The 107946-nt window shown below is 37.3% G+C and overlaps 1 protein-coding gene and 1 long non-coding RNA gene across 2 annotated transcripts; both read left to right on the top strand.

Moving 5' to 3' along the window:
- The first annotated feature begins 649 nt into the window (after positions 1-649).
- Positions 650-25393, top strand: LOC147915808 (uncharacterized). Its single transcript, XR_015553797.1, has 5 exons — positions 650-976; positions 8250-8324; positions 19593-19704; positions 22823-22903; positions 24954-25393. It is a non-coding gene; the product is annotated as an uncharacterized LOC147915808 (long non-coding RNA).
- Positions 25394-36883: 11490 nt separating this feature from the next.
- On the top strand, positions 36884-71601 carry TMEM144 (transmembrane protein 144). The gene is made up of 13 exons (XM_087437484.1): positions 36884-36979; positions 37100-37267; positions 40017-40188; positions 42342-42464; positions 44684-44783; positions 46420-46500; positions 52655-52736; positions 54631-54707; positions 56590-56708; positions 59374-59493; positions 60667-60764; positions 65767-65820; positions 71296-71601. The coding sequence occupies exons 3-13, from the start codon at positions 40080-40082 to the stop codon at positions 71377-71379; spliced, it is 1047 nt and encodes a 348-aa protein (XP_087293610.1). The 5' UTR covers positions 36884-36979; positions 37100-37267; positions 40017-40079; the 3' UTR covers positions 71380-71601.
- Positions 71602-107946: the final 36345 nt, after the last annotated feature.

Below are 107946 nucleotides of genomic sequence, written 5' to 3'. Positions count from 1 at the left end.
ATCTACAGCTATCTCATATTTATTTTTAAAAGTCCTGCATTAACTAATTGGGCAGAAGCACCAAGTGCTAACATTCAAACTCAGAAACTTATTCTCTTAATCTGATGGTATAATTTTTTCTTCATAATATGTTCCATTATCTTACATTGAGTTATTATAATATAAAGCCATTAATGCCCATATATATTGGAAGCAGTTACATTTATTCAGTCACACACGCACACACACAAACACAAAACACAGATCCCACTGATTTTTATTCCTTTTCTTTCCACCAAAGTCAGCTCAAAGAAAATAAAAGGATCTGTAGCTCCATTTTCACATTATTTAAGAGAAAAGGAAGAGGAACTCATAGCAACCTTACTTACACAGCTGGCCCCACGCTTGGCTCCAGGAAGAATGTAATCCCTGACTCTAATGCAAAGAACTTTTAAAGGCTGAGGCATGTGAGTAGAACATATTTCATGGTCAAGAGTGTTCCACATTTCAAATATTTCAGCTCAGCTTTAAAAGCTCCCTTGAAAACTACTGATTGCAAATCAAAACGGTTACTTGGAAGCTGGCTGTGGATAACTCAGTTTTAAGATGGGTGAGATTTCTTTTTATAGTTTAAAAAATAAACTTTAATTTGAAATTCTGAAAAAACAAATGCCGTACAGAAGCAGTTTTCATTCAAATAATTTCCCACGGATTTTTAACCCCTGGGAGCCCCCTAGTGTCCTGTTTGGAAACAGCCTCAGAAATGTCCGTCTCACGGAAGTAAAAAGGATTGAGAGCGTTTGCTTAGCAGCCGCGGAATAAACAACACCTTATAAAATGAGGAAGGCCGTCCCCCCGCTGGCCATCCCACGTAGCTGGGGCTCAGAGCACCAGCGTTTCCACGAACTGCGACTCACCTTACCATCTGGACCGTTCACAGAGTGACATTTGTCTCCCACCGCTTCTAAGAAGAGAAGGCCTAGAAGTTCATAAAAAGGTAAGAAAGGGTTAACTCAAATAAGGGAAAAAATAGAACGGGGAGATAAGAGATAAGAGTGCACATCGATAGAGAAAGACATTTATAGTATGCAGTCGCACGGTGCAGCAGTTCACAAAAAGAAGTCGTGGACTCTCTCTGATTGGAGGTTTTTTTAAAAACAGGTTAGTAATTGGCTTAGGTAGTTTGCATGTCCTGGCACAGGAGCTGGGGTTGACGACCTCCCGCTCTCTCTTTTTGCTTCTACAGCACATAGAATCAGAAGGCAGGAAGGGGATAAGGACTGTTTTCCCCACTGGAAAAGAAGTTTATAATACTGGGGAGTGGGTCAGAGACTACAGTATGATGTATAATCCTAAAAATACTACATTTTACAGTCAAAAAAGATCAAGGAATTGGAATATATAAAGAAGGAAAGAATAAACTTCCACGTGATAAAATGCCAAAAATTATAATAGAACTGTTACTTTAGCACTCTTAAATTCAGACCTCTCTTTCTCTTTAAAAGTTCTGCCACATGGAAGAAAGAGAAGGAACAATTTCAATATTGACAGTGGCCTATAAGTACCTGTAGATTTTGGCTAAACTTTGGGAGAATTCATGCATCAAAGCAATTTTCTTTGTGCTCCCAAACTCTTAAAGCACACTTCCATAAATGCAGAATTATTTTCTAGATGGTAAATGTTACCTTCTTGAAAGGAAACCATGACAGAGCTGTTTTATTATAACTATCTTATTAATTTTACATATTGAGAAGAGTAACTGACCTGACTCTTTAAAAATTAAAAATAAATCTTTGGCAGAGGCCAGATTATAACAAGCAGAAGCTTCTGCTAGCTGTTTCTAATGCAACTTTTTTAGTGGAGAAATGCTCTGGAAGTAGGTAAGAGTTGTGTGAGTTAGTAAATTTGGTTAACCACCCCTCTTCTTCCCCAAAATAGGTCTCTTTATGAGAAGACCAATACATTGCCTCTCCTGAGAGCCACCAGAGGGATTAGTGGAGGCTAAAGGGTGTGATGTTTAGAAATGGGCTCCAGAGGGAGAATGCCTGGCTTTGTGTTCTGCTCCTTTACTCTTTAGCTGTGGTCCCTTGTGGCAAGTGACCTTACCTCTCCAGCCTCAGTTTCCATCTCTAAGAGAAGAATAACAATAGCACTTACCCACCGATTTCTTGTGATGATTAAATAAGATAGTGGTGACAGAATGGTAATTTGCAATATTAGGCAATGGATTTTTAGCCCCCCAACATCTTATTGAACTTCTCAGAGGCCCTTCTCCCAGCCCAGGCAACTTGACAGGGAGTCACCATTGTACCAAGGGGAAGCCATCATGGTAAATTAGGAAAAAGCTCATTGAATTATTGGTAAGGCCAATGTATTGACATAACCAAGACGGTGGACAAACAACACTCATCAGATCTAATCAGAAAACAATTTTAATCATCCTCCCCACTGCCTTTTCAAACCTGCTCTGTAGCCTAGTAGTTCTTTTCAACTCCCTTGGATAGAAACTCAGGCATAACATTTCTAGTCACACTTAGACTTTTTGAAATGTCTCCAGTCATTTTAGTCACAGACACACACACGTACATAAACTAATCAGTGTTCGATTCTATGTAATAGAATTTTCACATTTCTTTCAAGTTTAAAGCATTTCCCTTCTCTGGAAGTTAGCTGTCCCTCAAAAATCGGAGCCAAACCTACTGAAAAGGGGGAGAGGAGATCCGTGTGGGATTGTTTTTTCCTGTGTAGACCCTCTACTCTTCACCCACCCACCCACTCGCCCCCCTTTGAGTCTGGCTCTGGCTATTCCAAAGTTGAAGGGTCATGGGGAGGGACAAGCAGTAACAGTAGATATGTTCTTGCTACTCTATTGATCTTTTTGTGAATAGGCTTATAAACTGTGGGCTTAGCAGGTATATAAAGCTGACGCTCTGGTGGGCATTTTGCAATTGCTTCAAAGACACCACTATTATTGTCTCCCTGGCTGGCTGTTGATGTCTCCTCGGCCCCTTGGAATCTGGCAGCCCACTGTTCTGTTGAGGTCACCATTTTTCTTCAGGCTGTTCTCTTGGGCAGCATTTAGGATGACCAGCAGCCTGGCTTTCTCACTTGGGCCTGTATGCATCACCCACAAGTAGTCCAATAGACAGTCACCCTCCTTTGCCCCAGCAACCTCAGGCTTCCCAATGCAGCAAGCTACTCCCCTTGGCATGGTGGACCCTCATTTTGGAACGGATAAGCAGTTGCCATCTATTGCTCATGGTCACTATTGAAACTGAACAGAAAATTATTTTCTACCATCGGGTATCATGGGGCTCAAGAGAGAAGTTTAATTCAGCTTTAGAAAACGAAAGCTGAATTCCTTGAACGAGTAATGGTTTGAAAATGTGTTGCCACGCTACAACATTCACATATAACATGTGAGTGCACATATAACACTTGGAATATTTGTTATTGTTATTAATATTATTAGATCAGAGAGACTGATATAATCATCCTCATATCTAAAGTATTTTCTCTCCATTAAAAAAAATCTATGAGCCACGCCAGCCCGGTGGCGCAAGCAGTTAAGTGCGCGCTCCGCTGCGGTGACCCGGGGTTCGCTGGTTCCCACCGGTTCGGATCCTGGGCGCGCGCCGAAGCACCGGTTGGCAAGCTATGCTGTGGCGGCATCCCATATAAAGTGGAGGAAGATGGGCACAGATGTTAGCCCAGGGCCAGTCTTCCTCAGCAAAAAGAGGAGGATTAGGAGATGTTAGCTCAGGGCTGATCTTACTCACAAAAAAAAAAAAAATCTATAAGGAAAACAAAGTGAAAAAGTAGATGATAAGACAATGGTATGGCCCATTAAAATACCTGGGAATCTTTTTATACCTTTATGGAAGGTGGAGATGAAAAAGCAACATGAGCAGGGACTGGGGCTTGTAGTAATGTTCTATTTCTTGACCTAGATGGTATTTACAAAAGTATGTTTATCTTGAGATAATTTGTTGATATGTTTATGATTTGTGCATTTTTCCACATACATCTTATCCTTTAATAAAACTGAAAGAGATGGTAGGTAAACAAACATTCACTTTATATCTTGCATCTGCCATATCTCTATATAGAAAGGGAATAGGAGAGTAATAATTTTTTACATCTTTTTTTATTTACAATGAAGAGTTCATGATGCTGTCATCGTTTAAAATTAAATTAAAAATTAAAGAACAATGAAATCTCTGAAAATTTTAAAAATATATACATGCCTAGGCCTCATCCACCTCCCCAGAGATTCTAATTTAATTGGTCTGAGGTGGAGCCCAGCAATCCATAGTTTGAAAAACTTCTAATGTGTAAGGTTATAATTCACCCTTCTAAAAGTTAAATGGCTAGTTCCGGAAGCAAATTAACATCTCTTTACACCTCTTTACAGTTAAGTGATACATCTTAGGTTTCCCTGGCAGTGAAATATCTTTAAGTCCTTCAAGACTTCCAATTGCAGAATCCAAGTGTGGTAAAGGCCTTTCTCCTTCAGTCTGGGAGAACTCCGGGAGCAGACTACACAGTGAGTAGGGCTCCCAGTTTCCCACCCCACAGCGCACTCATTTCCCAGCTCCTGTCAGGAGTACTGTTTGCTGCTTCTGTGGGCTCAAACTCACCCACTTCCTGAGAGCCATTCAGAAAGTAAAGAGAACTATATAAGGACTCCAGTCCCTGAAAAGTTAAGTATTAAGCTTTCCTTGCTGTTGTTGACCCATGCTTGTTACACAGATTTCAGACCTACAGATAGATACTTTGTTCCTGGCTCTGTGCTGACCAGACCTTCCCACTGGGTCCCTAACCTTTGCTCACCAGCCTCCTGACCTCTAGGACCCACATGCCTTCTAGAACTATAATCCTGGCTTTAGCCTATGTTCTTGGGAACAACCTTTGTCCAGCTTGTCATATGGAATTTGCTTGTATTTTTGCTGTCCATTCTAACTAACACCAGGCCTGGGCATTACCAAATGGGCCTGTCCTGCCACTGAAAAACGTTTAGCCTTATAATCTTTTGAATTTTGTCATAAAGATTTTAATTGGTACCAAGAAATTTGTAGTTCGCTAAATAGTGCTGTATATTATATCTATCTTTAAAATTGTATGCAAGTTACAGTTATTGTGTTATATTTTATAGAAATATATGCACTTTTACCGGGCACTTGGTACTTGCTCCTTAGGACATCTTTCCTGATGACCTATACCACTTCATCTACTTGTGGTAGGAGAAGCACTTTCAAGGAAAACCACCTGTCTCCTCAGACCCAGCCTTACAAATCTATGAAGTGACACTGAGTGCCATAGCTTAATCTTTCTTGTGTGACCAAGAGAGCACCAAAGAGGCATATTTCCAGTGGATGAAGTACCTGGCATTTCATCACGTTGGGTATTCTCCTCTCTGTCTACTATTATAACTGGCGAAGAGTAACATAAGCCTCCCTGACTTTTCCCAGTACAGAAATCTCCTACAAGAATCCCTGTAGCCTCATTTTCTTAGAAATGTTTGTTTCATTTATTTAAAATTGTGTTTGTGTTAGAATGCTTCTGCCACAAGACCAGAAACTGAGCAATGTTTGTATGGATGGACAACAATACAGGAAACAGGGGCCAGCCCGGTGGCGTAGCGGTTAAGTGCGTGCACTCTGCTGCGGCGGCCCGAGGTTCACAGGTTCGGATCCTGGGCACGCGCCGGTGCACCACTTGTCAAGCCATGCCGTGGCGGCATCCCATATAAAGTGGAGGAAGACAGGCATGGATGTTAGCCCAGGGCCAGTCTTCCTCAGCAAAAAGAGGAGGATTGGCAGATGTTAGCACAGGGCTGATCTTCTTCACAAAAAAAAAAAAAAATATACAGGAAACAGATAAAATGTATGACTGCCAATTTGACATATATTGAAATAAAGATAGTTATACAGTTGTTATTTCACTTCTGGAAAATCTGGTGGTTTATGCATGTAATAATAATCAGCATTGTTTTATAGTTCTAAAATTCAAGAATGTATAGAGTCATCACGGAGCAAGAGAAGAATTAGGTAAGTCTCAGGCTACCTGAATTCCTTCTAAAAGCCCTCAGACAATCGAGACAATGAAACTTCTCTGTTTCAGCTGTGGGTGCTGAAGGCATCCATACTCTGCCTCCCACCCCACTCGCAGGCCACACACACACAAGCCAGGACAGACATGCTGGCCTGAGGTCATTCTTGGCTTAGGATAGACCAATGCAAGTGGATTTTGGCCTGTGTAGAGGAGTAAAGATTGGATAAAGCTGTCTTGATTCTTAGACTTCTTGCAGGAAACTAGCGCAGAGCTACAAATTATCTCTTCTCTCCTCACCTAAGGCGTAGTTTGTGTAAAAGAAATAAGCTGCAGAGAACATTTAAAGGAAGGAAGGCCCCCTGGCTACGCTAGATTAAATCTGGCACATTAGAAATGCGTTGGGGTTATAAATAAACACTATAAAAGTGCAGGAGAAGAAGACAGAAATTTGGGGTCCTTTTCCATTTGTATCTAGTAGTTTTGAGACTCAGTTGTGTTCCCCACTGTGATTCAGACATGTGTGGCATATCTGATAAATTGTGGGAGTGTGGAAACTACACATGCACGTTTTATGAATTGATACAGAACCTGATTAGAAAATACAGCATGTGTTAACAACACATACCCTGCCCGTCCACCGGTTCCCGTCACCCCAGCCCTATAGGTTCAAGCCCCAGGAAAGAACTACAGGCAAACACGGATGGAGATATTTTCATGGATTAATCTGTGAGATATCAAGACCCCAGCAGCATACTTTGGTTTCCAGGCAAGGAAATGTGATGCAGAGTCAAGGAGCATCCCCTCTCCCCACCACTTCCAGGTGTTGGCAATTTGGGGAGCACTGGTGGGCAGCCACGTGGACCTCATGGTTCCCACAGAAGGCAGCAACAACAGTAGGCTCAGCAGTGAGTCGCTCTGAAGTAGCTGCATAGACGGGAAACATCTATGAGAGGCTAATGTGTGGTAACGAGTACTGACTGGGTTATAAGCACATGGTGACAAGCCCTGGCGTCCCAGTGACACAACTGCATGCTTTTTTGAGAGGTGCTGGAGGTCTTGTTTTATGTAGGAAAGGATAAAAGTCAGCGCAATTTGAGTGACTCCCGCTACAGAGTACTTGGTACCCATAGGCTGGTGAGACTCGTGGAATGTAGGTTGCACAGCCACTTGATGTTTATTAAAGACCCACTAAGTGCCAGTCACTGAAGCTGGGTTCTGTGGGGCGTATGCAGTATCTAAGGCACTGATTAGCTCAGTAATGTCTCAGTAAATATTCAATGACTGAACGAATGAATGAAAATATTAAGATGATAAAGCACAGTCAGTAGACCAGTGGTTCTCAAAGTGAGGCCCAGCAGCATCAACTTCACCTGGGAATTTGTTAGAAATGCAAATACTTGAACCCCATCCCAGACCTCGTGACTTAGAAACTCTGGAGGAGAGGCTCTGTAATCTGTATTTAAGAAGCCCTCCAGATAATCTGCTGCATGCTAAAGTTTGAGAACCATGGCCCTAGCTGAGGAACCCCCAAAAGAATGCAGCAGGCCAGGAAGAAGAAAAGAAAATGCCAAAAGAGGAAAGATAGAATAAAGTAAAAAGTTGTAAGAAGATTCAAAACAACATTTGCAATTTGCATAAGGTTGTTCTGGACCTTTTCCCTCTTTATGAGAGTTCAGTTTCCTCCTCGACATTTCATCCATTGGATTGGAGAAGACAAAATATGTTACTATCACATAGTCTGCCCAGCCAGCCACCCTCACCTACCCAGCCCTATCGCTTCTAGTCCCTTTGTCAAAGGAAGGTCATAGCGAGTAGACATTGGGAAAAGAAGAAATTGGAGAGAGGCTACGATTCACAACCCATGGAATGAAAGCCAGGAGCACTCATGGCTGAGTGTGGAGGGACTGTCTAAGGAAAAGGGCGGGAAGAAATCAAATCCCCTGTAGGCCACCAGCAGTTCTGCTCCCATGAAGATGCCTTTTATAGTAAAATCCCAGTTTTCCAAAAGGCAGTCATCAGGTTCCCATGGTCACATAATGTGTGGCATAGCCAAAAATTATAAGCCAAAAGGCTTTGGTGAGAAGCCTAGAATGGGTTCTGAAATTAAAAAGATGAACAGATACAAAGCCATGTAACACATAGAAGAAAATTAAATATTTTATAGGAATGAACATGTCGTTTCTCTAATATAACACACCACAATTATTTTCCCACAGGAAATCACCAATGCTGTGGTTAAGAATGCACGTTATTTTGCAGCATTTTGGGGAGTGAAGACAACCTTGACTGAGGTAATCACCAGCTCAGAGGCAACACTCCTTGTCTTATCTTTGCGCTAATTACTTATGATAGAGAAATAGCCAGACAGTATAGTTTATGGCAGTAAATCTGCATTTAGTTCAGTTGAGCTGAGGAATTTGTAAACAAAATATTCTCATCTCAGCTAGGTGCTTTTAGCAAGTGCTATGGACTGAATGTTTGTGTCCCCTCAAAATTCATATGTTGAAACTTATTGCCAACGTGATGGTATTTGGACATGGGGCCTTTGGGAGGTAATTAGGTCACAAATTAGCTCTCATGATGGAATTAGTTTCCCTGTAAGAAGAGACAGAAGAGAGCTTGTTTCCCTTCTCTCTGCTCTCTGCTATGTGAGGACACAGCAAGAAGACAGCTATCTGCAAACCAGAAAGAGGGCTCTCACCAGAACCCAACCATGCTGGCACTCTGATCTCAGACTTCTCAGCCTCCAGAACTGTGAGAAATAAACTTTTGTTATTTAAGCCACCCAGTCTGTGGTAATTTGTTATAGATGCCTGAACTAAAACACTAAGATATTTAATTTTGCTCAGTTTCATCATCTGAAAAACTGGGATTATTATATCCAGTTCACAGGATTGTTCTAAGAATTAAATTATATGTTATATGTAAAACATTTAGCACAGTGCTTAACACATAGTAAGAGGTATTGGCTCATTTGCGTGCTCTTTTTCTTGCAACGATGATGTGAATGACAGCATTCTCTAAAGAGACCATAAGAAAACACTGATGGATAAAACATTGATCAACACATAATTTCAGGTTCAAGAAATAGTTGTGATGGGGCCAGCCCCGTGGCCTAGTGGTTAAGTTCAGTGAATTCTGCTTCAGCAGCCCGGGATTCGGTGTCCAGGTATGGACCTACACCACTCGTCAAGCTATGCTGTGGTGTCGACCCACATACAAAATAGAGGAGGATTGGCACAGATATTAGCTCCAGGCGAATCTTCCTCAAGCAAAAGGAGGAAGATTGGAAACAGATGTTAGCTCAGGGCAAATCTTCCTCAGCAAAAAAAAAAAAGGAAGAAGAAGAAAAAGAAATAGTTGTCAGTCTTACTAAATTACTAATGCAGAAAATTATCCAGAATTTGCTTCATTGTCTTCTTCTATACTTAACAAAGGACTTAGACAATCAGGAGTATATTCTGCGTGCTACTTTGGATTCAAATCTTTGATCATTTTTGCCTTTGATATTTAGAACTAGTCTATGGTAACCACTTTAAGGCTCTAGTAAAGTGGTACCTTGGCAATGTAATTGAAATCAGGGGACTTATCATAGAAAGTATTAAGTATAGATCACACATTGAAGAGTTTCCCCTCAGGAGACTTGACACCTCCCAGCTGGTTAGACACACTTCCCCTAGGCCTCTGGCAATGTTACTGGAACAATAATGACGGACCAAAATAGTAGTATAATTGTTTAATATTAGTTTTACTATTCTTAATAATAGAAACTCTTAGGGTTGGTGTGAAGATTAGATGAATTAATAAATAAAAGCCTTTACCATAAAAAAAAATTAAGTTTGTCATTACCAGGACACTGTGGTGGGGAAAAACTGACCTTAGAAATATTCACTTATTATGGCTAAAAAAAGATTCAGAATTAATCATGCCCATTTAACATTGATCAGGGGAGAGGTCACCCAATTATTGGATTATTTCAGATAGCCAGTTCTCCTGGCAGATATCTCCCTATTATGGAGAACTTGTAATGGGTTCTCAGAGACTGAGGTATCTGTTACCATATCTTCAGTCTCTTATATTAGTCTTCTTATTTATTCATTTAAAATATCTTTGGAGCGGGCCGGCCCCATGGCTTAGCGGTTACGTGAGCACACTCCGCTGCTGGCGGCCCGGGTTCAGATCCCGGGCGTGCACCGAGGCACTGCTTCTCCGGCCATGCTGAGGCCGCGTCCCACATACAGCAACTAGAAGGACGTGCAGCTATGACATACAACTATCTACTGGGGCTTTGGGGAAAAAATAAATAAATAAATAAAATTATAAAAAAAATAAAACATAAAATATCTTTGGAGCAATTACTATGTGACAGACACTGTCAGGTCACTTTGGGTATAGCAGTGAAAAAGATACACAATGGTCTAGCAGTCAAGGGGTGTATAGGATCCTACCTTCTAGATTGGACTCCCTTCTAAAACTTTCAGCTCTATCAGTTCTCTGCTTTCTTTCCAATCTACCACCCTTAGAACCTGCCCGAACCTCACAGACATGTCTGGTTTCAGATCTCAATTCTTCCCATTCCATCTGGTCTCAATGCCTACACACAGCCTCAAATATGACAATTCTCGTTAGGCCAAATTTGTCATCTGCCAAACGATAGTACTAGACTGGTTTGATTAGTCTTACAGATTATTCATTTCAGTTCAATAAATAATTCAACTACCAACCTGTCATAAGTTTCAAACCAAACCAAAGCTTATTTTCACTTTCTCACTTATTGGATCCTAGAGAAAAAGACATTCTCCTTTTCCTTATAAAAAAAATCCTTTAAAATTAGCTGAATTTCAGCTAACAGGTAGATAACGTTGCCTCTAAAATATGTAAATTTTTTAAATAAATGAAAAAAGTTTAAAAGATAGGTATGGAATTTCTGGAGGTAAAGCTTTTAAATGTCTGAGAGGCTCAGCGAATCTAAGTTCATCACTAAACGTTTTTACTACTTTTCTAAGTTTTCCACAGAGAGCACAATTCACAATGAAAACATATAACTTCTGCTCCAGCAGTATGTCACGCTAGATACTCTCAAAGGCCTTCTTACTTTAAATTTTGACCCAGCATAAATAAGGAAAAACATATTATATATTGTTTATAAGTTCTCTAAAAAGGAAGGATTTTCCATTTTAAATTTTCCACAAATGGATATCAGTTTATATGAGGTGAATTTAAGAAATCACCAAGCATACAAAGAAAAAAAAAAAACCGAGAGAGAGAGAAATTTTAGCATCATCAGAATCCAAATATAAATTTGCTAGATATAAATAACGTTTAAAGGAAGACAAAATGAGCATGCAACAAGAAGGGATTCAAAATGATTGAGTACATATTTAAAAGAAATTTAAAAATAACATTTAGAAATGATAAAAGAAATTGTTGAAATTAAAATTCAATGAATACAATTTTTGGCCGTGGACTCAACAGTGTAGCTGATATTGAACTACATCTTCTACCAAAAATAAAAGTTGGAAAAACATATAAGCAATCCTTCGAAGGCGTTGGAGAGCCAGCACAAATAATATTGAGCAGTTCGAATCCTTAAAAAAGGAAAGCACACAAGGTACACTGCACATTCACCTCAAAATTTTCCCGTGGGTATTTTTCAAATTGTGGCAAGGGTGAAGAGAGCTCAAGAAGAAGGCAGCAGTCTCATAGGTCTGAGACAGATATTGTGTTTAGGAATGCCAAAGGAGCTGGGATTTGAGGAGCAAAATATTGGAGAGAAGAGAACCTCAGAGAAAGTGCCCAAAAATATGCGTTCAAATTTCCCTCAAATTGCTGGTCACCTTTTGAGCTGTGAACATGCAAGGCAAGCCTGAAGAAATGCAGTAAACAGCATCAGTCATTGGTGTCAAAGGTAAGGCCCAGGTACTCAATGGAGTCCTCCAGGAGTTGTTAACTGGAGGTAAGGAAAATATGGAAATAGTGCTGATAGACCCCACCCCACCCATCGTCCAGAAACCCCACCAGGCTTTAGAGAGTGACCTTCAGCTGGGGCAGCCCAGTTACTAATGTGCAACTAGGGCTGCTACCTTCACCGCCAGCCAAACGTGGACGTGAAGGGCACTTGAGCTTAAGCTTCTTTAGGTTCGTGATACATCCACCTCTACGTAGAGCCTGGTTAAGAGAGGCGCATTTTGCCAGTAGCCAGCAATCCTAGAGAGTTGGACAACCAGGAACTATGCTGACAGAAAAGCTGCATTCTCTACCTCACAGTATAGGAAACTTTTTGATCTTTCCTGCACTCCATTCTCCAAGATGGAGTTAGTTGTTACCTCTTTCTCCCTCTGATTTATTCTCCCTCTATACATCCAATAATTCCCTCTGCTTATTTCCATTATTTCATTTACTGCATGGTGTTGTCATTTGTAATTAGCTGGATACTTTTTTTGGTTTTAGGCAACAGAAAACCTGAAAACCAAACTCAAGCTTCTACAAAAAGAAATTTTATTGGCTAGGATCACTTGAACATCCAGAGGTGGAGTAGGCTTCAATGCAGTTCAGTCACGTCTAGCTACGTTTCTTTGTGATTCTCTTAGCTGTACCCTGTCCAATGGCTGGCTTGTCCTCCTGATCACAAGGTGGCTTCCTGAAGCAACAGACTCTACATGATCCCTCTTTCATGTCTAGGTAAAAAAGATTATAAGCATCTCACAACCACCAAACAAGATTTCTGAGCTTTGTGCAGAAGACAATCACTATAGATAAAAGAATGTTGTATAGGTTTACACCTTGCTTACATGCTTATTGCTGAACCAATAACTGTAGTAAATGATTTTGAATTGTCCCTGGAGCTGAATGTGGTATCAATCCCACAAAAATCCCTAATCTACTGGCTGTTACACAATGGAAACGGTTAGAATGGTGTTGGGTAGATAAACAAAACATCCATTATAATCGTGGTAGATTTTTTCTCTTGCTCCCATAAAACCCTGAGAGCCTGGACAATAGAGACAGTACTGACATATCTCTGTATCTTCAGGTCCTACCTCATAACCGGCATATAATCAGTATTCAACAGTCACCTGAATGAAGGAAAAAATAAAATAACAATTGATTCTCCTCAGAAATATATTTGTCACCAAGCATTCCTATAATTCTTAAAGCATATTGTAGTTGTAATAATATTTGCACAACAGCTTATTGTTCAATCCCACCATGCATGGTTATAATTTTTACCTATTGCTTCCCGGTCTCTCACTTGATTTCAACACATTACTGATTATTTTTAGAGCTGCTATTAACACAGGCTTCAATTGCTGTCCTGTCTTCCCCTTGAGCAGTGAAGCAGTTGCCATGGAAACAGAATCCAATATGTCTCTCTAGAGGCTCACATCAATGCAGTTTGATGAGAGGGACTAACATACTACCTCCTACCTCTATTTTATAAGTCTGAAGATTTATTACCTCAAAGATGCTATTCATTACTGGGGTAAGGCATACTTGATGAAGTATGGGTTTGACAGCTTGTCCAAGAAGATGTATCAGAGCTCTCATCTGGAAATAATGCCCTATTCAGAGTTGAAGAAAGGTTTTAATGCTTGAATTGTCTAAAAATTCCAAATAATAAGGTAGATTTCATTTAAAGGTGGAAAGAAGGATCATTTTAATTGGCACCACTCATTTAGCATAAAGTCAGACTCATAACTTTTCACAGAGAGCCATGTATGCTGATTATGTGGGGGAAAGGATGCGTCCCCCCCAACTCCACCTACACAAAAAGTGAGATTTGAAATCTAATCCAGCTAGACTGATAGAGAGAGGGAGGTGTAAATTCCCAAGCATCTCTGGGCGAGGCAGCTCCCGTTAGCCAAAGACAATTCTCTAGAGAAAGTTGTGGTTCTAAGCTTTAGCTTCTATACTTTCAGCAGCTGGGGGAAGGGTACACTGGCTATGTGAAGAACTCTATGGGGAACCAATAGCATCAACTACATATGAGTGGAAATGATTCATCACTAGGTCCTAAACTCTCAGCTGGAACAAATTTTCATGGTGTAAGACCAAGTTTGACCTTGTCAGCACTCCAGAATCTTTTATTTGGTGGCTGGATGTGCTATGGAATTTCCTATCCTGTTGTCAGATGTTTGCACAGAGTCTATCTCTGTGGGTAACCTGGGTTAATCCAAGGACATGGTCCAGAAGAAGCCAGGATGGGGTAGATGCAGGTGACAAAGGGACAGTGAGGGAAAGATTACAAAACTAAAACCAACTATATCAACAGGTACCTAAAGCATAGAGACCCAAGCAAAGCAAGTGGTGAGTAGCCAAGCCACAGCCAAGTAATCATAAGGGATATTGAATCCTAGAGCTAGGCAGCTAACTATGAGCTCATGCATAAGAGCCAAAAAGATATATATACAGCCTGGAAAAGGGTCAATTGACTGAGATTGGTACCACAAAAAGAGAAGGACAGAAGATGAGGCTGGGCTGCAAGACAACAGTCAGGATCCCACCTGCCTTTGTTGTGGAATCCCAGTAGATTTTGTTGCAGGATCTTTTTCTTAGTGCAGTGTTTTTTTTCGGTTTTAGTTTTTGTTTTTTAAAGATTTTATTTATTTATTTATTTCCCCCCAAAGCCCCAGTAGATAGTTGTATGTCATAGCTGCACATTCTTCTAGTTGCTGTATGTGGGACGCGGCCTCAGCATGGCCGGAGAAGCGGTGTGTCGGTGCGCGCCCGGGATCCGAACCCGGGCCGCCAGCAGCAGAGCGCGCGCACTTAACCACTAAGCCATGGGGCCGGCCCTTTGTGTAGTGTTTTTAAACTAGACAAGCAAAAGGCTTATTTTTCATTTCGTTTTGTTTTTGATTATCTGCTTCTTTGGTTCACAATCCTGACTCTATCAAGACTATATTTTAAAGATGATTCTCCATATATCTGCTGTTGGTCTATGCCTTCTCTTTCCCTGAATAAAAAAGAAAATTATCCATGAGCTAGATCAAGGCTGACTCTCCTACATGCCCTGGTTGCCACAGTTTGGTTGTTTGCTGTGTTAACCCCTGCCCTTGTCCTAACCTCATCCCAGCTGTTTCCAAGGAACATTCAGTTCCCATCATTTTTCTAGGAGAGAAGCAGGTCAAAATTATTAATGGAGTTTGTTCTACATACCACCAGCTTTGGAAATTTTTTTTTTTTTTGTCAAGACATGCACAGGCTTCCTAATACTGAATACCTCCACAACAAAGCCAGACCACACTTGGCTCATTTCCACCTAGGATTCAGAGGCATTCAAGGTTGCCAGGTTCTCTGCAGGGCACTCTTTGGGGCTGTTTTCTGGCCTTCTTCATACTAGGACCATTTCCAAGTGGCTAGGTACAGATCTTGTTCTTACTTGATTTGCTTTGGACAAAATTTCTGACCTGCTGTTACGCTACCTGACTCTTACTTTTTGCTCTGAACTGCTTAAACCCTACCCTCCATGCCTGCCCCATTGCATTCAATATGTCCATTCTTGCTTTCTCACCCATTGGTCGTTTTGACAATCTGACTAAACTCTTCTCTCTCACTCGATTGTAGAATGGCTCCGATGGCTAGACAGGATTGAGTGAGAGAGTGTCATAGAAGAAGATGTCAGAGGAGAGCTCAGAGCAGGCCAAGGAGTTGTAGACAATTGTAAAGACTTTGGTTTTTACTCCTAGTGAAATGGGGAACCATTGGAGAGTTTTCAGCTGAGTAGTGAACATGGTCTAAAAATAATAGAAAAGAATCATTCTGGTTGTTATTTTTGGAACAGACTTCTGGAGGTGGAGGGGGAGTGAAAGCAGGAAAATCCTCTACAGGACTGCGAAATAATTCAGATTGAGATGATGGTGGCTTGATCCAGGGTTGTTGTAGTAGACGTGGTAAGGTAAGATCAGCCCCAGATATATATTTTAAAAGTCAAGGGAAAAGGTTTTCCTGACAGATTGGATAAGAAATATGAGAGAAAGAACAGAGGCAAGGCCAACTCTAAGGGTTTTGATCTGAGCAATTATTTAAGCTCTTACATACTATTTCAAGAAATCATTGTGCCAGACATTATTCTAAGCACTTTGCCAATCACAACTCAATTAATTCTCATAACAACCCTATGAGATAGATGTTATTGGTGGCACCATTTTATAGATGAGGAACTTGATGCACAGATTGCTTAAATGACTTACGCAAGGTCCCAGTGAATGTTGTTGCCGTTATTGAGATGGATCAGTGTAGGAGTGGAACAGATTTGGAGCAGGGTTAGGAGCTTAGTTTTCTACTTTTTTAAGGTCTAGAGACCACTAACTACCCACCTGTCCAGGCTTGGTCCACCTTTGCTTTCAGCTGCTATTAGTCCATGGTATACACTTCTTACCTGCAGGGGTTTCTTTAGACTGGCACCAGAGCTCCCACAGCTTGATCTTCCACTGGAGATAGTGGTATGCTGGCAAATATTTACCAATCCCTCAGGGAAAAAAGTAGTTTTTGCTGAGTATTTGAAGATTTCTGTGGTGTAAATATTCCCACCATAGCCAATTTCAAACGTGACTTTATTGAGTATGGAACTTGGAAGAGATGCACACAATCTGCCCTCAGCTGTAGCATGTGACCAAGTGGAACCTCTACAATAGTTTTAAAGTGCTAGAGAACATCTAACAATGGTAGTTTGGGGCTCCCAAATGAGAAGGAGAATATGGTTGGAAATGTAGCCTAAGCAGTTGGGAAAAATAATTTAGACTTGAACTAGACATTGAAGTAAAGATGATAAAGCAAGAATAGGCAGAAGAAATCCAAGGATATGGAATAACAAAGGGGCTACCTAACTATAGGAGAGTGAAATGGTTGAAATAGTGATTCTTGGTTGATGGCACAGGGGTCCAGAGCAGAGATGACTAGGATGTAAATCTGAAGAGACTTCAAAGTCAGGTCAGCCAATCAGAAGTTTCAGGAATAAGTAGAAGAAGAAACCCAGTCAATGTAGAAAAGAGGCATCAGAGATCTACAACAGCAGGCAATAGCAGAAATACTCAAGCATAGTGTTTTGCCAAAAGACTGCTTCTACAAACCATCTCCTTCAGAATCTTTGGGAGGCATTTAAAACAATATTTCTGATTCAGTGTGTCTGGGTTGGGTCAAGGAAATATATGCTTAAAAGCTCCATTAAGTGATTCATATATAATACCAGGTTGAGGAACCTGGTAAAAATCAAAGGCAGAGGAGTCAGGATATCAAGGAGTCCCAAGAACAAATAAAAGACTCCTAATTATGAAATTAAAGTTTAGGGCCAGAGCAGCAATGCCTTAAAAGCACAGGACAAAGATAACACTGCAGCCATGTAAATGGGATACAGAGGTAAGAACTGATGCTGAGACCTGAATGCCAAGGAACATATTAGGCATCCTTAGTGAAAGTTCACAAAGAATCTTGTATATATCACCAAGAGGTTTTTAACTTCTTTGTAATGGATGCCAAGAGGAAATTTTATTCAGGGAAATGATATGACCATTTTACTTTCACAGTAGGGTGGAGGATAGAATACAAAGAAACAAGACTGGAAGTAAGGAAACTAATTAAAGAGGCAAATCAAGCAGAAGATGATGGAGGCATGAACAAAGCCATGTCAGTAGGGATGGAATAATGAGGTTGGTTTTAGAGATATTTTAGATTTAGAACTGACATAGGTTATCTGATTGGATATGGAGAGGGAAGGATAGGGAGAAATTGAGAATAATTCCCACATTTCTGGATATGGAGAGGGAGGGATAGGGAGAAATTGAACAGGATTCCCACATGTCCAGCTAGGGTGATTCAGTAAACAGTGTCATTCGGGGAGATAGGCATCTATGAAGAAAAAGAGAGATAAGAAAGGATGTATTCATCAGGACTCTCGACTGCAAATGAGAGAAAATAACTCAACTGGCTTAGGCAAAAAATGGCTTTTCTTACTTTGTGGAATCTAAGAAAGGATTAAACCAACAATGGTATAGTGGACTGTGGTAGCTACAATGTTGTCTTCTCAGAATGTATTTTAATATCCCTTCCAATAAAAGTTTTTGTGTTTTGAGGACACCTATTTGTGACCTACCCACAGACACAAAGGTAGCGTATGAGCTGGGCTGGCCAGTCAGATTTCCCCATGCTTTTGGCCAGAGTGACCTGCTCAGAGGTGGTCATGAGACCTGAGCTAAGCCAATCAGGGGTCTTCTTGAGAATTTTCCATTCAAGTTAGCAGAGACTTTTCCCCTAGAGCTTTTGTCTTTGGGGTCACCACTTTAGGAAGGATGAAAGACTGGAGCAACTTGTAACCCTCTTCCTCAGCCCCCTAGAAAAAGTCTAACTGCATGAAGTCCAACTGTGACCAACTCAAAAGCTGAGACAAGCAGAGATGAGAGATGGATAAGAAAGAGACCTAGCAATTCTGAGCTGTCTGTTCCAGACATCAGTAGAGGCCTGGTTAAGGCAGTTATTTCTGTGGTCACGTTAGCTGCTTCAATATCCTTCCCAACCACATAAGAAAATAAATTCCTTTTTTCTCCCTGAGGCTAGTTAGCAATGGGTCTCTGTAATACAAAGTATAAGATTCTCCATTAATACCTACTAAAAGGCTAGAGATACAACTGGGCCTCAGGAGAAACTAGATAAGACGGGAATACCACCAGAATCTAGCCCTCCACCTTTCATCTCTGCCTTGCTTTGGATATTGGTTTCATTCTCTCTCACTACAGACCCTACTTTCCTTTACATAGTTAGAAATGTGGCTACCAACAGCTCCCTGTTTTACTTCTCACATGTTCTACCTCTATTTTTGAACTTAGTTCTATCTCTATTTTTGAACTAGGGTTCTATCTCTATTTTTGAACTTGGAAGCACAGAGAGTAAAAGTCAGGTTTTTTCTGCACAGTTTTACTCTCTGTGCTTCCAAGTTCAAAAATACTAAAGAAAAGATTCTAATTGACCTACCTTGCGTCATATAATAGATCAATCAGTTATAACTAGGGTTTTGAAATACTATAATTGGCTTAGCTTGGGTCAGGTTGATATCCCTGAAGCAATCAAATGAGGCCAATGGGGCTGACTCATGTAAGAAAATAGCAATGCTCGAGGAAACCATAAAGTTATAGAAGGGAGAGGAATAATCCCATGAAGAATAGAAGTACTGTTCCCAGAAGAAGGGCAAACATAGGTATAGGTGTCCCTTATTGGAAGGATAATGTTTTAAACATGTTGAATTTGAGGCCCTGTGAAGGGCTGAAAAGAGGCCAAGGAAATGTGGTGAGTTAAAATTATTACTCAAGTCTATAAGAGACAATTGATGCATATAATTGATTTTGATAAAACAGGTCATCTCAGACTATAAACTTCAAATTCTATACATAATTTTACCTCAAGATTACTTTCAACTCTAGTTTTCAAAACAATTTTGCACACTTTAAAATGGTTATGTGCTGTAGTGGAGTGGATATTGTGAAGTGAGAGAAGAGAAAGGTTGTGAATCACAGTGGCAGGATGTTAAGAGCAAAAATCCTGATCTATGTTTCTCCCCTATTGGGCAGGAGATAATGCAATGGACTAGCAGAACATCTGCACCCCAAGAGTTTGGATCTGAGCAACTGGAATAACGGGATTGATTGAGAAGGGGAAGAATATGAGTAGGGCGGGTTTGGGGTAAGTTGGAATTTTCTCTCAGACATTTAAGTGGAGATGTTAAGTATACTAAGGGAAATACTAGGGACTGGATTTCAGAAGAGCGCTCTGAGCATTCCAATATTAAGAGGTCAGGAATTAAAGGAGGAACCATCTGTAGTGTAAGCCCTGACAGTTGGATTTTCTTTCTGTAATGCAAGTACCTGACTTAAGCTTTGATTGCAGAGGCAGCCACTTCAGAGGCCTCCACTTCAAAGATGGCTATCTGGAATAAGCACATTGCCAGCCATGTGACTAGATGAAGAGCCAGGCTGCCTCCCCCACTAAGCCTCCTTTGTTTTAGGGATCTTGGTTGATTCTGATAACTGACCATTTCAGCCGTTTGTTTTTTCTCTTCCCACACTTTAAATTCCTGCTCTTATTGAATCCACCAACACAGAGTGAGCCTGTGAAATCCTAGGCCCCCACCCTCCACCTCAATAAAAGCAGAACCCCAGGCCCTCACTCTGGCAGCCCTCCCTCCCCCATGACCTCATTGTGTGGCCCCAGGTGTGCCATGTAATTTCCAGGACGTGTAAGTAATAAACCTTTTTTTTGTTCAAAGTTTTCTGATATTTATTGCTGAGGATGTCTTGCAATCATAATAAGAACTACAAGGGCCAGTCCAGCCACAACATTGGTTATCGACCGGCTGAGACCAGCACAAAACACCATCCAAGCAGATTAATGAAGGAGCCTTCAGAATATAGGAGAAACACCAGGTGAATGTGGTGTTCTGGAAGCCATATGAATGAAAAACATCACAGACAAGGGAAAAATCAACTGTGACAGATGCTGCTGAAGGGTCACATAAATAATGACAGAGAATTAACCATTGGGTTTAGCAACGTGGCTGCCATTGGTGATTTTGACAGTTTCCATGGAGTGGTGAGAGCAAAAGACAAGAGTTATACTTTAGCCATAAATGCCAGCAGGAAAGACAGAACTTAAGTGGGACACTGTCCCGGAAGCTAGAGGATGCATAAGACACAGCACCTTAGGACTCTGCCTCTTCCCTATTCATAACGTCCCGTAAACCACACCCCTTCCCCCACACACAGGGACACCACCTGAGGGAGATAAGCAGGGATTGGGGGATTGATAAACTGAGCACTATATGCGTGGTTTTTATTTTGCCAAGAGGGACTGAGTATTAGATAAACCTTCTGTTTAAATGAACAGATCAGACTAAGCTTTAAATCAAAGTTAATGTTTTTCCTTCTTACCAGCAGGTGGGGAGAAAGACCAAATCTAGGAAAGACAAAACTAAAGGAACTACATTTTATCCTCATATTGGATTTGTTGCCTATTTTAAGTGTTTGACTCTCATTGGGTCAAATTTTTATTATAAATTTTTTTCCAGCTTTATTGAGTTATAATTGAGAAATAAAAATTGTATATATTTAAGGTGTACAATGTGGTAATTTGATACACTGTACATATACTTTGCGAAATGATTACCACAATCAAGCTAATTAACACATCCATCACCTCACATAATAACATTTGCATGTGTGTGTGATAAGAACACTTAAAATCTACTTTTTTTTAGCAAATTTTAAATATGCAATACAGTATTATTAAATATAGACATCATGCTGTAATTTAGATTCCCAGAACTTATTCATCTTATAACTGAAAGTTTGTATGCTTTGACCAACACCTCCCCATGTCCCCCACCCCTCAGCCCCTGGCAATCACCATTGTACCCTCTGGTTCTAGGAGTTTGCCTTTTTAGATTCCATGTATAAGGAAGATCATGCAGTTTTATTCTTTCTGTGACTGGCTTATTTCACTTAGTATAATGTCCTCTGAGTTCATCCCTGTTGTCTCAAATGACAGGATTTCGTTCCTTTTTTATGGATGAATAATATTCCATTATAATACATATAGTAACATTCCATTATATACCACATTTTCTTTATGCATTCTTCTGTCAGTGGACACTTAGTTTGTTTCCTTATCTTGGCTATGCTGCAATGAATATGAGAGTGCAGATATTTCTTTGAGATACTGATTTCATTTCCTTTGGAAGTATTCCCAGAAGTGGGATTGCTGGATCCATTATGAATTTTCACTAATAAACTTCCCATATCAGATCCACAGCTAATGGTTGACATTTTTTTTCAAATACATCTAATCTTTTTCTTGTGATTATTCGGCAACTGTAAAGCTGTCTCTTACTAGTGGTTTTGGTCCATGAAGTTGAATAACATCCAGGTGAGATCCTAACGGGAGAAATCAATATGTCAAGTTTGAAAATGAGACAACCCAGGGGCTGGCCTGGTGGCATAGTGGTTAAGTCCATGCACTCCACTTCTGCAGCCCATGGTCCACGGGTTCAGAACCCGGGCGCTGACCTATGCACCGCTCATCAAGCCATGCTGTGGCAGCATCCCACAGATGTGCCACTCCTCCTCACCAAAAAAAAAAAAGAAAGACATCCACCTGAAAAGTAAAGGATAGTGGGAACAGAGTCAAATTAGGAGGACTAAAAAGTCAGATACAAAAAATGTAAAGAAGCAGTTGATTGGCAGTGGATGAAGAAGCCTTTGAGAATTTTTGAACATACGTGCTTCATGTATTTTTTTTTCTTACCTGCTTCAGATACTTACTTGCATGTGCATTTCAGGTCTATTTAAAGGGGTCAGAATGAAGCACATATCTCATAATATTTTGGAAAGTATAGTAAGAATTAATAACCCAAGCACTGAAATCAAAGAGATACTGGCTTGAGAACTAGCACTACCACTTACTAGCTACATGAATCTGAGCAAGTTACTCTTTGAACCTCGCTCATTGTCCTCAACCATAAAATGAAGATAAGGATAACACATAACTCACCAAGTTGTTCTAAGAATTGAACAAGATAATGCAGATAAGGGTCTTCATGAAGTCCCTGCCAGTAGTAAATGCTCAATAATTATTAGTTATTATTAGTGTTGTTATACACCATCCAGAAGGCTTTCTTTTAGAGCCCTATCAGTATCTTTCTTTCCTCATTTATTTCTCCACCCCACTTAGAGCCCTTGCTAGATCACATCAGTAACACTCTCATCAGCACCCTCCATGACCTTTCTCCTCTGTCCTTCCACCACAGATATCATGTTGACTCACCCTGTAAATCCATGGACTAGAAACACTGTTGAAGAAAAATCACATGGTTTTGCCAACAAGCAAGGTATGAGGCTGTGTATGTTCATTGGAAGGCATGTTAAAGATTTCTTATGCAATAGGATATCCTGGCAACGATTGACCTCAAGAGATTTTAATTTTTTTCTTTTTTAGATGCAACATGATTTTTTTTTATTGATGTTTATAACATTGTGAAATTTTGGGTTGTACATTTTTGTTTTTCCATCACCATATATATGTCTCCCTTCACCCCTCATGCCCACCCCCTACCCCCATTGCCCCTGGTAACCACAATACAGTTTTCTCTGTCCGTGTGTTGGTTTATATTCCACATATGCGTGAGATAATACAGTGTTTGTCTTTCTCTTTCTGGCTTATTTCACTTAACATAATACCCTCCAGTCCCATCCATGTTGTTGCAAATGGGATGATTTTGTCTTTTTTTATGGCTGAGTAGTATTCCATTGTATATATATATACCACATCTTCTTGATCCATACATCAGTCAAGGGAGACATAAGTTGCTTCCACTTCTTGGCTATAGTGAATAATGCTGCAATGAACATAGGGGTGCATAAGCCTCTTTGAATTGTTGATTTCAGGTTCGTTGGGTAGATTCCCAGTAGTGGGATGGCTGGATCATAGGGTATTTTCTATTTTTAATTCTTTGAGGAATCTCCATACCACTTTCCATAGAGGCTGCACCAGTTTGCATTCCCACTAGCTGTGTGTGAGGGTTCCTATTTCTCCACATCCTCTCCAACATTTGTTGTTTTTTGTCTTGGTGATTATAGCCATTCTAACAGGCGTGAGATGATATCTTAGTGTTGTTTTGATTTGTATTTCCCTAATGATTAGTGATGTTGAACATCTTTTCATGTGCCTATTGGCCATCTGTATATCTTCTTTGGAGAAGTGTCTGTTCATTTCCTCTGCCCATTTTTTGATGGGGTGGTTTGTTTTTTGTTGTTCAGTTGTGTGAGTTCTTTATATATTATGGAGATTAACCCCATGTCAGATATTTGTTTTGCAAATATTTTCTCCCAGCTGGTGGGTTGTTTGTTTATTTTGATTCTGGTTTCATTTGTCTTGTAGAGGCTCTTTAATCTGATAAAGTCCCACTTGCTTATTTTTTCTTTAGTTTCCCTAGTCTGGGTAGGCGTGTCATTTGAAAATATTCCTTTATGACCAATGTCAAATAGTGTGTTGCCTATATTTTCTTCTATGAGTTTTATAGTTTCAGATCTCACCTTTAGGTCTTTGATCCATTTTGTGTTAATTTTTGTGAATGGTGATAGCAGATGGTCCACTTTCACTCTTTTGCATGTGGCTGTCCAGTTTTCCCAACACCATTTATTGAAGAGACTTTCCTTTCTCCATTGTATGTTCTTAGCTCCTTTGTTGAAAATTAGCTGTCCGTATATGTGTTGTTTTATTTCTGGGCTTTCAGTTCTGTTCCATTGATCTGTGTGTTTTTGTACAAGAGATTTTAAATTTTTGATGAGTAAAATCAAGTAAAAACTTTTAATTAAATGTGGCACTGGGCCCAGTGGCACAGCAGTTACGTGTGCGTGCTCCACTGTGGCGGCCTGGGGTTTGCAGGTTTGGATCCCAGGAGCGCACTGACACACCACTTGTCAAGCCATGCTGTGGTGGTCTCCCATATAAAGTAGAGGAAGATGGGCACAGATGTTAGCCCAGGGCCAATCTTCCTCAGCAAAAAGAGGAGGATTGGCATCAGATGTTAGCTCAGGGCTAGTCTTTCTCACAAGAAAAAAAAAAAATTTTTGCACTATGAGAAGTTTTTGGTCTCTAAACATATAGACTAAATTTCCTGGACACGCTGTTCCCTTGTTTTTAGAAAATCAACAGACAAGCCCTTTAACTATACAAATTTAAGGCAAGTCTTTGTTCTTGACAAAATTGTGGCGATCTTAAGTGTTGAACTTAAGTGTTGTGGTTTGATTAGTCATCACGAAAGGTAGAATCACAGCTAGATCTCTGAGAATATTGACTTCATTTCTTTTATTATCATTATTATTGTTATTATTGGTTGATTTGTTTGTTTCTTTGATTTTGTTTTTGTTTGCTTTAAGTTTTGAGCATTGCTTGCAGATGAGGCACAGAAGACAGAAGCGGATTTACTGAAAGACTGAGCATGAACAGAACTGCTCCAAGACCCAGAAGACATCATAGTGAGGAGAGACTTCCTCTGAGATTCTTATGGAGCCCAACAATGCTCTGCTCCCTTGGGGAGCTGAAGCTATGGCAACATGGGTATGGTGCCACGTACCCATTAGTCATAGCAACAGGAGAGCTTCTTCAGACTACTTTGATGGTAGTGATGTTAGCCTGAGGAAGCCAGAACAAGAAAGGAAGACTATGAAGATGTCACACTGGGAGTGTGAGCACCTGTGAGGCCTCCCTTTGGAAACTGGCAGACATAAATGTAAGATACTTGGATGCTGAGGTCTTGTAAACATACTGCAAGGGGCATTACAGTTCTGACATTAAAAATAAAAGAGTTCTAATTTTATATACACAGGCTGGCGAGGATTTCTTCCAACCTCCTTATATGACAAGTTTTAAAAAATGAGATTAAGTGTCTTGACCAAGATTACCCAGGAAGAGACAGTGACTTACGCATCAGTACTTTGAACTACAGTAAGTTACAATAATATAGACTGAGAAAGTAAAACTCTTCCCTATCATTCACCAGTCCAGAATCAGAACTGCAGATAAAGCCAGGTGCAAATTTATCAGAAAATAACATTTCTCCCAAATACACACTGCAGCCATAAAATGCCATAACGGCCCAATTCTTGGAGTGTCTACTGATTTCTTACTGAGAAGTCTTCTTTTCTAAAATCTTATTTGCTAAAATCTAAAATTATTTCAGTAAGCCTAAAACATTCCACTCTTGTGTGGAGGAGTTAAGTCATGTGACAGTGAAGCAGCCTTGATTTATGGTCCACGTGCAGAGCTTCAGATAGTGGGTCTCTGGACATAGCATTTGACACCTATCTTAACTTTGTTTCCAAGAAAACAGAACCATGGGTCCATTTTACAATCCAGAACTGATGTTGCCCCTTTACACATAGCCCTACTTTGCTTTGAGCCCATTAAAACAGTGTTTCATTTACACTGCACCTAAACTCCACTCTTTTGCAAAATCCTATAATAACGCTCTTTTTTCCTTTCTTTGATGAAACATCCCACAATTCCTTTGATGTACAGTCCCCCACATTCCAATCAGTCAGTAAACCTGACTTAGTTGATCTACAGGTTTGTCCCTCATGGTCTTAGGCTGATTGGGCTAGGAGAAGATGAACATTTGACTGCAACTTTATGAGAGACTCTGAGTGTGAACTGCTACCCAAGATGCTCCCCAATTCTTAACCCACAGAAACTGTGAGGAATAATAAATGTTTAGTGTTCTTTGAGCTACTACATTTTGGGATAATTCGTTATGGCAATAGATAATGAATACATCTTCTGTGATCAAAATACTTCAGTGGCTCCCAATTTTTCTCAGAGGAAAAGCCTAAGTACTATCGATGGCCCACAAGTCCCCTTACATCCCATTCACGCTATTACCTCTCTAACTCCGTCTTCTACCACTCTCCTTCTCCCCACTGCAGAAGGTATAGGGACGTCTTTACCATTCCTCAAATACACCTCAGGGCCTCTGTACTCACCAGTCCCTTGCCCCTCCCCCACCTCTCAGGACTTTACTCAATGTCTGCCTCTCGTGATGTCTTCCTTGACTGTCTTCCAAAAATGCAGCTTCCCTACATACACCCACACCCACACACATTCTCCATTCTCCCTTCCTCCTTTATTTTTTTCCTTATTTCATATTACTGTTTAATATACCATATATATTGCTTATTATCTGGCTCCCCTTATTAAGTCGAAAGCTGATTTGGTGCAGGGATTCTTGTCTGTTCTCAGTCTAGAGCAGTGACTGTTTTATAGTACATACTCCATAAAGATTTGTCAAATGAATACATAAATGTTAAGGATGTAAGAATACCCAATTAATAGTAACTTTAAAAATGCCTCACACATAGCCCTTTTGTGACCCACCCCAACTTTATAAAGCTGCTTCTAAAATTTGCTGCTAGAAAAAGCTTTTCTTTCCTGAATAGTTGTTTCACAAAAATAGCAGTTAAATAGCAAACTATCCTAACCAACTGTTTGCCTTTTTCCTTGTGAAACTCTGGCCAAATTGAAAGGCAATTATAGTAATTATATGGATCCTTAGAGGCTGTACCTTTTGTTTTGTTTCATCTTGACTTTTTTCTCTTATTTATAAGTTCCCTGTTTTTTATCCTTTATTTCAATGATTTCATTGTATGTTCTCAGTCCACACTGCTTCAAAGACTTTGTGAAATTAATATAAATAAATAAAAATAGGTAAATAGTGTTTTCTCAAACTCAGAATAGGTGATTTAAACTATCATTGGTTCGGATCCCGGGCGCGCACCGACGCACCGCTTGGCAGGCCATGCTGTGGCGGCATCCCACATAAGGTGGAGGAAGATGGGCATGGATGTTAGCCCAGGGCCAGTCTTCCTCAGCAAAAAGAGGAGGATTGACAGATGTTAGCTCAGGGCTGATCTTCCTCACAAAAAAAATAATAATAAAAAATAAATAAATAAACTATCATTGGTTTGGGGCTGGCCTGGTGGCGTAATGGTTAGATTTGCATGCTCCATTTCAGTGGCCTGGAGTTCTCAGGTTCAGATCCTGGGTGCCAGCCTACACACCACTCATCAAGCCATGCTGTGGCAGCATGCCATATACAAAATAGAGGAAGACTGGCAACACATGTTAGCTCTGGGCCAATCTTCCTCACCAAAAAATAAACCAACAAACTATCATCGATTTGGTATATTGTACTTACAGAATTGTCAACTTTTTAAGGAACAAAGCTTTAATTTTTTGTGAGCTCTATTTTAAAAGTCAACAAAAGCTAATAGTTCTATTATTCATCAAGGTAAACTTTATTGTAGAATATTTTACACGAGAAATATGCTTTGGATCAAGACAGGAACATTTATTTCAACATTAAATCGTCAACTCTCAGTACCATAGCATATTTTTCCTAATTTCATGTTATTCTTAGAAAATTTTGTTTGCTTCCATGGTATAATAAAACCCTTCTTGAAGATTATTTGTGTTAAATTGATTTCCTCCCAGAAAGAGTTCTTTTAAACACTAAAGTGCATAATTATACTATCTAATGAATCAGCAGAGTGTTTCTGCCTTCACACAATTCATAATTTCTCTTTATATAGAGAGATCCTCAAAATGGCGAGCATAACTACACACCTTGTAGGATCCTCTAGGATCATTTAGCAACTAGGGAAAGGAGGGAAAGTAGCCTAGATTTTTTTAAGCTCCCACAGCCATACATACCCCAAAGGGTCATAAAATGAGAAACAGGTGTTCAGAGATTACATAGGGGAAATATTGGTTTTGATTCTATAGTAAAGAATAAAATAGTACTTGACATTAGATGTCTCATTTTATAAATACTTATCTTGTGTTTAGCGAATGATTGAAAAAGACAAGCAAAAAAAGTATATATATATATATATCTTATCATATTTAAATATGATAAGTTATTTGATGTCATTGGTGTACTTCACCCAGCTGGAGAAATAGCGTAACTTAAAATAATATTTTTATAGATTTTATTTTTTAGAACAGTTTTAGATTTACAAAAAAACGGGAGAAAGGACAGAGTTCCCATATACCTCCTCTCTCCCCTCTCACAGTTCCCCTATTATTAATATGCTGCATTAGTGTGCATCAATATACATTAATGATGTGTTACTTAATTACTATTGAACCAATATTGATACATTATTATGAACTAAAGTGTATAGTTTACATTAGGGTTTACTCTTTAGGTTGTACAATTCTGTGGGTTCTGCGAAATGTATAATGTCAAGTATCCACCATTACAGTATCATACAGAATAGTTTCACTGCCCTTAAAATCCCCTGTGCTTCACATATTCATCCCTCTCCTCCTCCCTTTGAACCCCTGACAACCACTGATCTTTTTACTGTCTACACAGTTTTGCTTTTTCCAGAATGTCATATAGATGGAATCATACAGCATATAGCTTTTCAGATTGGCTTTTTTCACTTAGTAATAGGCATTTAAAGTTCCTCCATGTCTTTTTGTGAATTGATAGTTCATTTCTTTTTATTTTTAAATAATATTCCATGTTATGGATGCACCACAGTTTGTTTATGCACTCACCTCTTGAGGGACATCTTGAATGCTTCCCGTTTTCAGCAATTATGAATAAAGCTGCTATACACATTTGTGTAGACATACGTTTCAATTCATTTGGGTAAATATCTAGGAGCATTATTGCTATATAATATGGTAAGACTATGTTTAGCTTTGTAAGAAACTGCCAAATCATCTTCCAAAGTCGTGGTATCATTTTCCATTTCCACTAGCAATGAATGAGAGTTCCTGTTGCTCCACAGCTCTGCCATCATTTGAGATGGTCAGACTTTTGGATTGTAGCCATTCTAGAAGGTATATAGTGGTTTTAAACTGCAATATAATTTGCAACCGTTGTTTTAATTTACAATTGCCTGATGATATATTATGTTGAACATCTTTTCATACGATTATGTAATTTTTATGTTTTCTTTAGTGAGGTACCTCTTTGGATCTTTGGTCCACTTTTCAAATTGTGTTTTTGATTTTCTTATTGTTGAGTTTTAAGAGCCCTTTGAGTGTTTTTGGATACAAGTCCTTTATCAGATACGTATTTTGCAAATATTTTCTCCAATATGAGGGTTGTTTTTTCATTCTTTTAACAATGTCTTTCGCAGAGAGAAGTTTTTAATTTTAATAATTCCAACTCATAAATTGTTTCTTTCATTGATTGTGCTTTTAGTGTTTATAAAAGCTCATTACCAAACTCAAGTTCACCTAAATTTTGTCCCACATTATATTCTACAAGTTTTTAAGTTTCATGTTATACATTTAGATGTATGGTCCTTATTGAGTTAATTTTTGTAAAAAGTGTAAGGTCTGAATCTAGCTTCATTTGTTTTGCACATGGATGTCCAACTGTTGCAGCACCATTTGTTGAAAAGCCTATCATTTCACCATTGACTTGCCTTTGCTCCTTTGCCAAAGAACAGTTGACTATATATGTGTGGATCTATTTCTGGGCTCTCTATTCTGTTCCATTGATTGATGTGCCTATTCTTTCACCAATAGCACATTGTCTTGATTACTTTATGTAAGCCTTGAAGGTGGGTAGTGTCATTTTCCAATTTTATTCTTCTTCAGTATTGTGTTGGTTATTCTGGGTCTTTTGCCTTTGTATATAGACTTTAGAATCAATTTGTCAATATTCACAAAATAACTTGCTAGGATTTTATTGGAATTGCATTGGATCAATAGACCAAGCCGGGAAAAAGTGACATCCTAACAATACAGAGTCTTCTATCCATGAACATTTATTTATTTCTTCTTTGATTTCATTCATCAGAATTCTGTAGTTTTCCTCCTATACATCTTGTACATATGCTGTTAGACTTATACATAAATATTTCATTTTGTGGGTGCTAATGTAAATGGTATTGTGTTTTTAATTTCAAATTTCATTGTTCATTGCTGGTATATAGAAAAATAATTGACTTTTATATATTAACCTTGTATCCTGCAAACTTTATATAGTTGCTTATTAGTTTCAGGAGTTCTTTTTGGCAATTCTTAGGGACTTTCAATTATACAAATTGTGAACAAAGACAGTTTTTTTCTTCCTTCCTAATCTGTATATCTTTTATTTCTTTTTCTTGTCTTATTGTATTAGCTAGGACTTTCAGAACAATATTAAAAAGCAGTGGTGAAAGGGGCCATCCTTGTCTTGCTCCTGATCTTGGGAAAGCTTCTAGATTCTCACCATTAAGTAAGATGTTACAATAGGTTCTTTGTAGATGTTCTTTATCAAGTTGAGGAAGTCCCCCTCTATTCCTAGTTTGCTGAGCATTTTTATTATGAATGGGTATTGAATTTTGTCAACTGCTTTTTCTGCATGTATTGATATAATCATGTGATTTTTCTTTTTTAGCCTGTTGCTATGATGAATTACATAACCTGACTTTTAAGTATTGAACCAGCCTTGCATACTTGGAATAAATCCCATTTAGTTATGGTGTATAATTCTTTTTATACATTGTTGGCTTCTATTTGCTAATATTGTGTTGAAGATTTTTGCCTCTATGTTCCTGAGACATACTGGCATATAGTTTTCTTTTCTTGTAATGTCTTTATCTGGTTTTGGTACTAGGCTAAATCTAGCCTCATAGAAAGAGTTAGGAAATGTTTCTCTGTTTCTCTTTTCTGGAAGAGATTGTAGATAATTAAGATGATTTCTGCCTTAAATGTTTGATAAAATTCACCGGTGAACTCACGTAGGCCTGGTGCTTTCTTCTTTGGAGGGCTATTAATTATTGATACAATTTCTTTAATAGATATGGGCTTATTCAGATTGTCTATTTCTCCTTAGGCGAGTCTTGGCAAATTGTGTCTTTCAAGGAATGGGTCTATTTCATGTAGGTTATCAAATGTGTGGACATAGAGTTGTTCATTATATTTATTATCCTTTCAACATCCATGGGATCAGTAGTGATGGCATCTCTATCATTTCTAATAACAGTAATTTGTGTGTGTGTGTTTTTTTTTTTTTTTTTAGTTAGCCTGCCTAGAGGTTTATCAATTTTATTGATCTTTCAAATAAGCAGCTTTCTGTTTCATTGATTTTCTCTATTGATTTCTGGTTTTCAATTTCATTGATTTTTACTCTCACTTTTTTTTGTTCTTCTGCTTACTTTGGATTTAATTTGCTCTTCTCTTTCTAGTTTCCTATTGTGGAACTTAGGTTATTGATTTCAGTTCTTTCTTTTCTAATATAATCATTTGATGCTATAAATTTCCCTCTAAGTATTGCTTTCACTGCATTCCATAAATTCAAAAAGTAGTATTTTTCATTTTCATTTAGTTTGAAATTTTGAGAGCTCTCCTTTGATTCATGAGTTATTTAGTGGTGTGTTGTTTAATTTCCAATATTTTGGGATTTTCCAGCTATCTTTCTGTTTATTTATTTCTCATTTAATTTCATTGTGGTCTGAAAGTATATTTTATGATACTTATTCTTTTAAATTTGTTAAAATAGCCCAGAATGTAATTCATCTTGGTTAATGTTCCATGTGAGCTCGAGGAGAATGTTTAGTCTCCTGCAGTTGGATGAAATGTTATATAACTGTCAATTAGATCCAGATTATGATGGTGCTATTCAGTTCAGATATATCTTGATTGATTTTCTACCTGCTGGATCTGTCAATTACTAACTGAGGGGTGTTGAAGACCCCAACTATAACAGAGGATTTGTGTTTATTTCTCTTTACAGTTTTATCTGTTTTTGCATCATGTATTTTGACACTCTGTTGTGAGGTGCATACATAGAGTTGTCATATCTTCTTGAAGAGTTGTCCCCTTTATCATTATGTAATGCTCCTCTTTATCCCTGATAATTTCCTTGTTCTGAATTCTGCTTTGTCTGAAATTAAAATAGTTATTCCAGGTTTCTTTTGACTAGTGTTAGCATGGTACACCTTTCTCCATCCCTTTTAACCTACGTCTTTATAACTAAAGTGGGTTTCTTGTAAACAACACGTAGTTGGGTCCTGTATTTTATTCACTCTGTCAATTTGTCTTTTAATTGATGTATTTAGATCATTCACATTTAAAGTGATTATTGATGGAGCTGGGTTAATATCTACCACATATTGTTTTTTATTTGTTGCCCTGTTCTTTATTTCCTTTTGTGTCTTCCTCTCTTTTTCTGCTTCCTCTGGTTTCAATTAAGCATTTTATATGATTCCACTTTCTCTCATCTCTTAGCATATCGTTATACTTCTTTTTAAATTTTTTTTTAAGAATTGCCCCACAGTTTCCAGTATACATTTACAAATAATCTAAATCCACTTTCAAACAATGCTATACCTCTTCACAGGTAGTGCAGGTAATTTTTAATAGACTATTCCTAATTCCTCCCTCCTGTCCCTTATAACGTTGCTGTCATTCATTTCACTTACCGTAAGCTATAATCACCTAATACATTGTTACTATTATTATTTGAAAGTTGTCTATTAGATCAATTAAGAATAAAAAATAAAAGATCTTATTTTACCTTCATTTATTCCTTTTCTAATATTCTTCTTTTCTTTATCTATATCCAAGTTTCTGACCTATATCATTTTCATTCTCTACGAAGAACTTTTAATGTTTCTTCAAAGGCATACCTACTGGTGAAAAATTCACTCAATTTTTGTTTGTCTGAGAACATCTTTATTTCCTCTTCATTTTTAAAGGATAATCACACTGGATACAGAATTCTAGGTTAGTGGACACTTCTTTCAACACTTATTATCTCATTCCATTCTCTTTTTGTTTGCATGGTTTCTGAAGAGAAGTCTGATATAATTCTTACTCTTGCTCCTCTATAGGAAAGATATATTTTTTTCCTTTGGCTTCTTTCAATATTTTTTCTTTATCTAATTTTCTGCAATTTGTATATGATACGCCCACATGTAGATATTTTTATATTTATCCTGTTTGTTGTTCTCTGAGCTTCCTGAATCTGTGGTTTGTTATCTGTCATTAATTTTAGAAAATTCTCAGCCATTACTACTTCCAATATTTCTTCTACTCCTTTCTCTCTTGTCTTTCTCCTATTCCCATTACCTATATCTTTCAGCTTTTGTAACTGTCCCACAGTTTTTTGATATTCTGTTCCTTTTTTTAAGATAGTTTTCTCTTTACATTTAAGTTTGGGAAGTTTCTGTTGACATCTCTTCAAGCTCACTGATTGCTTCTCAGCTGTGAAAAGCATTCTCCTTTCTGTTGCAGTGTTTTTGCTTTCTAGCATTTTCTTGTGATTCTTAGAATTTTCATCTCTCTGCTCATATTACGCATCTGTTCTTGCATGTTGTCTACTTTTTCCAATAGAGCTCTTAACGTATTAACTATAGGTATTTTAAATTCCCATTCTGATCATTCCAAAATCTCTACCATATCTGAGTCTGGTTTCGATGCTTGCTTTATCTCTTCAGACTGTGTTTTTTCTTGCCTTTTAGCATACTTTGTAATTTTTTACAAGCCAGATAATGTATCAGATAATAAGAACTGAGGTAAGTAGGTCTTAGTGTGAGGTTTTATGTTTGTCTGGCCAGGAGTTAGGCTGTGTTTAATGTTTACTGTAGCTGCAGGTGTTACAGGCTTCAATTTCCTCTAATGTCCATCTTTTTGTCTCCCCTTTTGTCTTTGGGCTTTCTTGGATACTCCTTCTTAACAGTGTCTGTCTTCAGCTCTCTCAGTTGTAATCCAGTGTTATGGTACTGAAGCACTTTTAATGTGGTCAGAAGGTATTGGGGAGTGGAAGCATTCTATAATCTTATGATTAAATCTCCATTTTTAGTAAGCCAGAATCCCTGGGCTGTGACCTTCAGAAGAGTTTCTTAACCTTTTTTTCCCTCCCCTCCTGTGAGACAGAAAGGCTAGAAGGAGCTCAAGTTGTCTAATTGTTCTTCTTCTATGTCAGATGAAGCTCTGATAAGGAATTTTACCTTGAGGGGTAGCCTTTGTTTCAGAGAACAGAAGGCTTTGGATGTATTTCATAATGGTTACTTTTTCCCTTCCCTTGCCGGAAGCAAGAGAGAACTTTTCTCTGATCTTCACTGTGAGAACCTTGTGGGGCTCCTGAAGGTAAAAATCATTAAAGTGTGAGTGCTCCCCTCAGACTGGGTCCTGCTCCCCCAGAGTTTTCAACTCTCAATTTAGTCTACACTCAGTCTCCAGCAATTCACCAATTACTGCTTAAGTGCCCCCTACCACTTACTGGCTCCAACGGCTTCTACTCTCTCGCCACTTCTGTTGTACAGTAAGCTGTGATTCTCTGCATTCACCTGTCTCTTCAGTTTTCAGGGAGGTGATTTGCCCTGTGACCTCAATTCTCTGACAGATCTAAGAAGAGTTGCTGACTTTCAGTTTGTTCAGCTTTTTTCTTACTGTGATGACTGGAATGACAACTTCTAAGATCTTCAAATGTCATAGCAGAAACCAGAAGTCCTAATAATAATATTTTATATACATTGTATCTTTTGACCACATAAAAGGGTGAGGTACCCAGACCTTATTATTGACATTTTACACACAAGGAAACTGAAGTTTAGTGAGATTAAATGACTTTTCCGGAGACAAAAGGCTAGAAGGGAAAGCTACCCTGGATCCTCTAGTGCCTGCCAAGACTCTTTCAGTACAGATCTTTATGTTTAGGCATTAATGCATATGAAACAATTTGAGAGGAAAATTTTAGTTTAAGCAGAGGATCATCCATATTTGGTTTGGCTCTGTAATGTAAAAAGCGCGGGACTGGGATATCCCACAATAAATGTCCTGAAGTCTAACTCAGCCCCCAACTCACTTCTGGATTTTAAGGAATTCACAACAAGGTGATTCTCAGTTTCTCAATGTGCATCTGAAGCAAGAACAAACCACATGATCACTGAAGTCTCTTATAATCACAAAGTGAAATAGTTCTAGGTTGGATTTAGACCCTGTATTTTTGGGAGAGAGAGTGTGTGTATGTGCGTATCTGTGAGTGTGTATGTGTGGAAAGGAGAACTTATTTCTTCAAAATTTCTCTGAATTGCTAAATTAATCCCTCCCCTTAAGTGAAAAACCTTAGCTTCTTTAATTCTTTAAATGACATGATACTTTACCTTGCCATCTGCTTCTCGCATGCTACAGTTTGTGAATGTGAGTAATGTTTAAAGCAGGACTTCCCTCCAGGATATCTCATCTTTGGACAGTTCTTATGTTTTCTCTTGCTTGTAACTCCACAACCATTACCAACCACTGGATTGTCTCAGTTAAATGTCAGTTCCTGAGAGGGGCCTTCCTTGAACTCTTAGACTAGGACAGAACTCAGCGCTTCCCCTTTCTAAACTTATTAGTTCATGTCTGTGTCACTTGTTATTCTGGAATCTACATGAAGGTAGGACTCTGTATAGGTCACTGCTGCACTCCTAGGGCTAACAGTCCAGAAGAGCACTGTCCAAAAGAACTTTCTGCGATGACAGAAGTGTTCTATAATCTGCACATGCGGCTACTGAGCACTTGAAAAGCGTCCAGTACAAGTGAACTACTGGATTTTTTATTCTAATTTAAACTTAAATAGCCATATGCAGATAGTGGCTACATATCAGACAGCAGAGGACCAGAGCAATGTTTCTCAAAATCTAAATCAAGATGTCAGGAATCTGCATTTTAACCCACTCCCCAGGTGCTTCTGAACGGCAATAAAATTTGACAACTGTTGACCTAGAATGTGATTCTCAAGACTGGCTTCACCTTAGAATCAGCTGGAGGAGGTTTTTAAAAGAAAACAATTCCTAAGCCACATCCCCAGAGATTCTATTTCAATTGGTCTGGGGTGGGGTCCAGGTATTAGTATTTTAAAAATGGAACACAAAAAACCTCCCCCAGCTATGGTAATGTGTAGTCAAGCTTGAGAGGCCTAGAACATATGTTCTTATGTGGCACTCAGTCCATATTTGATAAATAAACAGATAAATGATCTAGGTGCATTTATAAAGAATTAGTGATTACAAGTGAAATCTTGTGATGTCACAAGAGATGTTAGCAACATTAGTGGTTCAGATGAATTTCTTGACACTCAGTTAAAAAAAAAAGAACTTGAGATAATCTTTTATAACGGTGTGAAGTTGCTCAGTCTTTTGTTTTATCCATAAGCAGCACAAACAATACTTAGCTCTGTGACGTTTGGAGAGGGTGACATGCTCAGAGTTCCCTGAACAATCACCTCTTAAAATACACAAAAGTCTTTCTGGTTTGCTGGTTGACAAAGGGCCTGATGACTCCTCATCGGAGGCACATGTCACGCGACCTGGGGCTCCCGCACTACAGCTGAAGGAAGGCGTTTCTCAACCTGCTGCCCACGGCAAGGCCGCCTTGTCTCCTTTGCTAGGGCCCTCCCTCCTCCTCCCGCCAGGTATGTAGGTAATTGCCCCCAGGGGGTAAAGGCTGGCCTGGCCGCCCAGACGAGCCAAGGAACGATGCCTCTGGGTCATGGGTACAACAGCCCTCCCTTCTCCTCCCGCTCGGTGCATAGGTAATTGTCCCAGCAGGAAGTAGATCTGCCAGGGAGCCCGGGCGGCAGGGGGAATCAGACGCGAATCCGCACGGCGCGGTGGAGGCGGATCGCCCGGATGCTGAGCAGGAGGGAGGTTCAGCCGCCAGCCCGCAGCGCAGTGAGTACAGCAACTCAAAGGAAACCCAGGTAGCTTTCCGGCGGAATATCATGATTTTCCAAAATGTGCTCATGGTTAAAAAGCAAAATCCAGGCTCAGAATAAGTATGTTCAAGCACTGCTAATTCTAGCCAAGACACTGGAAGAGCTCGCCAGGAAATTTGAGGAAATTAACATGAAACTAAAACTGAAATCGTAGTTGAAGTAGAACGAGCAGTATTGATCAGAACATACCAAATATTAACAAAAAAAAAAAGTCTGCATAGGAGTTTAAATTGCTAGGAGAAATTTCGAGGAAAAATATTTACTAATAAATGAAGCGAAAGTACTAAAATAAAATTGAATGTGTATACACTAATAAAATATCAGTGGACGCAAAAGTAAACGTTAAGAAACCACTTGTATTTAAAGTAGTTTGACACGTTTAACTCAACAGGTTTGCACTAGAAAGAATTGGGAGTAATGTGTTAGATAAAGCGATACTGATTTTCTTTTCCACAAAAATTTCATTGATTTAGAAAGAGGTAGATTCTTCCTTAAAGATAGTAAGTATTGCCAGTCTGCATAGAAATTAGATCACATGCTTTCTGAAATGTACCAGAGCTGTATACAGTAAACTTCATTTATCTTCAGGTAACAACTTTTAAGTGAATTAACACTGACTAAAGTTCATTCAGCGGTCAAAATGCAGTTCACACACTCTGATTAGCACTCCAAATTATTCTTTCTATAGGGTGAAATCTGAGAGGCTTAGGGCTGTCAATATTCTTTAATAGAGCTATCTTTTCACTAAAATAATTTGCCACTGTTGAAGGTTAGGCATTCTCTTATCAATGTGCTTATAAAGATTTTGTTTCACTTTGCTTATTTTAATTAAAACAGAAAAAAATTGGTTTCTTAGCTAACACCTAGCCATGTGTCTTTTTAGTCTCATGATATCCTTCCCAGAGACCTCCTGCCCTTGTGACTTATTGCGGCTCTAATGTCTTAACATCAATCCACCTGCTAGACCCTGTGAACCATTGCAAGGCTAAAACCTTCTTTCAGCCTAACAGTAAAGCTGTTACTATTTTTATTGAAATACTGTTACTGTGTCAGTGTTTAAACATGCCTCAGTGTCTCTTCCTCAACTACATCCCCATGGAGGATGTTGTCTTACCAGCAGAGTTTCTTGTTTGTTTTTTTAAAGAAAGCACACATATTACAAATAATTTTCCTTACTAAAATCTATTGAGCAATTTTAAAGTTATTCCTGTTTTCAGTTAAATTATCCATAATAATGCCAGAGAACATATATTGTAGGTAGTTGTATATTTAACATTCTCTGCAAGAACACACTTAAAAACAATACGTGGAAAAATGAAACACCTTTAAAGTAAGTATTTATCGTTGTAAAATAAAATAACAAGGAATGGTGATTACAGATGTATTTTATTCAATACATATCCACAAGAAGTTATCACTATAGCATTAAATTTGTAGAAAAATTTAAAAACTGGATTATCCTCCATTCCATTCCAGAGGACTTAGATGGTGAAGTGAACCCAAAGGTCAATGTGCAAAATATGAATTCAGGATGGTATTGTGGGAAGACTCTGGTTACCTCTGTGACCAAATAACTCTTTTGTGTTATTTTTTTCTCATGTAGTTTGTACAGCTAAAAAGATGAATTGTGTTCAGTAGCCTTTTCCAAATGTTATCTTATGAAAAATGTCTGGTTCTTGACTATTTGTGGGATTGGTCCATTTCTTGATAAGGAAACCAGAACTTTTTAATAAGCTTAGCAGTGTTGTCCAATAGAACTTTCTATAATGATGATAATGTTCTATAATCTGCACTGTCCAGTATGGTAACTACTGCCTATATGTGGCTAATGAGCATTTGAAATGTGGTTAGTGTAGCTGGGGAACTGAATTTTTTTTTTCTTTTACTTAATTTTAATGAAAATTTTGTTCTCCATGTGTGGCTAGTGGCTACCAGATTGCACAGAGAGCTGACTGGCTGCCTTACGTTGTTCTGCTGGCTGGCTGGTAGTATTGTGACACACCACTGCTAATCTGATAGTTCAGGAGATTCCTGAAGAGATTCTTCAAGAATCTAAATCTTGAATAGATTTAGGACATTCTCGAAGAGCTCTTTAGGAGATTCTTCCAGCTGATCAGTTTTTTAAGAAGTCATAAAGGTATAGGGTTTCATGAACTATTTAAACTAATCCCCACTGTGGGAGTACTACTGATGAGGAAAAGTGCCTTTACCTCTAGAGGATCCTGAGTATGTAGCAGCAATACAACCTAAATGTGCCCTTAAGCTCATGTCTGAAATATAACAACAGCTTTTACTTGTAAGGCACTGATGGTTCTGAAAGTCCTCACACATACTCTCTCATGTGAGTGTCATGACAACCAATCGAAGTCAACAGAGGCCTAGTCCACAAGTCTGTTTATTATACTGGTCCATCTACACGGGAATTTTTTTTATAATACAATAAAAATTGTATCCAGACCTTGGAAGAAGTAAGTTTTTCAAGCTCTTAAGACAAAGTTTGTTTGTTTTAATTGTAGGTTAGTGATCAAATGGTGTTGATAAAATAAATGAAAAAATGAATGAATGAACATGGAGTGTAAACATAATACATAATTTCATAATGTCCTAGCTCTTTGTCTGGAAGAAGGTATCTTAGCATACTTTTGAAAAACTCAATAAATATCATGTATTAATCACAATTTGTTCACAGATTCACAGCTTCTTAATAGTTTCATTTTTATTTCTTTTATTTCAGAAGCTCCTGAAAAGTACATCAAGTCTAAAGTGAACCAGCTTGCTCTCAGGCAGTGCTGGAACCATGAGCAATAATGGAACAGACTTAACCATTGGCTTCCTCTCCTCTTCTGTTGCCGTACTTTTATTTGGCTCAAACTATGTACCACTTAAAAAATATGATACTGGTGATGGTAATTATTTTTCCTTCATTGCTAGCCTTAAATTATTTTTAAATATGAAGTTCTCTTTTTTGGTCTTTTTTGTAATGATGGCTACAAAAGTAAATTTTGTTGAACCTGGTGCCAAATGAATAGAGCTTAAAATAAATCATTTAATAATGGCCATGCCAGTTTATCCAAGAGTTAGTCAGTATAGGATAACCTTAAGATTGTGTTTCATGGTAAAACTAAGATGGATACTGTCAGGAAAGCTTTTTAGCCATATCTGTTACATTTACAAAAAAAGGAAGTTAGTTCTAATCACAGTTGTTTTGAAAACAGAAATTTCCAACTGAATTGATATAATGGAGAACAATTTGAGCATAACACGCGTTTTGTGTTTGCTTATGTGCAATGTTGACTCTGACAGAACACTAGGTGAACACAGGAAACTGCACCCAGATGGATAAAGGTTCATAGTAATAAACAAAATGTGCTCACACCCCCCTTTAAACATCCACCAGCTCAGCACCACACCCATCCACATCAGCTGTTAGAACCCTCCATCCACCAACTTCACAGTAGCACTGGAAGCTGCAACACTTCCAATGCCCACTTCCATAAGCAAACTTCAGGTCTTTTTCAAGTTAAAGTGCCATATTTATTGTAGCAATTGTGAATTTCTTAACCACTTAACCGGTGTAAAACCGTACTACCATTTTTATTAGGTTTCTGGGTTTTTTTAATACATTGTTGATGAAGTTTTTGTGTGGTGCTCTTAGCCCCATTTTCCCCATAAGCTCTGCAGTTTTGTTGCATGATTTTGCACAGTACAGTGATTTTTACGAATGCACATGTCACATTATAGTAGACCTGACTGTAATGTGAATTTTAGGGAAGGGGAAGCAACAGTTCTTTTTTGTATCTACCCGCATTTCATATTAGAGCCAGGAGAAGGAATTGGAGACCTTGTGGTGAACACCTCTTGGGAAGAAGTTGCGTTATCACCCCAATTCGTTATGTCTTGATACGACTTAGACAATAGAATTACAAATCTTTTTCCTCCAGAGCCTTTCTTCTCCTTTCCTTTGGAGTTAGGACAGGAATGGAAACTACTAAAAGAAGAATAGAAAACATATTAAGGGGTCGAGGACTTGGCTTTTAGGTATTTCGCAACAACTGTGTGATCCTGGGCAAGTCTTACCAGCTCTTTTGTTCTCGGTTTCTCATTTGTAAAATGAGGAAGTTGTAAAATGAAGTTTCCTGTCATCTCTATGATCCTACTTTTTTGTCTTGCAGGTTAACAGCCATTTTTTTTTTCTCTCTTCCATCACAAGATTGAATAGAAATAGGCAAAAATCTTCCCAAGTTAGAGTCACAAGTGCTACATTGAGTTATAACTGCCGTAGTATTTCTTACATTATTGACTTTTTCTTTGTCCTTTTAATCCCTAAACCTTTGATGGTGCAGAAGCTTAGAAAGGTAAGGTATACCTCACATCACCATGTGGTCTTCAGATAACTGGCACATGGCATAGAAAGCCCTGACCTAGAGCATAGAAAGGAAAGTAGCCCTGACCTAGAAGGCTAATCCTCAGGTTTGTAATGTCTGGCTCATCACAGGCATTCAGCTCTAACTGTATGCGGTCTACATGTGGCCATAGATGACTTTATTTTTATCCTAAAGGTGGCATAAATGATCCTCAAAAGTTTAAATCACTGTTGAGCTCTTTTGAAGTTCTTAATACCATATTTTTGGTGAGGGATGGCACTAGGTGTGACATCTGAATAAAAATATGTAAACTTGGTCTTTCCAGTACTCTAGTAGAAAATTCTTGATTTGTCTAGTAGATGAAAAAAAGGATGTTAAATAGGAATGTACTGTATATAGTAAGCTTTCGAGACAAGCAACTTGGGTTTAAATTCCAGTTCTACAAACTGTTAGCTGTTTGGACAAGTTGCTTCATCTCAGATTCATTTTCTCTATCTTTGAACTAGAATTAATTATGATGGAGAGAATTTTGTAAGAATTACATTAAATGTGCAAAGTGCTTGGCATATAGGCATTCAATAAATTGTGGCCATTCGTATAATAATATCTCATTGATATTCCTAAGCATTAATTTACTCAACTCAATTGGTATAATCTGATGTCAGTCAACTGACACCAATTTCTTTTATTTCCAGGAATGTTTCTCCAGTGGATACTTTGTGCTGCCATATGGTTGGTTGCCTTGGTGGTCAATCTTTTATTACGTTGCCCTAAGTTTTGGCCTTTTGCAATGGTTGGGGGCTGCATATGGGCAACAGGTAATGTATGATATAATTTATTCTTTTATCATTTAATACTTTAATCAAAATAATTCTGGTTCATAATAGAAGGAAATAGCACAAACAGCAATTCTGAATAATCCTTAGTCATAGATACTAGAAATTAACAATTTAGTTTCTTTCATTCAGATGCTCCGTAAGTGTTTTTGGTGCATTTCCTGAGTCTTTCCTTTCAATCATTTCTATCTTAGTTCCTGATAGAAAAATTAATTTAGCAAAAATGTTTCAATTGTTCTCTATCTGTTTAAGCATAACTCATATATTAAAGTGCTCTGGCCTTTCTTTCTCTAGCATGTTTTTCAGAAAATATTTATTAAATAGTAGTTTCTACTAATAGCATTTTTAGGACTTGTCCTTAAAAGTAGGCAAACACAGACACATTATCATTTCAAAAGCACTGGCAGGAAAACAAAAGCAAACAGAAATCTTCCGTCTATTGCCTTATCCCTGAAATTATATAACTAGAATTTATGCCTTTGCTTGGCCAATCAGGAATGTTTTCCTTCTATTAATATAAATACACCCCAGGAGAGCTTTCTTCTCTTTAGCAAAGAGAATTCCAAATATCAAGTTAGAGGTAATTTGGTTAAAAGCAGATAAATTTTAAAATGTTAAAAATTTATTGGTTACCCACTTAATTTGAATCTCTGCAGAACTGAATGATTTAGTGAAGTTCATGAGTTGGAGGACAAAAGGGTGAACTTTTAAATTTCCACTAGCATTTCAATTATTATGCCTCACTTATACCTTAGTATGATTATGCTTATCATGTCTAATAGGGAGAGGGGAAAAGAGAAAGCATCCATTGGTCCTGCAGGTCTTGATAACCACCATATAGCGTTTATATTCACCCAGCAAATTCCACTGGGAGTCAGTGGGGAAGGGTCTAATTTGAGAAATGTTGTGAGTGAGGATGCTATGGGTCATAGTAACTGATTGGATATGAGGAATAGAGGAAAGGGAGGAGCCGATGATGATATAGGGATTTTATCATCATAGGTGATTAGGAGGGTGGTGGTGGTATCATTGATATGTATGAGGAAAATAGAGAAAAGAACGTGTTTGTAAGGGAAAATGATAAGTTCATCTTAGGACTTTCCGTGTTTGAGGTTCCTGATGTTCCCACAGTGGGGGACATCTGGTTGGAGATCTCTTATTGGCAGTTTGGAGCATAGCACTAAAGCTCTGGAGAAGGTCCAAGTTAGAGCTATAGCACTGGGAGCATGTGTCTCTAGTTGATAGATGAAATCATGAAATTAGTCAAGTACCCAAAGACAAATATAGCAAGAGAAGGAATGTGTTCTAGGGAAAATATTTAGGGGGCACCTGAATCCAGAGGTATAATGAGAAAGATCAAGCCAGAGAAAGAGCTAAAGAGAGAAAAAGGAGGGGGGCCGGCCCCATGGTGTAGTGGTTAAGTTTGGCACGCTCCACTTTGGCGGTCCGGGGTTTGTGGGTTCGGATCCTGGGCGTGGACCTACACCACTTGTCAGCCATGCTGAGGCAGCGTCCTACATACAAAATAGAGGAAGACTGGCACGGATGTTAGCTCAGGGTGAGGGCAAATCTTCCTCACCAAAAAAAAAAGGGAGAGAAACAGGAAGGAATCAGGAGATGGAGGCATCTCGGAAGCCAAGAGAAGAAACCTTTCAAGAGGAGATTGCAAGATTGAGGCCAGACTGCCAAGCAGCTAAGAATTGTAAAAAACAGTCACGGTTTTGCCCTGAGTGACCCTCAAGAGCACAAAGCGTGAATGTGGAATTCCAGAAGACAAGTCAGTGAGCAGGGAAGAGCAAAGTCTGGGGTGGTATTAGGCCAGAAACTTCTACCAGTGGTTGGCCCTGGTTCGAGTCTAAGAAGATGGTCACTACTAATTTTATCATTGATGGCTTCTGCAAAAAGTCATAGAACAGAGACCTATGTTAAGAATGAGGAGAATTAGTGTGTTTAGGCAAGGAGCTAACTCAACATTTTCCTTTGTAGGATTTTGCCCTAAGCCTAGTGCTTTTGGCAATAGTAATCATGAGTTTAATGCCAAAAAATGTGGTTATTTTATTTAAAAAATGAGGAGTTGTGCTTTACTAAATTTGTCCAAATCCCATAACCTTCAGTTGAAGTTAAAATAAAAATTAATTCAATTTATAAATGTATATTCTATAGTGGAAATAACACCTTTCTTCTGTATGTTACATCTACAGGGAATATTGCTGCTGTCACAATTATCAAAACCATTGGTTTAGGCCTTGGAATCTTAATCTGGGGGTCATTTAATGCCTTAACTGGCTGGGCAAGCTCAAGGTAACACAAAGCAAACTATTTCAACTAAGATTCTCTGCACTCATACTCTATGTAAGGCAAGTGCTAGGGATTGGGCTAGCTGAGAAGAATAACATATGGTTCTTACCCTCACAGAGATTACAGCTGGTAAGACATGCATAAAATGTGCTACCTTTAATTATTATTTGCCCTAAGTTATAATATCTGATCTAGATATTTGATCAAGATATAGCAAAGAATTATCTCTAGGGAATGGAAGTAGGGAGAGAGCAAGGGAACTGATGTTTATTTTCTTTTTCTATTATGTGACAATTTGCTGGACGTGTTATATGCATCATTCTGATCTCATTTTCACAAATATATGAGGCAAGCACCATCTTACAAGAGATCTGATACACAAAGAGATTGAGTAACTTGCTGAAGGTCACAGAGCTAATACTCAAGGTCAGGATTCAAATCCAGGTCTTCTAGTTCTGAAGCACATATTCTTCCCTCTAGAGGCTGGGCCAGGGTCGGCAAACTATGGCCCAGCTTCCCAGCTATTTTTGTAAAGGAAGTGTTATTGGAACACAGCCAGCTCATCCATTTAAGTATTGTGTATGGCTGCTTTCACATTTCAGTGGCAGAGTTGAGCAGTGGCAAGAGACCATCTGGCCAATAAAGCCTAAAATATTTACTCTCTGGCCCTTTAAGGAAGAGTTTACCAACCCCAGCTCTAGAGCTGGGCTTCCAATAGGGTTGCCACAAGCCACATGTGGCCATTTATGTTTAAATTGAAATTAATTAAAATTTGATAAAATTAAACATTCAGTTCCACAGTGGCACTGGCCATATATCAAGTACTCAACAGCCATATCTGGCTAGAAGTTACACTACTGTACGGTGCAGGTGTGGAAGAGCCCCTCATCGCAGACAGTTCTGTTGGACTGCACTGCCCTTGATCAGCATTAAGATTAACATTCAAGTCGAGTTTGGGCAAAGGCACGGAAGGGAGGATGTTACTCTTACCCTACTTTTTGGGCTCCTCTTCCCACTTAAAGCACTACACCAACCTAGTAATAACAAAACGAACCTCCCATCCATTTCTTCCTGTTGTTTCCTCATTCCTGCCCTGCTTTCTACAAGGCTATTTTCTTTTTCTTTTTCTCCTTGCCTCCTTTTCTCTTGCCCCTGGATGGTTCACAGTGATTGCTGGTAATGATCACTACAATATCAAGGTATGAAAAAAAAAAAAAAGAAATTTAAGATGGTGTCAAAGAGTAGGGATCTTTAACTAAGCAGTTATTTAAAAGTCTCTTTCAAATACTATACAAAATGGAAGCCAAGGAATGGAAATTGAGCATTTAATTACCCTCTTAGTCTATTTTTTTCTTCCTTCTTCCTTAGTCTTAATAAGAAAGGGACACTCACAAGTACTTTTGCATATACTAACTCGTTTAATCTTCATAAGAAACCTGTAAGGTAGGTGTAATCATCCCCATTTTAAACATGGGAAATTGAGGCCCAGTGAAGAAAGTTAACTTATCCAAGTCACAGTTAGTAAGTGAAGGACCTAGGATTTGAACCCAGGAATCTGACCCTGAGTTCCTGCCCTTAACCACTATGATGAACACATTTTCAACAATATCTGCTTTGATGTGACTTTCTCAATTTCCAGGTTTGGCTGGTTTGGAATGGATGCAGAAGAAGTATCAAAACCGCTGCTAAATTACATTGGAGCTGGGCTCTCGGTATTAAGGTACACGGCCATTTCTAATGATCGAGCTTTTCTTCCAAACATTTAGAGTACTTTTTAAAGATCCTGATGTGTTGACATTTTTTTAAACCCAAATTTCATAAAACCAACATGATTTTTCCTCAGATTCCTCATTTACATGGAAAGACTTGGCTTTAGAGGACAAAAAATGCCAGCTCTGGGGTCAGGAGCCCCAGCTTTAGCTCTCGAAAGCGCTGAGACCCTGGGAAAGTCATTTAGCTGCTTTGAAGCTCACTTTCATTGTCTGTAATATTTAGAAAATCATGATACATAGCACATAAATCAGAATCAAATACACGTTAACATCTTTTGCAAACTAAAAAACGCTGCATAAATAAATGTTATGTTGGCTTCCTGATGCCCCTGGAATAGCCACTGATTCTCTCTTATTACTCCCTTCCTCTTTGCCACCTAGTTTCCATTTTCCTGTCACCTCACTCAACTCTTCTTATCCCGATGAGATAACCACTCTCTCACCTATGAAAACACACACTCATTTAAATGCCTATTTTTGGATGTATCTGTACCTAGTTGTATGCACTAAATGAATGAGGGTGAAAACGACTTTGAATCTCTGTATGGCAGTGTTCAGTCAATAAAACTAACAGGAATTAGGTCACCTTAAATTCAGTCCCCTCTCCTCTCTAGACTCCATTTATATTCCCTGTCAGTGCTTCACATAATGGATAGTGCTGCCTGGAAAGATTTTAGTAGTTTTTTATTCTTCAGGGAAAGAGCACTATATTTCTCTTCCTCCTGCAATGATGGCTTTTCCCCAGCCACATTCAGGAACAATCTCTTTGTCATTGAAATGTTGCCATAGAGAGTGGTTCCAGGCCAATTGGAGAAGAAATAACATAGATTATTCTAAAATAGCAGATTCCTGACATTTTTGGTTAGAGGCAATATTATGTGTTTTATATAATTCACGCAGCATTCTAGCTTTGAATAGCTCCCTCAAAAACAATTTCTTTACACCCCAAAATTGTAACGTAGCATGTCTTAGTTTTGACTTAATGGTAATTTAAGGCTGATTTACCCAGTCAATCAGGCATTGTTTTTCCCCATATTTCTTCTTTCTTTAGAAAGTATACATTCTCTAAAATTGCAAATTATTCATGTTCTACCCCTTCTACCTCTGTGACATTGGGAAAATCACTTAATTTCTCCAAGCTTGGGTTTCTTCATCTGGGGATAAAGTGGGGATAATAATTGTACCAGCCTCATAAGATATTTTGAGGATTAAGTGAAATAAAATATGTTAAGTGCTTTGTATGTGTGTATGTATGTATGTGTACACACATGGCTCATGCTCTATATGTTGTGTATTTTCATTATGATAATGATTTTTATTAATAACTATTTCATGTTCAGTTACTGTTTCACCTTTTGGTCATGTGTTGTCTAACTCTATGGTAAACTGGTCATTGCCCCTTGGGGAACCATGAAGCTTGGTTTGGAGCCTGATCTTTGGCAGGGAAATGCAATGATGTCTTCCTGGAGTGCATCCCAGCTCCCTTCTATGTTTCTTTACTGAGATGGATTTCTGGAACCTTTCATTTCATTATTTTAACTCAATTAAATCAGTTTCTTCTGAAGGGTATTCATTGAATAAACTTGGAGTTTCATGATCCTTATAAGGAAATGGAATATGGTTACCTTGGTTTGTTGCTTTTCTTTTTAAAATTGATATTATTGCTCCTATCCTCCATACAGAGCAGTTTTTAAAAGATTCGTTAGGTCATTTCTAGCCTGACATTTTCCGTATGTGATATCTAGGGTAAGTATCAGTCTCTACAACCAAAACCACTCTAGGTATTTTATTATTATTATTATTATTATTATTATTATTATTATTATTATTATTATTATTGTGTGTGTGAGGAAGATCAGCCCTGAGCTAACATGCATGCCAATCCTCCTCTTTTTGCTGAGGAAGACCAGCCCTGCGCTAACATCTATTGCCAATCCTCCTCCTTTTTTTCCCTTTTTCTCCCCAAAGCCCCAGTAGATAGTTGTATGTCATAGTTGCACATCCTTCTAGTTGCTATATGTGGGACGCGGCCTCAGCATAGCGGGAGAAGCAGTGTGTGGGTGCGCGCCAAATCGAAGCCGGGCTGCCAGTAGCAGAGCATGCGCACTTAACCGCTAAGCCACGGGGCCGGCCCCCACTCTAGATATTTTAAACAGCAGAGGATTTAACACAGGAAATTGTTTGCAAAAGTGTTATAAGGCCCAATGGAGCAAAAGGAGGAGGGTGGCATCACTCAAAGCCCTAGAGCCCACATGCCCGCTGGCACTGCCCTGAGCTACACGCTGCTGAAACTACTGGACCTGCCACCAAAATAAATGGCTCCTCCCCCCTTTTAATCTTATGCATATGCCTCCCAGTGGCAACACCTAGCTGCCAATACAGTTTGGGAAAACTCAGTTTTCAGTCTTATAGGCCACTTGGTTCAGAAGAGAATATATAAAGGTGGAAATGGAGCTGACCCCGTGAGACAATGTCCAGGACACTCTTAAACGTGATCTCCCGAATCCAGGAATTGGAGTTCATAAACAGGCAGATTTCCTTTTCAATTAAGAAAAATGTTATGGATTATCCTTGAGTCTGCTCTCCATTCTTTTCTCTTCTCACTTAACTTGCTTTCTCTGGAGAGTTGTGTTCTGAGGAAACCCAAATCTTTGTTTCTGGGCGTTACCTTTCTCCAGAGCCACAGTCCTTACCTCTAACTACAGACCAGGCTAGACATCTCTATGTGGATGTTCCCCCAAGCACCTCCACCCAATCTGAGGTGAGATAACGTGGGAGGGGACCCTGCTGGGGCAGGCACATAGTCAGCATGCCACAAACGCTAGGCTGTTACTTTCTTCCTCTCTGCCTTCGACATTTCCCAATCAGATTTACTTTTCTTATTTTACCCTTCCCTGCAAACTGGTTCCTCTTCCTGCATTTCTTCTCTCCATAAAAGGTATTAGCCACAGTCATTCAAATTCAAAACCTCAGTCATCTTGAATTTTTTTCCTTTATACCCCACCCTATATTTAATCCTGTAAAATTCTCTCTGAATGTTTCACAAGTTCCTCCTCTCCTTTCCCTTGGTCCCTTACTACCTACCCACTTGTATACGTTTATAAAAATCTCACATCTAATTTCCCCAGTTCCAGTCTTTCCTTTTGCCAGTATGACTTGCTTGTATCTGCTGTCAAATCAGATCATCACTCTTTGATTTAAGAGCTTCTGAAGGCTCCCCATTGGATTCAGAATAAATCATCTCCTTAATCTGGCATGTCCTCCACAGTTATAGATTTAGCCCTTGTTCCTAAACGTCTTTCTCTTCGTATTGTCAATTCATTGACCCGGGATTATTTATCACACCATACCCCAGACACTTCCCTCAGCCCAAAAGGCCCTTTCCTCAGCCTCCTTGGCCACCCTTAAATATCAATTGAAATTTTCCACCCCATGTGATGTTTTATTGATTTCCTTCTTCCTAATTAGAATGAGTCACCCCTAAAATTCCATTGCATTTTGTTCTTCATCTATTATTGAAATTCTCAGGGTCTGTTTTGTATTATTCATACAATGCTTTTTATCCTTGAACTATGAGAACCTGAAGGACAAGGTTCATTGCTTTCTTTATACACCATCCCTCCCACCATCCTCATCAGACTTTGCTACACCGGACTTGACACATAATACATGCTCAATAAATGCTTGTTGAGTTCAGTTGTCAGTGTAAACACACACACACACCTGAGTTTTACTAATAATAAGTTGTGTAGGGTTGCAAATCTAGTAAAACTGGATAGGTTGAAATGTTGAGAAGTACCCTTGGGTATAACATTGGTGTGTTTTTTTTGTTTCCTATGCTTTTGACAGCATTCATAGACTTTATCGTGGAACTTTGTGTTTGACACACTGTACCAAGTTCTTTAAGTCTGTAGCCCAAAGACCTTGTGATCTATTTGGTTTTATGTTCATATACAAGAGGATAAATCTCATTACCTTGTCCTAACTTAGTGCCACCACACCCACTCTTGACCTAATGGGCTGGGATTCTTCTTTCTGACTTACCTATTTTGTGAGTAGCACTAGTCACACAGGCTCAAAAACACTGAGTTCTTTGTCCTAATTTCTTTCACATGCTCAGCACCCTCCTCTGCCATCCAGTTTATAGTGAAGGCTCTCTATTTGCTAACACATTTTGAGACTTTACTATGTGCCAAAAAGTACACTGAGAATTTTGTGTGCATTATTATTTAATTCTCATCACAGCTCTATAAAGTGGGTATATATCTCCATTTTTCTAGATGAAAAAAGTTGAGGCTCAGAGAGATTAAATGATTTGTCAGAGGGTCATACAGTTGTTTGAATAAACACTCAAAGACCTTTATCTGTATCTATCAAGTATTTCTAACATATCATCCTGTATTATTAGAAAACCACACTGGTCTATACAAACTAGAAGGTTTTCATTGTAACTTGGAGAAGAAAATGCAATTGCAATGTCTAATGTTAGCTTTGCAAATTAACGTGTATATAAGCACACACACACATATTTAACTAATTAGACATACAGGTATAATTAGGTTTTTGCATTCAGTTTTACTGAATGTTAAGTACTTTGAGGACCCTGAAGGAGATATAAGATGTGGTTCCTATCTTCCATTGAATTAGAAAATCTTTAGAGAAAAAAGATTACATGGACTTGTGGCAAATGGTCTGGATGGTGTGATGACTATTCTCAGTGTTGTGGGAATTCAGAGAAGATTTGATGAGGACTGGCTTGGGGGGACGTTCTCCTCACATTCAGCGCTTCAATTTTTCTTTAGTTTGGGCAAGAACAGGAGAGTACACAGTGTGTGCAGCTAAGGAAGAAGCACAAACAAGAACAGACAGTTGTGAAAGATTGGGAATGGAGGAGAGCTTGAGGCAGGGATTAGTCAGAAACAGAAGTCCATGTGGGGAATTATGTTGAGATAGGTTGGGTGGAGCAGAATGCAGAGAGAAATAAAAATCAAAAAGGAAAGTGAAATTTCCTGTGGGAGGGAGTATGGAGTCATTAGAGTTTTTAAAGCAAATAAGACACTAAACTAAGGAAGCTAACTAGGAAATTTTAAATTTTTATACAAGAGATAGCATATCATATACACTATTCTACACTTGGCTACCTACTTTATTTCAGCCTCATATGTACTTTGAGGCTTCTTATACTGTTTTAACTTTCAAACCACACAAACATATTAAAAAAGGAACATCAAAAGTATGCCAAAGTTGTTAATTTAATATTTTAATACAATTTAACATATTTGCATGGTTCAAAAGTCAATAGTAAGTGACGCATTTGTTACGAAGATACTGGACATGAACAGACAGTGCATTATGAAAGAGATATTAAAGGTGAAAAATTCGTTAGGCTTGTGTGTGTGTTTTTATCTCTTAAAATATACTCTGGAGATCTTTCCGTCTCAGGGCATAGAGGGCATCCTCATTCCTTTTTTACAGCTGTGTAGTATTCCATTGTGTGACTATGAAGTATTCCATTGTGTGACTATAACACAAGTACACCTCACCTGAGTGTGGGTGTACTTGTGTTATAGGGCGTGGAGCGGGGTTTGTAGGTCAGGAGTAGACACACCTGTGGCTTCGGTAGATGGTCCCAGAGTCTCCTCTGTAGGGGTCATACACTTCTGCACTCACATCAGTGGTGTCTGTCTCCTATAGTTTGTCCAACTGAGGATGTTGTTAAACTTTTGGAGTTTTGTCAATAAAATAGGTGAGAAATATTATTTCAAGGTAGTGTTTGTTCGTATTTTTTGCCGTGTGATTTCAGGGTTAAGCAGGAATAGAAAGAAAGATGGGGCCATTGACTGAAACAAAAAAATCCAGAGAAAGATCTGTTTTGGGTGGAAAGCTTATGACTTTAGCTTTAACCTGTTGCAGTTAAGCACAATGAGAGACATCAAAGAGAATGACGGTACTGGAGAAATGGCAGGACCCCTGAAGAGGCAGTTTAGAAGTAATCATGATATCATTAGGACTTGATTTAAGCTGTGTTTTCTCTTAAAATTCAGGCAACTTGATATGAACCAGGGTTATGATAAATATAACTAAAATTTATTTTCTTTACAGTGCTTTCATATTTTTGTTCATCAAAACTGAAATACCAAATAACACGTATTCTGTGAACACCACAGCATTATTGTCAGAGCATGTGAGTATACTATGAGAGAGAACTTGATTTGAAACATAAAATGAAAATAAAAGAAAAATGCATAGATTTGAAACACAGACGAGAAGGTGGTGTTCTTGTTTTTCAGCCAGGGCTATCTAAAATATCTTAGCATATTTATTATGGCTGGGTCTATGTAGCAGTCAATCAATATTTCCACAGTAAATCTTCTCAGCAAACACAGAGCTCTATTTATTTTTACTAACAGTAGATCCCTAAAAGGAGATGCATATACAAGCCCATATTTTGGAATGACTTAAGGGTTTCTGCAGTAGGGCAACCCCAAATACTGAAGAAGAATATGAAAGTTACTTTGGAAAGGAGGAGGAAGGAGGTTTTAAAGTAGGCTCGGGAGGACAGGAGAGAGTAGATCAGAAGAAGCCAATGAAAGGGTAAATCAAGTCAAATGAAATAGGAATTGGACTTGAATTTCTTCCTATTTCTCTTTTCTGCCATATCCTATTCCTCTCAAAGGTAAAGACAAGCCATATATAAGGAGTCACCGTTCTGATCTTGGAGAACCTACGTTAGTCTGGAATAGCAAATCTAGATTAAAAAGGGACAACCTTTAAAAGAGATCTGACACATCACAAGTGCCAGTGGCTCCATATACTAAAGTGATTTCAGGGCAAAGCCCCCTGGCCCTGAGCCCAGACTCTATTCCTTCCTATTTTAAGTATCTCTTCTACCAGCCATTGGCCCAGTGCCCTTAGCTGCCCTCTGAATCTGGCGTCCCACACCCGCACTGAGGTGTTGCTCCCTGGAAGGTGCTGCCTTGACTCCTTACTTCAAAATTAATCTCCCTTCCTTCCTCCCCTATCAAAACTCCTATCAACTACAGTGAGTGAAACATTGACACTAAAGTTAAATAATAATTAGCTTAAGTGTAAGAGAAAAGAGATTTATTACTCCATAGGCATCTCTAATCAGGGAATGTTTCAGAGAGAATGGAGGATTTGGGACTGGAAGAAGCTATCTGGTGTCCCTTGCCTACTTTAAGGATCCAGATACCGCCCAACCAACCACCCTTCAAACAAAGGGCCAAAAAGGAAAATAGAGTGAATGCAACTTGGTAAAAGATACATAGCAGGACAACTGCCTTAGATTTTTCTTGACAAGATGGAAGGATATAAGCAAACTAAGTGTAAAGATACGTAAACAGCATGATTGTTTAGTGAACCAATACATGAACCATACATCCTGAGCTCCTCATCGTGAAAGAAAGCATTATTGCCAAAGGAAAACTTGACTTAGCACATGACAAAGAATTCGAATCTATTTTCCTATCTCTTACAAAAGCAGTAGGAGTATAACGTCAAGGAAACTTCAGCTAAGACACAAAGATGATAAAGATGATTACATTCAATAGTAGAAATATTGTGAATTTGCTCATAATTTTTTCTGACTTAGAATATTAGCCTAATCTTGTAACATGACTAGAAATGTTTTATTAACTAATTCAGTAAAAAAAAAAAATCTGAATAAAAAATGCCTGTTGATCTTAGGCATTCCATAGTAGAAGAGTCTGAGTTTTCCTTGGTTCTAATTTCTCTGTGGATTATTAAAATAGGCAAATGAAACACAAGCGTTAGTAACTTTGTGAGTTTTGATAGGTGTATCAAAACAGCCATATATTAAACTGTGAAAAAATTTAAACAGAAGTTGCCAACTGCCAAACCATTCTGACTGAAAGAGGAACAGAATCAGAAACATTTGGGTCTAGAGATATCCACAGAATCAGAATGCAGAGTGTGACATGTTCATGTTTTAAAGTATGTTTGAGAGAGAACAGAAAAACGCTGACAATCTTTTTGTCACCAGTGTGATTATCAATTGAATTTTGTTTTGTTTCGGTTTCTGCCAATGTTTTCAATAGATGATCAACAATGCTGAAGATCCCTGTCCTGATTATTCCTGGGTGGATAAACTTTCTACAGTGCAACACCGCATCGTGTAAGAAGAGGTTCTGTTAGTCTGTTTCATATTTGGTTAAAGCAAGGATTACCAGAGTGAAGTGATATTCATCTGAGTTCAAGAAGAAAATGGTAACCCAAACTTGACTTCCTGAGCTCCATGGTGGAGAGGCTTTCTTGTCCCCTGCTGAATTTTTAGGTGCAGGATCCCTGGTCTCAGTGCTTCAAGGAATTCCTAAGCCACAGCAGTACCTCTAGCCAATAAGTAGCTGACACAAGCAGTCTCATTTTGCAGGACTTTTGTGCCTAAAGAAAAAGAAGTAGGAGAGCCCACAGAGTATAATGACCAACATGCTCTGAGCAATCACAATCGAACTAGGCAAGACGCTTCTTGAGTATTGCACTGTCCAAGATGCCCACTGGAAATCCCTCCACTCACGTGTTAGACGATTTTATAATCCCAAGATATTCATTGTCAAATATAGTAGAATATTTTGTGTCCATGTAGGTCCTACCCCCTACTGTCTTCATAAAGACTGGGAGAGTTAGGCTCAACATCAGCTTCTATATTTTAGGGTTTTGGGGGGTGTTTTTTGGACTGGCAAAGAAATATGAAAATATATAATAGTACATAGCTTGCATTTTACAATTGATGACTGTTCTGGACTTTATGTGGTGACACCTTCTTTTGCCTCAAGAACATAAAGCATTTCCTCTGTTAGTATATACACTGTCCTCACAGTGGGAAAGAGGCAGTGCCTGGTGCATAATAAATGTGGAGCAAATATTTGAATAGATTCAATGAATGAAAGAATGAACTAACAAACAAGCTTTGGAAGAATAAATACATTGCTGTTTTTACTTCAGAATAAAACAGATCTCTCAAACAAAATAATTTTTCACAAAGCATCTCCTTTGTTAAGGAAATATTTCTTAAAAACATTTTTTGTTGTCTGGTGACTGGCCAGGGCTAGTCTATTAGTCTGGTCTGTGTGTGGGACACCCCTCCAGGACCATGAAGTCCAGACTTCACCATGACACAGGGGTTTCCAGTGTGACTAGAGCTCATTGCCAAGTTGGCCCTGTGAGTTCCCACAGTGTCATATTCCTTAAAACACTATTAAAATAGACTTTAAGAATTTGTTTTTAAGCTTGGGGGGGGGGTTGGTTTTTGCCTAAAACTCTTCCCTGTTTCATGCCATTGTCCTTTGTATTAAGTTAAAGGGACTGTTCCAAAATATTAATCACCTCCGTCCAAAAGCATTGGAAATGCTTGTGCTTCATAGAGATATGGCCAAGTCTGAGAAGTCAACACAACTCCAAGTGCTTAAAATGAAATATTTTCTTCTCACAGAAAGTAATGTTTTACCTGAAATATCCAGATGATTTTATTAAATCAGTACTTCCTCTTGACCACACCATAGTCAACTAAGACATAGGCTAGTCTGAATCTCAAGAGTTGTTTTGAACAAACGTGTGTTTAGTGCTTAATCTATCCTAGCCTTGTGCTAGATATTATAATGTTTTAAAAAGAAGCATAGGGCATAGTGTCAGTCCATAAATACTTAATAATTCAATTACAGAGCCAAGTTTATTTATGTAGACTGTATGATATGATGGCAATATTCTCATCTATGTAATGACTATTTATGATGGTAATCCATTATAACTTCTGTAAATCTTGTACTTCCAAAGTTAGACAGTGGAGGACTGAAGTTTCACGCTCACTCCTGACACCTCTTTGACACTGCAGGATATATCTTTGACTTCTGCCTGTCACAGTGCTTGAGATGGATGGGTGATTTCTGCATAATTGCTTGTGATTTACATTTTGAAGCATGCTTTAATTATCATTCCATCTGTGTGTTTGTCAGAAATATTGCTTTGGACCAAGATTAATAGTGATTTATTTGTTTTTTAAGGGGCTGCAGTCTTGCAGTGATATCTGGAATACTCTATGGATCAACATTTGTGCCAATCATTTATATCAAGGACCACAGCAAAAGAAATGATAGTATATATGCAGGAGCAAGCCAGTATGGTGAGAGTAAAAAGTTAATTACTTTATAAATAAACTCAATACTTGTTTTTCTACTTAAGAATCTAAAAAGAATGTGATTGTAGTAAATCCTGGTATATAGATTTGATCTTACTTTTCCATTGTAAGTGGTGTATTAGAAAGTCACTGAAGGCTAAAATAAAGGACTGTTTGAGTATTTTCCTGTGATCTTTAATATACAAATATAATCAACTTTAGTCAGAATTCATTTCAGCCGCTTGGATCTTAACACATGCTTTCCAGCTTTACAGTCAGATTTGGAGATTATTTTCCAGTTAGATGATCTCTGGGAAAATATGTATTATTCTCCTCTTTTACAAAAAGCTAAAGTGTAGTACATTGTACTTTAAAATCAGGTAAACGTCAAAGTATAGCATTCGTAAAGATCAAAGTATAGCCTATTCAGTCAAAAGATATTATTTTTCAAGCTACTGAGCAGTGCATTGAAAAGCCCAACATAATGCTTCCTAATTATCTCAGTTTCTAGTGATAGAATTAATTTCTCAGGCATAAACTCAACACTGTGTGCAATAGCCTTGTACAGGCTCAAAAGGAGATGAAAGATTGTCTACTCAAGGATCCTGTAATTATGTTGAAACATGGCTTACACCAATGAAATGATACAAGAATGAGATCATGGAAAATAAAGTTCCAAATTGGATGGTGCAGAAAATTAGTGTGATCTATGTTCAGATAAGAAAGTAGTTTGGAGGGCAAAAGTCATGAGGGAAAGATTGATGAAGAAGCTGGGATTTGAACTTGACTTTAAATGAGTGAATAGACTTTGAGTAGATACCGTAGTTTCTTTCTTCCTTTTGATATTCAGCCCCACGAACAGTACTCAAAACCTTTTATTAACTTCTGTCTTTTTTTAAGGTTTTATACAAGTACTTTTTGTATTTTTATTTTTTTCATTTTTAAAAGATAAAAACCAAAATAAAGCACAGGATAAATTAAAAGAGAAGGAAAAACAAGAGTTAAAAATAAAACAGAACCAGGAATGAGTCTAAAAATTGTACCACTTGCTAGAAATTAGCCATATATTTGTCTCTAAGATTTCTTATAGCCACAGAGGAAATCAGATCAGTCCCACAATTCAGCTAACACAAGATAAAAACAACTAATTGTTTTAGAGTACAGCTGTTCTTGGTACTAGGACATAATAAACAATGTCTTCAACAATCTCCTAACATAAATCGGACAGTCAGTGCTTAGGGATCTTTCTTATGACAACTCAAATGTAGTTTGATAGGAAGACACTTTATTTCAATTTATTCAAAAATAATTCTAAGGGGGCATAATTTTTTATTTCATTTATTTAACAAAATGTGAGTAGTACGTGCTCTTTGCTAGGCACCATTCTAATCACGTTACAATACTGATTCAGTTGACCCTCATAGCAACCTTGCTGGTTCGATACCATTATTATCCTTGTTTTTCATTGAGAAAGTTAAGACAGAAAAAGATTAGATAATATGACCAAGTCTCAAAATTAGCAAGGAGTGGATTGTGGATTCCCACCCAGGTGGTCTGTGCTTTTGTTTGCTATGTTATGCTGCCTTTTGTGGTGGTCCATAGATGGATACGTGGTTCTTATGAGATTCAGAAGTAGGATTTAAGATTTTAGAAGAATAAACAAACTCTTTGATCATCAAGCTTTCCTCCCTAAACCTGGCCAGTCACCTTTGTCAAAATTTTAGGTGAGAGAAACACCGAATCCAATGTGGCCTTCCCAGCCAAGAACCTGTAGTATACCCATCGGTATGGCCAAAGTACTACCTGCTTAAACAGTCAGTGGAGTTGGGGTTTCTCAGAATTTAGGCCACCATCATGTGTTATTAGCTCCTCTATGTAATTAGATTTATTGTAAACAATTGAATAAAACCCTTTGGAATAACTTTCTGAATATCCATCAGTATAGCTGACATCTGCAATGGAGATGCTGGTCTCCAGATTGATTAACAGAATATATAAAATTAGCACTCCCAAAAGTTTTTCACACACACTCCCCACTACAGCCTACTTGGAGATCTGCTACAATTGTTATAACTCTTAGTAAAATTAGATCTGAATACCTATTCTTAAAAAGGAGATGTTAACATTATATTCACATAATGTTTGTTGTTTCTTATTTAGCTTCCAAGATAATCGTGAAAACCAGCCTTTTAGATTTGATTACAGTAACTAATTTACTAGTTAATATTTCTAGGTTTTAAATATGTTAATTAAAATTCTATATAAACAGGGGCCGGCCAGATGGCGTAGCAGTTAAGTTCGAGTGCTCTGCTTTAGCAGCCCAGGGTTCACAGGTTCGGATCCCAAGCATGGACCTACGCACCATGCTGTGGCGGCATTCCATATACAAAACAGAGGAAGATGGGCACAGATGTTAGCTCAGGGCTAATCTTCATCAGCAAAAAGAGGAAGACTGGCAACGGATGTTAGCTCAGGGCCAATCTTCTTCACCAAAAAAAAAAAAAATTCTATATAATTCTATATAAACAGTATGTAGAAAACTAGGATGATAAAATATAATTAATAGTTCCTTTACTTTTAAGGTTAATTTGGTGAGTTGCTTTTAGAACTTTAAATCTATTTGAAATGACTAAAAGGATACACTTGACAGTTTTATAATCTGTATTTTCAGATTTAGACTATATTTTTGCACACTTCAGCGGCATCTTTCTTGCAAGCACAGTCTACTTTCTGGCCTACTGTATAGCCATGAAAAATAATCCTAAACTATATCCTGAAGCAATCTTGCCAGGTAAGAGTATGTACTACAGAAAATCTTTTTACTCTGTGGCAGTATCATTCTCTACCCATTTAACTTGAATAATAGTTTTCTGGAAACCAAGCCATCCTCTGTGTGTGTCTGTGTGTGTGTGTCTTGTGTGTGTGTGTCTGTGTGTGCGTGTATTCATTCTCTTAATTGCTTTGACCCACTGCAGCACCAAACATGAGGGATTGAAAAACCATGAAACTGGATATGAAATGCCAGTCATTATTACAGAACGTAAAACTTGAACAATGAATCTAAGATCGTTTCCTATGCCAAAACATCTTATGTATTGACCACAGCCTTTATTATTTCTTCTTCACTATCTAAGGATTCATATTAAAAGTTATAGTCCTGTGACTCTATTTAAAAAAAAAAAAAAGTATCAACAAATAGGAATCTGTAGTCACTTGGGAAACAAACACTTTCTCCAAAAAGTAAGGATGAATTGTTTTAGAGCTCAAAGCAGGTATATGTTAAATGCACACGCTTTTGGACTTAATCCATTAGGCATTGATGGTAAAAATACAGATATATAATTTCTCACTTATTTAGAAGGTTGCTGTAATTCAATTGGGAATTTAGGTCCACAAGTAAAATTTTTTAAAGAGCAAAATAAAAGCATATGTCGGAGGTTCATTTTGAGTGCCTGATTCATATAAGCCAAAGTGCGCCACTATACCATTATAGAAAATGGTAGAGTATTTACTGAATGCCTAGCTAAAGTACCCTGAAGATTTTAGCTGATATTTTCATTCAAATTCTAGGAGGTTTTGCCTTAGCCATAAGCATCATTCTGAATTTCACACATTTTTATGTTCATGATTTAGAGTAAATGGTGTTTGCAGAGCACATTCAGATCCAGTATCTTCCCTACGCCCCTCTCCACTATGCAATCTTTACTTCAATTACTACTATGGGTACTTTATTTACTGTCAATAAAGTGAAAGGATTGATAATTATACCCACAGCAGTCAAGAGCAGAGAAATCATTTGGTTTCCAAAATGATCACAAAACACAGCTCAAAAATGCGTGTTGACCAACAATGTAGATAGGAATGCGTTAATATGTGTACTTGAATATTTCTGCTGTATCTAGAGTGTGAATTTTTCAGGAGAGGCACGTGGTGTGTAAATGTGTGATGTCTGTGTGTGTTTCAGGATTCCTGTCAGGAGTACTTTGGGCGGTGGCTGCCTGCTGTTGGTTCATAGCTAATCACTCCCTCAGTGCTGTGGTCAGTTTTCCAATAATCACTGCTGTAAGTAGCTGAAATGTTTTTCCAAATTTTTGTTTTCCAAATGTAAATCTAATTTTTCTGAAGCATTCTTAGTGAATCACTAAAGACTGTCATGGAGTTTGTTTTTTTAAGGAATACAATTAATATAATAGATTTATGTAGATAAACTGACACCCTCTAATCTCATGTCCGTGATTGTAAGGGAACATTGCTAACCTGATTTTAGCAGGTTTATTAATCTTTAATATCCTTGCGGTTTTTGTTTGGTCATTTTACCTAATGTCATTTTGGATACATTATAGTTTGCTATTTATAACAATTTCATCTCTATATGACAGTTTATAAATATAAAAATACTTTTGTGAACTGGACTGTGGTTACCAGGGGCAGTGGGGGTGGGGGGTGGGCACAAGGGGTGAAGGGAGTCATATATATGGTGATGGACAAACAAAAATGTACAACCCAAAATTTCACAATGTTAGAAACCATTAAAATATCAATTAAAAAAAATACTTTTGTGTATATTATCACACTTGAATCTCATGACAACCTTGTGAGACAGAAAGTACTTCAGCCTCCTCTTCATATGGTACTTCAGTATTTTTAAGGAGGGCTTTCAGAAAGTGCTAAAGCAGAGTATTGTCTCCACACGATGCCATTTATGGTGGCATACATAGTACAATTTGCTTCATCTGATTTTTTAGGTGTCAATTATGTAGCACATAGGTAGGTAATATAAAACAAAAATGTTTCCTTTGATGCAGGCAGGACAAGTATTGATAGGACTGTCCCCATTTTGAAGATGAGAAGAGGCGATAGTTAAGAGCATTGTCTGAGGTGACATGGCTAGTGGAAATCTCAAAGCTTCTAAGTACAGAGCTTCCAGGACACAGGGCTACTTTCTGCCAGCAGTATAGAATCCAATTTAGAGTTTGTTTCAGGTTCGTTATGGCACCAGGACTGACATATACACACAGGAACTTATTACTTTAATGTTGGGCTCTTGTGTCTACACTAGATATCTTAGATTGCTGACCAGCTGTTCACCTGCACCCACTGCTTCCTAAATCATCATCATCAACAAAATTTGCCTAAGACATTTTAGTAGCACACCTCTGCAAACCTAGAAAACTGACTTTTTTAAACACATTGTCTAGTCTAAATCACATTGCATCAAAGTTTGAAACATCCTTAAGTTTTAATATAAATTTGGGGTTTCAAACAGTATTTTTTTTTTTTTTTTTTTTTTTGGTGAGGAAGCTTGACCCTGAGCTAACATCTGTTGCAAATCCTCCTCTTTTTTGCTTGAGGAGGATTGTCACTGAGCTAACATCTGTGCCAGTCCTCCTCCATTTTGTATGTGGGATGCCACCACAGCATGACCTGACGAGCAGTGTATAGGTCTGTGCCCAGGATCCAAACCCACGAAACCCAGGCCGCCAAAGCAGAGCACGTGAACTTAACCACTATGCCACTGGGCTGGCCCCGCAAATAGTATATTTTTTGATGATTCCACTGTGTCCATAAAATAGTTAGCCTTAAAGAACAACTAAATTCAAATAATAAAAGTTTTTTTTTTTTAATTTAAAGAGCCCACATTTTGACATTCTTAATCCCTGCTGAGGGAAAATGTTATCAAAATTGAGCAAATTATAAGGAATTATTTTAGGTTTAAGTCCTTGTCACTGGAATGGCAGAGGACCCAAATTCTTTCCAAAAAGGGTTTTTTCTCATTATTTCAAGGATATTTAATGCTAGAAGTGACCATATAACACTGGAAAATATAATGGAGAGTGGAATATAAAGCTTACCAGTCAAATGCTTAAAAGTACATTTGTAGAGAAAAGTTTATAGTATGATATGCTCCTCAACTAGGGATGCAAATGTTATTTGACATTAATATCCCACTACATAAGGAAGAATAATATTTATTAAAATAGATCAAGTCATTAATCACATTAAATTTAAACTTTGTCATATGTTAGTGATTTTGTCTTTTAATCAAGTTATATTCTTGAACAAATGTGGGTTCTCCATAAAGGGCTTATAGTAATTTTATATAAAATACACGGATACAATTAAGTCATACAAAACAAATAGAAATGCAAACACAGAAAATCAAAGCTATGATAAAAATGAGAAAGGAAGCAAGCAGCACCAAGCTTAAACAGTTCACTGATTAAACATTAAGTTTTGCTTTGTGCTTACAAAAGGGGGTAATACAATGGGGTAGCTAATTCTCTTTAACTGGTAACATATTACTTCCTCAGAAAAGACCAATTATTTTCTAGCACTAAATTCACTAATAATAGAATTTATCTATTTTTTTTTAATCATATGGAGCCTTTTACAGGGACATTGAACAATAAATAATATTCTTCACAAAAATTTTATTGTAGACAGAGATACAGTTATCCTACCACTGTTTCTTGTATTAAATTATGGTAAAGACTCAGGACAAAACATTAAAGCTTAATTCAGTGGAAATAAATTGCTAAGGCATGTGGAGTGTGGGCAGAGGGTCGGTAAGAGTGGTTGCTGTGGTTTTGGAGACTTGCCCGTGAGAAGGATTATTCTCAAACCACTGTGATGTAAGCCAAGTCTTCTCACCCACCAGGTGTAGATTCCTCTGGTGCTTGGAGATTGTTACCTGGGAGGGACAGGTATTTCTGGGAGGTGAGGGAATAGGTCTTCATTGCTACTAGGTTCTTGCTTGGTTTCACTTTTGTTACTCTAGTCAAGGACAAACTTAGTCACATGCAGAAAAGATTTAGTCCCTACCTTCAAGGATCTTGCATTCTTCTTTATCTTATTTTCTTGACAGAATTAGATTTTTTTAACTTTAACTTTTTTTAATGGAAAATTTCAAACATACCCATCACCCAGCTTTAACAATTATGAATATGGTCAATCTTATTTTATTGAAAGAGTACATGTTTCAAATCCCAGCAGCGTTGTCCTTCCCAGGTGCATAAATTTCCATTGTTCCACATCCATTGGAGACTAGACTGTGAGTTCCTTGAAAGCAGCATCTATATTTATTGGCAAATAACAATCAATTAGAAATCAAAAAAGAAGAAAAGAAAAACTCACATAGCAGGAGAAAGGGCTTGTTACCTCTGTCCAAGTCTTCCCTGATAAGTCTAAAAGCCTAATCAGCTTATCCAGAAGCTTCAGCTCCTCTAGATGGCTCAAGCTTACCTTATTTTCTTTTCTTTTTTTTTTTTTTTGTGAGGAAGATCAGCCCTGAGCTAACATCCATGCCAATCCTCCTCTTTTTGCTGAGGAAGACTGGCCCTGAGCTAACATCCGTGCCCATCTTCCTCCACTTTATATGAGACACTGCCACAGCATGGCTTGATAAGCGGTGTGTTGGTGGGCACCCGGGATCCAAACCCGGGCTGCCAGCAGCGGAGTGCGCGCACCTAACCGCTTCGCCATGGGGCCGGCCCCAGACCGGCCCCCGCAAGCTTACCTTATTTTCAAAGGCTGATTTACAAATGTGTTATTTGTATTAATTTACAAAAGGAAAATATACAATCCCAATTGCCAAAACAGCTGTCACTCTTATCTAAAATATTCCTCCTCTTTGGCTCTCCTTTGCCTGAATTGAAGAGTCTGTACACACTTTGACTTATGCTTGCATTGCTTTTAGCCAAGCACCACTTCCTATAAACACATTATTCTTCACACTAACCCTTAGGCCATGTCTAAACTAACATTTAGAAAATCACCAGTTAAAAAGCCTTAATGGTCAATGATAAGTTTTGGTATTGTCTTCTACCATGTTCTCTGAAGAGAAATAAATTTCTAGATTAAAGAGGATAAAATTCTTGAGCAATTGGCATGATAACATTAATATTATATCCTCCTTTCTATTGTTTCCACCTGTCCTGTGCAAAGTCAGTAAGGAATTGCCTAGAGGACCCAGATGCTTCTTGTTTGGTTTGAATTTGGAGGCTTAGGACCTTACGTCATTGATAAAACACAGTTCCTTTGACCTATTTCTCTGGCTCTTTTGATATTGACTTTTCCAGATGCTGAAAAACAGAGAGTAATGTATTTTTGTTACTTCACTTACATACCAGGATTGGGTCAAACTTTGTTGACCCAGCCATTTAGATAGTTGGAATAGTGGAAGGGGAAAAAAACATGTTGGAATTGTTTATTTGAAACTCTTCCAGAGTTTGTGCAGGACTTGAAAAGGAATCACAAAAATGCTGATACAATACACTTTCTCCACAAAGACCACTATTAATCCAAATACCAGTTTTTTCCCTTCTCAGCTAAAAAAATTAACAAACTTTAATAGCTTCAAGTTTTCAGATTGCAAAATCATCTTTTTTTTCTATCTGATTTCTCCTCATTTCTTTTGTCCTATGTTATTTCATTACTGTCTTTGTCTCCTGCTACTAAGCCATTGTTTATTTTTCCTTACATGGTTTTTCTATCTTCCTATAAAACTATTTTTAGCATTTGTTAGAGTTTAGTTAGTTTAGTTAGTTTAGTATCAGTTAAAAATTTTTTTTAAAGTGCATGCTACTTCCATAAGCACATTATTTGTCAGGCCCAAAAGAACGTACTAAAATTTCTTCAGTTATGGGATTATCTCATGCCAAAGTTATAAATTTGCACTTTTTCCTATTAATCCCATTTCCAGTATCCTAAGGAACTAGTTCACTAGAAAAAATGAACTATTTGCTTATCAAAATATTTTTTTATAAATAGATCACACTAAAGAAAAGCATTATATGGCACAAAATATAGAATCATCAAAATAACAAAAATGAAAACCATAAAGAAAAAAAGTCTTCACTTCTTACCTAATGCTACTCAGTTTAACTTAATGTTGAGTTAGGACTGAGATGATGAATAGTTTTCCTTGACAATATTGTTATATTGTTTTTATAATAGAAAGTTATTTGATTAAAGTGTCAGGTCAGCTCTCTGATTTACTATATTTATGTAGAGTGCAGTCACAGAAAAATAACCAATTTAATTAAAGTTCTTATTTTTATTTAAGGGTCCAGGATTTATAGCTGCAATGTGGGGTGTCTTCATGTTTAAGGAAATACAGGTATGTACAAGAAAGGACAAATTTAGAAAACAGGTGTAGATCCAGATAAGAAGGGTATATAATACTATATTTGTGTTATTTTCTGAAAACTGCATGTGACTCCTAAGTCCAGGGCAGAAAACACATGAATGGAGGTGACAGATCAGATGTTCAAAATGGTGTCATCCCTAACTAGGAGAAAAAACACTAAAGATATGATAATTATTAGGAAACATATTTCTCTCCACCCCACTGCCAGTGGAAAAATGCTTTAGTTGGTTTTCTTTTCCCATAAGAGTTTTTGGTTAAATGACCCAGTGAAATGAGATAGAGGAAAATTTTATTTAGTGTAAAATATGGTAGACAATCAAGATGAAAGGTTTTTTATCTCAAAGATTAAAATATCCCTGAGGCAGATGGAATTTGGGAATAGATTTTTCCATTGGTTCTCATGTCTCCCAAAGGCCTCCATATCAAACTAGCAACTTTATAGAAAAACAGTTATGATAGCAGGTGACTACTACCCCTTCCTTTTCAAGTGTAGATGATGGTGATTTAAAATTGCACTCATCAAATAGTTCTAGGATGTGTGTTTGTGTGTGTGTGTGTGTGTATTTTCATTAAAAATTGTTTTAGAATTTTTCCATTTACCTCTATTTGTGGAAAAAGTCTTCAGTTGAGGAATACGTGTGCATAGTATTTTGTAATCGTTTTTACTAAAAACAATATAAATCCAGAGACACTCTGTCAAGGCAGCATAGACATAATATTTTCTGTCTTAATATGCAGCTGCAATAACAAATAATTCCTGGTTCTAAGAAGATCTGATGGTGCTAATTTCTGGGAACCATAAAGTGAACTGTTTCCCTGGCTAATTCTTAAAATGATTCTTTGGTTTTAGATTTAAAACATCATTTCCTTCATTCTAAATGAAATGTTTTGATTTAGAAATCAATAATAATAATAATTTGATAATACAAGTCAGATTCTTAGATTAAATAAATAAATTTGTTTAGAAGATATTTGGATCATGATCTTAATTTTTGTTTTTTTAAATACACAAGACAACTTAAAACAGTTATAAACCCATAAGTTACTTTCATGCACATGTTTCTCATTTATTTTAGATAGGGTTGCTTTCCACAAATAATAATTTTATGCCCAAAACACATTGTAAATCTCCTGGCAAATACCTCATCTGCCTCACAAAGGATAATAATTTCTATTTAAGATTGGGTTTGTCCAGTATAACATGCTGAAGCCTTAGAAAAAACCAGTAAATGACCATAGCTTATTTGCAATTATAGGTATAAAGAAGCACAAACTAAGAATAGATTTATTATAAAGCATTTAGTAATAACAATACTGAATTAAAAATCGTCTTCCCTAGGTACAAGAACTCCCTTGAGAGAAAGAATCCCTCAACATTGAGCATAGTGTTAACTACTCAGAGTCCTCTAAAAAGATGCTAAAGGACATTCAAAAAGTTTTTTTTAAGACATCTTTAAAAAGACAGCACAGACCAAGTAGAGGAGGAGCTTTTAGGAATGATAAGCCATCACCAAGTGGGATGTAATTCAAGAATGCAAAGATGGTTCATAATATGCAAATTAATTAATGTAATTTATTATATATTAGATAAACAGAGAAAAACTATGTGATACTATATATTCAAAAGGCATTTATTAAAATGAAAAATCAGTTTTTAATTAAGAAAACAACCTCTTAGTAAAGCTACAAATAGGAGGAAGCTTTGATACAAAATGGCTATCAGAAAACAAATACATAACTAAAGTGAAACTTAAGAGTTCTCTATCAATTATACCTCAATAAAGCTGAAAAAAAAAGTTCTCTATAATTTGGAAGTCAAAGATTTTTCCATCACTGCTATTATTCAGTATTTTCTGGAGATCCTAGCCAGCGTGTTAAGATAAAATTAAGAATAAGAGGAATAGATACAGGAAAGAAAATAAGAAAATTGTCATTTGCATATCACATTATTGTCTTTAAAAATTTAAGAGAATCAGCTGAAAATCTTAAGATCCAATAAGATCATTTAGTAAAATGCTGAAATATAAAATAAATATGGAATCAATCGCTTTCCAATATGCCACCAATAACGAATTAAAAAGAGAAAAATAAATGCTATTAATACCTATGAAAATTATAAAAATATAAGAAAATAATTAAGAAGAAATGTGCTAGATTTATAAAACCTTTTACTTTACTACCACCGTTTACCATAGGACATAAAAGAATATCAGAACAGATGAGGAAACTCACCATATTCCTGATGGAACAACTCACGATTATTACTAGGCAGTTCTCTCCAGTTACATTCAGTGAGATTCCTATGAAATCCCAGTGGTTTTCTATCTGGAATTTTGACAGCGAGTGCTCAAGTATGGCCAAGTATGTATGTAAAAATAAAGAGAGGGAGGGCCAAGCTGAAAGCAAAGAGTGAGTTTTATTGACCTTTCTAGAGTTAAAAAAGACCTTACAAATCTGTCTACAAACAAAACTTAAGGAGCGTCCAGCGATACTTATTCAATGCAGGTACCTGATTACCCCTCAACAGCTTATTTAAAAGAAAGTTTTAAATATTTTACATGCCAACTAGTTTAAGAGTTATCGACTAAACACTGAAACCAAAATCCTATCAGAATTCTTTTTTTAATGATTTTTCTTAGAAACAAGATAAAACGCTAGAGGAAAACGTTTATCTTTATGACTTTTAGGTCTTCTTGGTTGTGTCTTGAAGCAATCTTCAAAGACGCATAAGAGACACGAAGTCTGCAACCTCTAGCAGTAGGAACTTAATCTGAGATCCAAGCACATTTTTGTGTGAGTTTAATGATTTTATTTAGTTTTAATACCATCAGCGCTCCAGTTGGATGCTTTGCACTTCTGATGACCTTTTGTATCTGGTGTCTGTTCCTCTTTGGGAAGTTTGTTTTAGAATTTTATATTTGGCTATTTTAAGCTAGATATCCATTGTATTTTTAGCAATACACTTAGTCAATATGTCTACGGTAATACCAACACACAGGATTATTACCACAACAATTTATAGGTCAGTAGCTACTCCCAGATAAAGAATGAGATGATTTGTTATTTTAGTAGCTGCTTCAAAAATCCAAGTTAAAAATTTTTGCTTTGGGGAGAATGTTAGCGTGATCTTTCTAAGAGTTAACGTTGACCTTTGACAAAGGAAAACTTTTGCTATTGCCCAAATATAATAGATCTTTTTCTCTGGGAGAGTAGGCAGTTTGGGCAGATTCTTAACCTTAAAGAGGAAAAATATTTTACTCCCTGAGAACATTATTCTTATGTCTACATAGACAATACAACAGAGAACTCAGCAAAGTATTCACATAATTAGACTGTAAGGTGCGGATAATTGAGGCCCCATATATTTTTTCTTATTTCAGCGATGTCATCAATTGTATAATTCACAAAGTACATTTGGAAATCAGCTGAGTGTATTCATTCTTTGAACAAATATGTATTGAGTGTCTACTCTGCACCAATACTGGTGTCTAGGTAAGGTTGCAGTCTTTAAAACTAGGGAAAAGATGTCAAGGAACCTTAAAACCTTATTGCAGGTGTGTGTGTGTGTGTGTGTGTGTGTGTAAATAAGCTGCTCTGTACTTGGCAAGGCTTTGTAGTCTATCCTTCACTTGTAGAACTTGCAGTAGTGACTTCTGGTGGTGTCAATGCTCACAGTGAATCAAATAATTCAACTGGCCCCAACCTAATTAACCCACTCTAACTCAATCCTTTATTAACTTGAAAAAAGGGGATATACATTTTTTGGTGTTTTGGCTATGTGTTAATTGGCATCACTCCTAATAAGAGCTAATGATAGTATTATATGATTTGACTCCCAGGAGATCTCAATGTAATTTTAGACCATATATCTGAAATTAGAGAGGTGCTAGTCCTCTTTTACTTGATGATATTTAAAACTTTCCTTAGAGTATTGGGGTCTATATTTAAAAGGGGATGTAGACAAGCTGGCAGTCATTCACAGGGGAACAGCTAGGACACTGAGGCAGCTTGAAACCATTCCATATGAAAAATGATCAAAGGAGCTAAAATATTGACTAGGAAAAAAGATGTTTCTGGGGTATAAGACAGTTATTTTCAATGTTTGAGGGTTTATCCTGTGGGAGAGAGATTAGAATTGATCTATCTGTACCCCTAAAGACAGAACTTGCAGGAAATAAAATATCTCTGCGTAACATGTCTAAGGACGGGCTGGCTACATTGGGAAGTGGTTCTCAGTATTTCCCATCTTTAGGACCAGTGCACCCATACATAGCTGGACAAGTCAAACCTAGTCTCTGTTTCTTCCTCGCCCTTTAGATCGATCTCTGTCTCTCCATCTGCACTTCATCATCTCTCCCCAGGACTGTAGTCACCTCCTTACTCGTCTGCTTGCCTCCATTCTGGCCCCCTCCAATCTTCACCATCTGCAGAAAAGTGTGGGTTTTATGAAATGCAAATCCTATCGCCTCACTTCATCCAGCTGTGCCCTTTCCTTTACTGTCTTCCCATTGCTTGGAAAAATAAAACTCAAAAGTATAACCTATGGGCCGGCCCCGTGGCGTAGCGGTTAAGCGTGCGCGCTCCACTGCTGGCAGCCTGGGTTCGGATCCTGAGCACGTACTGATGCACCACTTGTCAGGCCATGCCGTGGCAGCGTCCCATATAAAGTGGAGGAAGATGGGTACAGATGTTTGCCCAGGGCCAGTTTTCCTCAGCAAAAAGAGGAGGACCAGCATGGATGTTAGCTCAGAGCTGATCTTCCTAACCAAAAAAAAAAAAGTATAATCTATGGCCTCTAGGCTTAGTATGGCCTATGAGATCCCTGTGTGCTTCGGCCCATAGCCCACCAACCTCATCTTGCTCCATTTACCTCTCATTGCCCTGGTCACACTGACCTTTCAGTCCCTGGCAAGTATCATGCTTTCTCTTACCACAGAGCTTTGTACGTAAAATGTTTTCTACCTGCAATCTCTCCCTGCTGCCCTCTTTCTCTGCCGACTTCATTAATACTTATAGTCAGAAGCTCAACTCCCCACCCTCTAAAACAGCCTTGTTAAGATTCCTTTGCAACACACTCAGCAACAACCATGGTTGTTTTCTTATTAACACTCCTCTTACTTTGTAACATTCTTTTCTGTGATGCTTTTATTAATTCCTGCCTCTCATATTATACAGTTAGCTGAATAAGGGCACGTTTTGCTCCCCATTTTAACCCAGCACATGTTGATGCATAGTGGGAGCCCACAAGTATTTACTGAATGGGTGAATTAGTAATGTTCTTGTGGATTTTCAAGAGAATCTGAGTTGATTACTTGGAGGGATAGCAAAAAGCATACAGGTGGCTACGGCAGATGATTAGTCAAGTCCCTAGCAATCTTGAGTCTCTACTTTTTGTATATTTGATTCAGGTTTTATTAATTACTGTTATTCTTTTTTATTATTCAGGGTCTACAAAACTACCTATTAATGATTCTTGCATTTTGCATCATCTTGGCTGGAGCATTGTGCACTGCTTTTTCCAAAATCTAAGAATCACACGACCAGCAGATGGCAGCAGTGGTTAAGAGAACGCCTTCACTGGACACGGGACAGATTATGCTGAGAACAGAATTTGTTTCCATACAGCAAATGGATCTCAGCCTGTCTTGGAGTGGGTAAATGATTTTTTTTTCACAAATGTGAAAATAAAGGAAAATTGAGTTTTAGTCAAGTATAAAAATGAAAAATTCTTCTAATGAACTATTTATGAAGGTATGACTTTACTGGGTGACTAAAATGTTTACATTTGTATAGCATTACATCTGAGGGTGCTCCTTCTACCACAATATGTACTTAGTGTTGCATAATCTAGAAAACAGGGTGGAGTTCACAGACAAAGAATTCTGTGTATGTCCAAATTTCCAACAAATTACCCTTATTAATGAAGAGAGGCAGAAAAATGGGGGCGGGAGGAGGGGAGAGAAGACTTACCTTGTAATAGAATTAGATTCCAAAGATGTCCAGATCCTTTGCTAGAAAAGCAAATGTCAGAGTTGGTAACTGAATGTTAAAAAGGCCATTTCATTATTTTTAGCCCAGACTTATTTTTACTTCAAATTAATGTTGCCTAACCTTACATCACCTGCCCATCTTAGCTCAAAATGCTTTTGATTATCTCCAGATAAAATCTATCCACAGAGAACAAAAATGTGCTACCATTGAGAATATGTGTATAATACATACACATACATACACAAGTACACACACACGTAAATACACACACGTATAGGTATGTACTAGTCCATATTTGGGGGAAATCCTAGAGTGGCTGAAATGAGGTTCTAGCTTATTAGAGTGAGAAATTAAAGGGACCAGACACTCCTTTGGATGTACAGTTTATTATTTTTTTTCTGAAATATGCTTTTTTAACAATCCCTCTTTTAACTGGAGGTTTTCTTCCTGTTTTTGCTGATGGTTTCCAGTAGGCAAAAGAAAATGACAGACACGCTGGTTTCATTTCTTTAAGAAAACTGAAATAGAACTGCTAGTACAATGTTAATCACAATGGTTCCCAAACTCAAAATGATAGAACCCCTAGTGCAATGTAAATTTCACCCAGTGCCACCCGATAGTATGTTACTTGGCTGTGCGGGAGAGACAGAATAACATTCTGCTTAAGTGTATGCATTCTGGAGCTAACCTGTATGGGTTTAAATCCCACCTCTGCTTCATCATAATTGTATGACTTTAGATGAGTCCCTGAGCCTCCTGTATCAGATTCCTCACTGTAAACTGGGGATGGTGATAATCTTTATCTCACATGGTTATTGTGAGGTTCAAATTAATTAAAATCTGTAAAGTATGTTCACGAGTGTCCAGCACTTGGCAAATATTATGTAATTCTTAGCTATTATTATCATGTGTTTAAGAAAGAAAACATGTCTGTAGATTGGAGAATACCTTGTGAGAGCTGCTACCATCGCAACCACCCCATCCAAAACAACTACTTACTGTTCTTCTATATGAATGCAATTTAAAAATAGTACCGGAGTCCCTGTTTAATTGTTGAATTGCTAATATAAATAAATATTTGATTGTAACATCTTACAAAAACTCAATTTTAATCTAAAATGTCATTAATTATGTTGATAACTTTGAATAAATTGACATGATATAAAAGCTATTTTTCTCATTTAAATATACTTTAAAATTTCATATTGATAGCAATTAATTATTCTTTAGTTGAGATTGCCAACTTATATGTAAAATTTTAAATGTGAAGTAAAGCAATTGCAGAAGAAAAATGAAAAAAAATATATTCCCACTGTATAGTTTCTGCTACCAGACAATGCCAGTAAGTGTTAGTAAGAGTGGTGTGGGAAAAAACAAGCTTTTTCAAAATGGTTACCAAACAAACAACTTACTATGTAGAGATAAGTCTAAATGAGCAATTGCCAAATCTCCACTGTCTTTGCTCACTTTAGGAAGTTAATCCCTCTCTCTCTCTCTCTCTTTCTCTCTCTCTTTCTCTCTTTCTCTTTCTCTCTCTCTCTCGGTTTTGAGGTTTTACTTTTCCTTGTCTAGCATAGCCAAATTCTTGTGTTTATCTTAACTTTCTCTAGCTTGGCTTTCTGTCTCTCCTTATCTGAAACGGCACCTTATCCCTACCAAAGAGATCCTGCCATCTGTGTACAGAGACAGCATGACATTAAGCAGGGAAGTCACAGCCCAATGAGGCTGGCATCCAGATTATGGGAATTTTCTACTATTGGAACAAAAATTCCTAATGAGTTTTAAAGAATTAATAATACAGCATTTCCCCCAAGCCACCAAATTTCTTTTATTCCTGTTGTACTGATCTATTTGTACTTAAGAGTTGCTAACTACTAGACCTGTGTGTATCAGTATTAGTAAAGCTAAAAAACACATTGAGTGAAAAAGGCAAGCTGTGGAACCATGTGCACGGTATGATACCATTTAGGTCACTTTTAAAAATCAAAGTTATATATATTTTCTGCAAATGCATATATATGCAAAATATTAGAAAAACGTATATACCAAACTCATAATAATATTTGCTTCTAGTGAGGATAAATGAAGTCAGAATGGGGACGCTGGGGTCAAGGTGAAATTGAGTGATATCTATAATACTCTGATTTTTATGGCGATGAATTCATATATATGTTCTTTAATATGTGTTGAGGAATCAACAGCAAAAAATCTCAGAAGCGTATGTCTAAATGTTAAAGTAATTAAGTCTGGGTAAAGACAATATGGATGAATGTTATTTTCTTCTTTATTTTTTCTATTGAGGTTAAATTGGTTTATAACATTATGTAAATTTAAGGTGTACATCATTGTATTTCAACTTCTATATAGACTGCATCGTGTTCACCACCAAAAGTCTAGTTGCCATCCATCACCGTACACCTGTGCCCCTTTACCTCTTTCACCCTCCTCCACCGTCTTCCCTTCTGGTACCCACCAATCTGTTCTCCATATCTATTGTGTTTGTTTATCTTCTACATATGAGTGAAATCATATTATAATTGTCTTTCTCCTTCTGACTTATTTCATCTAGCTTATGCTTATGCTTATACTAACCTCAAGGTCCATCCATGTTGTCGCAAATGGCAAGATTTCATCTTTTTTACGGCTATCACATCTTTATCCATTCATCCGTTGATGGACACTTAGGTTGCTTCCACATCTTGGCTATTGTGAATAATGCTGCAGTGAACATAGGGGGGCATATATCTTTTCAAATTAGTGTTTTCATGGTCTTTGGATAAATACCCAGAAGTGGAATAGCTGGGTAATATAATATTTCCATTTTTAATTCTTTGAAGAATCTCCATACTGTTTTCCATAGTGGCTACATCAGTTAACATTCCTACCAGCACCAGTGTATGGTGGGTCCCTTTTCTTGACATCCTCTCCAACACTTGTTATTTCTTCTTTTTAGTAATACCTATTCTGACAGGCATGAGGTGATATCTCATTGTAGCTTTGATTTGCATTTCACTAATAATTAGTGATGTTGAACACCTTTTCCTGTGCCTGTTGGCCATCTATATATCTTCTTTTGAAAAATGTCTGTTCAGATCCTCTGCTCATTTTTTGATCAGATTGTTTGTTTTTTTGTTGTTGAGTTATATGAGTTCTTTATGTATGTTGGGTATTAACCCCTTATCAGATATATGATTTGCAAATATCTTCTCCCAATTTCTAGGTTCTCTTTTCATTTTGCCGTGCAGGGTCTTTTTAGTTTGATGTAGTCCCATTTTTTTATTTTTTCTTTTGTTTCCCTTGCCTGAGGAGACATATTCAAAAAGATACTGCTAAGACCAATGTCTAAGAGTGTACTGCCTGTTTTCTTTTAGGATTTTTATGGTTTCAAGTCTTACATTCAAGTCTTTAATCCATTTTGAGTTAATTTTTGTGTATGGTGTAAGGTAATGGTCTACTTTCATTCTTTTGCATGTGGCTGTCCAGTTTTCCCAACACCATTTATTGAAGAGGCTTTTCTTTCTCCATTGTACGTTCTTGGCTTCTTTGTCAAAAATCAGCTGTCCACAGATGTCTAGGTGTATTTCTGGGCTCTCAGTTCTGTTCCATTGATCGGCCAATACCATGCTGTTTTGATTACTATAGCTTTGTAGTACATTTTGAAATCAGGGAGTTTGATACCTACAGTTTTGTTCTTTTTTCTCAATATTACCTTGGCTAATCAGGGTCTTTTATTGTTCCATATAAATTTTTGGACTCTCTGTTCTATTTCCGTGAAAAATGTTTTGGGGATTCTGATTGGGATTTCATTGAATCTCTAGATCGCTTTAGGTAATATGGACCTTTTAACTGTGTTAATTCTTCCAATCCATGAGCATGGCATATTTTTCCACTTCTTTATGTCTTCTTCAATTTCTTTCAACAATGTCTTATAGTTTTCAGCATACAAGTCTTTTACCTCCTTGGTTAAATTTATTCCTAGATATTTTATTCTTTTTGTTGTGGTTATAAATGGGATTGTATTCTTTATCTCTCTTTCTGCCCTCTTCATTGTTTTTAGTACTTTTTAAAATTTCTAAACAAGTATGTACACACAAATAAAACAGACAAAGATCAAGACAAAGCTGGGAAATTTTTCAACTTAAGACTCCCACCTCTTAAAGGTAGAAGCCAGAAACTCACTTTCCTAGCCTCCCTTGCAGCTAGGATGCTGCAAACCCAATCCCTGGTCCTGCTGGAGATTCAATAAGTTACCTAATAAAGTTGTTTCAGAAATTTGGCCTCATTAAAAACAAAACAAAACATATTTCTTTTAGCCTGTTTTAATCAACTTTAATGAGGTATAATCTGCATCCAATAAAATTCACCCATTTTAAGTGGACAGTTCTATGAGCTTCAGCAAATATACACACTCATGTAATCACCACTACAGCCTACATATAGAACATTTCTAACAACCTAAAAAGTTCCCTTCTGCACCTTAGTAGTTAACCCCCCACCCCAGGCCACCAGTGATCTGTTTCCCGTCATTCTAGATTACTTTTGCTTCTTCTAAAATTTTGCGTAGTGTGTACCCTTTTGTGTCTGATTTCTTTCATCTCATAGCCATGTTTAAACAATTTTTACTTATCTAAAACAATTATAATTCATTCCCTCCTGGAAGAAAGCATATGTGTGTGTTCAAAATAACAACTAAAGCAAAAATGATTAACATTTGAATTGTTATATTTAAGTGTGTGATGTGTCATGTTCCAGAAATTCACTATGTTTTAAATTAGTGGTTTAGTTAAGAAGAATTCTTAGCTACCCTTTAATTCCATCTCTGTTCTATAATGTTCTCTTTTGAGGGGCTGTAGAATATTAAACTGCTTAAACTAGATCACCTCTATTTTCTACATGTTGAGAAAAATGTGTATGCTTGGACTTCCTACAATGACCTAATGGATTATAATCTCTGGGGGTGGAAAGTGTGAATTTGCAGTTTTTACAAATACTCTTGGTGATTCTTATCACACTTGTGCTCTAAATTTTTTGTATTCATTATTTATACCTTCATATTTAAAATGTTTCAAAGAACTGGGCTATTAAAAATAAAAAGGAATATTCTGTCTTCCACTGCTAGAAAAAGAGAGAGAAAGTAAAAGAACAGGTATTCATTTAATTTTATGAAGACTTTTTAGGAGAAAAAATGAAATGCTTAAAACAATCTGTTTAAGTAGAACTTTTTCTGCAAAAAGTAAGAATAAAATAATAACTGGGTGTCATATTATCTCTTTTTTGGCTCAAAACTGTTAACTTCCACATGTTGAATCATCTCCAAGAGGTGGTGGCCAAGTCTATTTTAACTTCAGATTCTGCAGACTAACTGTTTCTTTTTCAGTAATAAAATCTCTAAACAATTCATGTTGACAAAATCCCATGAAAACAAATCAATAAAAATGCAAATTTCCAAATGAAGATTTGCCTGCAAGACCTAATGGAATAAATCACTGGAAAGGAACTAGAGAGAAAGGTGAGAGTAGTTTCTTGGGTGGAGACAGTAGGCTGTAATAAGCTAGAGCCTAATTTTTTAAAGCATTCCACTTGGTTTGCTGAAGAAACTAATAAGTCCTATTAAGACACTGACTGTTTTTTCTTTTTCTCTTGCCAACAAGATACTTGTAAGCTCTGTTTCTAACTCATTCATACTTTACATAACTAAGGAATTCATAAATCTGTCTTTCACATACACCACACTTTTGATTGTATGAAACTTACCTCAATAATTTTTTCCAAGAGAGAAGTCTGTACTATCTCCCTTTTCTCCAAGAATATTCAAGAATTATATTGGCTTTATATGCATGTGACAGTTAAAATTACTGTAAACTCCTTGAGAGTAGAAGTTGTTTTTTCATCTTTGTATCTCAAGAACCTAGCAGTCAGTGCATGGCACACAAGAAAAAAACTTGTACTCTGCCATGTACTCTGAAGAATGTCTTTAAGTTACAGTCCAAAATTTATTAGCCAATGATTCTTTTAAAATGGATCCTTACTAATTTACTTAATCATTCATTAAATATTTATGGAGTGGTTTCTTTGCATCTGAGGCGTAGGCTAGGCATTGAGATCCATCAATAAAGCAGCTATGGAACCTAATCAGAAAATCTCAAAGAAATCAAATAAAAATCTTAGAGGGCTATAAAGAAAAATTACAGGGTACTTTGAGGAAATATAGTAAGGGGACCTGATCACAAAAGATAATCCACGAAATAAGGCCAAATTAGTTGCTCATAGTAAAACCGAAAGTGTAGGAAAGTTTTCTATTTGGATGGTATTAAAAAAAAAAAGGCACAGATTGGGTCTTGCAGCTTTGCTAAATGCAGCTATTAGCTCTAGTAGATTTCTTATAAATTCCTTAGGGTTTTCTACGTAGACAATCATGATGTCAGCAAACTAACAGTTTTATTTCTTATTTTTCAATCCAGATACCTTTCATCTATTTTCATTACTTTATTGCCCTATGACTGTCACTGCATTTTGAATAGAAGTGGTAAGAGGGGACACACTGTCTCATTCCCAATTTTAAGGAGAAAGCATTCAATCTTTCACCATTAAATATAACGTAAGCTTAGGTTTATTCCTAGATGCTCTTTATCAGGTTGAGGAATTTACCTTCTGTTCATAGTTTACTGAGAGTTCTCGTCACAAAAGGATGTCATGTTTTGTGAAAATTTTTTTGCATCTATTGGGATGATCATATGATTTTTCTTTATTTATTTATCTATTTATTTATTTATTTATTTTGATGAGGAAGATCAGCCCTGAGCTAACATCCATTGCCAATCGTTCCTCTTTTTTGTTGAGGGAGATTAGCCCTGAGCTAACATCTATGTCCATCTTCCTCTATTTTTGTATATGGGATGCCTCCATGGCATGGCTTGATGAGTGGTGCATAGGTCCGTGCCCAGGATTCGAACCTGTGAACCCCAGGCCCCCGAAGCAGAGTGCGCAAACTTAACCACTACGCCACTGGGCTGGCCCCTGATTTTTCTTTTTACTCTGTTAATATGGTGAATTACATTGATTTATTTTCAAATGTTAAACCAAACTTGCACTCCTGTGATAAACACCACATGGTCATGTTTATTAGCCTTTCTGTATATTATTGGATTTAATTTGCTAAAATTTTGTTTTAAATTTTTGCTTTTGTGTTAATGAGTAATATTGGTCTGTAACATCAAGGTACGTAACATCTGGCTTCAAAAAATTTGTTAAGAAATAATATTATTCTTCCTTAAATGTTTGGTAGAATTCAAAAGTGAAGCTACCTAGGCCTCATTTTCTTCAACAAATATAGGGTGATTCAGGTTATCTGTTTTTTCTTGAGTGAGATTTCCTAGTTTACGTCTTTCAAGGAATTTTCTCATTTCATATTCATTGTAGAAATTATTAGCTTAATATTGTTCATAATATTACATTATTTCTCCCTTTCATATCTGTAGGATCTGTAATGATGCCCACTTTCTCATTCCTGATATTGGTAATTTGTTTCTTCTCTTTCTTTTTCTCAACATTCTAGCTAAAAGTTTGTCAATTTTCTCGATCTATTCAACAAATTAGTTCTAGATTTCCTTGAGTTTTCTTTATTATATTTGTCTCTTCTATTTCATTGATTTATGTTCTTCTCTGTTATTTATTCTGTTTCCTTTAGATTTTTAACTTGCTCTTATTCCCTATCCCCTTCTCCTTCCTCTAGAACTCCAATTACACATATATTAGGCTGCTTGAATTTTTCCCACATCTCACTGATTTCCTGTTTACTTTTTATTCAGTCATTTTCTCTCTGTTTCATTTTGGATAGTGTCTATTGCCCTGTCTTCAATTTCACTAATCTTTTCTTCTTTAGTGTCCAACCTATTGTTAATTCCATTCAGTATATTTTTCATCTTAAACATGTTCATTACTAGAAGTTTTATTTGAGTCTTTTTTATATCTTCAATGTTTCTTCCTTTTGAGGAGTGCTTTTGCTTTCCTCTACTTTCTTGAACACCTGAAGTATATTTATAATTGCTGTTTTAATGTCATTGTCTATTAATCATATCATCTACGTCATTTCTGGGTGAGTTTCTATAAATTGATTTTTCTCTTCATTATAGGTTTTATTTTCTTCTTTCTATACCAGCTAACTTTTGTTTGGATGCCAGATATTGTTCATTTTTTGCTGTTGAATGCCATATTTTTTATTTATGTATATTTGAGCATTGTTCTAGGACCCAGTATAGTTACTTGGAAATAGTTTTATCCTTTCACAACTTACTCTTAAGCTTTGTTAGATAGAATCAGCAATAATTAGTCTAGAGCTTATTTATCCCACTACTCTGTATTACCCTTGAGTACTCTGGTACTCCAAAACCTTGTATATTATGAGTATTTTTTTGGTTTTTGTTCTTTGTTTTTATTACTTTGGCTGTGGTGATTATGAAATCTTCTAAGACCTAGGTCATTTGGGGGATTATTTTTCACCTGCTCCTTTCCTTTTCCGTGGTTCTTTGCCCAGTCTCTAATATTTTTCTCCCATGCATGTGCTGATCATTAGTCAGCTGAAGATTGAGAAACCCTCTGCAGATCTCTGGATCTCTGGATCTCTAGATCTCTAGATTGATCTCTCTCTCTCTTCCCCGACTCTTGTACTTTACCCTATATATTCCACCTGTTTTGACCTCCCCCAATTCTCAACTCTGTCTCCTCAACTCATGAAGACTGATGGGCTCTGTTTGTGTTCCTCCGTACTGTACTGCAACCTGAAAACTCTCTCTAGGCAGTAAAATAGGAAAATTGTAGGGCTCCACTTATTTGTTACCCCTTCTGACACGGATCATTGTCCTGTGCTGCCTGTGGTCCAATGTCTCATATATTTTACCCATTTTGTAAATTTCTTTAAGGTAGAAGGATTAACCTGATCCCTATTACTCCATCTTTGCCAGAAGCAGAAGATCTCTTTTTAGCATTCTGCTACATTTTAATTGCAACTTCTTTTTTGTCACATTTTTGTAAACAGCAACATCAAAAAGTAATTATGCATTGTAGTAGGTTGAATTATGGGTCCCCAAGAAATATGTCCAAGTTCTAATTTCCAGTACCTATGAATGTGGTCTTATTTGGAAATAGGGTCTTTGCAGATGTAATTAAATTAAGGATCTCAAGATGAGATCATCCTAGATTTAGGATGGACTCTAAACCCGATGACTGCTGTCCTTATAAGAGAAAGGAGAAGGCGATTCGACACACTCAGAGACACAGAGCAGGCCACATGAAGATGGAGGCAGAGATTGGTGTGATGCAACTACAAGCCATGGAAGCCACCAGAAGCTAGGAGACAGGATTGAAGGGATTCTCCTTCAGAACTGCCAGAAAGAACCAACCGTGTCAAGACCTTAATTTCAGACTTTCAACCTCTAACTGTAAGGGAATAAATTTCTGTTATTTAATCCATCAAATTTGTGGTAACTTGTTGTGGCATCCCTGGGAAACTAATACAGGCATCTAAGCCAGGAACCATACAAGACATTGCACAAAATAATATACACAAAAGGAACCTATGACCTTCAGTACTGGCTATACTACTGCTAAGATAAAGATGTTGGCTAAACTGCAAAGCAAACATAGAATAAGTAGAAAAATTACATGTTGTGAAGTTTTCAGAAAGTGACTTTTTTGCCTCAACAGAGTTGAGCATTTCATCTTTAGATAGTATGGGATGGGGCATACCTCTCTTCCTCTGTGAAATGAAATAGAATGGGTCAAGTGATTTTTTTGTTTGTTTTTTTATTTTTAAGAAAGAAATGAACCAGATAACTTGGAATGTTGTGTAAAGCATTTTAGGTAGGTATCTCTGTATAGAAAAAGCTGTGACAAAAATTAGATAAGAAAAATAATAGGATTTTTTCAAAGTTTCTTGGTATTGACAGTAAGATTCTTCTAGCAAACAGAAGTCATCACAGTGAACTTGACTGTTTTTTAGCTACTGAAGTCCTCATGTGGGAACCCATGTCATGTCATTTTTTTCCTATTGGAGACAGACTGTCTCTCTGGAAGACAACTACAGGCATACTTTGTTTTATTGTGCTTCACTTTATTTTGTCCCTTTTTTTTTTCTCTCCCCAAAGCCTCAGTAGATAGTTATATGTTGTACTTGCACATCCTGCTAGTTGCTGCATGTGAGATGCCGCCTCAGCATGGCCAGAGAAGCGGTGCGTCGGCGCGCGCCCAGGATCCGAACCCCGGGCCGCCAGTAGTGGAGTGCGCACACTTAACCGCTAAGCCACGGGGCCGGCCCTGTGCTTCACTTTATTGTGCTTTGCAAATATTGCATTTTTTTTTAAAACTCTCCACCAGCAAAAAGATTACAACTCACTGAAGGCTCAGAGATGGTTAACATTTTTTAGCAAGAAAATATTTTTTAATTAAGGCATATATGGTGTTTTTTTAGACATTATGCTATTGCACACTTAATAGATTATAGTGTAGTGTAAACATAACTTTTATATTTATATAAAAACATTGTGTCACTTGCTTTATTGCAATATTCACTTTATTGCAGTGGTCTGGAACCAAACCTGCAGTATCTCTGGGGTATGCCTATACTCCTATCTTTTTAAGTATCCTAAGGAAAGTGAAAAATAAAATGAAAAACAGAACTTTAATATGTATGCTGTAACTTGCTAGTCATTTGTTTATATGATGCTGCAGTATGTGTATATATATACACATACAGAGAGAGAGATTTATTGTAAATAATAGGCTCACATGATTATGGAGGCTGAGATGTCCCAAGTTTGCAGCTGGCAAGCTGGAGATCCAAGAGAGCTCGATGGTGTAGTTACAATCTGAGTACAAAAGCTGAGAAGGTGAGTTGATGGTATAAGTTCCAGTCCAAGTTTGAAGGCCCGGGAACAAGGAGAGCCAGTGCTCTAGGTTCCTGTCTGAGGCTAGGTCCTCCAAAGGCTTGAGAAGACCCACTTCCCAGCTCAAAGACAGTCAGGAAGAGAAAGAGTGGATTTTCTCTTACTCAGCCTTTTTGATCTGTTTAGGCCTTCAATGGATTGGATGAGGCCCACCCACATTGAGGAAAACAATCTTCTTTACTCAGTCTACAGATTTAAATGTTAATCTCATCCAGAAACACCCTCACGGACACACCCAGGATAATGTTTAACCAAGTATCTGGGCACCCTGTGGCCCAGTTGACACATAAAATTAACTGTCACACATATTGTAAGCTATTTCATGGTATTTAGCTCTTCAACTATAAAAAGAATTTGAGTTTAAACACTTGAATACGCTGTTTGGTAATACTATGCCATGGAGATTGTTTTATAATGTGTCTGAGACTTTAGTAAAAACATGTTTATTATAAGCACACAAAGGAACAGGAAATTCTTGGGAAGTTTTCCTCTAGATCATACCTGATCTAACATTAATTAGAATTCCACTCACTTATACTGAAGTCAAATTAAGCTCTAGAGAAGTAAAGGGGGGAAAAACATGGTTAGACCTTTTAAGAAATTTGTGTGCAGTCTGAAAAAAGAAATTCAATATATTCTCTCCACATATGTATCTCTCAACTGAAACATGACATATAGCTCTTGAAAGACAAAGAAGTAGGGTAAGTTATCATTTACTTGACTGGGCACAGCATTATAAGATTGGTGATCAGTTCATTCACAACAAATTTTTAAAATAGATGAAATGTTTTATTATGAGATAAAATTCCATAAATTTTAAGAGGGACATGTTAAGACTGTTCAAAAACAATGCTTGTATTTGGTTCAAAATATTTTATTGTAAGAGAAAGAGGTTTGGGGGGAACTTTGAGGATTACTCTTGTTGAGGCAATTTGTGAAATTTGCAGGTTGATAGAGCATGGATAAGAGAAGCTCCAGTTTACGTGAACTGAAGTTATATCTTCAGCAACTGCTACTAATAATGTCTGTTGTAGTGAGGAAGGGAGGCAGGCAAAGAGCAAGTGGATAATTGCCCGTTTCTAATTTTGCAAACAGTTCTTAAGTAGTTTTGTATTCCTTTTCGATATATCGCTATCCACAGAGAAGTTTCTTCGTCTCTGTAATAGAGCCCCAGCGAACAGCATGGAAACTTTTGCTAGTTACCTCCAGTGACATGCCAGGGAAAAGGCAGTGAAGAATAACTCTTTTGAGAAACTCTGAGGGCTTGAGGTCTAAAACCCCAAACCTGAATACTCACCGCCAAATGATTAGCAACTGAGATGAGACTGAAAGCAAATTGGAACAGCACATTTTAATGAAGAGCAGGTTCAAAGGAAATGTTACATTTTTGATAGTAATAGAAAAATATATCATAATTGGCAGACAATAGAGAAATCATCGGATTGTGTTGGGACACCTGCATACTACCAGCAATGAAAACATGGGCAAATCATTTGATACCTCTTGATTTCAATATTTTTCTTTTTAAAAATATTTTTTATTATGCAAGAAATAAAGTTCAAGTTAGAAAAATTTTATACTATTGATCAAAAAATTATCTAACCAACTAAAAAATATTGATATAATCCTTCCATAATTTTTCTACTTAGATATATACATATACTTAGATTGTGAAAACTGGATTATACTGTGTTTACCATTTTGAAAAATTGCTTTTTTATTGAAAATATTGTGGACTTATTTTCATGTCTATCAAGATATTTCCACAGCATCATTCCCAAGTACTACACAGCATATTTATGTGGCCCCTACTGTGGGAGGAGAGGGTGCATCCGGCCATTCCTTTTAATTACAAAATTCTGTCTTTCCTGTAGAGAGCCAATCTACTTGGAGCCCATTCTGCTCTATGGGAGTTTGGTTGGTGTGGATATGTCTTCATCCTCCATCTTCCTTCTCCCAGAGGCCACTGAAGTAAGCATGTGACCCAGTGCTGTCCAATCAAAGTACTCCTTTTCCAGATCTCAGATGTCAGAGTCAGTCTGGTTTCCCTTAGAAGCAATTGGGGCAACTCTATAGTCACCTTTGGGAAACAGAAGACTGCTTCCTAAAACCACTTTGATTAGATCTTCCCAGAATTATTGAAATAAGGAAGATGAGCTTTGTGTCATTGGCTTAGGTCCAGAGCTGATGATATGTGTGATCTTTGCCTCCAGAATTTCAAAGCGTTACACAACAAGTGAAAGTTAGAGTGGATGTTGGGGAGACAACAACAGTAGCCCAACAAATAGAAATTTTTTAATTGAATATTACATTTTCTTTATTGAGGCACAATTTACATACAATAAATGCACACATAAATTTTTACAGTTATACATCTGTGTTATTATCACACAAATCAAGTTTAAAGCATTGCTTCCATCACCCAAGAAAGTTCCCTCATGACTCTTTGCAGTCAATTCCCCAGTTCTTACCTCCTACTCCAGCCCATCCCACACACACCCCACTCCAGGCAATCACTGTTCTTATAAATTTCACTTGTCTTTAAATACATATAATGAAATCTTACAATATGTTTCCTCAGTGTTTGGCTTTTTCTCTCTACATCATGTTTTTGAGACTCAAATATTGTGTTGTATGTATCAAGAGTTTGCTCCTTTCTGTTAATGAGTAATATTCCATTGCATTTTATGAATATACCACAATTTGTGTATCCATTCTCCTGTTTGTAGACATGGGATTATTTCCAGTTTTTAGCTACTATGAACATCCTGTATAAGACTTTTTGTGGATATGTATCTGCATTCTTTCCTTTTAGACATATACTGAGAGTTGAATTGCTGAGTGGAGGTAAGTGAACATATTGAGAAAAGCAGCCCTGATATCCAGGAGCTGGCCTGGTACTCTCAACTAGGCCTTTGTGTTCTCCTGTTGAACATAAATGATTTCACAGAATATCAACATCAGATAAGGCCTCTCTGTGACCAGAGTGGATCAAGACAAAAACTGGCAATCATGTCTGAACACAGACAAAACAAATACTGTCCAAGCCACAAAATACCTCTTCTGGCTGAGACGAGTGACTTCTGCTGCTTCACCAATTACAGCTTGAGCCTTTCTCGAGTCATCCTTCCTCCAGATCATAGAATTACCCCCACTTCCTGACAGCATCCAATCTGGAGTAAAGCCTCACTTCCTTAAACCCTCCTCCAAAACTGCCTAACACAAACCTCAATCCTAAAATGTCCTTTCTAACACCCTCTAAATACCAATATACACAAAATAGGGAAAAGAGAAACATGTCCTTTACACCACGGAAATAAAATCTGCAAAATACCGAGTGTGGGAAACTCTATGGGACAAATGATGACCTGGTTGGTTCAACAAATATGCGTGTGTGTGTGTGTACATGTATATTTGTGTACATATATATTATATAAGATATTTAGCTTCAGATATATACACACATGTGTGTATGTCTACATATATATAGAGAGAGAGTGAGAGAGAGAGAACAAGGTCTATAGATTTAAAACAACTTTAGAGACATGTGTATCTGGACCTAATTTCAATCCTGATCTCAACAATAAACAATTGGAAATTTGAAAACTGACTAAACAAGAAGTTATCTTTAAATATGTTTAGGTTTTTTTTTTTTTTGATTTGATTTATTTATTTTTTCCCCAAAGCCCTAGTAGATAGTTGTATGTCATAGCTGCACATCCTTCTAGTTGCTGTATGTGGGACGTGGCCTCAGCATGGGCAGAGAAGCGGTGCGTCGGTGCACGCCCGGGATCCGAACCTGGGCTGCCAGTAGTGGAGCGCATGCACTTAACCACTAAGCCACCGGGCCAGCCCTGTTTAGGTTTGATAATGGTATTTTAGTTGGTTTTTAAAGAGTCTTTATTTTTTAGAAATTCAAACTGAACTACTTATGAATGAAATTATATAATGTCTGGGATTCATTATAGAATGATCCAGGGGTGGGGTTAAGTGATGGGGCTTTTAATGAACAAAGTTAGACATTGATTGGTAATTGTGGAAGTGTTTGATGGGCACTTGGAATTCGCTATGCTACCATTTGCACATTCATAAGCATTTGAAATTCTCCCTAGTAAAAAGTTTAAAACATTTTTTAAAAGTTAATATACAGTAGACTAAAAATAGCATGTCAGTCATTTATTTTGCCTTGTTCTGTTACTTGTTTTAACATTTTTCAGTTGTAATTTTCAATGAATTGACATTTTGTATCATTATCCTCTAATCTATTAAAATGCTATTTTTTTCTTGATTTGCACGTATGCTATATTAAAAAAAACATATATGCTCCTCTTTCTAGTTTATCATCTGCCAAACTCCTCAAAAGGAGCTTATATTTCAGCTTAAGTACCCAGCTTGGATGTCACGTCTTTGGTTAAACTTTCCCTCCTCTGCCATCCCATTGAAAACTTCTCCTACAGTACTAACACATTTCCTCACCTTCCACCTCACACCCTCATTATCTTAGACCCTTCTCATCTCTCCTCAAAGCTACAAGCATCTTAATTTCAAAGTACATTTCTGATTTATCGTTGTAGTTTCCCCTCACTGATTTAGGTACCCAACAATATTTTAATGAAATAAGCACACAATACATATTTAGTGAATGAATTAAAACGAGCTAAATCCTAAAGGCTTCATTTGGTGCTAAAACTATCTGCTATCACGTATTTAGTTTTCACATTGAAAGATGCAGTGTATTTGAGAAATAATTAAAAGAGGTTAAAATTCAAGACAATTTACAACTTCACTGAGTAACTGTCTTTAATAATAGCTCATATCCAATTAACACAGTAGATAAAACTTACAGAGTATAATAGAAAACCACATTAAATCCTCTTTAACTGTCAGAAAGAACCAAAGTAAAACATAATTTCTGTAATATCTTCCTAGTTAAAAGGGTATTTTATGATTAGAATAAAAAGAGGAGCTAAATAAAATTATTTATACATTTTTCTTTAATTTTTGTTGAGCCTCGAGTACATTAGTAAAAAGAAATTCTTTGACTCCCCTATAAAATTATCCAAGATGATGTTAAAACTAAAGAGCCAAGAAAAACATGCTAGAATACAGGCTTTACTTTTCTCTACATAGAAAAATTAATATTCCAAGTAATCTTGGAATTAAAAATGATATATTTCTTAAAGCTGTAATGAATTATACACTCTTTTTTCCCTTAAGGATCTATACCGTAAGATGTGTCTAACGTTTACACACAGTAACCACCAAAAAGCACTAGGTTTGGTTGCTAGGTTAAGATTCGAAATCCTGATATTCTATGCTAATAATGTATAGGTCTATGTTCCTAAAATTTTCATTTTAACATACATGATAAAATAAGGCCTTAAATAATTCAGTTACTTTCTTAAAGTTCAGTAGTATAAGAAATCCAGAAAAATATTCTTTCTTATTATTTCTGCATAAATTGTAACATGCGTGAGTATCCAAACCCCAAATATATAAGTAGTATCATCCAATACAACTTACTACTTATAGCCCCTGCAATAAGTTAAAAAGTTTGGGAAAATTGGGACCTCTCGAAACAAAAGTCATTCAACTTTAATAATTAGGGGAAATGTAGTCAGGTGAGTTGGTTAAAATGGAATAGTCACACAAAATGAAGCATCTGGTTGCCTTACCTTTAGTTATTAATGCATATTAAATCATCATTCATTTAATTCATCTGTATAAATACATTTTCAAATTTAACCACCAGAGGCCAGTGTAGGGTTAATTGTGATACTCTATGCTAAAAACTTATAAACTTTTAAATTTTTTTTTAAGTTTGTGCTTTCTCTCTTTTTTCCACCCTCTGGAAATGACTATACTTTGCCATTTACAGATTTTTAAAATCTGAACTAAGAAAGAAAACCATTGTCTATCTAATATCTCATGTGTGTCAAATTCTCAGTATAACATCTGCATTTCAATCGTTGGGTTTTCATTACTATTTGACTTTATTATTTGGACTTTATCATTTCATTTCCTAGAAGTTGAACACATCATAAAATAAATCCATTTTTAGAGTTACTTAAACAGAAGAGTGTATTGCCTTAGAATATTCAGGACAGAATTCTCACAGCCAGTGCTACCAACTCTGGTGAATGTTGCTGAATAAATACTAAACTAGAAACCACATTATTCTCTGACCCAATGACAGAGACACCATTACTAAATCATTAGGCTGAATGGCCTCAGGTTTCTCTAAGATGCTCTAATAATTCTTCTGCTTCATTAGACATTTTAGGTCACAGAGACCTGGGACTATTTGCCCTGTTATTTTTGAAGAACTTTCTGGAACCGAGAGCCCGGAATGTTTTCCGACTAGGTTATTAAGTAATCATCTGTTGTAATTGGATGGATTCTGAATACAGATTCTACGAGTTTGACCACCACTGGGAGACTGGATTGAGGAAGGTGTGTCCTCAGTTTCTATTTCCTGGGTACAGAATGATGTTTTACTAAGGTAATGTTTGACGTAAAAGTGGGGCAGCAAATGAGCCTGATGTTTATTTTAGCTCTGAAATGCCTAGTGGAAAATTACCGTGAAACAAATTCCATGGAGATAGGAAAGTTGGACCTGTCTAAAATGCTCAAATCATAAGCTATGTTCCAGAAGCTTCATTTCTCTTCATTTACACAACAAAAGTCATTTAGAATCCTGTCTCTTATATCATCTTCATTGTGATGCTTCCTATTGAGGACCACAGGTCTGAAATTTAAAATCGCATATATGTGCTGTCTTGGTAATAAAACTATCAACTTTAATATGGAAATGTGACATATTTCTTAAATATGTGTTAAGAAAATATACATAAAACTAAGTCTCAGAATATATTCCAATAGATTTTTGTGCATTTTATTGGGAGGAGAACTGGAAGGCAATTTGGTATTGGACATTTTGATATGGGAGGGATTTTTTGCAGAAACCAGGCTCTCTCTATATGCTGCACTATTTTATGTAAATGTGGATTTCTTTTCTATGGTTGTTGCAAAAATTCTAAATGCCTAATTATCGCTTAACTTCGATGCTTTGTGGAATTGAGTTCTCCTCCTGAAAAAATGCTTCAAGATCATAAATCAAAGGAAGAAAATGTAATTTTCCTAAGCTTTTGTGTGATTTTACTGGGTTCTGCAGCCCCAGCTGTTTGACTTACTATTCATTCAGGCAAGCTTTTCAGAAAAGGCTCTGAGAAATCCAGCAGGGCCAAAATGGTCCCTTCTTATGCAGTTTACTTGCCCAGGAGAGAAAGAGCTCATCAGCATAAATTGCTATTCATATTGGTAGGAGTTTAAAACTGCATTAAAAGAAAGTTCTTTATAGAACAAGATTCTGGTTCTATTTTTTAAAATGTAACTTATGATGTCCATCTGTGGAATGGACATAGATTTTAAGTAGGTTTGTTTATCAACAAAACAAGCTTGTTTTAAAAACAATGAAAAAACAAAAGTATAAAACTGAAAATTAAATATCACCTTGATTCATTCTCTCATTCTCTGCTAGTCTTTCAATTTTTGTCTTTCTTAAGACACACACACAAGGTCTAAAGATTATTTCCTGTTACTAAAAAATAAATAAAATGCTGCCATTAATATCTTTGCATATATATTTCATGCACTTATGTGTATACATTTACAAGGCATATTCCTAGTAGAATTATTGTATCATGCGATAGATACACATTTTTTTTTTAATAATTTTATTTATTTATTTTTCCCCCAAAGCCCCACTAGATAGCTGTATGTCATAGCTGCACATCCCCCTAGTCGCTGCATGTGGGACGCGGCCCCAGCATGGCCAGAGAAGCGGTGCGTCGGTGCGCGCCCGGGACCCGAACCCAGGCCACCAGCAGCGGAGCGCACGCACTTAACCACCAAGCCACGGGGCCAGCCCTACATTTTATAATTTTATTTATTTATTTATTTCCCCCCCCAAAGCCCCAGTAGATAGTTGTAGGTCATAGCTGCACATCCTTCTAGTTGCTGTATGTGGGACGTGGCCTCAGCATGGCCAGAGAAGCGGTGTGTTGGTGTGCGCCCGGGATCCGAACCCGGGCCGCCAGCAGCAAAGCGCATGCACTTAACTGCTAAGCCATGGGGCCGGCCCTAGATACACATTTTAAATTTTGATAGATATTGCCATAATGCTCTGGAAAAAGTTGTAACTAAATTTTAACCCTGCTAACAGATTCTCCATACACTTGTCAAAATAATTTGTATCAGTTTCTTAATTATTTCCCAATGTGATGTGATTAAAATGGGCATCTAAGCACGTAAATGTGTCTAAGTGTGTATTAATTTGTGAGCAGAATTGATCAATTCTTTCTATGTGTATTGGCTCCTTGTATTGCCTTTCTTTTGACCTATCTTCTTGTTCATATCTCTTGACAGTTTTTTCTAGGAAGTTTTGGGATTTAAAATTATAATTTGTAAGATCCCTTTGTATATTAAACGAATTAACCTCTTTGCCTGTGGTGAAAGTTTTGGTAAATATTTATCCCAGTTTATTTTTTCTTTTGGTTTTGGTAATGGTTATCATACATTTAATTCTTATATGATAAAAATGTATCAAATGTTTCCTTTTAACAGATAGATTTTGGTCCCTCTCTCAAGATAACTATTTTTTTAATCTCTATTATTTTTCCAGAACTTTTATTTTTATGTTTTATATTCAAATTTCTAATCTGTATGGAGTTAATTTTAGAGTAAGGAGTGAAGATTTATCTATATTATTTTTTCAAACACCTCGTAAGTTATTCCAACACTATTGGTTGAATAATTCTGCTTTTCTTCAGTGTTCTGAAATGTTTTTAAAATATGCCAAATTCCTGTAGGTACTTGAATCAATCTCTGGATTATGTAATCACTTTTTGTGCTAGGACCATAGAGTTGCAATTACTATATCTTAATAATAATATACCTTAAAATTGTTTAGCTTGTCCACTATTATTACTCTCCCTTTCAGGTTATTCCAGGCTATTCTTAAATATTTACTTTTCAAGTTGAATTTAGAATAAGTCTATCAAGTTCCAAGCAAACAAATACAACAGCAACAAAACATCTGTTGGTATTTTGATTGGATGGCATCTGAATTTGTAAATTTAATTCAGGGACAATTGACATATAGGCCTGTTGTTTTACAAAATATCTTATAATCTTGATTTGTCTGGTTATTTCTTTATGAATAGCTTCAGTTTACACATTTTTGTCAGAATACAAGAGTTAATCTTGTATATTTCACATTGTATCACATCAAGAGAGAGGCTGAGTTTAATCATTTGATTAATGTGGTCCTCACCAGATTTATACATTATTAAAAGAAATACTTTGAGAGTGTGTTAGTAGCCCATTCCCCAACTAACTGTCACTCAATGGCTATAGCACACAATGATAATCCTTGCCTGAATAAATTATTATATCAGTGATTGCAAAAGGTGATTTTATAATTTTGTCATTAATTGTATATTTTTTACCCAGCCTTGTTCTATAAAAATAAACTTTCCCTGCCCTCTCCCCTCTCTCCTTTTCTATGGACTTGGAAACTTTTTGTTGTTGTTGTTCAATGTGTCAAAATCCATTGTAAACATTGTTGGTTTTTTTTGTGTGTGTGTGTGAGGAAGATCAGCCCTGAGCTAACATTCACGTCAATCCTCCTCTTTTTGCTGAGGAAGACCGGCCCTGGTCTAACATCCGTGCCCATCTTCCTCCACTTTATGTGGGACGCTGTCACAGCATGGCCTGACAAGAGGTGCATCGTCGGTGCGCGCCCGGGATCTGAACCCCGCGCCGCCAGCAGTGGAACGGGTACACTTAACCGCCACCCACGGGGCGGGCCCCTAAACATTGTTGGTTTTGATATTTAAATTCCTCGAAGTCGGGCAGTGGGAGCCCCTCAATGCCTGCATCAGTCTTTCGGCATTTCCTTGCTTTCTGTACTTCCTTGTACTCGCCTTGTACCTCCTCTCACCTAAGCCTTTATCAATCCTTTCTTCAAAGAGACTAGTTCCTTTTACTCGGAAATGATATTTAGAAACCAAGAATTGTCTAATTCCCTTGCATGCAGGAGAAATCATTCTACTTATGTGTATTTGTCACTTGCCATTTACTTGCCATTCTTCTTTTCTGCTGCTTTGTAGTATATAAGGAAAGGTCACATGTTGGACCCTTCTGAATATCATGTTTTTAATGAGGATGTTATATCTGAATATGGAATTAGCTCAAGAATATTGTGGAGGAGGGGCTGGGGCAAGTAAGTTATAGCTTTAACTCCAGTAATCACTTTCAGAATCCTTGAAGTCTATTGTGTTCCCGTCCCAATGGGTTATCTCCTTTCATCATTGTTTTGTTGTTTCTCCTTCAGAGAGAGAAGATAATCCCAGCAAAAGAAGGACATAGCTCAGAGAGAAAGCATGTAGCTCATAGGTCTTCGTCTGGTATTAATCTCTGTTCTTCTGACTTCATTCAGCAGCCTGCTTCTCTGGATTAAGAGCCTAGATCAGACCAAATAAAGATGACACGTCTGTACTTTTCCTTGCTCTTCTGTGGCAAAAAAGAGGCCCCCACAGAGATGTTTCCAGCTTTCCCTGTGGCTACCCTCACTCCCTTTCTCACTCTTCCTAATAAAGGATGGTTGGTTGAAGCTGTAAAGACAGTAATATGAGGCCCCTCTTTGAGGAAGAAAAATGTGAAATCAGAAATATGAGTCTCCTGTTCAAAAGAGAATTAGCTAAAAATTAAAAGGGAAAAAAACTATGATTAATAGCTTTGGAAATTAGGATAGTACATGGAGCCTTTCCCTCAAGTCATCCTCTGATCCAGCTCCTCTAGTCATATGAGGACTCTCTCCACTCTGAAGGAGAGAAACCGCCAAGTAAGAACAAAAAGTCTTTCTATTAAAATCCCAGTCAGACACTGGAGTGGCAGCCCTTCTCTGGAACTTGTGTTACACAAAATTGAGGGGAGCAGGATAGTCCCCAACTTTACCAACAGGACAAATCACAGGCTCTGTTGCATTTGTAGAGTCAGTGATATTGGCAGATGTGCAGCAACAGATAACTTCTGCATGGCTTCACCCAGCACAGCTTGTGTGTTAGTTAGGTCTCTTTTGATTTCAAGGGGCAAAAATCTAACACAAACCAGTTTGAGATAAATGTAAATTTCTTAGTTTATATAAATAGGAAGAGAGTAAGTGGAGTGGTGTTCAGGTATGACTCAGTTCAGAATCGGTGGGTGCTCTGTTTCTCTTCCTCCCTCTCTCCTGCCAACTTATTCCTTTCCACCTCTGCCCCCCAAATTTTCTATGACTCTCTCTCAGCTCTACTTATCTTTGCTTGGTTTTACTCTCCCTGCCCACATTTAGGCTATCTCCACATGGCAGTGAAACTTCACAAGCAGCTCCAGCTACCTACCATTCTAGCTCCAACATCTCTTAAGAAAAGCACCTTCTACATCAGCTAGAAACTTAAGAGTCCCAAAAAGAGGACTTTAGACACATGCTTACCCTTGGACAAATCGCTGGACCTAAGGGAATGGAATACCATGAACGGGTGGGCCTAGGTGACGTGTTGACTCCCATGTGAGGAGGCAGGAATCTATGAGTGGTACCTCCAAGAGAACAACATGATTGAATAAAAGGAAAGATCACTTCACAAAGGAGGGAGGAGGCACATCAAACAAAAACACTATGTATCCACCACAGCTCGGCTTTTACAACATTAGTGCCTCTGGCCCAGAAGGTATGAGGCAAGACGTTTTGGCATTGTAATAGCAATTTCCAATGTTTCAGCATAGCTGATCCGGCATATCACTGGCTTTACAAAACCATATGTACCTTTCATAGCATCAGAGGGTGACCATGAGAGAGAGCAGGAATAGAAGAGAAAGAAAATGATAACTACCGAAAACTGGATCATTCACTTTAGGCTAAATTATGCTGCATTACCAAATAATCCTGGAATCACAGTGGCTTACTGAAAAAGTTCTGTGTCTTGCTTTAAGGTTTGGTGTAGCTTTGTTCCACATCCTCTTCATTCTGGGACCAAGGCTGAAGGAGCAGCTTCTATCTAGAACATTCTGTTCTTGTGGCAGAGAGAAAAGTGAGAAACCTGAACAATGTGGTGGTGCATAGAACTTCTGAAGTGGACCCATCACTTCCACTCACACTCACCTTTCACTGGTCTGTGCAAGTGTCATGGCCAACTCTGATATCAATAGGGTAAAAAGCATGTTTATGCTACAGGGACAGGTGAGTGGAGAGGCACCTGGTAGAAAGTGGTTCAGTAGAGAGGGACAATAATTATTTTCTCAATAATACAATTTACCACAATAATTAAAAGGACAAAGAGAACTGTCTTTTTGAGCAAATGTGAGCTATCCCTAGAGACTCCTGGAAATACTTTGTCAGTGAATTGTAGGAGGAGATCAGGGCTAGAGTTTCTCTAAAATACCAACCATCAGAGCCAAAGAAACACTGTTGGTATGATAAGCCTAGGGAAATATTGACTATACTGAGCTAAGCCAATATGAAAAGAAGCAGACGAGACTGTGTATATCTTCCCTACTTCAGTAAAGAATGACTTATTCTTAGGGTGACCACATTATTTACCACATGAACTGGGATGCTTTTGAGAATAAAGAAGGGAAGTCTTGATAATCACCTTGGGCCAACTAGTAAGCCTTAGCAAATTAGGACCTATAATCACTACTTTTATCTCATGAATGCCATAGATTGTAATAATAAATTTTGTTTATATTCTAATTTATTTATTCCCAGACATGGGTCCCTTCATTGGACTCATCAATAAGGCCTTATCTATAGAATTAAAATCTCACCAGCTGACTGTGGCTGAATGTGTTGATATCAAAGTATTCAATGCTCCTTCATATAAGTCACCTCCACTTCTGGCCTCTCCCGCAGAAATATTGTACTTCCTCCCCCACTGATGTGAAGTTTAGCCATGTAACTTGCATTGGTCAATGAAATGTAAATGGAGTGAAGCTCTGTCATAGCAGAAGATTTAAGAGCCATTATGGATTCCACCTTCTCTTTCTTCCCTATGGCAAGTAGTTCGGCAATGTTCCAGATAGGGGCTGCTCCTTTAGCCTTGGTCCCTGAGTGAAGAGGACATTGACCACAGCCATCCCTAAAGGGACACGTAAAGTGAACGAAAATAAATATTTGTTGTAACTACAATTTGGAGTGCATTTGTTTCTACAGCATAACCTAGTAGGATATGTCTATATCTCATTTGAAAACTCTAATTAGATTAATTTTGTTGTTAGTACTGTCGAGTCAATTCCAATTCCTAGCAACCCTGTGTACAGTAGAGCTGAACCCTGCCTGGTCTTTTTGCACCATCCTCTCACCTTCTAGCACTGTATCAAACAATGCTCCACTGCTATGCATAGGGTTTTCATGGCCAATATTTTTGGAAGGGGGTGACCAGGTCCTTCTTCCTAGTCTGTCTTAGTCTGGAAGCTCTACTGAAACCTGTCCACCATGGGTGACCCTGCTGGTATTTGAAATACTGGTGGCATAGCTTTCAGCATCACAGCAACGTGCAGCCACCACAATATGACAACCAACAGATGGTGATGTGTTTCCCTGACCAGGAAATGAAACTGGGCCTTAGCAGTGAGAGCGCTGAATCTTAACTGCTAGACCACCAGGGCTGGCTTTAATCAGATTAATTATTCATGTTTAATTAATTTTATTCAATGTTCAGTTCTATTTTTGAACCTAAGCATCTCACACAGGACACAGTGCAGTTGATGTGTCCAATAAGTAGTTATTGACTGTTTTCTTTTATCTGATTAGTTGTATTTATAGTACTATAGATTCACTATCAATAATCTGCAGGCAATAGTTTTGATGTACTCTTGTAGCTTTTTTTTTCTGATGATAGAAAGAACACATGCACACTTTAGACAACTTGAAAGTATAAAAGAGTATAAAAAAGAAATCATACATCATAAAATTTAGATTATCACTATTAATATTTTAGTTTATTTTCAAGTGTTTCCTATGGATATTTTAGTTACTTAATCATACTATGCAGTATAAATAACATTTTTTCATTTATTTCTCATGAGTATTTCCTACCTTGGAAAACATGCTACAAAAACATTTTAATAGATATACAGTGTTCCAACATATCAAAGTCATAAATGACCTAACCCTTTCCCTATTGTAAGACACTTGGGTTATTTCCAATTGTTACTATCATTAACGCTGTTATGAGCACCTTTGTACTGAACCTTGGAAGCATCTCTAATTATTTTCTTATACTAAAGTCCTGGAATGTTAATTACTGGGCCAAAGAGTGCAAAACAATTTTAAGACTTTTAATATGTATTGCCAAATTATTTTACCAAAATATACACCTACAAGAATTTGCCTCACTGCACACTTCCCAGCATTGCACTTGACCATTAACCTTTCCAGCTGGACAATCAAAACTAAGCTCATTGTTGTATTTCCATTTCTAATGAGCTTGAACATTTTCTTATGTTTGTTAGCCGTTTGTCTCTTCATATACCTTATGTTGCCACAATCTTAATACAATTGGTCCATGGAGAGTTTTATTCCAAGTTCCTACCAACTTGCAAATGAACTTTCAGAATGCATCTCATTTGTAAGTTAGAAGCTGTTTATATTAGCTATATATTAGGATGGAACAAAAGAGATAACACACTACCAAACCCCCTATCGGCACTATCCAATAGAACTTTCTGCAAAGTTGGAAATATTCTATAGCTGCAGCATTGAGTATGGTAGCCACTAGCCACATGTGTCTATTGAGCACTTGAAACATGGCTAGTGTAACGGAGGAACTGAATTTTTAAATTTTATTCCATTTCAATTAATATATACTTTAATTTTAATAGCCACATGTGGCTAGTGGTTGTCATATTTGACATCACATCTCTAAGCAATTTACCCATCTTAGAGAAGGGGTCAGTCTAGGCTTCGTACTTGGCCTGCTAAATCCATAAGCAAGAGGGGAAAAAAACAAGATCAAGGGGCAAACTACATAGTGTGAGGCAAACTCAGGATTTACAGTATATACTCAATACATTTTTGTTGGTTTTTCGATTCAAGTGGCCATGTTAACCTAGCATATTCATCTATAATAGTAATTAAGACTTTTCAAGTCCTTACCATGTGCCAGTTTGTGTCCCAAATGCTTTTTACTTATTAATACACAATCCTCACAATAAGCCTATAACATAGCTACTATCAGTTTCTCCATTTTACAGATTAAACAATTGAGGCACAAAGCAGTAGCTTGTTTAGGGACATAAGGCTAATAAGTTCCAGAGCCAGAATTCAAACCCAGCTAGTCTGGCTCCAGAATCCATGCTTGTAACCACTGCTGTAAATTACCTGTTGGTATATAATCACTATGGGTACATAATATCTATTGTACTTAATGAAATCAAATACAGTATACTATTGCCTGAAATGCCTTTAATAAGGGGAAAACATCTTATTTCAAAACTTAGAGTTAACAGGTTTACAATCAAATCCCTGGCTAAAATCAAGAATTGTTTATGAATGAAAAAACTCACTACAGGAAAGGCAGCCAACCCATACATGAACAGAACTGGCTATCAGATCATTCTCTCAAGTATTTGTCTTCACAGAAAACAAACCAAAGCTTGGCCAAAGAATGGCCTTGTTTAGTTTTACCAGGTGGAGGCAAATAGAAGCAGTGCATTGTGTTATCTGCCTTGCTCAGGAATTTTGTTCTGCATGATTTATGAAAGTTGTGTTTGTTAAACATTTAAAAGCTTTACTCTCAGGGGATTGTTTTATTAAAGCTGTGTCCTTTCTCATGTGAAATGGGTGTTTAGTGATTAAAATAATGTATTCACTGACTCTTTGAATCTATAGTTTTCCAAAGCACAAAATTAATCTACACTAAATTGGCTCGACATGAAGCCAATCACAAAGGGAATCAAAGTTCTCAAATGGGAATCAAACGTCTTTTGAGTGGGAAAAATATTTGAAGAGATATCCGCTTTTCTTTAACATATAATTGCCAAAGTGGTACTGCCAACATTTTCAAAATTTAAAAGATTTACAAGAGGAAAAATTAAAGTGTCAGGGGAAGTTAATATAATTGATTTGCAAACACCTTGTTTCACTGTAATCACACATTCCTTTATTAGCAGGGCTGCCTATGGTATACGTCCTACATTCAACTGTGTTAGGCAAAATTTTAAAATAATCCATGCTGTGATGATGTTCCAACTTCCAGTTGATGAAACAACTAGTTGATTAGGAACAACAGTAAGAATGTAAATGATCCTCAGACCAATTTAGAGTCATGCTTTGACAATTTACTAAACCCTACTGTTCTCTGTCTTTGACATGGAGAAGTTACAGATGAGGTTTTTGTTGGGCTCTGGAGCATCATTATTAGAATTAATACAAAGCTTTGTGCAGATAGTCATGTCCAAGACTTTGAACACAACTATAATTTGTAGTATAGCTAATAAGAAGAACATATGGTTTGATGTCAGAGGTGAAAATTAAAATCCTGACACCTACAAGTAGTGTAGTGCTAGATAATTTAACTAACCTCACTGAGCCTTGGTTTCTTCATCCATTATGAAAACACGCTATTTGCCAGAGTATTGAAGAGAACAGAATGGGAACAGCAAGTTTCCAGAGACTTGTCACACAAAGAGGCAGAGGATGAGCACTTAATCTGGGACTCCAGAAGACAAAATGGTATCAGCAGTCATTAGAACAAGGATGAATTCAGGAAATAACCAAATCCCAAATAGGGTTAAGTCGCAGGAACAAAGCAAAAAGCAACAGCTAGGATAATGAAGTAATGTCAGAAGCATGTCAAAGTCACAATAGAAGAAAGATAATGTACCTGTTAAAATGCAAAATGATTTTTTCTGACTGCCTTGTGCCAGATTCCACATCCAGGATTTTTTAAAGGGTCTGACAACTATTTCTGACAATCTAAAACTCAGTTTTCACAATGTAAAATGAAAATAAAAAACACCAGACCTGCCTAGCACACAGTTATTTGCAGGAACAAAGAAAATAATGCAAATGAAACAATTATTATGCAAACTAATGTGCTGTAATATTAAGTGTTCATTATTATGTTCTCATTGCTCTAATCAAGTATACTTAGGAGAAAGGCTTTACTTACCTTATTATTCTAGAAAATATAAATGTAATAAGTAGTCAAATTAATAGTTATCCTAAGAATATATCTTTGCTGCATAAGTTAAACAAGATTAAGACATGACATCATAGCACCTCTGTTTATATTGTTTAGGAATTTTATATATTCTACTTTCTCTGATGGGGATTTACTTTTGTTTGTTTTATAATACATAGCAACTGAGCTTTTCTTATACTAGGTCAAGGGTCAACAATCATGTATGACAAAGTTGGCCACATGGAATCATAATTTGCAGTGACTTTAGGCTGCTTACTGCTTTTAGATACCTCAGTACTGCTTAGGAAAGGGCGTACAATGTAGTGACTGATAAGAATGGGCCCTAGCGTTTTACAGACCTGGGTTAAATTCTAACTCTGCCACTTATCTGAGTAAACTTTGAAATATTATGCCTTCTAAGCTTCAGTTTCTTTTTCATTTGTAAAATGGAAAAAATAATACCTACAGAAAGAAATTTCATTCATTCCTTGAACCTCTGTAAGTGGCGGGGGTGAAAGGGGTAAAAGGGCACATTTGTACAGTGACGGATGACAACTAGACTTTTGGTGGTGAACACGATGAGGTCTAAAGAGAAGTCAAAATATAATGATGTACACTTGAAATTTATATAATGTTATAGACCAGTTACCTTGATAAAAAATTAATGAAATGTAAATAAATAAAGAGGGTATCACCAGGTCAATGCTTGCTAGCTGCCTGCACTTGCAAGTGCCATTGATCTCAGTGATTCTACCACAGTTGGATTCCAGACTTCCATCCTGAAAGCTCGGAAACTAAAAATCATAGGGACCCCATAGTAGACTGGCCTCAGCAATTCTGAGACAAGCTATCAAAACACAGAAGAGACAAGAATAAATTGTTGTACATTCATTTTAATGAGAGCTCTCTGCCATGTGAACCTCTCTGTTACATTCTGTCCGTGAAGGTGAGCTGCATGGAAAGCCAACCGAGCAGAAGAAGATTCTTGTTAAGTGAGGAATCAGAACAAGGAAATTTGGTTATTTGATTTGTCTGTATAACTTAACTGGATGTATCTTTCTTTACCATATGGCTACGAAAGGCATCAGAACATACCACCCCAAAATATGTCACTTTGGAATATTGATTATTTTGAGCCTAAGGCAACTGAGAAAAAGCATATGCAGGAAGGGCCCTCTGACCTCCTCTTTTCTACCTGAAAGCAGCACATAAATATCCTGTGAGAAAAGTGCCCTCTCTGTGACAGGAAGAGAACACTTCTGTCACTGGAAATGGAGAGCTGACACCAAGAGGAGTCTGTACAAACAAACCTACCAAAATGATCCTTATCTTCCATTAGTTTCCGCATTATATTTCCTAGTTGCTTTCCCACAATTCACCGCCCTAACACAAACCTCTTTTTCCTTTGTCTTGTCATATCTCCACAAGTTATCGTTCTTTGTTAAAATGATATATAAACTTTCAGGGCCATCCACTTCTCTGGGTCTTCATTTCTTATATATGAAAGCCTCTGTGTACATGTAAAAATATTAACATCAAATAAAATTTGTATGCTTTTCTCCCGTTAATCTGTCTTTTGTCAGTTTAATTCTAAGTCTCAGCCACAGAATTTAAGAAGGTAGAGGAAAAGTCTTTCCTCTCCTACAGCTGTCTTTGTCATGTTGACATAAGAATCCATAATACTCCAGCTGGTCTAGAGGGCTTCTGATTCATACTCAGACAGGCATTCTCGACATTTGCCTCCAATTTCTGTCTTTCTCTAACCCTCCGTTACTAATCAGCTTCCCTTTTGATTGATACAATGTATGAAGAAAGGCATATTAACCTTCAATTATTTTATAACCAAGTCTTGCAGGCCTAAGAGCCCTTTTTAAAATAATTTTTTTGTTTTGTAGATTAGTTCTCTTCCTTCATAGTTTTTGGTACATTCTTCAGTGTTGTGGTCAAGCATTGGCTAAAAATACCCATCTCATATTACCTGGCATTTAGTAAGTATTTGATAAATGTTAGTTTATTGATTTTCCCTCCCCATGAGCTTATCTTTACCTACATGCCTACTTTATGTCAAAGAAATAAAAGTCAAATTTTGTCTACAATCTCATTGTATTCTCTCAACTATGTTAGTTCCCACTAAATCTACCCAAATTGCCTTGCAGCTGCTGCTGCTCCATCAGCCTATGAGACAAACCTCCTCAGTGTTGAGAGCATATTGAAATAGTCCCACTGATTACAGGATTAGGAATGTGGAGAACAGTAGTTTTTTGTTTTTTTCTTTTTTTGGTGAGGAAGATCAGCCCTGAGCTAACATCCATGTCAATCCTCCTCTTTTTGCTGAGGAAGACAGACCCTGAGCGAACATCTATTGCCAATCCTCCTTCTTTTTTTTCCCACAAAGCCCCAGTAGATAGTTGTATGTTATAGTTGCACATCCTTCTAGTTGCTGTATGTGGGACGCGGCCACAGCATGGCCGGAGAAGCAGTGCGTCGGTGCGTGTCCGGGATCCGAACCCATAGTGGAGCGCGCACACTTAACTGCTAAGCCAGGGGGCCGCCCCAGAGAAAAGTAGTTTCAATGGAGTTTTGCTTTGGAGGAACAGCAGGAGAGAACTTAGGAGTAGTTATATTCACAGCATTCATTTAATAGTTTGTTTCTTCTTCTCTACTTATATAAAGAAGAGTGGGATATGGAAAAAACTGAGGCACAAAGAGAAAGGCATTTTTTAAATTTCAAAGTCACAGGTAAAAAATACTTATCATTTTCTCTGGAAAAGTTCTCCCAAACTGTAACTAATAATGGTCTTCGTTACCACTTCTACCCACCTCTGCAGCTGTTCACCACCTTTGCCACACACTCCTACACTCAAACCATGCCTTTCAACTTTTTCAGTCTTCTAAGTGAGAACATTTTCTTTCTTTAGCCTTCGATGTATTAATTAATTAATGAGAAATCCAATGGCTGGTATTGAGGCAAGAAACTCTGTGAACAGAAGATAACTGACTTATCAACAGAAAGATAAGACTCACAAAAGAAGTGAGATCTTTGAAAGTAGCTGGGAGAGCTCACGACTGAGTAGGCTTCAGCCTCCCACTGCAAATATTTAAGGTGCGAATGCCCAGGCAGCAGACAGAATACACTACGCCAGGGTGCAGAGAACAGACTAACTATGACCAAATTTGCACAGTTTAAATCAACCACACTAGTGATGAGTAGCAAACACATGACCTTAGTGGAGCCAAACAAACGAGAATCAGCAGAGAAGAAACCACACACGCCTACGGAAGTATGAAGTCCTTCTTCATGCAGGGTCACTGGAGAATACTCATTAGGAGGCATGGTGAGGCATTGTTCTCCCAACCTGGGCAACCCTTGGGGCTATTTGTAAGCAAAGATAATTTCTAAACACCTATAGAGGCTTAACATTCCACAATTCTCTGGAAAAAAATGCCAAATCTTCAGTTAGTTATATATATATATTATAAATATAAAAGCCTGGATTATAAGCTTTGAAATGCTTATCACTGCTCTGCAGGCATTTATTTAGATTCCAACAGGCAAGAACCTAGAGACTTTTTTCCTTTTCTTCCCAAATGGAATTTGTTTACTTTAGGGAGATTGGGTTTCTCTTTGTCTCTCCAGAGGGGATGGGGCAGATGTTCTGCTCCTCTATAAGCTCCCAGATTCCTAATTTTGAGGTTCTCTTCCTATAACGAGAAAACTCCTTTTGCACATTTGGTTGCCCATCTAGCTCTTATCTCATTACCATAGAAAGGGAAAGAATTTGTGCAAAGGGAACTGAAGCAGTTATTGCTCTAAGTAATAATAATCTGCCTTGATCCAGAAATATATAATACGAATAAATATAGATATTAAAAACTTACCATATATATCCTAAATGGATAGATAGACAGATAATATAGATATAAATATAGATAGATATATAAAATGGTAATATATATTGTGGTAATACTCTTTATTCATACTGTGTGAACATTTGCAATTTTCGGAAATTGAACTTTCCACCCTGACTATTTGAAAGTAGAATAGTATACAGAAAATAGTACTAAAACCACAATAGTTCTAAAAATGGGGCTTGATTCACATATAGAAGCTTTTGCACTGGAAACCAAAGCTACTTAGTCTAGTCTGTAAAGGAAAGTCCTCACCGTCCAAATAGCTGTGAAATTTTAAGGAAAATATTTAATTTAATGGTGTTATTAAAATTGTCAATTATGTTTATACATAGGTCACTGAATTCTAACTCTTTCCTTTGCTTTTTATAGATGTGGGCAGTATCTACACACTGTTATTGCTCCATCTGGCATTTTCCACAGAAAGTCCTCACTGGTCTGCTGAAGTATCAAGACTTACAAGATTTCCTGGACAAAACATTCAACTTGAAAGATCACAGCTTGATTGGGACTTACTTGGTATAGCAGCATATTTTGGAGACTTATTTTCATTGTTGAACAACCAAAATTTAGAGTGCATCAATTTCCCATGAGCAATACAAAGTGAAAGTGATGATAACAAAATAGAGACTAGAGACACATTTCCCGATGATGTTGTGGTGGATTCTTTCTGGTTTTTAAATGACATGGTCATGAACAACTTTAAGGAACTGCCTAAAAACATTTTTAATATTATAAAGAAACACTAAAAAGACAGTCTCATTTTCTTCTGAAATTAAGAAACATTAAGCTGAATATCCTTTTGATACTGGCTCAAGACAAGGTTGACATAAGAGAAGCCATGTTGTAGAAAAGAAAAACTCTATTGTAACTTTGAATGACCTCTGACAAACTAACCCAACTGGATATGCACCCTCCAGGAGATCTAACTGCTATGTTGATTTTACAACCCCTGCCTGTGCATATACCTCCCAGCTCGATAAGATGATAACTTTGTTCTTTTGAGTTCCTTAGGAATGTGATGACCCTGGAACAGAGAGTCTATGCTGATAGCCATCATCAGTGAAAACTGAAAGATCTGGTGTGGCAACTCCCAGTCTGTAACACCAGAAGGTCAACATTCCTGACCCCCTCCCCTATAACCCACTGGCCTATATAACTGCTGTAAGATTTTGTGCCCCCTTAAGATGGTTCTTTTGGACATGAGTCGGCCATCTTCCCTCTTGCTAGCAAGCTGTAATAAAAAAGTTCTTTTTCTCCTACCACCTTGCCTCTTGACTATTGGCATGTCTTGCCGTGAGCAGAAGGCCCCACATAGGGCGGGCGGTAACAATTTTATTAGTGATGGTTTAAATAAGTCCATTCTTATTCTAGTACACATTTTATAAATTGATTAGATTTAGTGTTACTTATATTCTATTGTTTTATTTAAAGATAAAATTTACTTAAATTGTTTTTGTTTCCATTATGTTTATTTTTACTGTTACTTTCTATTTTTAATAGGTGATAATGGTTTTCCATTTATGGTAGGGATATAATGTTTTTTTCAAAGTATAATTTAATTAAATTTTTAAATGCTTTGAGTAGGTGTCCTTGATTATGTTATCTTGAAGATTCTGTGGGCATTTGACTTTGGAGCCTTGGTTTCAAGTATATGAAAGGAAAAGAAAAACAATATTTCAATACCAACAGACTATTACTATTGCTGCTGCTTTGGCCTGGAGTTCCCTTTCTATTTGGCATAATTCAATTCAGTCTTCAAGGACAATTTCAAATAGAATAGTTTTTCTGAAGAAAACTCTCCCTAGGCTCTACAGAGGGAATTAATTGCCCTTCCAGTAATGCGTCATTCATTTCACCAATCTGGTACTTACCTCACAGTATAGTTACATGCAAAGATGACAGCCTTCTAGGCTGGAAGGCTTTCAGGACAGGGACCATCCTTCTTATGCATTTTTTTATTAACAGAATATAATAGATGCTTAATAAACATTTGCTGATTTTTGAAAAATGAAAATGCATATTTTTTCAGCATTTGTATTTTTACCTATGGCAAAAATACTTGCAGACACTATTAGACACACATGGAAATACATTAATCTTTGTGAGTTAGAAAAGTATAAATTAATTTGAAACAAGAAGTTAATGTCTTTCATGCCAGTCTGTGAACCCTTAGGTGGTTTCAGTAAACTTCTAACCAACTCTTTAGGTTTTATACCCTTTTTTTCTTACCTCCACCACATACTCTTCTTGATTATAGCCCTAAGTATTATCTTACTTTCCTTTCTCTCCCTAATTCCTAACAGTTGATGAGAGAGAAGAGTGGCTCTCTGTAGGCATTCAGAGCCACTAATTGCTGAATCCTGATTCAGAGCATTGCATTGGTCTGAAAGAATTAATATAGTTTTAATTAGAAGTAATTAGACATTGGAGATACTATTACCTGATATTTCCTGTATAATACTTTCCAATACTTCTCTCTTTTTCTTTAGAAATACAGCCTACTGATCTATAATTCGTTACAATGCATAGGGCTCCCTTCAGCAAAATATATGATTGTCTTTTAGTGTGATATAAAAGATTATTTTCTTTTTAAATTTGTATGATTATGACTGTTAAAAAGAAACAAGCCCAAAATGGAATCACTTGTGCTAAGCCTCAGCAAGACTTAATGCCTAACATATTGCAGTTTTAGCCTCTCTCAGGAACAAAATTTTAAATCTATCAGCCTGGAATTTCCTGATCTGCACTAGTGAGGTAATCTGCATAATGAGACCCCTGCCCTTCCCCCTAAGGAAGATGACCTTGCCTGAAACAATTCTTTCTTTTCTTTTTTCTTTTTTCTTTTTTTTCCCCCAAAGCCCCAGTAGATAGTTGTATGTCATAGATGCACATCCTTCTAGTTGCTGTACGTGGGACGCATGAGATGTTACACAGTAAACCAACCAGCTTCAGAGGAGACAAAGTCATATCCTGGTTTTGAACTTGGACATTACTTTATACTTCACTCAAAAGAGATTAAGAGTTGGTGAGTTATTTAATAAAGCTGCATCTTCACTGCATCTGCAAATCTATAGTGTGAGGAAATTGGACTATTCTATATCTAAGTCCCTTCGGGCAAAACATACCACTATTGATAGATTTTTTTCATGTATATCCATAGCATGTGAAGGAGCTCAGGACACGCCAGCCCAAAATACGGCACTTTGGTATATTGATTATTTTCACCTGAAGGCATTTGAAAAACAGCAAATGCAGAGAGAAACTTTCTCTGAATTCCTTTTATCTGCCTAAAAACAGATCCTCCAAAAAGAGCTCGATTGTCCTAAATCCCCTCCCTGGGAGTTTCATCAACCAGAAAGATTGACTCATCACAGGAGAGGAGACTAGAAGTTGATATCAGACCCAGACAAACTTTGTCACAAATTCATATCTCCCACCTATTCTCAGGGTCCATTCATCTTTCCTAAAAATAGTTTATTCTCCCCTCCATGGCCTATATCCCCCTTCCCCCCCACCTTAAGATGGTTTATAAACTCCCAAATCTCACTGTTTTGGGGGTATTTACATTTGTTTTCCTTTGATGCACCAAGCATGTAATATTAAAAATTAATAAATTTGTCTACCTTTTCTCCTGTTAATCTACCTATTTTCAGTTTATTTCGTAGACCTAGCTATTGAAGCTAAGAGGGCAAAGAAAGAGGTTTTTTCCTCTTCTACACATGGAAGCTTTCATATTTGCCCTGGGATTCAGAGATATTGAGTTTTTCACACTGAAATCTAACAAAATATTTTTAAAACATGGTTTAGTCTAAGTTTATTGAAATTCATATTAGTATAGTGATAGATGAAGAACTAAAAAAGAGACTCAGCTCTGGAGACAAGAGAGGTATCCAGTTAATACACCTGGCATGTTTCTATTCTTAAGGAAGAAATCCAACTATTGGATGTAGGGGAGGAAGAAATATTCATCTACCCTTCTAGGTTCTTTTGGTTGCTCTAAGAATTAAATTGACATGAGACAGAATAAC

The sequence above is a fragment of the Ceratotherium simum genome, chromosome 12 (genome assembly GCF_057802395.1).
Source record: "Ceratotherium simum simum isolate JZ-2026a chromosome 12, ASM5780239v1, whole genome shotgun sequence".
NCBI lineage: Eukaryota > Metazoa > Chordata > Mammalia > Perissodactyla > Rhinocerotidae > Ceratotherium > Ceratotherium simum.
This window is presented reverse-complemented; position numbering and strand designations above follow the sequence as displayed.

What these genes read in the sequence shown, in the direction of transcription:
- TMEM144 (XM_087437484.1), top strand. Translation starts at nt 40,080, where the DNA reads ATGAGCAATAATGGAACAGACTTAACCATTGGCTTCCTCTCCTCTTCT. An exon ending in GGGCTGCATATGGGCAACAG is followed by an intron (nt 42,465 to 44,683) that starts GTAATGTATGAT and finishes TTACATCTACAG; the next exon opens with GGAATATTGCTGCTGTCACA. An exon ending in CAGCATTATTGTCAGAGCAT is followed by an intron (nt 52,737 to 54,630) that starts GTGAGTATACTA and finishes TGTTTTCAATAG; the next exon opens with ATGATCAACAATGCTGAAGA.